This window comes from Cricetulus griseus, chromosome 2 (assembly GCF_003668045.3).
Source record: "Cricetulus griseus strain 17A/GY chromosome 2, alternate assembly CriGri-PICRH-1.0, whole genome shotgun sequence".
Classification (NCBI taxonomy): Eukaryota; Metazoa; Chordata; class Mammalia; order Rodentia; family Cricetidae; genus Cricetulus; species Cricetulus griseus.
The window spans coordinates 432,225,666-432,369,844 of NC_048595.1; the positions used below are offsets into that span (position 1 = coordinate 432,225,666).

General features: G+C 40.3%; 1 protein-coding gene, 1 long non-coding RNA gene and 1 pseudogene across 3 annotated transcripts in view; all 3 read right to left on the reverse strand.

The window, feature by feature from the left end:
- Window positions 1-16,538: 16,538 nt before the first annotated feature.
- Window positions 16,539-21,239, reverse strand: LOC103163536. Its single transcript, XR_004768057.1, has 3 exons — window positions 21,199-21,239; window positions 19,810-20,044; window positions 16,539-16,797 (listed from the first exon to the last, which is right to left on the reverse strand). It is a non-coding gene; the product is annotated as an uncharacterized LOC103163536 (long non-coding RNA).
- A 9,474-nt stretch (window positions 21,240-30,713) lies between these two features.
- LOC113833525 lies at window positions 30,714-63,449 on the reverse strand (annotated as a pseudogene).
- Window positions 63,450-103,764: 40,315 nt separating this feature from the next.
- Ap1s3 (adaptor related protein complex 1 subunit sigma 3) overlaps window positions 103,765-144,179 on the reverse strand; it is a 61,994-nt gene continuing 21,579 nt past the window's right edge. The window contains exons 2-6 of one of the 2 annotated variants that reach the window (XR_003481557.2): window positions 120,956-121,134; window positions 119,591-119,699; window positions 110,148-110,285; window positions 108,901-109,095; window positions 103,765-105,652 (exon numbers count right to left, since the gene is read on the reverse strand). Coding sequence is in view for 1 of the 2 variants with exons in the window: in XM_027397347.2 (XP_027253148.1) it covers window positions 105,617-105,652; window positions 110,148-110,285; window positions 119,591-119,699; window positions 120,956-121,134 (462 nt within the window). In the remaining variant the exon portion in view is untranslated. The remainder of the gene's footprint in view (window positions 105,653-108,900; window positions 109,096-110,147; window positions 110,286-119,590; window positions 119,700-120,955; window positions 121,135-144,179) is intronic. The other variant, XM_027397347.2, reaches the window with a different exon arrangement.

Sequence of the window (144,179 nt, forward strand, 5' to 3'; positions counted from 1 at the left end):
GCCCAGTGTGACATTCCCTGTGTTTTATCCATTCATTATGTCTCTGAGAGTTTATCTAAGTTGCTTAAAACAGAGATAGAAGGCTCAGTAATAAAAAAACATTATCACCTACACATTGAGTTGGAAGTCAACCTGAAGTATGTGAGAGCCTCTCTCGATAAATGAGCTAAAGGAAGAGGTATTTGACTAGAGATAGGGGCTAGTGAAGAGATATGCCATAGCAACCAAATATCCACCTTATTTTGGGAAATCCCCAAATAAGTGAGAGGCAGATTTGGGAAATAAGCTACACGTTTTTGTTCGTCTGATTGTTGTCTTAATATAATATTTTTATTAATTCTTTGATAATTTCATACTCCCATACAGTATATTTTGATCATACTTGCCTCCCATTCATCCTTGTGACTCCCTAATTCACCCCTCATACCTTTTTCAACTTCAAGTCATCTTTATTTTTTTTATAACCCACCAAGTCCAGTTCATGCTAGTCATATATTCATGGTTATGAGGCCACCCACTGGACCATGGTGGACCTAACAAGGGTCACACCCTTTAATAAATGGCAGTCCTCTTCCAGAAGTCATCAGCTGCCAACAGGTCTTCAGTTACAAAGTGGAGGCTTCTGAGTCCCCTCCCCACTCCATGCTAGAATGTTGATTGGCATGCCCTTAGGCAGGTCTTGTGCAGGCAACCACAGCAGCTGTGAATTCATAAACACAAAGGCCTTTTCACATTCAAAAGACACCATTTCATCCATCTTCCCCAAGGCCTGGCCCTTACAATCTTCTTGCCCCATCTTCTGCACTGTTGAATTTTGAATTTCCACTGTAGAAAGGAGCTTCCATGATGAGGACTGTGCTGGATAGTTTTATGTCACCTTGACACAAGCTAAAACTATCTGAGAGAAGGTAACCTCAGTTAAAATGCCCCCTAAGATTGGGTATTACGATAAATCTTTCCGCCAAAGTCGCCCGAGTTCTGCCCGCCGCGTGGATGAACAAAATAATACACAGACTTATATTAGGTACAAATGCTGCTTGGCCAATGACTAGGATTCTCATCTGTTATCTCAGCCTTAATTATCATAAATCTATATATTTTATAAGACTTATCTTATTGGACACCTTCCATTGGTGTCCCTCCTGCTGGTGGATCACATTGTGCCACTGGAGGAAGAGCAGAGGGGAAAAAGACACTTCCTGTTTCTCCTTGCTTAAATATGAGTCTCCTTGCTATGTCACTTCCTGCCAGGATCACCACTTCTCTACCATATTTCCCAGAATCCTCTTTGACTCCTAGACCTGCCTAACTTGCTGCCTCATTGGCCAAACAGTACTTTATTCAATAACATACACAGTATGTTATTGAACATACTGTGAACATACACAGTACAATCCTCATCAATTGGGTTATAAGCAGACCTGTAAGGCATTTTCTTAATTAGTGATTGGTGGGGGAGGGCCCAGCCCATTGTGAGTGGTGCTACCCCTGGGCATGTGGTCCTGTGTTCTACGAGAAAGCAGGCTGAGCAAGCCATGGAGAGCAAGACAGTAAGCAGCACCACTCTATGCTCTCTGCATCCAATCCTGCCTCTTGATTCCTGTTCTGTTTGAGTTCCTGCCCTGACTTCCTTTGATGATAAACAGTGTTATGGAAGTGTAAGCCAAATAAGCCCTTTACTCCCTAACTTGCTTTTTCTTTATGGCATTTCATTGCATCAGTAGAAACCCTAAGTCAAGGGCTGAGAGACACACTAATTCCTGGGTACAGACTTATGTGCCAACTACCTACACTTTGTAAAACAAAAAGAATGAAGCATTTCTCAAACTTGAGCTTGTGGCATACAACTGAGACCCAGCCAAACAGACACTCTCTCACCAAACTCTACATCTTGCAGAGGGTTTGAATATAACACAAACAGGCAGAGCCTGTCAAAAGAGTGAAGAATGCAGTGGTGTAGTGACAAGTGTCTGAAAAAATGCTGATATTTACAATCCACGTCAGCTAGATGGCTTGGTGACCCTCCAAGCTCTCCTACTTCTGCATATTTTGAAACCCATCTCTCTAGTCCTCCATGGTCTGATGGCCGCTCCCACTGACTACTGCTTACTTATCAGGGTTTTCTTTTCTGTTTGAACTCAAGCATAATACTGGAATTGTATGGCTTGTTCATTTGGATCTTGTGGTCCCCTAATACTAAGTGACCCTGAATTCTATCTGCACCTCAAAGGGAAAGGGCCCTCTGCTCTGCTTCCAGATCCCTGCAATGCCTCTACTGCACCTCTATGTAAAGAACTTTTTTTTTGGCCTTTGTTTCAGACCCAACTTCAGTACCACATCTGTCCATAACATTTTTTTAAAATCTTCACAAGTTTTGAGAAAAAGAACCAGTGCTCAAAGAAAGCCAGAGAGGAACACAGTCAATACTTGCCAGATACTCAGAGGCCACATGCTCAAAAAGGCCTGGGACTCCTTGGTGAGCCTTACTGATTCTAGGTGACTTTTTTCTTTTTTCTTTTTTCTACTGTGATTACTTATGTGTTAGTACTGACCCTTTCTTTCTTCAAGAAAAGTATTAAAAGATGAATGTTATCACATCCACCTATTTTTTTTTTTTTGTATTCTTCTCTCATACATTACATCCTGACTGCACTTTCTCCTCCCTCCACTCCTCCTAGGGCATCCCCCCATTTGTCTTTTTTTTTCCTTCAAAACATTTATTTTCTCGACTTTTCTCAGACATCTGAGAATCGCTGCTTAATGACTTCTCAGGGGATTTAATGACATCTGTGTACATAAAGGATTCGCTCAAACACAGACTTTTGTTTCATTGTATTTTCCTGTCACTCCTGGACTCCATTTCTCCAATTCCTCTTTGGTTCCCAGAAACTCTATCTCCAGTGGGCAATATTGCTTAATTAGGGGTGTTTGTCTACAAGCTTTAAGTGAGCTTTTCTAATTGCAACGGCTTCCCATCACTTTTGCTCACACTGATGTTATTTAAATACCATGAATAATTCAAACTCTGGCTTTGAATTGTTAGTCAGAAGAATCATGGCAGTTGAAGCCCTCTTTGGCCACTCTATTTGATTTGCAGTGAGTTTGGGGAAAAAAATGAGGAAAGAAAAGCACCTGAAAGTTGAGAGGAGTCCCTTTCATAACTTCAGTCTCTGCTCTCTAAAGGAAACCAGCAACTTCCAGAAGCTCTGCTGCTCCTCCAGGAGCCTCTCCCCCTTTCCTTTTCCTGTTAGTGACTTTGGGTTCAGGGACATAGTAGGGACTGGCGTGTTGCACATATGTTTGCATGTTAGAATCTCAACTTTATATTCTCTTTCTTTGTGACATGCTGTTGGGAGACAATGAAAATATTCCTTTCTGCGTAAGGATTGTATCCCAGTTTGGGAACAGTTCAAGTTTGCTCTTTACAAAAATACCCCTGGCTTCCTCTGTGCTTCTCAGCGTATCACTCCCTTCTAGATCCGTACCTCCAGACACAGTTCTCCAAACCCGCTCCAGGGTTTGTTTACTTGGCCGCTGTGATGTGCCATGCACACCAGCTGACTCCCTGTAGCTCTTGTCCTTTTCCAATGTCTTGCCTTACATGATGCTAAGGGCAGCAGCCTCGAAAGGGGTTGAAAGCACTTTGCTTTCTTACAGAGGTATCAACCCAGGGTAAATTGTGGCTCCAAACCTCCTGACTCTTTGGCATCTCAACAGGCTGCTCAGCCTTCTACGTGTTCCTGTAGAAATGAAGGTAATGATGCTAGTATCAACTTCATGGCATTGTTATAAAGTATTAAAAGAGTTGCGTTTCTAAAGCTCTCAGAACTTCTCCCAGCGTGTTACTAGCATTCTAGAAACATTTGTTAACTACATGCAACTCTACCACTGATGACAGCTAGTAACTTCCCTCTTTCCCTCTCACCTTGCCTGGCTCATGACCTATCTTCAGCACACAATGGTCCTCCTCATTCTAATGTATAACTAACACATTCCCTTGATTGAGTTCTTTAGCAGGTATATACCTCTGTATTTGGTCCTCTACTTTTTCAAGGGCTTTTAATTTTTCATAAACTTGAGGCATACAAAAAGATTTTCAATATATATGGGCATGTTTAAAGGCCTACTACTGATGATTTAACGTACCTATCATCATTCATATTTGTGGTGTGTGTTTGTGTGTGTGTGTGTGTGTGTGTGTGTGTGTGTGCGCGCGCGCGCACGCGGGGGCTTGTGTTTAATCTTTCTGTCATCTTCTAGAACAGACTCTCAATAAAGTATGGGTTATGCAGATGGGAAACTACTTTAAGGAGCATATATCTACTGCTCCTGTTGGGCTTAGCTGATGTATACATGGTTCTCACCCATACTTCCAACCATGAACATCCGAGATGCTGCAGTTATATACAAACTTGCAGTTATATAGGATGAGTGAGTTCAGAGATCTATACTGTACAATGGGGAAACTCTATAGCCAATGTGGAATCTGCTAGAAGCAAGGGGATGGCTTATCCTTCACCACCAAAAATCAATACAGGAAGATCTGTGCAAACAAAAGACGATTGTTTACGAAGGGTTAATAAATTGCCCTCTGTCAATAGTTCTGCTCCAGAGGCTTTTAGTGACCCTGACCTAAAACTCAGCACTCGGGAATTAGGATGTTTCAGTTTAAATTGGTGAATTTGTTTCTTTTTTTAACCTTAGGAGAAATGGGTAAGTCAGTCCAGTGTTGAGATAAAAATGAGAACAAAATCACTAAAACCGTCATAATAGCAACCAAGCTATTAGCCTCTGAAATTTATCCTGACTTTCACCTATAGCTGGGTTAGGTTGTGATGAATATTTTAAGGATAACTGACATCTGATTTGTTTCCATTAATTTGTGGGACTGGAGCAATCAGAAATGTCACAGCTACAAATTACTCTGGTAACATTTTATCTGTTTTTCAACATTTGGGTAGATTGCAGCGAAGAGCACATCCCATTTCGGTACTCACAACTTCATCAGCTCACTCTGGGGTTGAAGGAAATGTGACTTTACAAAAGTCAAGAACCAAGTGATCCATATCATTGCCTACTGAGAAATACGCCTCAATCAGCCAGATTTGCATGTGATACTACTCAGAAGAAAAAAATACATCCAGAGTGATTAGACATGTCAGTGACAACAAGGGCACAACCTGAAAGGGGGAGACTAATTAGGAGGGGACAAGTGACCAGGAACTTCTGCGCAATTCTTCTGTCTCCATCTCGAATCTTGAAAATTAAAAATGCCCTCTTAACACTAGACAACCTCACTGATCCCACACTGCACACAGGGACTTCTTGTTCTCCAGACATTGCTTGGTACTACTGTTAAAATAGGACTTCCAAAAAGTTTAAAGCACAATTCTCAGATAAATGCAAAGTGAACATGTGGAAATAGTCAAATTCTCTCCTTAGTCAATGTGGGAACCAGTAAAATATTATTACTGGTTCAAAGAATAATTGACATAGACAAGCAATAGGAGGTTGAACTAAGTTTAGTAATAGCTACAGTATTGGTGACTGTCTGTCCTACTAGGCAGTGATTGTGACTTTGGGGATGATCTGTCCAAAATGACAAGTGTAACACACATTGCTAGCAGCTTTCTTTTTAAATTGTGTTATGTCATCATTATCACCATCATCACCGTCATCATCATCTCTGTGTGTGTGTGTGTGTGTGTAGGTAGAGCACATGCCACTATGTGTATCTGGAAGTTAGGACAGCTTTCAGGAACTCTTTTAGACATCACAGAGGTGAGATGTCTCTCTTGTTTCTCCTGAGCTGCGCTGCATGGTGCAGGATAACTTGCCCAGGAACTTTTAGGCCATTCGTGAATCTCTACCTCCCATCTTGACATTGGAGTGCTGCTGTTCCAGACAATGTCACCAGAGCAGTTTCTTTGTCACATGAGTTGCTGGGTGTGCAACTCAGGTCATTAGGCTTGTGTGGCTTTTAGCCACTGAGCCATCCCGCCATCTCTCTGGCCCACTGTCAGCTTTCTCAAACTCTGACTCCTCCCTTTTCAGAGTCGTGAAACTCTTAAATCATTTGTTAGTAGGGAGAGAATTTAACCCTCAAAAAGATAGGATATGCTCAGGAGGGCGTGACCTCTGGAAGCATATAACACTGCATCTGCATGGGATGACACCTGGACTGTGTCCTCGTTCATGTGGACTGCCACATACAAAGAATGGGTGGCTCCATTTTAAAAATGCATTATTCATAATTCTGGGTGGTGGTAAGTCCGAGGTCTAGGGGACAGGAAGGTCTGTATCACCCTGAGTTCTCTTCTCTTAGTCTCTAGGCAGCAGCCATCTCTCTGTGTGCTAGACAACCTTCGTGGGGTCTCTCCCTCTAAGTCACAAAGGCCATCAAGAGGAATCTATGTCCTCATCTAGCCCAGATTACTTCCCAAAGGCCCCATCTGCAAATACCACCATATTGAGGCTTACAGATTTAACAGAAAGATTTGAGGGAGATAAAAAAAACAGTCTCAGTATTTTCTTTTGTCTATTTTCAGGTTTGGGATCCTTTTTTGTTTTCTGCTAACTCTCCAAATATTTAAGCCTTGTAAATTAAAAATATTATCTGCTTCTCTCTGAAAGTGAGTAAATCAAGACACTGGAAGTAATTCTGGAGACACAGGAAGAGGGATGGTATGAGCACACAGGGGAATTAAGGGCCGTGTGAGCCAGTCATATTAGAGATGATGAGTTTCTGAAGAAGAAAACACAGGAGAGTTCTTACTTCCCGCTCCCTGGCCCATCCTGCAGTTGTCTGGCTTTTCAATCTAAGTAACTCTAACATCAACATAGTTCCAACAAATGAGAAAGTGCCATCTGTGTGCCTACTGTGTGCTGACCCCTTCCTGAATACTACTATGAGTGTACAGTCCTCCTGTAGTATTCGCATCAAACAGGGAAGTGACATGGCCGTGAAAATCACTTCCAGAAAATGGCAGTGCCCCCCCCAAGTCTGTATCTGATGCTGCATTTGTGGTAAGGTACCACATACCAACTATTACCTTTCACAGCCCTGTCGTCCAGAGAGAAAGCCATATGCCATATGCATCTGATACTGCTAAGACCAGAAGAACAGGACCTCAGGGAAGAGATTAGGAATTCTGCTTTGGAGGTGTACGCCAGTCAGAAATGCAAGTGGAGATGTTCAGAAAGCCGTAGAGCAGAAGGGGCCTGCAGATATAGATTTGTATCGTCAGCATAAAGAAGTTATTTAATGTGATAAGCAAATTCTTGCCTCCAGAAGAATGCTTGTCTGCCAGAATAATCATCAGAGTAGCAGCCAGGCCCAGGACTCAGGGGTATGGTCACGTGGGCTCCTCATATATTGAAATGCTTCCATACTGCTTGGTTGTGAATGGCTGGTTCAAGTGTCACAAAGTTGTCTGCCTCCCTATCCCAGCCCCTCCCCCACAAAAACTATGGGCCTGATTGTGGAAATCATTTTATAATAGGTATATATGCAAAGTAGCATGCCATACTCCTTAAATAGATACAATATTTATTTGCCAAGTGTACTCCACCAAAGAGATGTTTTAAAAGGTAATTTTTGTTTTAATTTAGTTATTAAATGGGCTGCACTGATTCAAAGAAAGACAGAGACAGAGGACAGAGTCCATCACACAAGGATGAAGCAAATTGCTGTTGAATAAAGTCACTCTAGTCCCTAAGAGGCAAATGGAAAACTTCACAGTGAAGGGAGATGGGCTTAGTGAGACATTATGAAGACTACTGCAAAATGGTCCCCTTCTGAAAGCAGATCTTGCTACTCAGCCCTCACCAATGGTTGAGACAAAGCATCAGATTCCTTCTCGTTGCCTGCAATACCCCTACCCATCTCCCCACTTCCTCCCTACAGTTTTCCTGTTTCACACTGCTTCTGTTATCCTGCTTTCCTCTTTGGTTACATTGTCAAGAGTCTTTGTACCCACTTTGAAGGATGCTACTCCTGATCTTTGATATCCATGTAGTTCATACTGTTACTTTTTTCATAGTTCTCCAAATGAGGCTTCCCTTAACATAGAACGGCTCACTCTCACCTAGAAACATGCTGGTAGATGTTTAAGTATTGGCTTTCTTGGATGAAATATATTCCATTTGTTCATTTTTGCACTACAAAGGTCTTCACTATGGCCAGTCTCAAGCTGCTTTGTGACCAATGTGGCATCATTTGTGCAGACAGAAAGAGAGGCACACATTTGTCTCCAAAGGACAGTGAAAGGCCTCAGCTTACCAGACACCTAGCACTTCTTTTTGTCCTGTAGCATTTTATGTGTGGCACTTGCCTGATGCCACACCCTACTTGTTTATTCAACTGTCATCTATTCTCAATGGACTAGTGTGCAAACTCTAAGTCCTGAATTAGCTTTGTCACTTTTAGTCCTGAAACCTTCAACTGTTGTTATCAATATTTATTTATTAAATGATAAATATGTGAAATAGTATGTATGTAGTACCTAACTGGGAACATTCAAAGTGATTCAAAGTTGTAAATTATGATGTACAGGGTCAATTGACAGGCCATCAAAGTCTTCCTTTAAGACATGGGTTTCTAAAAATAGAGGATAATAAAGGTATGCATGAGATGATTTTAAGTTTAAAAACTCAAAACCTCCATTTATATTAAGAGATAAGACATACACCCAAGCTTGTTGGTACAGGCCTTATAATACTAATTACTCAGGAGTCTGAAGTAGGAATATCACAAGCCTACATCATAACGTGAGTTCAAAGCCTTAACAGCTTAGTTGGACCCTGCCTTGGAAAAAAGTAGAAAGAAGAGCTATGCTCAATGGTAGAGTACTTGCTTAGTATCCATAAGACAGTATATTTAATTATCAGTATGGCAAAAACAAACAAATAATAAATAAATAACAAGCAAGAAATATATGAGAATTGGATATGCATTTTACTTTTATTATCCCACATATTTTTCTTTTCTTTTGTTTACCCCACATATCAAATATAAATTTTAGTTAGTAAATATAAATGTCAAAATTGTTAGACATGAGACATACTATTCTTTAACTATGCTTCAAACTAAAGGTGAGATTTTTTTTAAATACTATGAAATGATTTCTTGAAAACTATGACAACAAACTTGCATCAAGGAGTCTAAGGAGACAGCATTTTGAAACAAATACTAGAAAATGTTATAATTTTTTTTAAAAATCCTTGCCAGGCATGGTAGTGCACACCTTTGATCCCAGCACATAGGGAGGCAGAGACATGTGGATTTCTGTGAGTTCAAGTCCAGCCTGGTCTACAAAGTAAGTTCCAAGATAACCAGGGATGTTACACAGAGGAACTCTGTCTCAAAAAAAAATTCTTGACCTCCAGCAAAGGCCCCAGCCATATGCTATTTCTCAACTGCAGATCTCAGTGTGGAGGATGCTTGTTAGTGTCTTGTTCTATACCCACTCTGGCCAGCAGATTGGTGATCATATGGAGCCAATTAATTACTTGGAAACTTGGATATGTGTTAAGCTCTGTATAAACCATCTGCATCAGAATCTCCTGAGGGTTCTTGTCATCACCTATTTTTATTCGCAGTCAGTTTCGGTATTCACTCCCCATGTCCTGCCATGAGTGTAAAAGATTTATGAAGCCAAAGGATGTTATCTTTCACCACTTCATTACTAACTTTTGAATAATACCAATAATGTATAAAGCACTGAGGAAATTTGTGCAAAGTGAGTAAAATAACAAGTTAAAGGCCTGGGTCTTATCAGTCCAAACAGGCAGATTGGAGGGTACAGCCAATGAACTCCATAAACAACACCTTATTACATCCTTCACTGCTTTTAAATAGCAGAGTAAGTCCCATCCATGTTAGATCATGGAGTTGGAGTAGTGACTGAAGGACAGAGAACCCAATTGTACTTGTGTTGAGCATATGATTTATTATTTGCCAGTGAAAAGGACATTTCTTGGGTAGAAGGGAAGACTGAATGTTCACAAAATCGATTTAAGATTTGGAGGAGCTTTCCTCCATTGCAAAGCCAACACAGAGTTGAGCAGTTAATGCAGCCATCATCACTATGGTCACTTTGAAAACCACTTCAAACCACAAAGCCAATATGGTCACAATGTGGTCACTTTGGTCACTATGACTAGACTGGCATATGAAATCTAGTCAAGGTTGAAAATACATTTCTATTGGGATCTAACTATCCATCTGCACTCTGATGAGAGATGAAACCAATGTCCTATTATCTTTCAGATACCATGAAAGTTCATCAGTTGACTAATCTAATCCACATTGCTTTAGCTGCAAGGAAGTCAGCATGTCTCACTTTTTGTCTTCTATACATAGTAGAATGGCAAAATGAAAGTTGAGAGAGCCAATTCAATCAACCAATGGAAGCTAAAACTAGATGTATGTGGAGGCCAGAGGACAATACTACATGGGTTTCAGGATGTAAAACACATACCTCCCCCCCCCCCGACCCCAACCCCGACTCCGAGTAATAACAGATAAGAAAAAAGTTGCATTTGGGAATGAATACCGTCCATAAGGACAAATCATGAGTCTTGGAGAAATACTTTACACAGGGTGAAGAAAATGTTTCTAAACAACTTTAAAAAGTTGTCAAATATGCTTTCAGTACTGAATCTGTTAATATCTCTGAGCCAAATGAAGCCCCAGTAAACCAGGCCAGTGAAAAGAGTGTTAGACTCAATTGAGATATTCCTCTGTCTTTGTTTACTAATGAATAGCTTTGAAAAAGAAATCCCAGACTCCATAAATAAGAGGATGTGAGTTAATAGAGACTCTTAATACTTCTTAACCAAAAGAAAGAAAAATACCACAACAACAAAATAGCAGGAACCAGTAACTTTCAACATGGGCCATCTCAATTACAACCAATAAAAAGACACAGACTAACATATTAGATTAATGTCATCAGAGAGGCTTCCTCTGGCAGTTGATGGGAGCAGATGCAGAGACCCACAGCCAAACATTAGGTGGAGTGAGAGCCCAAATTGAAGATCTCCACTGGGTCCCTCCCATTGGAGCTCCAAGAACCTTGTGAAAATAGGGAGGAAGAATTGTAGGACCTAGCCCTACAGAATCAACAAAGCAGGGCTCAAAGGGCTCGCAGAGACTGAAGAACCAATCATGGAACCTGCATAGATCTGCACTAGGTTTTCTGCATCTGTGTTATGATTGTTATTTGTTGTTTTGTGGGACTATTAACAGTGAGAGTGGGGATGTCTCTGACTCTTTCGCCTAGTCTTGGAATCCTTTTTGTCCTACTAGGTTGCTTTGCCCAGCCCTGATATGAGTGTTTGTGACTAGTCTTATTGTATCTTTGTAATACCATGTTTAGTTCATAGCCCTGGGAGGCCTGCTCTTTTTGGAAAGGATATGGAGGAGGAGTAGATTGGGACAGAGGGGAGGGAAGAAGGGAACTGGGGGAGTAAACGAAGGGGAAACTGGTTGGGATGAGAGAAGAATAAATTTAAAATTTTTTAAATGCCAAAAAAATAAATAAATAATTTTAATATAAAACATGTTGAATTAAAAAATAGGATCCATTTTTCTGCTGAATCCAATAACTACAACTCACAATCAAGGACAGACATCATGTTAGGGTACTGAAATCAAGCAAATGGAACCAAGAAGAAAGCAGGCTTATCTATTTTACTATCAGACGAAATAGATTTAAAGCAATTGGTCAGAAGAGATATGAAAGAGTACAGCATAGCCATTAAAGGAAAAATCCAAGAGGATATTACAACTCTAATCATTTGTGCACTGAACACAGGAGCAACCAATTTCATAAAAGAAATACTACTACAACTAAAATCACATATTGATCCTAACATAGTGATATTGGGAGACTTCTATACACTATTCTCACCAAAAGACATTATACAGACAAAAGCTATACAGAGAAATGCTGAAGTTAAATAACATCATAAATCAAATGGACCTAACAGACATCAAAGAACATTACACCCCAAAACTAAAGAATATACTTTTTCTCAGCATTCAATGGAATTTTCTAAAAAAATTGAGTGTGTTAGAACACAAAGAAGTAGAACACAAAAAAGATATAGGAGAATGGAAACAATACTCTGCATTCTATTTGACCATCATGGATTAAAGCTAGATATCAGCATCAATAGTAATGACAAGTATACAAACTCATGAAAGCTGAGCCACTCACTACTTACATGAAAACTGGATCAAAATAGAAATCAAAATTGAAATTTAAAACTTTTTAGAACTGAACGAAATGAAAGCATAATATACCCAAAACTGAGGGGCACAATGAAGACAGTTCTAAAACGAAGCTTCTGAGAGAAAGTGCCTATGTAAAAGAACTGAAGAGATGTCATACTAAGAACTTAACAATACACTTGAATACTCTAGGAAAGCAAGAAGAAATCATAAGCAAGAAGAGTAGACAGGAAGAAGTGATCAAACATAGTGCTGAAATCAATGACATAGAAACAGCATCAACAATGAGAAGAGTTAATTCTTTAAGAAGAGCCAAGATTGACAAACATTTAGCCTAAATACAGAAGCAAAAGATGCAAATTAAGAAAATTAGAGATGAAAACAGACATTAAAACAGACTGAGAAAAAATGGAGACTATAAGACATAACTTTAAAAATATGCATTCTGCCAAACTGGAACATGTGAGAGAATCCCTTGATATATACAACCTACCAGAGTTAAATCAAGAGAAAATAAAAAGGAAATCAGGGCTATAACTCCTAGTGAAATGGAAGCAGTAATTAAGAATCCCCCAACAGCCGGGCAGTGGTGGCGCACGTCTTTAATCCCAGCACTCGGGAGGCAGAGGCAGGCGGATCTCTGTGAGTTTGAGAACTAGTTCCAGGACAGCCTCCAAAGCCACAGAGAAACCCTGTCTCAAAAAAAAAAAAAAAAAAAAAACAAAAAAAAAAGAATCCACCAACTAACATAGCACAGCACAGAATTCTACCAGACTTCCAAAGAAGAACCAATGCCAATATTCCTGAAATTATTCTACTAAATAGAAACTAAGGAAACAATTCTTAATTCTTTCTCACAAAGTCACTATTATCCTATTACCAAAACCACATAAAGACCCAATAAAAAAGAAAATTATAGAACTGTATCTCTTATGACTATATATGTAAAAATTCTCAGTAAAATGCTGGTAAACAAAACCTAAGAACTATGATCTAGTTGGATTCCTCCTAGAAATGCAACATATATAAATCAATAAAAATGATCTGTCAAATAAAACATATTAAAGGACAAAACCACATGATCATCTCATTTTATGCAGAAAAGGCCTTTCACAAAATCCAACATCCCTTCATGATAAAAGTCCTTGAGATACCAGAGACACAAGGCAAAACTAAATCCCAGCACTGAGAAGAGGAAGTGGACACAAAGTCTAACCCCTAACCAAAAAGCCATTTGCAAATAATACCTGGTAGGAAAGAGAAAATCAGTTTTCTCCAATGGAGTGTCACTAGGTGGATCCCAACCACACTCCAAGATAGTCCCCATGATCCAGGCCAACACAAAATGGATTCCATGTTTTGTTTTGTGTACTTTTTGTTTTAATATTTTTGTCTTATTTGTTTTGAGCTTTGTTTCTGGGTTTTGATGTATATTTTTAGAGAAAAGGTTATAAATCTGGGTGGGAAGAGAGTTTGAAAGGATTTTGGAGGAGTTAGGGGAAGGGAAAGAATATGATCAAGATACAGTATATATAAAAAATTATTTTAAAAAGTGTGCAAGTTAGCAATGTCTACATTCTGGCCACTTTCCTCATATGAAAGATTGAGCTACCATTGACTAAATTCAGGAAATCAGCCAAAGTTGGTTACAAAGATATCAGTGTCAGGCCAACAGAGACTTCCCAAGAAAGAACATGTTCACTTATCTGATGGAACATTCCAGAAGATCCAAGAAGAGCTTGATGCACATATAAAATTAGGTCATGTCCCCAGAATTAGTAGTTTTATGAAGTCAATATGTAAACTGAGTTATCTAATGCTATCTTTAAAACATCGGTTTCAAGTGTCTTGTGAGCAAAGCAAACAATATTTCATTATAAAAACAAACACATCTCCAAATTCTGTTGATTTCTTTACAATAGTGTTTATCAACAGTATTTGTAAAGAAATGACATTAGATAGGAAGAGAGATGCTTTCATTCCTCATGTTAAATGCTGGTCCTTGCCCTAAGCTCCATATAACATGGGCAGGTTCTGTTTCTAGCACTGTATAGCTTCAAAGGCGTAGCTTTAAATAGAGAGGATCTCACTTCTGGAATGGGTAGAATAATAAAACAGGCATAAAGATAATATGTGACATGACCCCACTGGCATTTTTCTTTTCCCATATGATGTCCAGGAAAATAAATTTGCCTTTTATGGAAAAGGCTATAGATGAAGCATGACCCTATTTGAGTCATCCAGTGTGGAAGCAGGAATGTAGTGGGAAGAGTCCTGAGGGACAGCCATGGGCCCATTTCCCATCTGAAGCTTCTTTCCTCTTTATCCTCTGAGACAGACTGTGCAATCTTGAGCGCATCAGTGCTCTTGGGCCTGTTTGCGCTAACGTACAGCGAGAGTGTGAAAACTACATGTCTCAGATGTACCTTCCTATGAGGCCTTTCAAACCAGTCCTGGACTGGATCAAAGTGAGAAAACAAACTGTCATAATTTTAGACTCAGCACAATTCAGTCCCTTTATGTGGAAGAGACAGATTAGTTGCTATAAGAGAAGAGAATAAAGAATTGTACTCAGAAGTGTAGGTGAGGGTTGTTAAAACTACAATAACAAGGCAAAGTGGTACCCAACACAAACTTCCAGCTGTATAATGGTGATCAGCCGGAGAAGGTCCTTTGATCTTCAGGGTCTCAAAAGTTAGTGTGGGCTCAGAAAACTCTCTGAAACAAGAGTCTTACCTTCTTGGAAAATGTCCATGGATTTTGTTTACAGCTGAATATTCAGGCTCTACCACAATCCCTAGAAAATAGTTTTATTTATGTTTGATTTATTAGCAAGCTGACAGTAGTAGCCAGATGTTAGTCGTACTGAGTTGCAAAAATTGTTCTAAAGCCTTGGTATCTGCTTATTTTGTTAGTCCTTCCAAAAAGCATGTAGAACCAATGAGAGATTTATTTCTCTATGACCAGGAAGCTTCCACACATAGCACATAATGGGGCCATATTTTAACCAGGCAAACTTGTTCAAGCATCCATTCATGTAAACACCGCATGTACTGTTTCTTCATCTAGCGTGATGCTAGCACTTGAGTTTATGATCATGGCTATATTTGTGGGATGCAGAAAGCAATTGTCTTCCTTTAGAAATGTGTTATAAAGAGGTCTGTTATTAATGTGATTGATCTCTTCAGGCTTCCTTTCCCTTGCACCCAATGTCTCCACATACCCCAACAGAATCAGTTATGTGAGCAAGATGGCTCTTACTTTGAATCTCCTGCTAATTCTGTATCTTTATATATGCTAGGCAGAGCTAATCTCATGGTGAATAATAAGAGCTTCAAACTCAAATGCCTCTGGTTCTCACTCAAGACAGTTTGTAGAAACACCATCCAGTTGTGGTGTGTTTGTGTTTAGGGGGATATTGTTTTGTGTTCTATCCTAGGACATTCGCGTTCCAAGTGTCTACAGGTCAGAAGTTCTCAAACAAAACAGTTCAGAGGGTTATGTGAAGGGCCAGCAGTTTTCAGCTCCTATGCCATGGCTGAGAAATGGGTCAGTGAAAATGCCACCACAGAGGTCCAAGTGATCTCAGGAAAAATCCCTAAAATGAAATGGAAATGAATGTACAAAGGGGAAATCAAGAGGAATGGTCCAAACTATTTACAGTTGAAAAGGGAGGCAAGTTTCTTTTAAATTTTTAAACAGGGTATCCCCCCAAAAAAACTATCAACCTTTCTTTCATCAATATTGTTTCATCTTCACACAACTTGTATATTTAACACAGTTTGAGGGGGGAATCTCATTTTTGTAGTTTTGTTTTATTTTAAGAGATGAAAAGGATTTGAAACTCAAAGCAAGCTTTCTATTGCCACCATTTTCCAATTTACTACATATTAATAGAGTCAAAGCTCCCCTCAACGGGGTAACGTCTATCATCTTCACAGCTCTCACTCTTCCTTCTCAAAGCTTCACAGGCAGCCCCCAGAGGAAATGCCCTGAGTGCCAAACAATGGGAGCTGCCATAGGGAACACTTACTGCTTTCTGCCTGGAGATTGAACAGGATCTGCATGTGACCAGAAAAGCCCACGAAGGCCATTAAAAAGAAAAAGCCAGCACAGTGATCCGCAAGAAAGAGTCTCACCAAGTTGTGCTTCTGTGGAAGGAAGCTCACCAAGTTCCTCCAGTTAAGAAAATAAAGTATTTCCCCATGTTCAAAATGAAGGTCTTGGTCAACTTCTATTTCAGATATTTTTCATTTTATATCACAAGTCACCCAAAGTCGGGTAATTCAGAACACTTGCATTTATTTATTTACTTAATTTATTTAACATAGACAAGATATTTCAATCTATAGATAAAATGCTTAATATTAATTTTAGAAGACCTTGACGAATCTGCTATTTTAAGCAAGCTTTGTGTCACACATACTATTTTTAAAGAAAGCTAACAGTTTAAATATGCTATGGTAGACATCTATGAAGCAGATTTTCAGAACTGTCAAGTGGTTATCACATGTTCACCTCAATGCCTTCTGTATGCCTTCTACATTCACAGGACTCTTCTGTGAAAAAGAAATGATTTCTTTGAGACAAGGTTCTTAACTATTAGAGAAAAAAATCATTATAACCACTTCACTAAGTTAAAAATAAAATAAAAATGAGGGTTCATTCTTTTATCTACATGTGCTTAGAGATATTTGGGTAAGAAATAAGCTGAGTTAACTCTGTGCCCCAGAAAGTCCATCTATCAGAGGGCTTTAAAGGAAAGACTATACTTGAGAGCCAGGGTATCTCACTCTCTCAGCAGTGGTATCGAGGATTTTTAAAGGGCCTAGGACTTTGTGTCAATACATTTCTTTCCAGAAGGAACTCTCCCTTCTGAGAAAATAAAATTCAGATTACTCCTACTAGGGAGAAAGGTGCTTCACTAATAGCAACACTATACCACAATAGTAATGGCCAAGGCGCCACAATTGGTGGTAGTCTGGGGCAGAGCACAGAAAGAAGGAAAGACAGAGCACTAACCACACAGGAGCTGATGGCATAAGTTCCCTAAACATGGACGGGCTCAGTGGAGTCCAGTTATCCATGGCCTCTGCATCAGCAGAGGTAAGCATAACCCTGAAATGGTAAGTATTATTCCTTCCAGTTTGGTGCATAATTCCCTTAGGTTTCACATGCTCTCCTTATACTCCTTTTCTACCTCAGAAGTCACAAGAAACACTAACTTGAAATACAGGGGACATACTATACTCACTGTGTCTGTCTACTCCTCAGATCCAGGCAGGGAGCATGGAAGGCCAAAAGGAGAGTGCCCTAGGTTGAATTTCTTGGGACCAAACATTAGCATGGGAAAATGTGTGCAGGTTTGTTAGGAAATAGTCACAGGAGATAGACATGGGTGAAAATGAAGAAGGCAGGGTGTGACAAATAGAGAAACTGGTCAGCACTGGTGGCCTGAATCTAGGCCATAGGGGCTCTGGAGCAGGGGTGCCTTTTAGGGGTATTATGACTTGAGAATAGGGCCCAGGACTTTAAATTTCTGCTTCCCCTTGTCATTAGCTCTGGAGCATCCACTGGGGGAAATACATAATGTTAGCTGAGAAAGATCTCTTATCCCTGACTATTCCAGTGAGAGATGCAGCCACTAGCAGTAAACAGCTGACAACCCCTGCAGTTGAGGAATGGACGTGTCATTTCTATTCCCTAACAGATGTATTAGCTCCTAGGAGTGGAAGATCTCGGGGTTCTCTACAGTCTACCGGTTCCATCACTCAAACCCGCTTATGTCTTATAGGAGAATTAACCCAGCTGGGAATGACTTTGCTAAGACTCTGATTTTGTTTCCTTCAGACTGTTAAATGTTAAAGAAGCAAAGTATAAATTCTATCTGGTGCCATTGACCTTGAAGCCATAACTAAAACTCTCATTACCTCTATACCACCTTTACCAGCTCCACCAAACTGGGTGGCCTACCTGGTACAGTAACAAAATGAACATCATGTCAGGGTTGGGTCTGCTCATTATTCACTCTTGGTATTTTTCTTTCTTCTCCAAAGGGACCAACATTGTCTTATCAACACTCTCATCTTTCTGTCATGCCCCTCCTTTCTCTTGTCCTTTGTAAAGAGTAACAAATATAATTGGAAGGCCTTAGAGAGCTGGGCATTCATTGAGCCCCATTAAACATGGGGTCCTTTATGACCTCTGCCTTGAACAAAAAAAAATCCCTGAAACAATTATCTTTTTAACCTTCTTGCCACCTTAGACCTAAGCATAACCCTGAAATGGTAAGTATTATTCCTTCCAGTTTGGTGCATAATTCCCTTAGGTTAAGCTTTGATAATGCTATAGTAAAATCAGCATCCAAATTCTGCTTTGGAGCTGAGAAAATCACTGTGGTTACTGTTTTCTGCCAGACGAATGTTTCAGTCTTGTGGCACCTCCACCCAGCCTGGGAAGGTAGAGTCTTAGTGATGCTGTATGTATGGAAGAGGTCAAGTAAGACGGGAAAACAAACTGAAAGAAGCAATCAACCCTTTGTTTGCTCATCATTGTAACAAAGCAAGATCTTAGGCAGAAAAGGTTGGTTCTCATGGTGTTCCTTCATTAATTTTTTATAACAGAGATGAGTTTCAGGTAAGAATCGGGTGACATGCATCATAGTTGACAGGGCAGGACTTCGGGAAAGGATCCTACAAAGGCTCCTGGAATTGTATAGACCTGGGAACTGGAAGAGAGGTCAGAAGAGTTGAGGAGTGAGAAGCCATTGGGTCAGAATGGGTCTTTAATACCTTACTCATTTTGGATGCTCTCAATGGAGCTGTTTAGACTAAGATGCAGATATGCATGGCAGAAGCCCAATAGCACTAGGAGGGAAAGGGGAGCCTGATCCTTCAATACAACTTCCTTCAAAGGATAAAAACTCTGTGTGTGCTAAGACTGGGGTGAAGAAGGCAGCTTCTCCCTACTGCTATGTAGCCTTGCATTTGCCTGTATTTGGCTCTGAGCTATTGGACACACATGGAATTTTGACCTGGAGTTGGACTCCTTAGAGTGTAGACTACGATGTCTTTGCTACCTTACCCCATAACAGTCACACCACTACTGCTGCAACAGCCCTCTAGCTGGTCATTTGGTTCTAACTAACTTCCAAGAGGAGGATGAGGAATAATTTCCTACATGCTAAGAGAGGGGTAGAGAACAAGAAATACTGATATGGGATAGAAATACTTTCCACAAGCTCAGTATCCAGCCAAGAGCCAGCATTTGCTATTCTAATTTCTTACTTTAGAACTGAGCAAGGAAGTCAGTTCTATGAGCCTGCAAGCCTGGGTTCAGTACTAAAGAAGCTCTGTGGGGGTCTTAAGAATTTTATCATAAAAAACACCTGTATTCTGCCCAATTTTCATTTTGGATGAGCCCTCAACCAGATAGAACCTACCAGAAAGAGAAGGAAATGTCTAGTTTTCTCTAAAACATTCCAAAATAAAAACAACAACAACAACAATAATAATAATAATAATAATAGTAATAATAAAGCCAGCTATTTCTGGAGGCAGAAAGATGCCCACCTGTCCAAAGAAAGGTTGTGAGTTGTGATGAAGGGTTAGAGGACCTCCGACGTAACTACTCAGAATTCTGAAAAGGAACTGCATCTTTTTCCAGCAAACTGGCGCCTTTGCTGTTCATCCTGAGAGACATAGTGACGCTGAACTCATCCAAGCAACACACAGATGCATCATCCGTTTGAAAAAATTCCCACAGGATGCTCTGCAGAGAACAACCATTCTCTGACTTTAATTAGACCTGAAAGAGATAACCGTGAGGCGTTGATGGGAAGGGCATTGATGTGATAAGGTCTGGAAGCCTCTTTTCTAAGAGAAACACCTGCAAAAATCAATCAAACGGAAATGATTTTACACTCAGGGTTTTACATTTACATTTAGTGTGTTTTTACAAAATGCTAGGGAGAACAGTATCATTTGGTTTTTGTTGTTTGTTTTCAAGACGCAGGTCTCACTGGGTCACTTTGGCTAACCTTGATTGTTTCTTATTGGGCAACATTTTCATGGCTTATCCATCCCTAAATTCCCCTTATGCTTCAGATTATTCACTGTTATTTTTGATAGTAGGTGCTAGTCACATTACCCTGCAGAAAATGTTGCTCTCCACAAGTAAAACTATTATGGTGGCAGCTGGATGTATGTACAGACATGCAGATGTGGGTATATAACATGTGTAGAAAATTCCCACAGGCAATGTCACTAACCTATTAAGGTATTTCTGTTTTAGATGAGATGCCAAGCTACTTCCTACGGGATTATGGCAGTTCCTTAAGAAGTAATGTGCCCCTCATTCTGCTAAGGACCCAGGGATGCTTATGACTTAGACAAGATTTTGTGTTAATTCCCCTGCTTAGAATCCTGCAGTGTGTGTCTGGATGTACCAGTCTGGAAGGCAGAATGAAAGTCACAGTTTTTCATGGGAGTCTGTTGCTCTCATAGATGAACATTGCATTTCCTTGCCCTTCTCTAATCCACTGGGCAAAGATTTTCTGTCCTCTTGTCACAGTGGACTGTGTCACAGGTCTACTCATATGGCTTTTCTTCTGCTTCCCAGTGGGCAGGGAATACCTAGTCCCATTCCCCAGGATCTACATCAGGACTTATGGGGTCCCTGGGAAATCAGTTTCTTGTCAGTTTTCTCCTCTGGCTTTGAATTGCTTTAAATTCTTTCAAGCTCAAACAAGTATTAGAAGTGAACCATATTACACAACTATTTGTTGTGAAAATAATTTCTACATTTAGTCAATCCTCCCGGCTACTGAAATTACATCTACAATTGATATTCGAGTTGTGGGCTGGACGTTTGCATACCTCAAGATACACTATAGTGGGAAATTACCAATATGGAGTCAGGTGGAAATATGAGGGTATTTAATAGGGAAAAACCTTACTTACAGAGCAACCTAGCCAGCCGACGTGGCATCCGTCTGTACGCAAGCACAAAAGTGAAACCAAAAGAGAGACGCAGTCCCCTTCAAATCTCGCTCTACGTCACCCTGACCATGCCCTTGCAAGCGTGGTCAGGCACACCTGTAGCCAGCCCCTAAGTAGGCATGGCTACAGCTTCCCCTACAATTCCCCTTTTAGTCTAAAAGAGGATTAAAACTTAACAGTGTAAAGTATCCAAAATTAACAATCATAAAGGAAAATATAAGAAGATACAACAATCTGCTTATGTCACATCCTAACTATCTATGTTAACTAAACCCTAAAGTCATCTGAGAGAGGTATCCAAGCCTGAACACCTCCTTCCAATCCCAACCATAAACAATAGGAATCTATCCCTAACTAGGTATATACACTATCCTAAGTGTCAACAATGGGGGTAGGGGGCGTAGCATCCTCCAAATTACTTCCTGCTGAAATGGGACAACGACAGCCTTGTGGGGTCCTGTAGGAAGAAAATGTTAGTATAGTGAAAGTCTTGAATGGATTGTATCCAGTCCATGCTAGATGGGATTCTCTTGATAGAAGATCTCGCTTGAAATCCTCAACTTGATTGAAGTCAGTATCGGAAGCTTTGGCCAGAGTGTCACTTGAAATGGAGCAAGTTGGATCCAGTGCAATTGAGGAGGTGTGGCCCATTTTCTTTCCAGGGTGTCCAGGGATTGCTGTCAGGCAGATCTTCATTGGCTGTGTGGGACTCAAATATAAACAGTTAGCAGAGAAATGTTTGCTTGTATAGGTACACATGCTGGGGAATGCAACCATGAGAGCATGACAATTATGAGAGGGTGTACACCTTGAGAGAAAGATCCAAGAAAAGACAAAGACAGTCCCCAAATTCTTCTTTTAGTCTGTATTACATCAATTGGCTTCTTGATACAATACAGAAACACTAAAGTTTAGTTAAATAATGTGCTTGGATTTTAAAGGAGGAAAGCCAAATCCACCTCTAAATCCAGCATTGGTTTAATTGAATAGGGACTAGGAAATGAAGAGAAATAGAGTTCTCCGAGAGACAGTAGTAAAGTTTACCGTATGGCACATTCCTTTTATTTGATGGTTATAGCTACCTTCTCTTCTTAAGTATCTACCCATGCAGTGTCCTTTGCCTTCTGGAGATGAGTTTTCCTGTGAAGATAAAAGCAAAACACTTCCCTTTCCTTTGGGGGGGGGGTTCTATTTAGTTTATAAGATATACCTTAGTAGAATACCTGTCATTTGTCCTCGTCGAGAGGTTTTTCCTTTTTTACTCGAATCTTGATCAACTTTGATGGTATCCAAAGTTTTTCTTCTCCTGTATAAACCAATGAAAAACCCCTACCCCAATGTAACACATGTCCTGGTTTCCATACAGGGGTTAGTACATCTTTGAAGTATACCTGCTGATTGAGTTCAGCAGTTTTTTTCCGAGTCCAGTGTCTTTCTGTAGCTGTTTGTCCTTTTTTATTGGCATTAAGAAAGTTTAGTGTTAATAAAGCATTATGCAACCTATGTTTGGGGGGTTTAGTCTTCCAAGCTTGTTTGTTGAGCATCTCCTTAAGTGTTCTATTAGATCTCTCAACCATTGCTTGTCCTGTAGGATTGTGTGGTATACCAGTAACATGCTTTATGTTATAATATTTGAAAAATTGTTCCAATTTTGTAGAGACATATGCTGGAGCATTGTCAGTTTTTATTTGTGCAGGTATACCCATAACTGACATCACCTCTAGCAAGTGTGTAATAACAGAATCATCTTTTTCAGAGTTAAGAGCAGTAGCCCATTGGAACCCTGAGAATGTATCTATAGTATGATGCACATATTTCAAATTTCCAAGCTCTGCAAAGTGAAAGACATCCATCTGTCAAACCTCATTTTTTACTCCATGCCCCAAGATTCCCAGAGAAAAAGGTAAACCTGCTGCCACAGCCTGCCCTGTCGGGCCGCTGAGTGGCATGGGAGCAGCTTCCTCATGCTCGCGCCATCCCGGTGCTTCTGGGGTTTAGACTCAGCACTCCCAAGATGATAAAGACAGATCCAGATAAAAAAAAAACTCTAAAAGTTTACACTACATTTAAAAATATATGCAGGCTTGTGAGAGAAAAAGTAACAGGAGGAAATACAGTAGCCGGTTGTGGTGGCCAACGCCGGTAGGATTTGCTAAAGGAAGCAGAGGCAGGCAGATATCCACAGAGAAACCCTGTCTCGGGGAAAAAAGAAACAAAAGGAAATAAAAGTAAAATAGTAAAAAAAGCCACCTAGAGAAGAAAAATGCACAGAGAATCTAGATACTAAATGCCATACTGTTGTCTTTAAATTGTTTGATTGCCGAGGAAAGAATTACTACTGCTAAAATACTTTTGATTATAAATACTGCTAAATTAATCCAACTTATACATTTAAACAATGCTCTAACTTCAAAATTTAAGTTTAAGGACAGGCTACTTAGAAATAAAGGTTTTGCTTGTATTTCCACAAAAAATGAAGAGCTGTGGATTCCTTCCAGACTAATATGGTATAATCAAGCAAGACCCCCTAAAGCTGAGACGATACAGCCTTACAGACTACAGAAACAAGGACTTGGTCAGGTTTCTATGTTTTATCATGATCCCTATTGTGTATGAACATCGTCCCAATCAGCAGGAAACAGTTTAAAAAGAACGACGCCCTATTGGATTAAGGTCTCTTTATTTCAGAGGACAGCAGGGTGAAACACAGGCCAGAGCTAGATTAAGAACCCAGCCAGCGCGGCCAGAACAAAGGGGCCCGCGTCCCCACGTGCAGCCCCTTAAGAAGCTCCCTTACGTCATCCCGGCTTTCCTTCACCACGCCCTTATGGGCGAGTCCCCGGGTCCACCTGGTACCTGCCCCAGGACTATTGGGCGGGGCTAGGGTGACTCCCTACAACGCCCATATTCCCAAATATTGTTTATAAATGTTTGTTTTCATTTAAATGGGGTTAGTTATAAATGATAATGAGCAGAGTCAATCTCTTTTTAAAGAAAGAAAAGGGAAATAGGATATAGGAATGAATACTTTGCATTGGTATAGATTTTCATTTATTGATACAACTTTAAGGTCAATTTTGTGATATGTATATGTCTCCTCTTGTTTAGGTATTGTGTTTATACAGATCTTTTACCTATAATAGTCAGAACTTATAATTAGGTTAGTTAGGTTTTCTAGATATAGAGATGAATTTGAGATGGTTAGGTATTCTTCAAACCTTTCAAAGACTTACAGGAATATGGCATTTAAATGGTTTAGGGTTTTTCTTGGCAGTGAGACACAACTGCTCCTAGCACACCAATTACATCAGAAAGGAGGATGGGCATCAAAGAAACTCGTTATGGAGTTTTCTTTCAACATGGCAAGATTAGGCATTTGGGCAAGAAACTGCTCTTGTCTGGACTGTTTGTTGCTGAATAAACTGGACATGAAGGACCCACAAGAAAGTGACTGCTAAACTTACAAAACAAGACAGTACTGAAGGGTTCCTGTTAAAATGGAGAAGTGTGCTAGACACACTGTGGCCTATGAGCTGAAGATGGATGCCCCAACATTACAGAGGAACTTTGGGTGACTGTCCAGGTAGCAAGATGCCTCTGTCAATTCTATAGTTTATATATTATCCTTCTGTGGTCTTTGATAGAGTTGAAGACAGATAGTTATGGTTATAGTTTTCTTCAGTTATTATAAAAGATAAGTTATCCTTCTTTTATTTAGACAGAAAAGAGGAGATGATGGGGGAATGTACTGTGTATGTTTATCTTATTGATAGTTAAATAAAATACTGTTTGGCCAATGAGACAGCAAGTTAGACAGGACTAGGAGTCAAAGAGGATTCTGGGAAATGTAGTAGAAAAGTGATGATCCAGGCAGGAAGTGACATAGCAAGGAGACTCATATTTAAGCGAAGGAGAAACAGGAAGTGCCCTCTTTCCCCTCCACTCCTACAGCACAATGTGATCCACTGACAAGGAGGGACACCATTAAGGCGTCCGATAAGATAAGTCTTATATATAGATTTGCCGGGTGTTGGTGGCGCACACCTTTAATCCCAGCACTCGGGAGGCAGAGGCAGGCGGATCTCTGTGAGTTCGAGACCAGCCTGGTCTACAAGAGCTAGTTCCAGGACAGTATCCAAAGCCACAGAGAAACCCTGCCTCGAAAAAACCAAAAAAAAAAAAACAAAAAAAAACAACAACAAAAAAACACATATAGATTTATGATAATTAAGACTGAGCTAACAGATGAGAAGTCCTAGTCATTGGCCAAGCAGCTTTGAACCTAATACAAGTTTCTATGTATTCATTTGGGCCTAACCTGGGCAGGCGGCTGGCGTAAAGCACACACGTGGCAGTGGGGCTCAGGCAGCTTTTGGAGGAAAGATTTATAGTAACAATACACAGGCTAGAAGCTTTAACTCTCAATATGGATATATTTGGAGGTAGGGCTGGTTTGGGGTTGAAAGGTCCTCTCAGAGTTTAATGCTTGGTCCCCAGCTACTTACATTGTTTTAGAAGACTAGGGGCAGACATAAGTCACTAGAGCCAAGCCTTCAACAGCTACATCTACTCGTGGTTCTCAACCAAGGTCTCTGCTCTATGATCTGCTAATATTCATACTCCAGACAGCAATGGGACTGCTCAAATCACCATGGCTTCCCCACCAGGATGGATTATGTCCTATAAAATTAGGAGCCAAAATGAACTCCTTCTGTAAATTACTTTTGTCAGAGATTTTGTCACAGCGATAAGGAAAGTAACTAATATAGGTTCCTAAAGAGGAAATCAAATCTTAGTTTATTTGTAAGTGTGGGAACCCAGTTCTGATATGGTTGGTGTCCCCATAGAAAGACACACTGATAGTTTAGGTGGTTTGTTTTTTTTCTGTACACATTCACCTATAAAAAGCCAGGTCAGAATAGCCATCTGCAAGCCAGGAATTGAGTAGATGCTACATTGGACTTTTTGACTCCCTAACCACCAGAAATGTGTAAACATAAATTCATATCGTTTAAGCCATTCATTCAGGATTTGGATTTTCATTGTGGAATCCCAAGCAGACTAAAACAATTTGTTTTTCTCTTTTTACTTTCTGAAACTTTCTTCAAGGGTTAATTTGTGCTGCTTCTGAAAAGGGCATTCATTCTGCTATTTACATGCTTCAGACTCACAGCCTTTGGGGCACATTAGGACTTGCACTGTTCTGTCTGTTTTTGATCTTTGGGGGTGGCCAAGAGTATTTGTCTGGCCAGTGAAAAGAGCTAGCCTACGATTCATCGCATTTCCCTCTCCAGCTGGGTGGTCATAGCAATGTACAGTATTGAGTTTATGTATAATATTAGGGTTTCTATCATTCAGGTTCTTGGGTGGCTATGATTAACAAAGGAAACACCACACAGTAACAACTAACTGAAGTAATTGTGGGGTTTCTGGAGTTAGTTGTTACTGCAGCATACCTTTGCTTACTCTGACGTGTATATCTTCTACATCATGTACATGCAAAATTGAACCTTTTAAAAGTAGAAAACATCTGCTTTGAAAAAAAAACAGACTGTACTTAGAATGCACTGAGTCGAGTTGGTTATCGAAAGAAGGAAAAAGAACAAGATTATCATCCTAAACTCAAGTTATTCATAATCCTGCTTTGTGTTCAGTTTCAGGTAGGGCTATCTTCAGAGCGCAGGCCTTCTTGTCTCCATAAACATATTTGCTAAGGGTTCCCACCCTAGGGAAGACATCTCTAAGAAGATTTTCACCTGGAGGAGCTGAGCCCAAAACTATCTATGCTTCCAGATTTCCAGATCACTGAATTGCTGAAGACGGAGATGGCAAAGGCATTGAGTACACTACATACCACAGGGAGGATTTTAGACAATCAAGGTGCAGGTCATTCAGGAGTTTTTAAAAAGAAAACACAGTTGAAAAGAAAGAAGACCACATGCCTTTACAACATTAATCCAAGGAAATACCAAGATACTCTGAATGGCCTTTGCCTGTGTAGATTACTTGTCCTATTTATCAGTTACAGTCCAAAAAATTCCCTAAGAAATGGGATATAAGACATGCCAATTAGAAGGAGCTTTCTAGAAGCAGGAAGATTGGCGTGTTTGGTGTGTGTCAGAACAAACAATTCAAGGGCCCACTCAAAAATACAGCACAACTTCCCTCTTAGCCCAATATTCATCACTTCACATAAAATATGAATAAAACATTGGATATTGTTTTCAAAAGAAAAACTTGTTATAAAATCACATCAATGAAAAGTATGGGGAAGACAGGAGCAGTCAGGCAGTTAGACTATGAATGTCATAGCACAAATTTTTTCATTAATAGTAAATGCCCCACATAAAATGGTCTGTTTCACAGAAACTACCCCGTGTTACACTCTGTGAATCAAGCTTAGGCTATTCCATGCATAAAAATGAGCCAAGTGTGTGCCTTGCTAATTACTATCTTCTCCAGTTGACATGGAATTTAGGTTGAAAAATACAACCTGCAGCTCCCTAATGAAGCAAATCTCCTCACAACTGTTCTCAGGAACATGCCATTCTTCTTCCTTATTTAAAAAAAGAAAACAGCTGGGAGGCAATAGGGCTCAGGCCTCTTCCACATCTGCTGACAGGATGCTGTAACACTTGCATACTCAGTCACTGAGATGGTCAAGAAAACCTATAAATGGAAACATTAGGGATTATCTGAATGAGTCCACTTGAATGTGTCTCTCCTTTCTCCATCTTGATTGCTTTCTTATTGCCAAAACATTGTTTCTTTGACATCTTTGGGTCTTTTGAGCCAAGAGTTGTTGGTTTCTGTTGCATACATCAGAGCCATTTCCTATCATCAGACTTCAGCAATTTCCTTTCCTTCCCACCTTCTATTTCAGAGTCTATCACCTCTAGCAGGATTTAGTTAACACTCCCAATGGCTTTTATGTCACGTTTTTCTTATGTGTTCCTCAGTAAATGGTAAGCAAATGTGGCTATCTCATGTAATAAGCAGGGCCCTAGTACAATATCATTATTAATAGCAAAGGCTGTCTTTCTCATAGTGGTATCCTCATATGTCTCGTTCACTTTAGGCTAATTCATAAACATCACTATCAAGCAGGACCTCATTCCCAGATAAAAGTCAAGCATCTATCACTTCAGTGTCATTTTAGAAGCAAGAGAATGTGTCCACATCTAAGGAATCCCTCTCATTTCCTGAGCTACCTCATTTAATTGTGCTTGTAGCAGTCATTGGTAAGGGGTTGACTTAGCTTGGTCGGGACCATCCTCTCTGATGAGCCACCCTTCTGAAGGGACATAGCTAATACAAAAAGAGAGGTGCTAATAATCACAAATGGAATTCCATTTAACATGACCAAAATAATGAGTGTGAAGTGGTCAATCATGCTGGAATTCCAATTCAACCTAACTACTTGCCTTTCCTACAGTCTGAGCTTTGGACTGTGCTTGTAGACCCATGCAGCACAGATGCAGGATGTTCATTAGCCACCATTGACATCTTGGACCACATAATACCTGTGGACACTGCGTTTAGTCATGCCTTATATCCCAAGCCCTGGAAGGGATATTTTACACCTCTGTGATATTTCTGCCCTAGAAGTATCTTCGCTCTCTCAGTCTGAAAATTGCTTCAGCTCCCACCTCATAGAGACAATGGATGAAATGAGACAAGAACTCCATCAATTTCCTAAATTAATCCAATGAACTTTCTCACTCCATTTGCTCCTTGCCATTTTCTTCTTCTTTCCTATGACAAAAAAAAAAGACAACAACAACCAGAGTTCTTTATCCTAAGTATAACTGAGTCTCCTTTGTAGATTGTGTCCCTTCTCCCTTTTCCAGGACTTTTATGACAATATGACCTCTCTATTTTCAGTCTCCCCTTTACTGACGAGTTAATATTAATAATATGTGGTTCTATCATTATAAAACTCATCATTTAAAAAACCCATCCTTAAAAAGTGTAAAAGCCCTCCTTGGTTTTGTATCTAAGACAATTCCCATGCTTGTCTCTGTTCTCTTCTTAGAAGAAAATTTCTCAAAAGAGTGATCTCTCCTCCTGTCCCTTCTTCCTTGTGCAACCACACACCCCAAACTGCTGAAAACTGGCATCTATTGTTATCATCCCATTAAAGACCCACTGTGATCACAATGATGTCATGATCACCTAGATCATGGTACCTACTAATCAGTTCTTACTGACCCCCTACTGAGGTCTGGATGTTTGTATCCACCACCTGTCCCCCCACCCAACAAGCAAAATCTATATGTTGAAACTTAATCTCCAGTGCGATAACATTAAGAGATGTGGTCTTTGGCAAAAGGATTAAGTGTTGAGGTCCCCGCCCTCACGAAGGTAGTTAGTTTGGTTGAGTCCTTATAAAGGAGACCTCAGATGACTTGTTTGCTCCTTTGCTGTGGGAGGACTCAAGAAGATGTGATGAGGCAGCCAGGAATGGTGATGGATGCCTGTAACCCCGGTACAGCAGAGGTGGAGGCAAGAAGGAAGGAAGGGAAGAAGGAGGGAGAGAGGGGCATAATGAGATCATGTACACAGAACAGAAACCTTTCAAATGATGAATTAGCCCTTGGTCTTGGATTTTCTAGTCCCCAGAATTGTAATAAATGAATTTCTGGTGCTCATAGATTACTTAATTTAAATTATTTTTCTATATCAGTTTAAATTGGCAAAGGTATCCATCTAAGAAGAATTAGGTTTAGTATTGTTTACTTGTTCTTTTATATAGAAAAGATTCTATTTGTATTCATATCACTGTATACTCTCTTGCAATTCCTGTGTTCTTTTATCCCCTGCCTGTCATTTAGTATTAGAAGATTCCAGGCTTTGTGTCCGACCCTCTTACCACCTTACTATCTAGAAACTTCTAGAGACAGCTCCTGCTTTCATGCCTTCAATGACATTCTAGGTGGCAGGTGCACTGTGAGGTAAGGCCATCTAAGCTCAATCCTAGACTTTCCTACAAAGGACAAGCTATGTAGCTCAGCCATTCACTAAGTCCATTAAATCTCAACATTGACATTCATAAGTAGGGATGTCTACCACATAGAACAGCTATGCAGATAGAGATAATGAATACATCACTCATAAAACAATGTCTGTGTCTATTAAGCCCTCACTTCTTTGGGGGATTTTTCCTATTAAACTTGTTTAATGGGTCTCAAAAGTAGGTTGCAGATTTTTGGTCAAGTCTTTCCAATTAAAAAGCACTGATTTTGAAAACTAATAACTTAAAACTGACACACACACAAAAAAGTCCACAGTCTCCTTTCCTCCTGAAGGTTTTATGATTCACTGTTATCATTAAGCAGTATTTTATTATTAAACTTAGATGGCCAATTGAGATAAACAGTTCCGAGACCACTCTTCCTCCACTGATTAAGACTGGAATGGCAGGGGTAATATGTTCATTTAGCCTTCTGAGCTTTCTGGGTAGACCTGGTGACTTTCTAGCTCCAGCAGCCTTCTTGTCTCTGTCTCATGCCATGAGCAGCTAAATGACCTGGTGGAAGATAGTCAAAGAAACTTTCAACACATGGGTTTGCCTGCTACCATATCAATAATGGCAGGCACACCACCCCATTTTAAGAATTCTGAGCCAGAGCCATCTTCCAGCTTCTTCCCAGAATGGTGTTCAGTCTTTTTCTTCTAGCTCAGCAGCCTTACAAACTATACGAGCTGTGTGAAAATCCAGTACGAGGGCATAACCAGCATTAATTTGACCTAGACGGTTCAGGATAATCACCTGAGCAGTGAAGCCAGCTGCTTCTATGGGTGGGTCATTTTTGCTGTAATCCTCAATGCCATCATGTCTAACATCTTTGACAGACTCATCCTTTACATCAAAGCCTACATAATCCCCAGGCAGTTTCACCCAAAGCTTCAAGATGCATTTCAACAGACTGTTGTGACATTGATGGGAGCAAAACTAACCACCATGCCAGGTTTGAGAACACCAGTCTCCTCTCTGCTCACAGGGTCAGTACCAATACCATCAGTTTTATAGACATCCTAGAGGGGCAGTCACAGAAGCTTGTCAGTGAATGAGTTGTTGGCAGGATACAATACAAAACTTACGAAGTTTAGTTCCACTGGCACTGCCATCTTTTAGGTGATTTTCCATCTTTTGGCCTTTCCAATAAGAAATTGTCATAAATGCAATTGTGTCAGGGTTGCTGCGAATTTTCTTAATGTGAGTGCTGACTTCCTTAACAATTTCCTCCTATCTCTTCTGGGGCTGTCCAGTGGGTTGGTGGAATCCATTTTGTTGGCACCAATAATTAGCTGTTTCACACTCAGACTGTTAGCCAGAAGGGCATGTTCACAGATCTGCTCTTCTAGGAGATACCAGCTTCAGGTTCACCAGCATCAGCAGTAACAACCAAAATAGCAGAGAAAGCCTGAGCTGGGCCTATAATCATGTTTTTATAAAGTGTCCTGGCATCAGTGATAGATAGCCACATGGATTTGCTGGTCTCAAATTTCCACAGGGAGATGCCAATAGTTAAACCACACTCACACTCAGCTTTCAGTTTGTCCAAGACCCGGACGTTCTGAAAGGAGCCATTTCCCATCTCAGAGACATCCTTTTCAACTTTTTGTAAATTCCACCATGTTTATAGATGAGATGGCCAATCATGATGGACTTGCAAGAATCTACAAGTCCAATGATGCCAATGTTGATAGGCGCCATTTTCTTTCCTATTGTGGCTTAGAATTAGCAGTGGTTTTCACAACATGTGCAGAATCTAGATTCAACTACACATGAACACACACACAAACACACACACACACACACACACACACACAAACACACACACACACACACACACACACAAACACACACACAACATGAAAGAAAAAGATGAAGCATGAGGGAAGGATTGAACCAGCGGGAGTTGGGGAAGTGGGCAACAGGGAGTAATGGGGGCAAGTATGAACAAGGTACACGAAACATGGACACCAAAATGTTACAGTGAAATGCATCATTTTGTACACTGCTTAAAATTAACTTTACATTGATGATATCATTTATAGAAGGCATCATGTTGCTGACCTGGGCTTCATAATGAGATCTTGCCTAAAAAAATAAATAAAACAAAATGAAAGTACTTTCTTAGTTAGAGAAGGCATAGAGATACAGAAGTTGTCCTAACATCAACCTCTACAGCATGTTAGTCCCCAGCCCAGCTTGGCACTGGACTCACCAGAGCAGCCTTTTCAAATACAGTTTCCTGGTGTTTTCATACCTTACCCAAATCAAAACCTACAGGAAGTTAGATTTTTAAGTGGATCCCAGGTGACTCTGATAATCAATTGGTACTGAGAACCCCTGCTGTCTATAATCCCAAGAAGGCTTAGATGCAGAATTACTAATCAGACTTACTCATCCCAAGCATTATACTAATGAATTACTGTGACATCCCTCCCAGGGAATCGAAAACAACATGGTGCCTGAGTCTAATTAAAACACAGTCTCCAAAAGCCTCATCAGATCTGAGTTGAGTGAAGAGACTTTAGGCTTTAGGGCAGATTGATGGGAGATGTTTTACTGAAAAACATCTACCTGAGCAACTCCGGTGCCCTTGTTTCTAGACTGGCCTATCACAAGCAGAGATACACAAAATGTGGGATGCTTACCTAATGGAAGAACATCTCCTATACCTGGAAGGCATATATGCTAGCTTTCCATCACTGTGAGCAAATATCTAAGACAAACAAAGGAGAAAAGGCTAGCTCATGGTTTGAGAGATGTTAGTCCAAATGGCTTGGCCATGTGGCTTGGGTTCTACAACAGGACAAGATATCAGGACCACATAAGAAAGGATGCTGCTCACCTCCTAGCAGTCAGAATGCAGAGAGAGAGAGAGAGAGAGAGAGAGAGAGAGAGAGAGAGAGAGAGAGAGATTTGTGTTCTAACATTCTCTTCAAAGTCAGGTCCCTAACCTGGTTTCCAATAGGTACCATTTTTAAAGGCTCCACCAGTATATTAAAGTGAAAAGGCTGAGAGAAATATACAAAAGTCATGCAGCATAGTAGAAATGTTATCAGAGCTGAGACTCAAAGGTGATTTTTTTTTAGTAATAAGATTTTAGAATAATAAGGGCAAAGGTCAAGACTCCAAGGAATGTGTTCGGCAACAGGGAGCTTCTAGATTGACCTAGAATACAGGAGAAGTAGTGGAAGTGGGATAGAGCGGGAAATGTGACAAACAGAGATGGGACTGGATAGTGAGACGAGACGTCAGTGTGGGCTGTGTGGGCTGAAGCAAGAACTTAACTACGCAAATCCAAGAGGAACCATTAAAACATGATGGCATTATTTAGATTTAATTTGTTTTGTGAATGAATGGCTAGCCTATCACTCAATCAAATATGCACAGTACTTTTATTGGTGCCATATACATTGTAGTAAATAAGACAAAGAATCAGTTTATATTCAAAGCCTCCCAGGCAACTCTTATTTGGAAGGAGTAAAAATTAGAATTATTTAACTAACTAATCAAATGGCTTAGCTAATAGAAGCAAAAGTCTAAAGTAGGGCTGGGGAAACAACCATCGCAATGAGACAAAGGATTTGTGGCTTACAAATTCTCAGGGAAGTTTACAATGAATCCGCCCAAGCCAATGGGTGTTTCTTTGAGAGACAGTGAACTTTACTGTTACTGAATGTAGCTGATGACCTGTTGGTGAGAGGACTCTTATTTTAAGTGGTGACAGACATAGTTAGAGAGTTATAAGATGAGTCAACTTTCTGACCTCACTAGTTAGTTCTTGTCAACTTGAGACAATGAGGAAACGTCAGTTGACGAACTATCTTCACCAGGGCAGTCTATGGGGTATGTTTGTGGGATATTTTTTGATTGGTGATTGGTCTGAGAGGACCAAACTCACAGAGAGTGATGGTGCCCTGAGAAGGTGATTCTGAATTGTGTAAGAAAGCAAACTGAGCAAGCCCCAAAAAGTGAGCCAGTAAGCACCCTTCCTCCATGGTCCATGATTTAGTTGTGGTCTTCACATTCCTTTCCAGTTCCTGCCCTGACTTCCCTCAGTGATGGACTGGAATGAGGAAGTATAACCCAAACAAACCTTTTCTTGCCTCAAGTTGGTTTGGGGTTGGTATTGTATCACAGTAAGCCAGAATATTAACCAAATACAAAAATGAACACATCATCTTTGTCTTTGGAATTCTTGGGACATTTCCCTGTGTAGGTCAAGCACTAAGCTGCCCTAATGAATGTGTATCAAGACACCTGTGAATAAAACAGCTATGACAGCCTTGTGTTTCACACTAACTGGATGATTTTTGCAATTAACAATGACAGACTATTTATCCTTATTATATCCCCTAATTTTTTAGATTGTAAAACATATCACACAAACAATTATGCTACAAAATGAAGGTCATTTTTAAAGGTTAGATCTAAATAAAGATGTTGATCACTTCAACCAAATCATCCCAACAAATTGGATGCTGACAACGTCATAAATATCTCTTAACTGCAATAGATGGAGAATAGTCATTTTGAATAACTTAACATGAGCATACTTCTTTATTCTCACAATGCAAAGGCACAGGTGTGTAGAAACCTTTCATGTGGTTGTTTTAAGTATGTGATCATTTCTCCTCTCCACCTCAAAATCCATCATGTAATAAACCCATGTTGGGCAAGTAATGGTTTCAGAGCTGAAGGCTAGATTCTCATTCAGCAGTCTCTCCAGTGAGCTATGGAGTTAGTGGCTCTCCAGGTAGACCTCATTCCTTCTCAGTACTGTACCAGTATCTTCATTAAAACCTCAATCTGAGATTGGGTAAATAATGTAGCTACTCTCCTAAAGAAAATATCCATGACTCGATATTATTCCAAATACCTTATCTAATTAAGTTTTTGTCATTGTTATTATTACCATTGTTTCAAGTATTTGGTTAGGAAGGGGGTATAATGCTTGAAAGGAGGTTCATTCAATGTGCTGTAACCACTTTCTGCAAAAGGAGTATAATTTACTGAGATGGCATCCTGAGGAGAATTCCCTAAATACTTCAGGACAGTGTTAGCAAACCCCCCAAAAGGATTTTTTAGATAGATTTTAGCTGAACAATCCCATTGGAAAACCAAAGCCAAAAAAAAGGGGGGTGACAGCATTTTTCTTAAGGTAACAACTTCACTATTTTCAAACTATTTTCTTTATTATTTTGCTTATTACTTGTTGGGGGAGTGTGGGGGTCTACAGGAGGCAGTCAGGGGTGTATCATGATGCGTTCGAAAGGCAGGCACAGGAGGTGGTCAAACAAGCAGAATAAGAACGATGCAATTTTTCGAGAATGAAACTTGACACAAGGAGGAAGAAGACGGCACAGTGATGAGGTGTGTAAGTCATTGACTTGTCACACACGCCAAGCTGCTTCAAAACCTCATTTGCTTCCTTCAAGATTCAATGCAGAACTTGCTTTCTTACCATACTTCCCCTAATGTTCCCCTCCAAGGTAAAGGGCAGATACCAAAGTCTTTGTTTCATTTGTTTGGTTGGCTGGTTGGTTGATTGGTTGGTTAGTTGGTTTGGTTTGGTTTGGCTTTATCCTCCTTAATTGTTTATTTTTTTTTCTGTTTTACTTTGTGTTAGGGAAGCAGTGGGCCTCAACTGGCCACTGTTATTTCCCATTGTGAACATCATAATTCAACCTTAAAACCTCTTTTTTGATCATGAAGGTAACTTTACACAACTCAGACTATAAGAATGGCAGTGAAGACCCTCATTCTCCTCACTACTAAGCTAAGATCACAGGGGAGGCTGGAGAATCTGGGGGGATTGATCGATTTTAGCAAATAAGTAGGATATGATTTAGAATGCCTACTCCTATCACTTCAGTCCAGAAACATGACAGTATTTTATAGCATAACTGAAAAAAATAAAAGAATAACTGCTAAATCAATCATCTGAAATTTGCAATGAAACAAGAAATTCAGTTTCTTTAAAAACAGTGTGACTATTTTTTAAAAAAATCTATAAGGAAAATCTGATGTGATCATGAAATAACAAAGAGCCTTAAACAGTTGTGAGAACCACCACTGAATGTTTAAACAGCTACAGCATTAACTCTTTGCGACAGGGGGTCTACAAAGCAAGCAGTCTGTGAGGCTAATTGCTAAAATGCTCCTAATTTGTTTCCCGGGGTTTGAAAAAGCTCTTAATTGCTGCTCTGTGTTTGAACAAGACAGAGAAGAAAGCCAGGCATGTCAAATTCACTAAGTGTTTTCAATGTCCAGCAAAAGGAATCTATGCTAAAGTTTTGAAAGTGTACCCCCAAATGAAAAGCCAAAGAGTGGACTGAGACCTTAGATGACAATTGAATGTGGTGGTGGGGTACAGTAATGACACTGACAACATGATCCCACCATGATATGATTAAAGGGAAGTTTTTCTTATAGATAAGAGAGAACAGAGAGAAAAAGAAGCAGACTGAACATGCCAGCAAGCTGGACATGTCCTGGGCCAGGGATAGTCAAGTGGTAGAGATAGGGATATAGGAAGAAACAGAGAATAGAACAGATCAAGAAAAATAGGAAAGCAAGAAATAGAGAGTAAGGGAGAGGAAGTGTGAGTAGGAGAGTGTATTTGAATCTGTAGTCAATTAATTCTTCTTAAAATATACACATGCAATAGAACATAAAATCAACAGCAAACAAGTATCTAGTAAACCCAACTTCATGAAAGGATTCATTGATTAATTGTGAAGAAATCAAGAAAGGCATTTTTTAATTTTCCTGGAATTAGATGGAAAAACAACAAAACCTCTAGAACATATTGAAGGGAATCACAGAGATAAACTTACAGCTCTAAACGCCTACATCTTTAAAAAAAAAAATCAGAAAGAGCAAAAGTAAATGACTTATCTCAGAGCAGAAATTGCTAAAATAGCAGCAAACAAAGAATCACTGAATCTAAGAGTTCATTCTTTGAGAACATAAACATTGGCTCAACTAACCGAAAGAGGATCCACATTAACAGAACCAGAAATCATTCATTACATTACCACAGACACCAAAGAAATTCAGAATATTAGAATAGACTTAAAAACCTGTACTTCATTAACTTGGAAAAATGACAAGGATTTTTTAAGATGTGGCTAAATCACCAAAATTAACCAGAAAGAGATCAACAACGTAAACAAATGAGGAGAGTGAAATAGTAAAAGCCTTACAACTGAAAACAGTCCAGAGTCAGTGAGATTCACACAGGAACTTAGCAGACTTTTAAAAACCTACAGCCAGTCTTTCTTAAACTACTTAACATAAGAGAAGCAGAAAGAGTGTGCCCAAACTCCTTCTATGAAGCCAGTATCATTCTGATAGCAAAACCAGGTAAAGACACAAATACAAAAGGAAATGTACAAGACAAGTTCTCTGTTGAACACAGACTCAAAGATGCTCAATAAAATACATGCAAACAGAATACAGACATACATAAAAAAGATTATCCATGGCCAAGTTGGCTTTATCCCAGAGATTCAGGGATGGTTCAACATATGCAAGCCAATGATGTAATAAATCACATAAATGGACATGAAGACAAAAATCACATGATGATCTCAATACATGGGGAAAAAGCAAGCCTTTGACAAAATCTAATCACAATAAAAGTCTCAGAAAATGTAGGAATAGAAGAACTCACCTGCCTTAATAAAAGCTGTATGTGAAAAACCCACAGACAATGTTATTCTAAATGGAGAAAAACTTACAGCAATCCCATGAAATCAAGATTAAGACTGTCTACTATTCCACTCCTTTTCAATAATGTAACTAAAACACTAGATGAAACAATAAAGTAAGTTATTAAAAGGATACAAGTAGAAAAAGAAAAGATCAAATTAACTCTATTTGATGGCATGATAATATATATTTGAGATGTCAAAAGTTCTACCAGGAAACTTCTATGAATGATTAACAAATTCAGTTCATGAGAGCATACAGAATCAAGCTGAGAAAACCAATAGCTTTTCCATACAACAATAAGCATACAAGAAAGGGGTCATAGAATACTTCCATTTACAATAGCCTCAAAGAAAAGAAAATAACTAGGAATAACCTGGCCAAGTAAGTGAAGAACCTCTATAATGAAAACTTTAAACCTCTGAAGAAAAGGATAAAGACACTAGAAAATGGAAAGATATTTGTGTTCATGGATTAGTAGAAATAATATTGTAAAAAAAGACCATTTGTGCAAATTTATTTATAGATTGAATGCAATTGCAATCAAAGAAAGCCCCTATCTCATTCTTCACAGAAATAGAAAAAAATCCTAAAATCCATGTAGAATCAAAAAAGATCCACAATAGCCAAAATGCTGGAAGGATTACCAATCCAGATCTTAAGATAGATTACAGAACCACAGTAATAAAAAACACAAAGACAGACATGTAGACCAATGGAACAAAATTTAAAATCCAAACATGAGCACATAAAACTACAGCCATTTACTATTTGATATAAATATATGTAGTTTAATTAACTGACAATGCTTCTCCCAACGTCACAGACTATATAAGAAAAACACCAACACAAGGCTTGAGAAGCCCTCTTTTGAGATGTCAGTAGGGTTGTCCAAGAGGCTCCCAAAACATTGTTGCCTTTGGTTTCCTTCTACCCACCTAGAAGTTTCAGGAAAGTCCCTATTGCTATAGACACAACACACTTCAGACACAGGATCCAGAGAAGTCAAGATGGATCTGGCCTGAAAGCCCCTCTCTAAGGTCCAGATTTCATGGTACCAAAGGCACACTAACAAAACTTAACTGAAAGTATAATAGCAAAACAAGCAAACCCGATCAACTGAGATTATTACACATCACATTTAGTCAACAGAAAAGGAAGCTTGAACGATCCCTTAGCTTTACATGTGAAATATCATGTCTATTTCTATTTGATCTAAAATTGTCATTTCAAAAGACCAACCATTTAGCTATGTCAATATAGGACTTTTCAGGTTTAATTGTCAAGAGGCAACAGTTACAATTTCCTAATGAAAGAAGAAGAATGTCCATGAAGAGCGCCAAGTGACTAACATTAGAAGACTGGCATTTGATCCATAGCTTCTGGCCACTGAATGTTAATAAAGGCAACTCTCAACTGATTTCAGAAAGTCCAGGTACAAATAGTAACCTGCTGGCCAGATTTCTAATTAAACCACAACATGATTTACCTGCTTGTCCCCAGAGGCCAGTGATAATATTCCAAGTGTTTTAATCATATTGGACAGCTATAACAAAGTACTATGTGCTAGATGGCTTTGAGACAAATGAAATTTATTTCTCACAATGGTGGAGACTGAAGTCCTAGACCAGGGTGACAACATCACTATAAGGATACTCTTCATTCAGGTTTGCAGGCTTCTGACATCTTATATCTTCCTATGGTGAAGAGAGAAAGAACTCTTTTGGGATCCTTTTCTAAGGTTACTGATCCCATCCACAAAGGCTCAGCTTCATAACTTCATAATTTAATCATGTCCCAAATACCTCAAAATGCTATCACATAGGGATTAGATTTCAACTATGGATGGGAGGGACAGTATCTCTTAACATGTACAATCATGTGTATAAATAGTAGTAATAATTATACCAATAGTAACAAAGAGGCATGCCTTTTAGAAGGCGTCATAATATTTTACATGTGTATTTCATTCACCACCTTACTGCATCTCTTTTAGAAACTACTTCTTTTGTTCTCAGCCTCTAAGTGGGAATTCTGTCTTTCAAGGACTAAGAAAGTGCCAATGTTTCATAGTTAAAAATGGGTGGAGGAGCCTGTGAGATTGCTCAGCAGGTAAAAGCATCTGCTGCCATCCCTGAGGACCTGAGTTCAATCCCTGGGAACTGCAGAAGGAGAGAACAGATTCCTACAAGATGGTCTCTGACTTACACACACACACACACACACACACACACACACACACACACACACACACAAATAAAATAAAATGTTTTTGAAAATTGGAAATAAAATTCAATTCTAAGCATAGGACCTCGTTTTCAGTATAGAAAGATAATGGCAGTGTTGGTTATTGTAAACTAAATGTGTGTGTTTTCCAAGGCTCTGTTTTCTTATCTTGGCATTTCTGTGGTTTTATAATCCACACTACCATATTTCTGACTTTACAAATTACAAAACTAGGGTCAAAAATGTAAAATAGGCTTAAATTTAAACCCAATCATCCAGCTCCTCTGCCAGTCATCTGAGCAACTGTCCTGTATACCAGCACTTCACCAGAAAAGCCCGAGTGCTGTTCAGACACTTGGGAGGCTCAAAGCTATTTTCATAACTACATTAAGATATGATATTTCCCTTTACACTTGTTTCTTCATGAGTGCTACATTTTTCTATATAGTACATGATGTGATATATTGCCATACATTAAATGTAGAATAAAATACAAGAATCTCAAAGTCATAAATTAAGCAAGTCATTAAATACACATCTCCCCAAAATGAAAATTAATGCCACTCTTAGGGAAATTAAGCTATTCTTTAAGATATCTTTTTTCATTTCATGCATATGATGGTTGGCATGAATGTATGCATATTCACTAAGGACCCGCAGTGCTGGTGGACATCAGAGGAGGTCACAGATGCCCTGGAACTGGAGTTACAGGCAGCTGTGAGCCACCATGTTGGTTCTGGAACTGAATTCTGACCCTTTACAAGAGCAGCAAGCACTCTTAACTATTGAGCCATCTCTCAAGCCAGAAAAATAGTTTATCTATTTTTCATTTGAAAGTGCAGTGGTGACAAATCATAGATTTATCATTGTTCTTTTGAAGAAAAATAACAAATGGACATTAAATGTTTTTATTTTGCTATTTAATACAGCAAATTATGATAGGTACAAACTACAAGTAAAAAGCTCTCTAGCATCCTCAGTAAGTTTTGCAAACCCCACACATTTGAGAAGACTTGCTGTGGTCATCAAAATGGCTTAGCAGGAAATGCTACTTACGCCAAGCCTAATGACCTGAATTCAATTATGGAGCTCCATGTGGTGGAAAGAGAGTACGAATTCTGCAGGTTGTCCTCTGACCTCCACATGCATACTGTGGCAGACAAGCATTTGCACATCAACACACACACATACACACACACACACACACACACACACACACACACACACACACACACACACAAACGCACATAATGAAACTACTATGCTAATGTTACCTACTTCTGTGATAGGATCTGGTTATATATGAGTCTGTATGAGGACATGCAGGTGTGGATTGAATGAGACAGTCCATATGAAAAGTTTAACCTTGTTACTATCACCACAACTATTATTAGATATTAAACAGCTTACCTGAACTCAGGGACATCAAAAAGGTAAAAATCCCAACATTAAACTACATAACATAGTGAGTCCATAAACTAGATGATCAAATTTATCCCTATTGAGTAAATGTAAGAATCATAGATAAAAGACCTGTCTATGACACGTATCAACTGAGGGGCAAGAAGTTGGGATGAACGAGCTCCAAGCCTTGCACTAGAAGCCTGTTCTGACAGTAACTACAGTAACTACAGGTATCACCTTTATCAAATCATTTGAAAACTTGTAGTTGCATGGTGGTACACACATGCACATACAAAACATGACATGTTCATATGCAAAACATAATTCATGTGAGAGTGTTCTGAAAAGTACAGAATGGAAAAATAATTGCCTATCTCATTTCTCATAGCCAAATAAGCCTCACATGGATTATAGTCTTAATGCAAACAGTAACAACTAAAATTATTAGGACATATAGGAGACATTTTATTAGTTTTGGATGAAGAAACACTTTCTCAGCTTGATGATAAGGAAAACTAAAAGTACTAAAACTGTGTTAAAAATAACTACTTAAGGATGAATTTGTCAAAATAAACCACTAAAAGGGAAAAAATTAAACTAAATAAAAGAAAGACATGCATGTATTGGAAGATAATACTGCTCAAATGGTACTCATCCTTTTGTTTTTTATTTAATTATTTACTTGTTTATGGTGTATGTGTTGTGTGTGTTCACATGTGTGCAGATGTCTGTGGAGACCAGAAAAAAGGGGGATCAGAGCCCCTGGGACTGGAGTGACATGTGGCTGTGAGCATGCTGGGAACCAAACTTCCTTCCTCCTGAAGAACAGGAAGTGATCTTAATCCCAGAACCATCTGGTATTATTCCTTCACATTATCAAAGGATTCAGTGTAATTTCTGTAAGTCTCCAAATGCTGTTTTACAGAAGTTAACAACCTAACCCTAAAGTGCATATAGAAATTTGAGGGAGACATCAGGACTCAAATAACCTTGAAAAAAGAACAAAAACATCAGAAGATTCACATTTCTTCGACTTTAAAACTTACTACAAATTAGCATGATCAAGACAGCAAGGAGCTGGTGTAAGAAGAGACACAGACATAGATTAGGTGGGCACCACTAGAGAACCAGAAGTGCTTGTAGTTTGGGACACACTGGGCACACAACAGAACCTCCTTTTCTGTCCCTAAGTCACAAAGATCAATGAAATAAAGATTTCAGAAATGAATTTCTGTTCATATGATTTTGACAAGCATGCCAATACAATTTAGTAAGGAAATAAACGCCTTTACAACAAATGGTGCTGGGACAACTGGATCTCCATTTAGAAAATAATGAATTTGTATTTCTACATCACAATGAAAGGCTAACCTGAAATGTTTCAGAGACCTAACTGTTAACAGCAGAAATTGCTGAATTGTTTAGAGAAAATAACAGTGAGTCTTGGCAAACATCAGTTATACAATGTTTTTGGTTTGGATGACGCCAAAGGCATATCCAGAAAAAAAAAAGAGAATGAGGATAGATATAACTTCAATTTTTATTTGCTTCAAAGAATACCAAGAAAGTTGAAATGACAACCAAAATAATAGAAGAAAAAATTTTAATTATATGTCTTTTAAAAGTCTAGTATTCAGAATGTAGAAAGTACTCCTACAAAACAACAATAAAAAGAAAAACAGTATGCTTAAAGTGGGCAAAAGACTTGAAAATAGATTTCTCTAAAGATACACAAATGCTCAAAATGCTCATAAAAAGATATTCAGCATAATTAGTCATTACAAAAATGCAAATCAAAACCACAGTGAATACCAATTGCACATTCACTAGAATAGCTAAAACTTTATAAAAGACAGATACTGTGTTGGGAGGAGGTAGAGAAATTAGAAACTTAGCCAGTGTTGGTTGTCTGGCTAAGTGTTGTTACTTTTCTGTTGCTGTGAGGAGACACCATGATGAAAGCAATTTGTAAAAGAAAAGTTTACTAGGGCTTACAGTTCCAGAGAGTAAGCCCATGACCATGATGGCAGGCCACATGGCAGTGGCATGGTGATGGAGCAGTAGCTGAAAGCTTACATCACAAGCATGAAACATATGGGGTCAGGGGGAGAAAAAGAGGGAAGAGAGAGTCAGAGACAGACAGACAGACAGACAGACAGACAGACAGACAGACAGACAGACAGACAGTCAAAGACAGAAAGAGTGATAACTGGCAATTGCCTGTGCTTTTAAAACCTTGAAGCTTACCCCCAGTGAAATACTTCCTCCAAGGCCCCATCTCCTAATTCTTCCCAAACAGTTCCACCAACTGGGGACCAAACATTCAAATCTATGATCATATGGGAGCCATTATCATTCAAACCACCATATTAGTAGAGTTTAAATTGGTTCTACCATTTTGGGAAATAGGTTGGTAATTCTCAATGATAATTCTACACATTAAATGTAGAGTTACGATGTGACCCAGTCATTCTTGTCCAATAGAGAGAGAGAGAGAGAGAGAGAGAGAGAGAGAGAGAGAGAGAGAAGTAAGACAAGTCTAAACAAAAACCTATGTAAGATGCTTCCAGCAGGATTATTCCCAATAGACATGACATACAAACAACTAATGTATCCATCAATTGCCAAGTGCACAAGCAATTATGTTACATTTATACACTTGAATACCATTTTACAATCCAAAGGAATTATTTGCAATGTAAATAATCTTGTAAGCATGATTAGTGAAGTAACACAAATGTAAGACAAATGTGCTAGCTCACATACATAATCTCAGCACTGAAGAAGAGGACAGTGGTGAGTTCGAGGCTGGTTTGGGCCATACAGTAGGACTCCAAATCAAAAAGCCAGAAGAGACAAAAGATCATATGTTTATGATTTCATCTATGTGAAGTGTCCAAAAAAGTAAACTTCATGAAGGTAGAGAATGGATCAATGATCCCAGGGATTCAGAGGGTGAAGAGATGGGAAGTGGGTGCTGGGCAGTGATAATTCTACACATTAAATGTAGAGTTATCCTTTGAGAGTGATGAACATTTAGGAAGTTAGATGATGGTAATAGTTATCCAACTCCATGAATACACTAAAATTCCACTGAAATGGTATGCAAATTATATCTCAATAAAGATGCATGAAATATACTAAATTTTTTGAATGAAGAAATATGATTTCATAAAAGCAAAAACCATCATTTGAAAGACAAGACATCATTTTACACAATGAAGGAACAAGTTGTATAATTACGTACTAGAATCTTTAATACATATAAAGTACATTTATAGTCAATAAGCAAAAATTGACAAGACAATGAGCAAAACATGTGAGTATAAAATTCATAACTGAAGACAAGTCAATAATAAACACACATAATAAAAGTGAAAAGTAAAGTGACCTGTTTGCTTATTAAGTAGGCAAAAATTACAAAAAAAAATAGTAAGCTGGGATGGGAAAACACAATGCCATTGGAAATTTACACTGGTGGGGTTGCCTTTGTTTGCAAGCCTATTTAACAGTATGTGTAATGGTCCTTGAGTCTTACATGCTGACCTTGTAATTCCAATTTTTATTAATGAGACAGGAGAGCACATTAACAAAGGTAAATGCATAATATGGTCTCTCAAAATACTTTTTAATTGTATGTGTATGTGTGTTTTATCTGCATGTATGTATGTGCACCATATGTGTGTGGTGCTTTTGAGACCAGATGATGGCACTGGGAACTATAGTTACAGATGGTTGTGAGCTGCTTTGGCAGTGCTGGAAATGGAACCTGAATCTTCCAGAAGAGAAAGCAGCCAGTGCTTTTAACTGTTGAGCCATCTCTTGGGTCCCTCAAAGGAACTTTTGTGACTGAAAAATATGAGAACACACATGGTAAATAATTGGCAGCTGGTGAAATGAGTCATTTTACACATAAATTAGAATTGGCCTCCTATTAAGATAAAGATACACCCATTACCCTGAGTAATAAAGAGATAAGCTCAAATACAGAGATAAGCTCTATTATTAGGGGAAAAAAGGCATGGATATTGAATTATGCTCAGAAGATGATAGCTATTTTATATGCTTTTACTAAAATTAGATGCATATTTTAAGCATATCAATACAAATGATGCATTATATTCTTATAACTTTTATGTGCACTCTGATAGTTATATGACTATTATATTTTGTCACATTGTAAGTATGTGAAGGATTTTCTTAAAGGATCTATGTAAAAGAAACATTAAGAGTAGTTATTGAATGCTAATGCAGAGGTTGGGTTTTTCCCTGTGTCATTATTTCATTTACTATTATTATACAAAACTTGATAAGCTATTTTTTTTTTATTTAGAAGTATAAGATGGTAAACTGGAGATGCAGCCAGGCTGGATAAAGTCCTTGTCAAGTCCATTAAATACCTCAAGGCTCAGTTTCTCCAACACATATTCTAAAGCTGCATTAGTGACACAAAGTATGTCCTCAACACAGTACCTGTGCTCAGCAAGCCCTGAATAGGTGCTATTTTCTTCTTTTGCTTTGCTTTGTTACTTTCTGGGGCATGGTCTCACTATGTAATTCAGACTGACCTGAAAACCATCCATCTCCAGAATAAGCCTCAAAATTTTGGGATCTCAGGTGTGTGCCACACCTAGCTTATTGTTCCTCTTTCCTGATCATTGTATAAATATTAGTAGAATTAGGGTGGATTCTTTATTAATTACATATACAGGAGTTTAAATATGCAAATATATATGAGCCGTGCCAGATGAGAGACCAGAAGAATCTAGAGACCAGAAGAAATTGTTCCCAAGCTACCATATGTTCTTGTCACTGAAAGAATTCATGACAAATGATCATTGTTTGTCTCATACGAGTATGAAAACAATCAGGTAGTGGTGGTGCATGCCTCTAATCCTAGCACTTGGGAGACAGAGGAAAGCAGATCTCTGTAAGTTCAAGGACTGCCTTGTCTACAGAGCTAGTTCCAGGACAGCTAGGGCTACTGAAAGAAACTCTATCTCAAAAAAACAAAAACAAGAAAAAAACTCTTCTTGTACCCTACAACTGTTCTTCCAGGACATAAAAATGAATAATATTAGAGAGATATTATTTTCAAGTGTAAACTGTTTGAGAAACAGGAAGAGAATCTCAGTCTCCAGCTGTGTGCATTTGCCATGGAGCTAATCACTTCTTAAAGTACCAGAAACAATGATAAAAGGATACACTATTACACACTCTCTCTATATGCTCTATATTATATAATAAAATAAATGCTATATGAAATATGTACTATAAAAAACAGGATGATGACTATGAAATGTAAAATGGCTTCCAAGTAAAAGCTGGACTTAAAACATATTTGTAATACAAGATGATGCCATGTCACCTTACATTATTTTCTGTGCTATGGGCTGACACATTTTTCTTTGCTATCATATTAACTGTATCTATATTATGTACAATCCAGCAGGTCTGCAAGGACTTGGCTTTCATGAAGTTGGGAAACACATAATCACATCTCAAGAAGTGACTGGCAATACCCCTGAAATATTCAACCAGTGTTTCAGGAGCCTTCTCTAGCTTCCCTCCAAGGGTGTCAGGAATTGCAAGTGTGAACTGCCTCTGATTTCCTCCATGAGAAACTACAATCGCTTCATCTTTCTAATATGGAAACATGCCAGAAAGACAGACCTCAGATATTTGCTGATGAGCCTCAGATAAAAGGGCAGAGCTACAGTGGTGAGCAGGTCAGGTCCACTTGTTGGAAGTCCTACGCCAATATTTATGTCACCAGGTGAGGTCTCCAGCTTTTGGGTGAAAGTTTCCGGGAGTTTTCCTCCATTAATCTGTTCGTTGTACACAGAAGTGCATTAACTCTTTCAAGTTTAGAGGAAGAACTAAGTAGTACATGTTGGGTCATAATTGCTTACCACACTGGAAAATCAAAGCTGGAGTTTCACGGATACTAAATCCATAATTTAAACACTGTAACCTCTACTTTGATGGGGTTCATTGAAGACCAATGAGCTGCTAATCCAAAGTGTATGGAAATATATTTCAAGACCTGCAAAAGTGCTTTCTGAAACCCTTTGGGGTCCCCTATGTGGTAGTTTGAATGTAATTGGCCCTCAAATCTCATAGAGAATGGTGCTATAAGGAGGTGTGGCTTCGATGGAGTGAATATGGCCTTGTTGGAGGAAGTGTGTCACTGTGGGGGCGGGCTTTGAGGTTCCCTATGCTCAAGATACCACCCAGTGTCTCAGTCAACTTCCTGTTCCTTGCAAGTCAATATGTAGCCAGCACAACATCTGCCTGCACACTGCCATGCTCTCTGCTAATGATGGACTGAACCTCTGAAACTGTAAGCAAGCCACCCAATTAAATGTTTTCCTTATAAGAGTTTCTGTGTCATGCTGTCTCATCACACCAATAGAAACCCTAACTAAGATACCTTATCTTTGAGGTAGGTGGTAGGCTGTGGGTAAACCCTAAAATCACTTCCATTAGAGAAGGGGTCATGGTCGGCCGGGCGTTGGTGGTGCACCCCTTTAATCCCAGCACTCAGGAGGCAGAGGCAGACAGATCTCTGTGAGTTCGAGGCCAACGTGGTTTCCAGAGCAAGTGCCAGGATAGGCTCCAAAGCTACACAGAGAAACCCTGTCTCAAAAAACCAAAAAAAAAAAAAAAAAAAAAGAAGAAGAAAGAAAGAAAGAAAAAGAAAAGGGGTCATGGGAGAAACTGACACACTCAGGAATCTGAGACAGGGAGGTTATCAGTTCAAGGTCAATCTAGGCTATGGAATGAATTCCAGGCCAGTTTCAGCTATATAAAGAAACAGTGTCTCTAGCAAATAGATTCAGGGAGTGAATTAAAATGCTGGCTAAAATCCCAGGGTGGATGGGGAACCTTGTATCATTTCTAAAATCCTACAATTGTTTGTAGTGACTGGGATGGAATCCAGGACCTCAGACACAAAGGAAATGCTCCAGTGATAAGCTGCATCTGCAGTCCTCTTTTTAATTTTTGTTTTGATATAGAATCTCACCTAAATGCCCAAACATGACTCAAACTTCCTCCATAACCTGAACAGGCCTTAAGCTTGTTATCTTATGCTGCCCCAGCCTCCTGGATAACTGGGATTTCAGGCCTGCCTAGCTAATCCTGGCAATGCCTACATTTAAAAACTGATGAAAAGCCAATTTGGAAGCACTGACTTGAGAAGAAAAAAAAAAGTAAGTGTTCATTTCAGCAGCATACATACTAAGAAAGTGACTATAAACCAATTCTGCACCAACAAACCTAAAACCAACAAAGAGCATTTCAGCCAAAAATCAAAGCCTTTGGGCTCAGTTTCAGTGATCTTTTTACAGTGCTGAAACAGCCATATTAAAACAGGAAGCATTTAAACAATCCATCAGATACTTTTGTCTTCACACCATTAGTTAGACTTATTTTCAGTCCCCTATGCAACCTAATTGAACAGTAGTTTCGTGTTATAAAGTTACCCAATTCCATCTCAATACCAAATGACAAATTAAATCAAGTGACAGAAGTAAGCTGGCATTTCAGACTCTATAATGATATTTTGAAGGTTAATATTATTCATGACTACACTAATTAAGCTAATTGCCTTTGCAGAAATGTAGATTTGAATGTACTATAGACAGTGACACTGTATCCTCCCACAGCTAATACAGTAGATGGACTTTGATCAGAAGTTCCGTGACACTTTCAAATTCAACATTCAAGTTCAGGCATTCTCTCTGGGCAGAGGCATTCACAACATTAGAGGGTCAACCTTGCCCTCCAAGTGGTTTCTAACTGACAGCATAGACTACTGAAAATAGCCCCAGGAATGGAGCTGAAGATCCAGCTGGCTGGTCCCCCATGGTGACCCTATTTATCAGCAGAATAGGAATCACCCCAGCCCTACTCAAAGGAACTGTGTAATCTGCACTTTCGTTGAGTTGGGCATGCTGCCAAGATGGCCTTAAATTGTGTTTCTAATTGTGTTGGCCAAACAGGTAAATCTCAAAATGTCTCATGTCTTGGTTGATGGTCCACTTGTTAGAAGAATGAGATTTAGATGTTGCTTTACCTTAAGAAGAGTAATGAGATAACATCAGCAAATACACACTTAAAAACAAAATTCAGAAAAGGCTGTGTTGTGCCCAGACTCTGAACTCCCAAAACCACCAAGAGACCAGATCTGATACAAAAACAAAGAGTCTTTTTAATTCACGAGTTAATTCCAGTCCTCTGGCTGACACAGTGGGTAGAGTAGGAGGGACCCCAAGCAGTAGTGGGACAAGAGCATGTATTGGGGGTAGAGCAGGGGGAATGTCTGGGGGTCAGCTAGTTGCACTGCAACAGTCTCAGGATTGGTGCACCCCCCAGCACCTGGGAACCTGCCCTGAGGTGACTGGTCAGCTGCAGTTGCAGAAAGGTTGCTATGCCTAGAGGCCTTCCCAGGGCAATTACAATGCCCTGCATTCCACTATTATCAGTAAAGCACATCCAGAGCCCACCAACTAACTTCTGATTGGTTCCTTACCACATGGAGTGTATCTGGCAGTTGCTTCCAAGTCATTAGGGCAAGGTCAGGCAAGGTCAGAGCTTAGCACATGCTGTTGAGTCAGGGACCTAAGTCTTTCCTGCAGCCTGTCATGGTTTCTGAAGCAGGGGGCTGGGTGAGGGTAGGGCCCTTCAGCTGGAAACATGGCTCAGTTAAGAAAACTATCTGTGGTCTCCTCTACCAATTCGTTCAAGGGTATTTTCTACTTTCTCTTCTAATAGGTTCAGTATGGCTGGATTTATGTTGAGGTCTTTGATCAATTTGAACTTAAGTTTTGTGCATGGCGATAGACATGGATCTATTTTCAGTCTTCTACACACCAGCATTCAGTTATGCCAGCACCATTTGTTGAAGATGCTTTCTTTATTCCATTGTATAACTTTAGCTTCTTTGTCAAAAATCAGGTGTTGGTAGGTATGTGGGTTAATATCAGGGTTTTCAATTCGATTCCATTGGTCAACCTATCTATTTTTGTGCCAATACCAAGCTGTTTCAGGACAATGGCTCTATAAAAGAGCTTGAAGTCAGGGATGGTGATGCCTCTGGAAGTTCCTTTATTGTACAGGATTGTTTTGGCTATCCTGGGTTTTTTGTTTTTCCATATGAAGTTGAATACTGTTATTTCAAGGTCTATAAAGAATTGTGTTGAGATTTTGATGGGAATTGCATTGAATCTGTAGATTGCTTTTGGCAAAATTGCCATTTTTACTATGTTGATCCTACCTATCCAAGAGCATGGGAGATCTTTCCATTTTCTGATATCTTCTTTAATTTCTTTCTTTAAAGACTCAAAATTCTTAAGATACAGGCCTTTCACTTTTTTGGTTAGCATTGCCTCAGGGTATTTTATGTTTTTTGTGGCAATTGTAAAGGGTGATGTTTCTCTGATTTCTTTCTCCATGCATTTACCGTCTGTATACAGCAGGGCTACTGATTTTTTTGAGTTAATCTTGTATACTGCCACTTTGCTAAAGGTGTTTATCAGCTGTAGGAGTTCCCTGATAGAGACTATCATATCATCTGCAAATAGTGAAAGCTTGACTTCTTCCTTTCCAATTTGTATGCCCTTGATCTCCTTTTGTTTTCTTACTTCTCTAGCTAGAACTTCAAGGACAATATTGAAGAGGTGTGGAGAGAGTGGACAGTCTTGTCTTGTTCCGGATTTTAGGGGAGGTTGAGTTTCTCTCCATTTATTTTGATGTTGGCTGTTGGCTTGCTGTATATTGCTTTTATTATGTTTAGGTATGTTCCTGTTATCCCTGATCTTTCCAAGACCTTTATCATGAAGGGGTGCTGGACTTTGTCAAAGGCTTTTTCAGCATCTAGTGAGATGTTCAAGTGGTATTTTTCTTTCTCAGTCTGTTTATATGGTGGATTACATTGATGGATTTTTTCATATGTTGAACCATCCTTGCATGCCTGGGATGAAGCCTACTTGATCATGGTGGATGACTTGTCTGATGTGTTCTTGGATTCGATTTGCCAGTATTTTATTGAGTATTTTTGCATCAATGTTCATGAGGGATATTGGTCTGTAGTTCTCTTTCTTAGTTGTGTCTTTGTGTGGCTTTGGTACCAAGGTTATTGAAGCCTTGTAAAAAGAGTTTGGCAATGACCCCTCTGCTTTTATTGTGTGGAATACTTTGAGGAAAATTGGTATTAGCTGTTCTTTGAATTTCTGGTAGAATTCTGCACTGAAGCCATCAGGCTCTGGGCTCTTTTTGGTTGGGAGAATTTGATGACTGCTTCTATTTCATTAGGGGTTACAGGTCTATTTAAATTGCTAATCTGTTCTTGATTTAATGTTGGTAGACCAATGGAATCAAATTGAAGATCAGGATATTAACCACACACCTACAAATACCCGATTTTTGACAAAAAAGTTAAAATTGTACAATGGAAAAAAGAAAGCAAAGGGGTCCAGACCAGGCTCGTGAAACCCACAGAAGCAGCTGACCTGAACAAGGGAGAGAGCTCTTGGTCCCCAGACTGATAGCTGGGAAACCAGCATGGGACTGATCCAGATCCCTTGAATGTGGGTATCAGTGAGGAGACCTCAGAAATCTATGGGGCCCCTTGAAGTAGATCAATACTTATCCCTAGTAGTGCAATGGACTTTGGGAGCCCATCCCACATAGAGGGATACTCCCTGAGCATAGACACAAGGGGGTGGGCCTAGGCTCTATCCCAAAGGATATGACAGACTCTGAAGACCCCCTATGGAAGACCTTGTGCCCTCCCTGGGGAGCAGAAAGGATATGGGATAGGTAGGGTGTTAGTTGGGGGGGGCAGGGGAGGAGGGGATAGAGAGGGAACTAGGATTGACATGTAAAACAATCTTGTTTCTAATTCAAATTTTAAAATGGAGGAAAAATTAAAAAAAAAAAAAAAGAATACTAGCTGCTGCTCTGGGACCAGAATTCAATTTCCAGCACCCACAGGGCAGCTTATAATTCCAGTCCCAAGGGATCTGATGCCCTCTTTTGGCTTCCACAGGCCACTATCTTGGTGAGCAGACACACTTGCAGGCAAAACATCCACACCCACAAAATAATAATGATAAAAAATAATAGTAAAAAAAATTCTGAGGCCTCAAGAGAGCAGCAGAGTCTAGGTTTAGCATCAGAAAACCTGTGTCTGAAAGCAGGTAGGTCTACAGCTTCCTGAATTTGATCTCAACTTTCATATCTGCAAAACATAGATAGCATGTATAGTAATATAGTAAAGGAGATACTATAGGCAGAGTTCTTGTCTTGTATTCCCATGCTGATGATACTCAATAAGCAGATGTCACAGAGGAAGGCAGGAGCTTTCAATTCACTGCATTTATGCTGAGAGTAAGGGACACAATGATGTTGTAGCAACCACTAATACTATGAGGATATTTGTTACTGCAATGTGACCTTGCTTTTCCTGACAGGCAGATTTCAGTCAGTGGTATAAATTTTGTTTATGAATCAGGGAATGACTGAGCACAGCTTTCCTGTGAACTTTGGTCACCATGAATGCCAAACTCTCAGCAATTAGCCATCTGCAAGGATATCAAACACAGAGAGAACCTCCAGCTATAAATATCACTTGCAGAGGTAAACAGGAAGAACGCCTGGCAGGAACACACCTCTTGCCAGATGTTAACGTTCAGGGTTGGCCAGGTGCTCTGTTGTTTGCACTTCCCAACCTTAATGGACTACTAGGGAACGTGGGGATGAGATCTCGAGAGGCTTGAAAAGAAAGCCTCCCTCAGTCTCTTTCAAAGCAACGTGGTGTACGGCAGCCTGCAGTCCACTGACTGTGTGCAAGAGTCTGCTGCTTCTCTGGGACCCTGGCCTCTCTGGAGAACAGTCTGTTCATCTCGGATCCATCAGAGCTGCTGTCGTCGTCCCTCTCGCCCACGCTTGCTTCCCACAGCAGTGCCTTTCAGCTTGAAAGTTCACTTTAGTCTTGTGTCTGACACGGATGAGGAGTTCGCGTGGAAAGATGAGGCTGGGGATAGGTGCCGGGAGAGATAAGTAATGATAAAATAAACAAACCGAAGTGAAGCACGAAGCCCATTTAGTATGGTGGACCAACACCAATTACGCAGGCAGAGTGGAAGGCAGAAAGAACACAGAATTTAGAGCCAAAGAAAGAGGTTTAACCTCAGGGCCATTAGTGCTGCCTGGCCCCTGACCTTTGGATTTGGCCTGGAACTGCCGACCTGGTTTTCCTAGATTTCTTGATTCCAGACGACAGATTGCATGGTTTCCCAATAACACGAGCCAATTCCTCACAACAAACTTCTTGACTAAAGCATCCATACCCTGCTGGATTGTTATCCTGGTTTTATGCAGCAGGGGAACAGTAACTAATGAGGTATATACTAAAGTAAAAAATGTTCCACTCAGTGCTTCAAATGATAATGGCCCTTTTAAACTTCTGTAATGGCCAATTCTTCTGTTCAGCTACCAGCCATACACAAGAAGGAGATTTCTCATGATTGACTGCTAGCGCAGGCAAAGGGCAGTGAGCCTAATAAGCATAGGCATGAGAACAAGGCCCACAGAATCAACTAAGCGAGGCGCATAGGAGCTCACAAAGACAGAATCAGCAAGCAGAGGGCCCACCGGGTCTGCACCAGGTCCTCTGCATATATATCATAGCTTCAGCTAAGTATTTTTTTCCATCTTTTTTTTTCTTTTAAAACAATCTTTTCTCATTTTATGTACCAATTGCAGTTCCCACTTCCTCCCCTTCTCCGGCTCTCCCGACCTTTCCCCCCCCCTCTACCCCATCCATTCCTCAGAGAGGGAGTCAATGAAGCCTGGCACATCGCTTTGAAGCAGGACCAAGGCCCTTGCCCCTTTATCTAGGCTGAGGAAGGTAATCCCTCCAAAGAGAAATGGCTCCAAAACGCCAGTTTAAGCACTAGTGATAAATCCTGGTCCCACCGCCAGTGGCCTCACAGACTTCCCAAGGACACAACTGTCACCCACATTCAGAGGACCCAGTTCGGTCCCCTGCAGGTTCCCAAGCTGTCAGTCCAGAGTCGGTGAGCTCCCACTAGCTCAGGTCAGCTGTTTCTGTGGGTAGCCCCAAAATTGTCTTCACCCCTTTGTTGATATTATCACTCCTCCCTACCTTCGACTGGACTCTGGGAGTTCAGCCCAGTGCTTATCAGCTAAGTATTTTCATGGGACTTCTGAGTGTGAGAAAGAGTGGGTATCTGACTCTTGTGCCTGCTTTTTGGGCTCCTTCCCTTCTCTTGCATTGCCTTGTACAGCTTTGATATGAAAGTTTTTGCTTCATCTTTTTATATTGTATTTTTTCATGTTTGGTCGTTATCTCTTGAAGCCTGTTCTTTTCTAATGAGAGACAAAGAGGGAGTGGATCCAGAGGAGAGGGGAGGTGGGGAAGAACTGGGAGGAGTAAAGGAAGGGGAAACTCTAATTGGGATATATTATATAAGAAAAGAATCTATTTTTAATAAATGAAAAAAAAAAGATTACTGCTGCAAAACAGTACAGCAGCCTTGCTGAAGCTGAGGCTTAAGACTTTGGAATAAATAAGGGTCCCTGGTCCATAGACTAATGGGGTATGTCTATTTTCTCACACCAGGATCCAGAAATATTTCCTCAGATATTCCCTCCAAAAAAGTTTTGTATAGGCAAAATTAATTCATGTCCCAACTGCTTGGTGGGACAGGATTTCACTACATAGCCCATTTTGCCCTCAAACTTACTACCACCCTTTTGCCTCAACCTACTGAACTCTGAGATTGTGGCGGACTGTAGGGTTAGACACCTCAGCCTTTAGCAGCGCCCCAATATTTCCTAACTCAAAAAGTAAGATGAGCCCTAACCTCTAACATTGAAGGTTTTCCACAATCTTCTGTAAAGTAATTCCCTGGCTGAACTTCCCCACCCTCAACCCCCAAGGTCACAGCAACCGAATACCTGCAGCCAGAACATGCTTTGACCTCTTTGACTTAAGCCATGCTGCTCTCACACAGCAGTCTTCCTAATTGTTGATGGCCAAAATGATACCATCGGGATAGCTCCCTAGCACAGCAGTGACAAGTGAGTGTGTGAATGTCACTCAATAAATTCCAAGGCTTTGCTGGGGACTTTGGCATTCATTCCTTGGCTTGAAACTACATCTCCAATCCCTGCCCTCCTGTTCACAAAGAGTGTTCCTTGTCTGTGTCCCTAAAGTTTCCCTTTTTATAGGTCACCACTTACATTACATTAGGAGCCCACCCACACCCCAGTGTAATGTTATCTTAACCTATTACATCTTAAAGTATCTCATTCCCAAAGATGTTCACAGCCCAAAACACAGAGATCAGGACTTTATTGTGAGTTGGAAGGTTGGGGGACACAATTGATCCCATAATACTACACTTCTGTTCTCCCATTTGAGAACACTGTTTCATTCAAAATCATCCCCACATGACATAAAATCTGCACTGTATATTTGCATTGAACAGTGTGGCTTTTAAATGCCACTTGACTTATAAAACATGCTTCCTACTTACTCACCACATGTTTTTTTTTTTTTTTCCTGAAAGTAGAGCTGGTTTTTATTTGTTTTTTTTCTTTCTTTCTTTCTTTCTGCTCTCTCCATGAGCAGGGTCTTGCGTACAGATGGCGTCTCATCAATGTTCATGGGATAGGATTTTAATTGCTTCCTTTAGTTTCTTTACACGTCATCAGTTTGTCATTGTTTTCCTGACAAGAAACTACAACTAGCAACACCAAAGCATCTCTGTACCTGGTGTCATGCGCCACCAGAGAGCTGAGCCAACAGTGTGTGTATGATGCACACTTTGCTTGAACTAATACCTTCCTGGCTCTTTTGATGACATTTTGGAAGCTTCAGCATAAACACACAGATATTAATTATAGAGACACTGATTTCAGGAAACTAGGTTGGTGTCAGACAGACAGTTATACATATATAAATGCTCTATCAGCACCATGGTATTAGATTCACTGTAAGAATATGAAATGGTCATATTTTGAAGTGATAAACCTGTTACTGATGACAAGAGGCTCTTCAGGTCTCCAGAACCCTGTTGTCATAGTTAGGGTTTCTATTGCTGTGATAAAAATGCCATGATCAAAAGAAAGTTGGGGAAGAAAGAGTTTCTTTGCCTTTATTTGGCTTATATCTCCATACCACAGTCCATCATAATCATCAAAGGCAGTTGGGGCAGGAACTCAAGGGATGACCTGGAAGTGGGAACTAAATCAGAACATACAGAGTCATGCTTAGTGTTACTAACAGGCTTGCTCCTCATATCTCAGCCTGCTTTCAAATAGCATTCAAGACCACCAGCCCAGGGGTAACCTGGCCCCGCAGTAAGCTGGGACCCTCCATATCAATCACTATTTAAGAAAATGTCCCACAGTCTTGCCCATAGGCCCATCTGGTGGTTGTATTTTCTCAACTTAGAAACAACACTAAGTTTTAAAACTAGCCAGCACACAACTGCTGTACAGCAGAATTGGGGCTACACTAAGATATCAGAATCAGAAATGTAAGTTTAGCTTTAGAAATGTGAAATATGGAAGATACCAGACATGATTAAATTAATAAAAGTTGTATATTCCTGAATAGTGCATAAGTATTGATGCATGTGTGGTCATGGATATAACAAGTGATAGGGCACTTTGAAAACAGCGTGTAGATATCTGTGCCTAAAACTTGTATTCAAAATGAGTAGTTAAAGCCAGGAAAGAGTGAGTTATTTGGTGATGTAGTGCTGTGGTGGTTTGAACAGGAATGGCCCACATAGGCTCATATATTTAAATGCTTGGTTATTAGAGAGCGGGGCTACTTGACAGAATTAGATGTGGCCTTGTGACAGTAGATATGGTCTTGTTAGAGGGAGTATGTGCCTCGAGATGGACATTGTGCAAGAAATTCTCTCTCTCTGTCTCTCTCTCTGTCTCTCTGTCTCTCTGTCTCTCTCTCTGTCTCTCTCTCTCTGTCTCTCTCTCTCTCTCTCACTACTCTCTCTCTCTCTCTCTCTCTCTCTCTCTCTCTCTCTCTCTCTCTCTCTCTCTCTCCTCCCTACTGCCTGCAGATCCGGATATAGAACTCTCAAACTACTTCTCCAGCACCATGTCTGCCTGGATGCCATCATGCTTCTGGCCATGATGACAATGAACTAAACACCTGAACTGTAAGCAAGATATAATTAAATGCTTTTCTTTATTAGAGTTGCCATGGTTATGGTGTCTCTTCACAGCAAGAGAACATTGACTAAGACAATTGCTTTTTTTCTATTATTTCTTGTTAATCAGTTGGTGTTTATCTTGACTAATGTTTCTTCTGTTTCACTCTGAATCTGCCCTGAATCCATTCCTCTAAAGAATACCAAAAGCCAGCCTGGAGAGTTTGGTATCTTCTTCCTATCACTGTGGCTGTCCCTGGGAAGACTTGGCTGTGGAAAAGGTTCATGTGCAACCATTGTTTTGACATTTCTGAAGGTTTCTAGCAGTCAGCTGGTTTGAGCACCACTGAATCAGTTTTCAACTTTCTTAAAACCATTTTCTGAAAGTGTGTTCCACAGATCTCTTGAACCAGAACTATCAAAGGGGATTCCTAAAGAGACACACCTCCAGTTCTATCCCAACCCAAGTCAGACTGTGAACCTGAGAACCTTCTAAAACAATGGTTTGCATACTTGTTTTTCTGGGTATTGCTTTTTATCATTCAAAAGCAAGACCCATGAAGTGGTAATGTGCCATTGCATGCCTCTAAAGCTATTTGCTTACCAACAGCTAACTGCGGCTCCTTTTTCCTTTCCTACCATCTGCTCTGGTGACAAAGAAAAAACATCTCCATATGCAGTGGTACTTTCTTTCAGTTAATGATGGCAATCTAACATAATTTGACCAGTAATTCACAGGGGGCAGACAAAAAGTAGGACTGCAAGGCTTTAGCTTCTTTTAGAAAGGACGTCCAGGAGACACTTGCTCCTTCCTACCTTTAAGCCCTTCTCTCCCTCCTTTGAAATTCTATGTGTTGCCATCTTGTGATCATGAGGGGCAAGCATTATAACATAAGGCCAAATCACTAAGGCTGATATGAATCAATGGAAAGAGCTCAGATCTCCGAGGTCATTAAGAATCTCACAGATGATTTTAGTATTCCCAACTGTCAAAATAGCTCACCTCCCATACCCCATTCCTCAGAGGAACCACACTACAGAGTTAATACATTTGTGCCCTTATCTTCCATCTGGAATCTTTGATTCTACTTCTTCCACTCCTACGTCATCCTAAACATCCTAAAATGCATCTCAGCTGGTCATCCTGACATCATGGTCCCTTGAGTCCTTCTCTCTCCTCAGTGCTCTGTCCTTTCTCTAGAGAACATGCACCCTCTCTGTCTTCTCCAAGACAAGGAGAGAAGCACAGGACAGGGAATGGGAAAACCATGAGCCTCTTTAAACTGTTCTTAAGCCTTCTCACAAGGAAACCTAATAACTAAAAGGATGGCCCTGGACATTCTAAGAAAGACAGGGAAGAGGGGTCATGGATCTCAGCCTGCATCAATCCCCACAACTCTAGGCATCCATTTTTAACACAACCTGCCCTTCTGAGTAGGCCCTGGAGCTTACAGGTTGAAAATGTCATACTCTGTTCCAGAAATACAATTTCAATCGATCTGGACAGGACTCAAACACATGTTTTAAAAGCTTTAGAGACATCTGGTGAGCACCTGAAGTTCATAACCCTAGATTAGAAAAAAATAGAAACAGCTCGATAGTTCAGTCAAGCAATGGCTAAGCCATTCCCCAGCCCCCTCTTCAGTGAGTTTTTATCTTTTATAATTAATTTTAAAAGAATTTGCAAGTAAACAAAAACTGTGAGTTCCTTCCTTGGTTTTCCTAGGATATTTCTATTTAACATAAGTGGCTTCTACTTAAAGCCATTGCTTACTTGGCATAAGGTAGGAATGGCCTCATGGTCTCATGTTTCTGTATGAAATCACACTATTTTATCCACATATGGCTTCTGGCTGCAAACTGAATTTCTACAAAGAACAAGCAGATCTTAAAGGAAATGAAATATTTAGACACGTTTTCTGAACAATATGGCAAGCAAAGACATTGTGGTTGTGCATAAAAAAATCCTATGTCTATCATTGACTCAATTTTTCTTCACAACCTTAAGTTCCTTTCAAAGGAGAAGAATAAAATTCTTAGTCCATTTCTTATCCTGGGGTTTTATTGTAAGTTAAATCCCACTGCCATCTGGGACACTCTTAGACTGGAAGTGCAAGCTGAAATTATTGGAGAATAGCAACATGAGGTAATAGCATTGTATCAAATGGAAGGAATGTATTTACTCAGAATCTCAGAGGACTCCGTTGATTTTAATTATAAATTCACAGACTTGACATTTTGTCACTGTCTGGGATATAGATAATATTTTCCAACATTTTCTTCTCTCAGGCTCTCAGAGATGACAGGGTAGTCACCTGTCATCACTCTCCACCAGTACTTTAAGACCCTGGGCACTTTTTAGATTGTAATATGCTCCAAAACACTATTACTAAATGAAAAGTATAATTCCTGAAGCTGAAAGGTGCTCATGTGTTCTAGTTATTGGCCCATGCATTTAAGTAAAATGATTTTTCATAGAAACTGATCTTTCATTGACTGTGCCAGCCCAAATAGGATTGGGGTTTTGTAATTACCAAGAGAAGGCACAATTGATCGCATTGATGCTATTCCGTGAGTCTTTTTCATTTCTTTCTTGTGAATCATATGAACTCCAGAGAGATCTCACACCCACTTTTTCATTAAGCACCAGGTAATGCATTTAGCTTTCATTTATGACTCAGTTTGAAGAACACTGTGATCTGGCCTCTGGGATTTAGAACAAACTAGGTTTTCATCAGTATTAGGATCGCTAAGGAGAAGCAGAAAGATTGCTTTGAGTCATCACAAGGGGGAAAAAGCATTCATTTTACAAAGGCAAGGACATATTCACAGCAAGACACAGGAATTCACTGCCAAGGTCATAACACAGCGTACACCTGGACCAGCAGAGACATTCTCTTTGATGGAGAATTTCTGGGAGCAATTCTGAGAGAACATAGTTTTCCACCATCTTCACTATGTCCCCAATGTCTGATGCTGGCATTAGATGACCTTTTGCACCCGCATCATCATTTAAGGCACAGTTAAATACAAGTTTCTGTGGGAGCAATCCTTAGGACAGTGCTGGGCAGGGTAAAGATCCATTTCCTGTGTTGGTAGGATATGTGAATGTCTCCTTTGTTTTGTAGTCTTATCTTTTTTTCTGGCATGTTCTCAGCATGGCCTTTCCATTGACACATCACTGTTTATTAAAATGCTTTCAAAAAGCAGCTAGGTTAGCAGAATATGCTCAAGGCCAACTGTGTAACTTCATCTTCCCCTGCTATGCTTCTAATTGTCAGTCCAGGATTTAAGTGCTCATTAAATAAAGCTGTCTGTTGGTCCTCTGTAGGAGATACTATGGCAGATTGCCTTCAAACTAATTTTGTGTTGACTCATAGAACAAGCCAAAATGGATATCGTCTTGAATCTAAGGCTCTATCTTTTCTCTGGGCTTATTTCTTCAAATTACAATTCATTCTAGTTAAGGAGGGCACACTGTTCATTACAAACAAGTGCAATCACTGTTAGAGAATATATCCCAATTTAGAGTTGGCTTCCTTTCCTTTTTTAAATATATCTGTTTTGGCTCTCACTTGTGCATAGATGTGGGAGGTCAGAGGTCAACTTCAGATGCCTTGTTTGGCCTCCACTTCAGTTTTTGAGCTACACTTGGTTTTTTGTTGTTGTTTTGTTTTGTTTTGTATTGTTTTGTTTTTTATTTTTCTAAGGGTGATTGTTTTATTTGAATTAGAAACAAGCTTGTTTTACATGTCAATCCAAGTTCTCTCTCCCTCCCCTCCTGCTACACTTGGTTTTTGAGCTTCCATTTGGGCTACACTGGCTGGCCACTGAGTAACCAGGATCTGGCTGTCTCTGTATATCCTCTCCACCATCACCAACCTGTCACCAGTGGAGTGACAAGTGCACACTGCCTCACCAACTTTCATGTATGTACTAAGGATCCAAACTTGAATCCCCAAGCTTACACAGCAGGCTTTATTCAGTGAGCCTTCTCCCAGCCCCCAGACCTGGCTTCTTTTGAGGTCCCCAGTTGCATAAAATTCTTTCCTAGTTTTTAATTGTTTCCTGGCCTTAGAACCCAATTTCCTCTAAGGTTTTTACTCAAATAGAGGAAGTTGGGTTGAGATGGGGCAATAAAGTTTGCCCATATATAGAGAGAGATAATGCCTTTTATATATTTTGATCACAAGGGTGAGTCCATGATGGCTACTCCTAAATCATCTGCTCTTTGTTTTCAGTTCAGCTACCATGTTCCCTGAGGAATGGTTCTATTAGCCTGCCTCAGCAACTAACCTGGCTGGCAGAGGGACAACAGGATTTGCGAAAAGAGAAAAGTAACACTGGAGCTGCAAACTAAATCTCGGAAGTCGGTGAGGTACAGGCAGGTAACTCATGAAAAGGGAACACTGAAAGGGAGGAGATAGTTGGCTCAGTTTTAGCAGCTTCCGACGTAGAGGATCTTCCAATTGGTTCCAAGAAACAAGGTGAACTTTGTCATCCTGGAAACAGAAAGATTGTGAAGGAGAGTGTGTTTGAAGAATGGAAAATAAGAATAAAGAGACTTGAGCCCTGTGGGTGGCATTCAGTGGTTCCTCACAATGCTGCCCATCAAAAGCAACACATAGCCCAGAGACAATGCAAGTGCTTGCCTACCTCCTTACAAAAGAACACGGGGCTCTTCAAGTTCATCTTGAGACATTTTGCATAGATCCACATGAGCAAAGGGGAACTATGAGTCAGGAGCTGAAGGAAATGAGTCACCGGATGGTGTGCCTGGATGTTTGAGCTTTGGCATCACATCCAGCCAACCTGACATATAGTTTTTGAAGCTGAGAAGCAAAGTTAGTGAAGACATGTTAACATTAAGGTCGTTATTTTCTAATAGGAAGTGCATTTTTGAATCCTATGACTTCTGACCCAATCTTACATTGAAGTTTGCTTTCAGAAGTCCTGATGGCCTTCTGGCTTTTTCTGATAAACATCTATGTTAAGCATGGCATTTACTAAATTATAGGAATTCCTAAACCCAAAGAAATAATCTATGTTTTCTCTCTAAGAGGCAAATAAAGCAATGCATGTTTAAAAGAAGCCAAATTAACAATTTAAAGCAGCAATCACAGAAACTATGCAACAGGCAACATCATAAAATGTGCCACCTCAGGGTCTAGAAAACATTTATGAACTTTACTCAATAAAATATAAAATTATCATTTAGAAGGAAGGTGGTCTTCTTTTCTCTTACATTCATTCAAACACTGTTGTGATGAATAAACATCTCTTTTAAGGCAATGAGCAACCATTCTCCTAGTTTATTTTCTGCTGCTACAATAGAACAGAAAGCTTAAGAGGGGGCAACTTATTTTTTTATTAATTTACTTTTTACATTCCAATCCCAGTTTCCCCTCCTTCCCTCCCACTCCCTCCACTCCCCTCTTCTCCCATCTGTTCCACAGAGAGGGTAAGGCCTCCCCTAGGAAGTCTACTAAATCTGTTGGTGGGGCAACTTATAAAAGGTTTTTTTTTCTTACACTGTTGGCATCTGGGAAAGCCAAGACTGAAAGACCAATCTGGTACACAACTTCTTGTTGGTAGGCATTTTCTGCATGGTCTCCAGGGAGCGAGTAGGCCATCACATCAGGTAAGATGGGCACATGTGAGGCATAGAACCAAACTCTATCTTATCACAGAGCCACTCTTAAAATGATGGAGTAGCTTACTTGTCCATTAATCAATGAATGAATGAACCCATTCATGAAGGCTCTGTCTTTGTGACCTAATCCTTTTAATAAGCCACAAGGAGGCTTTAATTTCAATATGAGTTCTGATGGGGACATTTATAACTTATCAACCATAGAGACAATTAGGAAACTCTCTTGTGCTGCTACCAAACTTACTTTCTCCTTCTACTATTTTATCATTTTGTCTTCCAGGACTCTTTTCTTCTGTCTCCATGACAACCAAGTAAAGGAAGCATGCCAAATTTCTGTGTCCTCATTGTACCCTTTTAAAATTAGGCCCAGTGGCAGATCCCTACAGTTCCTGCTCTTGGGAGGATTAAGCAGGGGGATCTCAAATCTGAGGTTGAGTTCATCTCAAGCCTAGTTACATAGATAGATCCCATCACACACAAAAAAAGTTTAGATAATTGATAACAAAACTCATTATCAAGCTATGATTATTAGCTGCTCAAATAGTCTCAGAAAATATGCTTAGTTGTCTCTGTTAGGTTTTTGTTTCCATCAAAACTTACTGGAGTCTCTTTTGTTCCTCTCAGTTTAACTTTCTTTATCTTCCTTATTTGTCCAACTGAATGCATGAAATGGTAGCTGCATTGCCCAAGTGTGAATGAAATACTGGTCCTGAAGCCAGCAGCAAAATTCAAGCTGATAAAAAAAAAAAAAGTGTCCGAGGATAACATATGATTTAATCTGCCAGATCATCTGTCAGGGTTGTCCAGAACAGACCACAACCAACATCCCTGAGGCAATACAGTTTTGTGATGAGGAAGGAACCCCCAGAAATACCCGGTAACTAAAGCTTCTTCAGCAAGTATAACCTAAAGCTTTTATTTGTGCGAGCCACTATTCTAAATACTTCATATTATAGATTGACTCAATTAAACTTCATTGCAAGTACGTGAAGAAGGTATTATTGTCTCTGTATTAGGGAGAATGTGGTGAAAACATGGGTGACCATAGACTGTAGATGTCACACAGCTAAGAAGTGGGGCTGCTGGCATTAAAGTCTAGCTCAGAGTCTGCTTTGAACAGTGTGCTACAGTGCCCTGTTTAGATTATAAAGGAAACGTCTTATGATAAATAGTGTTTCTAGAAACAGGGTCAGCAAGCCTTACAGGGAAAAGCACCACATTTCTCTCTTATGTCTGCAGTCTGCAGTTACTTTAGGTGTCGATTATAACTTGAAAGGAACAATAGGGACTTAAACCTGAGCCAGAAGAAATGGAGGCCTCAATTGTAGAGCAGATGAATCAACAGCCATAGCTATATTCCTGAGCCACCTGAGCAACATTAGATACAGAAACTGGAGAAGTTCAGAGCAGCAGTAATCATAGAGACAGATTCTGTCTGACACAGATGCTAGCCTGTACTGTACAGGGATTCCTTCTCGGTATTGCTATAGCAACTGATATCCTCACCAGATGAATTAGCAATTGATATAACATGTCTCCATTTGTTCAAAATATTGCCTCTTCTCATCCTTATGAAATAGTAAGTCATCTAACATTTGAATGTGTTTCCTTAGATAGGGACTACTGTATTCAATCCATAGTTAACATTTATCAGATTTTAATGTACTTGTTGCTTGTGACTTGAATTATTTGTCATGTTTTTTTTCTTATGTAACACATAGTGTTATAAAAACAGGAGGTATTCATGATAGAAATTGACGTCAGTGTTTTTATACTTTGGGTTATATATACTGTCTTCTCCCTGCCTTTCCGAACTTGTTGAAGAATGCCCTGGTGTTTGAATGGTATAATAGAAAGTATATAGTACAAGAATCCAGCCTGTAGTGCTCACTATATGGAAGCCACAGCTGAACTACTACTTTTATTTTGCATTTATAAACACATACATATTTCTAGAAGTGAAATTACTTCATTATGAGTATGCGTGTTTTAAATTTTACCAGAAACTGCCAAATTCCCTTAAAAGAAAAAAAATCCTATATCATTCATTCTCCTTCACCATAGAAAGTATGTTCCTTCCCTATATCCAAGAGCTTATATTTTGTTTGACTTCTTGAAACCAGGTCTGTTCTAGTTTCTATCACTGTGATAAAAACACTATAACCAAAAGCAACTGAGAGGTCAGCTCTCCTGCTCTCATACCATCAGGGCTAGTTCACCTGTGCCTTCAATAGCAGGGTCAGCTCTAGTGTGATGCCCAGGTGGGGTGCAGGGCTTGCTCTCCTCATATGCCTCCTATAGCAGTCAGAAGAGAAGGCCCTGCACTTTTCCTGGGCAAAACAGTAGAGCCAATTCTAGTGATCTGAGTGTGGGTGACCCAGACCTGAGGACCTGAGAACAGGAGAACTGGCCCTGTTCTTTGCTGCAGGCTGCTTGGGTGAGCTAGCCAAGGCAGTGCTGGTAAACTCACCTAGATAATAATGATGAAGGAAAGCTGGCCGGATGACTAACCCAGCTACCTCCCAGAACCAGGGCTATGAGATGGCTCACCCCTACATCCACCTCATCTATGAACTGTTGGAGCATGTGAAGTGAAGAACCTGCAGATCCAAAACAGTAGGATCTCCATGACACAGAACAACATCAGGGTATCCAAGAGGAGCCCCAGGGGGAGACCATTGTTGGTGGTGTAGCAGAAACTAGGGGCCTCGAGCCGGACCAATGACTTGTGGCAATGAAGGCTTGCAAGTAAAGATGAATGGACTAAAGGATAAAGTGTGACTCAATGGCCACACTACAGCTTCCATGACAAGATTCTTTCTTTCTTCTTCTTCTTCTTCTTCTTCTTCTTCTTCTTCTTCTTCTTCTTCTTCTTCTTCTTCTTCTTCTTCTTCTTCTTCTTTCTTCTTCTCCTTCTCCTCCTCCTCCTTCTTCTTCTTCTTCTTCTTCTTCCTCCTCCTCCTCCTCCTCTTCCTCCTCCTCCTTCCTCCTCCATCTCCTTCTCCTTCTCCTTCTGTTTGTTTGGTTTGGATTGGTTTTGGTTTTTCTTTTAAATTTGATTGTGATATGGAGGGAGATTGCAAGGACAGAGGGTGGATATGAGGGGACAGGGAGATAAGTGGGATAGGAATGTGTGCTATGAAATCCACAGAGAATCAATAAAAGTTTGTTTAAAATAACTCAAAGGAAGAAAGGATTTATTTGGCTTGTGATTTCAAGTCCTATCATTGCTAATGGAAGTCAAGGGGTATGAATTCAAGCAGTAACTTGAATGCAGCATCTTCTAACTAGGATACTCACTCACAGCCAAGGAAGTACAGCAGGTACCATGGAGAGAATGCTGCCTGGTGACCAACACAGTCTCGTGCACAGCTATCTTCCTTATACAGCCAGGACAACTTGCTCATGGATATACAGCCCACAGTGGACTGTACCCTCTGGCATAAATTAACAATCAGGACAATTCCCTATAGACCAGTTGGGTTAGGAATTTCCTCTCTTAGATGACTCTAGAATGTGTAAAGCTGATAGATAAAAGCTCACTAGGGCAGTCTTTAAGTACTGCAGGGTAGCCTTGAACTCACTGTCTGAGGACGGTCTTAAACTCCTCATTCTCATGCCTCTATGTCCAGAGTGTTAGAATGACAAGTAAGAGTACTATAGCCATCATTTTTGCTTGTTTCTGTTTTTCTTAGTCATGGTCTCATTATACAGCCCAGTCTAACTTCAAGTTTATAATGTTCCCTGCCTCAATCTCCAGAATATTGGGATTACAGGTATGTATCCCTTTATGTTTTCATTAGTCTTTATAAAACACTGTAACAGGAATTTTGCATGATGTCTGTGTATCATGTGTGTGCAGTAACCGAGAAGGCCAAAAGAAGGTATCAGATCTCAAAGAGCTGAAGTTGCTGATGAGACACCACGTGAATGTTGGGAATCTAATCTAAGTCCTCTGAAAGAGGAGCCAGTGCTTCCAGCTGCTGAGCCATCTCTCCAAACTCAGCATCTTCTCATCATAATTGCGAGACATTCAGTTGAGCAATCTCCTTTCTTCATTTTCTTCTCTCTCTCTCCCTCTTTCTCTCCCTCTCTCCCCCCTCTCTCTCTCTCCCTCTTTCTCTCCCTCTCTCTCTTCCCCCCCCTCTCTCTCTCTCTCTCTCTCTCTCTCTCTCTCTCTCTCTCTCTCTCTCTCTGTGTGTGTGTGTGTGTGTGTGCGACTCTTTTCCTCTTATTGCTGATTTATAATACACAGTGACAATTCACAGCTGTTTTTCTCCTCCAGTTGAAAATTCATTCTCATAGTCTTTCAGTTTTGCTCATGGTCCATTTTACTCCTCTAGAGTTTTCAAATATCACATACACAAGTTTGTCATTTTCCTTCATCATTTCTAGATTTGGGCCTTTAGGAATATGTTCTTATGTTTATAAGAACTTCTCTCTCATTTCATAATTTTTCATGCTAATAGAGTTGTTTAATATATCTCAAATGTGTGATGTGAGATAATTCTGTCTTTTTTGGAGTAAACCTTTTTATTTTAAGCAAAGGAATCAAAATATGCATGAAGGGATTATTAAAAGTTACCTGTTAATAAAATCAGCTGTTTCAAAAGCTGGAAAAGTTAAAATGAGTTAATAATTGACAAATTTATGAATCTTTCCAATCATACTGTGTCCAACAGCTTGTCTCCCCTGGGTCTTTTCCAAAGTCTCATCTCTGTGAAATAAATTTTATGATATAAAGCTGATCTTTGAGCCCCTCAGATATTTTATTATTTTATTAAGTATATACAAAATTTCAATTACAAGAGCATAAGGGCATAAATAATTATTGATGTTGGGGGAGAGGCAAAAGAGGAATTGGAGAGGAAAGTTATATAATTATATTTTAATTAAATTTTTAATAAAAAAGCAAAACCTCAAAAAAGGAAAAGAAAAAATCAAATTATGGTCCTTCAAATGAATTATTAACAGAAATGATTCCAATAGCAGTCATATTATGTCTCTGTCTTTTTTATTTATTTGATTTTGTAGACATCCATTTCATCCACACAATTAGGCCAAATTTCAAATTTCTTTTTATTAAAATACGAGATTCTACCAAGATGCTCTCTTCCTCATGGTCTAATAATATACTTAGATACTTTTAGTCTCAGTCTGAGTGATAAAATTGATAAGTAGAGTTTAAGCAAATTGCTCAAGGTCATGCAGTTAGTAGAGGTAATATCTGAACTTGTTTCGTAGATATTTTGGTACATGTCCTACGTACATTGTCCCAGAAGGCAATGATGTACAGAGTTAAATGAATAACTAGAAAAATGAGATGGTAATGAACTTCAATACACAAGGTCAACCATTGAACATGCTCATATATACTTGCCACATTTAACCAACTGTCATCTCTATAAGTGTTGGCAAAAATGTATAGTATCTTCCGAAAGGAATTATGTTAGTTTCTTTTTCTGTTGCTTTGATAGAGTAATCTGCAGGAACTCAAGCAGTAACTTGAAGGTAGGAAAGGATTATTCTGGCTCACATTTCAATGCCTTCTTCTGGCCTCCATGGGCACCAGGCACCCATGTGGTACACAGACATATATGCCAGCAAAACATTCAGGATTCGAGTTTCTCCCTATCAGGATCCATGCCTGCTGGCACAGGAGCAGCTGTACCTTATAAACTTAAATGTGTCCACCAAATTAATCCCATTGAACTCTGTGGCCTTCCATTGCAGAAATCTCATTAAAGAAGGATATTGCGGGATTGTCAGTCTTACTCCAGTACCGAACTCTTCTTAAGAAAACAAGGCTTTCTTAAATGTCATGGAGTAATGAAGGCAAGGGTAATCTTTTGTTCCTTTTTTGAGTTGTTGTTGCTGCATTTAAACCCAAGGCCTCACACACTCTTTCACACATGCTAGGATGCTCCCTACCAATGCACTATAGCACCAACTTGACAATCATGGTCTACCCTGTTCGGTCAGACATAACAAAAAGAGAAAATCCATCAAGATATGTGTGTTGTCTTTAGTTAAAATATAAAGAAGATGCCGTTTGGTTTTTGAAGTAAAAATTTAAAAATCAATATATCCTGATCCTGACCCTTTTTTTTTTTTAAAGTAAAATTCTATATAATCTAATCCAGTGCTTCTTCTTCTAAAGGCAACTTGAGTCATTTGGGGACAGTATTCACTCCCTACAATTCACAGTGCTCCTGCTCTTGCCTCCTGATTGCTGGGTTGTAGGTATGCACCATGTCCTGAATAGACTATGTGACATCTAATATAAAGAATTCCCGTGTTATTCCAAGTGTCTCCTCTTGCTCGATGAATGGTTTCTTTGTCATCAAATTGAGCCTTACCCTTCACTTTCTGAACTAGTTTTGATACTGCTGTCCACAGGCGTCAATCACCTTCAGGTTATTAACAGTTTCATACACTGACTTCTCACCTACACATTCATCTTTAAGAGTAAGTTTAACACAGTATCAATTTTACTTGCAATTTTAGACTTGCGACCTCAGTTAATGATTAGGAAAATAAATAAAACCCCATGATGAGGAGTTACTCTCCTCATAACCTTGACCAAACACCTAACAGAAAACAACTTGATGAAAGAATGGTTTAATTTACCAAAGCTCAAAGTTTCCAGCTACAAATCATTGTGGGAGAAGCATAGTGGCTTGAGTGTAAGGCAGATATCCACCATCTGGAAGCAAGGAGAGACGAACATTGGTACTTTCCTAGTTTTGTTTTTCTTTTTCTTTTTGTTTGACTTTGTTTGTTTGTTTGTTTGTTTGTTTGTTTCAGTCTGAGGCTCCAGCCCATGGAGTGGTACTAGTCACACTCATGGTGAGTCTTCCAACCTTACTTAAATCTTTCTGGAAACACTATCCAAAATAGGCTCATAGGTGTGCCTCCTAGGTGACTCTCAATGACATCCAGTTGACAATCAAAACTGACCATCACACTCAGCAGGAGATTCACTGACAGTATCAGTATCTAGAATATTAAGAGTTGTATGAATGTGCTTCGTTTGGGTATATGCCTAAGAGTAGAATTGCTGGAACTTGAGATAGACTGATTCCCATTTTCTTGAGGGGTCACAATACAGATTTCCAAAGTGGCTGTAAGAGTTGGCACTCCCCCTTCTCCACATCCTCTCCACCATAAACTGTCATTGGTGTTTTTGATTTTAGCCATTCTGATAGGTGTATATTGGTATCTCAGAGGTGTTTTGATTTGCATTTCTCTGATGCTAAGGATGTTGAACACTTTCTTATGTGTCTTTCAGCCATTTTAGATTCCTCTATTGAGAATTGTCTATTTAGTTCTGAACCCCACTTTTTAATTGGATTATTTGGTGTTTTGGAAACTAGCTTCTTGAGTGCTTATTAAGCAAGGAACAACTAAAATGATTGTCTCGTTTTTATCAGGAGGGTGGGAGCATTAAAAATTCCATTTTACAGAGGAATAAAGAGGTGCAGACTTATGTAGTTTACTTACAGCAAAACAACTAGAAATATTAATATCAGTAATGCATCTCAGAATATCTGCCCTCAGAGTGCCCTTCCTTACTTCATGCTTACATATTCTACCTAGAAGCTTGTGGTGGGGGTGGTACCTACAATGCCATCCTGCCTAGAAGCTTGTGATGCAGTAGTAATTGGGCTGGAAAATAATTGTGACAGTAGTTATAGAAAAGATGTGACCAGATGTCGTTCTGAATGTCAGCCTAAAAGGCTAAAGAAAGAGGGATATGTGGGGGCTGAAGAAAATTTCACCAATGAGTTTCCCTCAAACTGAGGTCTAAGTAAAATATAGGAATTAGATGATGTAACAAAAGGGTTCTCCTATCCTTGAATGAATACAAAGGAAAGAATAGTGATATAGAAGAGGGTGGTACATTTGAGTAGTGCATACAATTTAGTATTATGGACAGATGGATAAATAGAAGACTGGATTGCTGTATGAATGGGTACATTTCCATGGAAACTAAGAAAGAACATTGCAGAGTAATATGAAGGAGAAAAGATGTCTAAAAGTTGTTGACAATGCATTCTAAGAACATTATTAAGAAGTAAATGAGTTGGTGATATAGCTCACTGGCATAACATTTCCCTAGCAGAGGCAAAGCCCAGGGTTTGATTCCCAGCAACATCAAAAGTAAACAAACATAAATAAATAAACAAAAGACAAATAAAAACACTTAGGATGTTTTCACCGAGCATAGCAGACCTTCCCAGCAAATGGGAAGCTATTATCAAAACTCCCACACTATTAAATACTGTGGCTTTTAGCCTATCAGTCACCCTTGTAATCTCCACATCAAACTGTAACAGATGCTCAGGTTCCTTGGTGATAGCTTGCTAGTTTTTCATCTGTCTGGAACAGTCCTTCCTTAGATGGTGTTGTGGAATAATAGCACTTCACAAGGCCTACTTTAGGGCAGCTACATACCTTGAGCAAGCAACTATTCTATGCCTTACATGTATTCAGCTGTTTCCACCTTATAGCATCTTTATGAGGTGGAAGTGGTAGTCAGCTCCCTTCAACAGAAAGAGTAATTGAAGCACAGAGACAGTAAGTGACTTTCCCAACAAAAAGATGTTTAAAGAGATCAATCCGCAGTCCATATGGCTAAGGTTTCTTTATTCAGATAAACACCAGCCAAGCACAAGCCAAAGCATGCTCAGAGCTTGCAAGCTAGCGTGACCAGAGAGAAGGCTATCCACGTGTCCGCTGTCCCTTAAGAATCACCTTTAGACCTCCCCTGACCACGCCCTCACAGGCGTGTCCCGACACATCTGTCCGGGCTACTAGGAGACAGAACTACTGTGTCTCCCTACAGATGCTAGTAAATGCTGGACACATATTTGAACCCAGCAGGTCTGGCCCTATAGTCTGTCATCTCAGCTGTCACCCAATTAGACCTTAGAGCAAAATAGATGTAGGTTTAGATAAATTCCGACCTAGAGTTCTTCTATATGACTTGTGAGATATACCATTTTTAAAATCTCCAATTTGTTCATCATAAAAGACAATTCTTAGCAGGGACAAGTTATGTAAATGTTATGTAAACACAGCACTTGGTTCATAAAAGTTAAAAAAAATATTACTGAATAAGCAGTTAAGATGACTCAAACTGGGTTTAAATATTCATCTAGGACTTTTTGACAACCTCCCAACCAACATCAATTTTTGTAGTTGACAGCCACCTGGGAATACATTCATGCTTACCATTTTCATGGGAAAAGTATGAAAATATTTTATATCTGGGCAAGCTGGCTTTGATGTATTGAAGATGTATAAGTTTTAAGTGTGAAGGATTTGGGGTCTATTGTATAAGTGTGTGCTTCTTGCTAGAAAATGAACCTAACCCAACCAAGAGAAAATTAGAGAACCAATGCAAAAAGAATTCATGGTAAATGCTTAGTCCAGTTAAGAATAAGGTCAGAACTAGATGGAAAAATAATTAGATATATGATTTGCTATCAAAACAAGGGAGGGTAGGAAGGTGTTGATAGACAGGAAAATCAAACTCATTGGTTGTTCATAGTATTAAAGAATATGATTTAAAACTCAAAAAGGAGATAACAAAAGATTATGTAAGAAATTAGAACAGTACATATTTCAAAAATATGAAAATAAAAATATTTTAAGAGCAAAGGTAACATGTCATGTAAAGAAGTATGGACATTTTATCTCTCATGGTGCCTATAAAATAATTTTAAAGTACTAAACCAAACATGACAGCTGTGTCAATAAACACAAATGAACTTGTGTTACCTACTAAAGAAAAAATGCTCAAATAAACTCTCAAAGAGAGACTTGGTTTTATGCTGTACACAAGAAATAAGGAAACAAACATGATTCAGAAAAGTTTAAAATGAAGGTAGAACGAAAAATTAAAACTATAATAAAATGACATCTGACGTTCTGATGTCAGACAAAAGGGAATTTGAGTTATTAAATGTGGTAAAGGACAATTTTCAATGCTATTCAGTAACTATACAAAATGAAAATCAAATGGTTATGAGCATCTATGCACTGAGAGAAATGCCAGGAATCATATTGTAATATGGAATGTTAGCACAACACTCTCAGCACAAGACAACAAAGCATAGAAGACCCAATGCCATAATCAAGAAGACTGAGCTCATGAATTAATTGTTAATGAACGTTATCCTGTAATAATAGAGAACATTTCCTTCCCAAACACTCACAGAGCATGTGCAACAGTGATTCTTTGTTAAGCAAAAGAGGGAAAAAGAATAGAGCACTAAAACCCTCTAAGAACAACCCAGTCAAATCTTCGATTACAGATAAGACTCTTCTCCATTGAAACTTTAAAAACTTATATACAACTGTCCGTCACAGACCAGAGGGCAGATGTGACAATGAAATGCAATGTGGTGACCTAGATTGGGTTCTGGTACAGAAAAACGACTTGAATAAGAAAAACTGAAGAAATCTAAATAAAAAGGAAAGAATAACCCACAGTAATTAATATGCCAACATTGATTCTTTGACTGATATAACATAATAACATAATATATTAACAGTATACAAAAAATGGTTGAAGAGTGTATGAAGATTCTCTGTACTGTGTTTATAGGTTTTCTATAAATATAAAATCAGTACAAAATAAATGGAGGTATATGGGCCACAGGATAAAAAACTTTCCCTTATGACAACATGTCTAAGTTAGGTTATTATTACAATAATGTAACACCAAGATCAAAAGCAACTTGGGGGGAGAAAGGGTTTATTTGGCTCACACTGATAATTCAGATAACTGTTTATCATTGAAGGAGGTCAGGACAGGAACTCAAACAGGATAAGGACCTGGAGGCAGGAGCTGATACAGAGGCCAACAAGCGAGTGCTGCACACTGGCTTGCTCGAATGGCTTACTCAGCCTGTTTCCTTATAAAACCAGGGGCCACCAGCCCAGGAGTGGCCCCAACCACAATGTACTTGGCCCTTCGCCATCAATCACTAATTAAGAAAATGCCCTAGAAACTTGCACACAGGACAATTTTATGGAGGCATTTTCTCAGTTGAAGCTCTCTCCTCTCTGATGACTCTAGCTTGTGTCAAGTTGACACAAAACTAGCCAGCATAACGTAATAGGAGTAACATATTTCAGAACTGAAATCTGTTAGAACAGACATCAGTTTTTCTTACCATGTGCCATGAAAATTGATAACTGTGTCAGATGGTGCATATGCTAATAGCTTGGTTGCTGCAACCATCACAGTAAATATACTTATATCAAAACTTCATGATATACAATTAAATATATGCCATACCTTTAAAATTATAAAATGCTAAAGTCAAAAAACATATTAAATATTTGTTGTTATTATTCAATGATATTAATTGTATAAGATAATGGGTTTCATGAATGCACTTATATGTTTTGGTCTATCTATTCCTCTAAATACCATCTGCTGCTTGCTCTACCCCCATCCTAGAAGGCCTCTTCTGTGTTTAGGTCATCTTGTTGTGTCTTGGTAATGGTGTTGAAGAGTGTATGAAGATTCTCTGTACTGGGTTTATAATTTTTCTGTAAATATAAAATCAGTACAAAATAAAAGGAGATATACAAAGGAAAATATATGATACATTTTGCTCTTTGCATAGCTAATTCCACTTAACATAATAATAACCTCCAATTCTAATCATTTTCCTACAAATGACATGATTCAATTCTTCTTTGTATATATAGCAGTAAAATTTCATTTTGTGCATGGACCATGGTTGCTTTGTATTGGGTTTTTTGTTTTGTTTTGATTCCTCACTCATCTGTTAATAGACTCCTCCATATGCAGGGTAAAGAACTTCCCACATCTAAGATCAGGTGCACTGTGAGTGACATGGCCATAACACTGGACAAATAGTGATGAAGAAAAAAGGAAGTGTACATCTGAGATAACAGAATCTGTCAGAATGAGTGAGCATGAAAACACACTTTAATGTCTATGCACATATTTAAAGTTGTTATCAGAAGGAAATTCATAGTCTTAAATTATTTGTTAAAACAAAGAAAAGACCTCTGCCCCTGTCCATCAATGCCTGAGGCAGGTGGGAGAGCTGGCCCTGAGGTTAGAAGGGCTGGAGATCTGCCCCTGTCTGCCACCAGCTGTAACACTCAGGAGAGCAGGCCCTGCACCTTGTGTGGGCAGCACAATAGAGCCAACTCCATTGGAAGAGGTGTGGACAAGCCAGCCCAGATATTGTAAACATGGAAGAACTGTCCCCATTATTCACCTGTCATGTGGTGGCATGGGCAGGAGAGAGATGCTATCTCCTACACACACCCATCAATGTCTGAGGCAGGTGGGAAAGCTGGCCCTGAGGTCATAAGAGTAGAAGGGTTAGCCCAGCCCCTCATCTGCTGCAGCACTCGGGGAGAGTGGTCCCTACACCACACCTGGACAACACAGCAGAGCTGACCCGGAAGGTGTAGGTGTGGGAGCTCTGACCCTGAGGACATGAAAGCAGGAGAACTGGCCCCGCCACTTGCTCATCTCTGCAAAGGGTGAACTAGCCAGGGCAATGCAGGAGAGCTCACCAGGGTGGTGAAAACGGGAGACTCAGTGGGGACGTCAATCCTACAACTACTCCTGCCCAGAACCAGGGTTATGGGTTGGCCCACCCCATAATCCACCCAATCTGTGATTTGCTGAAGCATGTGAAGGAACCAGTCCTGCAGACCCACAGTTTCAGGATTTCAACAACACAAGGCAACAGCAGGATAACCAAGAGGAGTTCCATTGAGGGCCCAGCATCAATGGTATAGCAGAAACCAGAGGCCTCCAACCAGACCAAGGACTCTCTGTAATGAACACTTGCAATAAAGATATAGGCACAAAAGGGTTTACTGTGAGACTCACTATTTCACACTAGAGCTTCCATAAAGAGGTTTCCCCTCTGCCCTTTTTTTCTTTTGTCTTTTTATCTTACTTTTTTTCTGGTGGGGAATGTTGCAAGGGAAGAGGAAGGATACAGGAAATGATTGGGATCCAGATGCATGATATGAAAGACACAAGAACAAATAAAAAGAGTAAGAAAAGAAGATAAATTCCCAGCTATAAAAACTAAACAACAAATACAAAATAAGCTGAAATATAGTAGAAGATGAGAAACCAAAGCCCAAGTTTATCAGGGAGGCAGAAAAAGGAATTTTCATCTAAGCACTGAGACAAGATGTTGGGCTTTATCAAATATCAACATAATAAAAAAAAACATTGGCTACTTTAATCAGTGGGGGAAAGTGGAGAAAATAAATGTGAAGAATTAATAACAGGGAAATAATCATTAAAATATATGCCTTTTCAAAAAAATAAATGAGCCTGCCCGGTAGACCTCTACACAAAACATTCTAAAAACCAAATAGAAATTGGACATTTTCCTAGGAAAACTTTTAGCAAAGTTAACCAAAGTAGATTGAGAACAGATATGAATTTCTGTTGAATGAGTCAACAGAATTGCTGTGTAAATTTACATTTAAATTAAATAAAAAGAATGACAAAGAGAACTTCTAAGACAAATACGATGGCGATAGGTGATTAGACTCCTCTCCTGTCTGGGATGTCCTCATTTTATCTTCACTTTTATTGTTATTATTCTCTTCCACTTCATCCCCTTCATATAAGTCATATTTCTTAGGTTGAACACTCATTCAGAAGGGAGATGTTTTATGTAAGCTTTTCTTTGATGCGCCAATTCATATTGAGATGTTCTAATAACTTCATCAATAATGTAATTTCAGTTTATGGCTCTGACATCTAATCCCAAATGGTAAATATACCTTTCATATTCCCTTAAATATGAACAAGTCATGTCTCTGCTTGAAATATTAATTTGTCAAAAGCAAGGAAAAGGTCCTCAAATTCCAGACAAGAGACTTGGCATTACATTATGTCTGAAACAGCTCTCTTCACAAGCAGGCTTGTAAATGTCCTGTGATTTATCTTAGATTTCAAACCTGTCATTTTGCTTTCTTTTGTGAACTTCCAAAAGCTCCAATCCCAAGCTCTGACCTCCCGCATCTCAGAAACCAATTCAGTGGGTAAAACAATATCTCCTCTTAGTCATTTTTCTCCTTTGCCATCTCTGAAGATTTTAGCATCCGAGTGGGATTATTTTCTCTCTGAATTGCATCAGGCTCCCAGCTAGTTTCCTAATAAGCCCGGGTGTGGGGAAAGTGCCATAGGTAATCAAGAGCTGTCAACAATGAGTGTGGATCATGCTGAAGTGAAGTCATGTTTATTTTTAAGAAAATGAGAAGGTGCTGAATGAGCTTTCTCATCAAGGGATGGTGAAAATACTGCTTCTCAGTGTTCCTTTTACTTTGAATTTCCATGGTTTTGAATTTTTGTGTTGTAGAGCCAAACTCTTAAAAAATGATGACAATTACTCTATCTTTTTCTTCCCATTTGTAGGGTTGATAGTGTCAGCAGAAATTCTTTGAAGTGTAATTTACATTTTTGAGGAGAATAAAGCCTTCCTTTGAACAGTGTTGTCTCTACAGGTGTCACATGGGGCCATGGGACTACATCTGATGAGCTGCAAAAAAAAATAAAAGGTCATTTTCCCCTAGATATTCTTAATATGATAAAAAATTAAAGTATCTTGGTTTATCTTTAACAACATTTTCTTACACTTTAAACTTACTTTCTCTTTGATGTGGATGTAACTTTTTAAAAAATCTGGTTCTAGCTCAGTTCAGGCCACCCTAGGACTCACTCTGTAGCCCAAGCTCATGATCTCAAATTCATGACAGTCCTGCCTCAGCCCCTGAAGAGCCAGGACTGTGGGCACACAGGGCCATGCCTGGTTTGACTGCTCTTTTCTTTCAGAGCTGAAGAAAAATGTTGTCTAGCATCATTACCTCCGGTTAATTTCAGATGGGAAGGAAGTGAAAAGCATGCATTAAAAGGACAAGTTTTGGGCGTTGGTGGCACACGCCTTTAATCCCAGAACTTGGGAGGCAGAGGCAGGTGGACCTCTGTGAGTTCAAGACCAGCCTGGTCTACAAGAGCTAGTTCCAGGACAGTCTCCAAAACCACAGAGAAACCCTGTCTCGGGAAAAAACAAAACAAAACAAAAAAAGAACAAAAAAAAAACAAAAAAAAAGACAAGTTTTTTATTCATATCAAATATCTTCTGCATTTCTCTACCTCTGGAGAAGAGTCCAAGTTTGGTTTAGGAGTTTGGTTCTGTTGACGAGCTGACCACAAATTCATCGGGTGTTTCTTGCTGGCTGCCTGCTGGGAAGGCTTTCTGTTGGCCTCTCACCTCACAACATTGAGAAAAACAAGGCAGAGCCTGGCTCTACCAAACTTGCCATCTGGCTGGGAAAGCAGATTTATAAAATAATGATGATAAGTCATGATGCATCAAGGGAAGACTAGGCAAGATGATGGGCTCAAGTGACATGAACATCTGGAACATTCTGTAGAGTCAGATGAGGCTCCACCAAGGGAATGAATGGCATTTTTATGGAAAGCTGAAGACCTGTGGGTACCAAGAAGGCACATAAGTAGAAGATAAAGGGCATCCACTTTGGGGCATGACCTCAGGCAGCTCCATGGTATAAGGAAGATTTGTGTAAGGAGTGAACATGAGGAATGTTTGTTGATACAACTTGCCATGAAATCTATCAGTAATTTTGATAGAAAAGAATTAGAAAATTAGCCTGGGTATATAGCACAAAATAAATATAAGATAAACTCTGGCTTCTATTGTTATGACCTTCCATCCCATGGTCCTCTATTCTCCTCACAGCTGCATCTCTTCTCTGCCAATTTCCAAGGATGTGACCCATGTTCCATCAGCCCCTGGGCAAGAGGCCCTTCCCAGGTACATTCCAAAACCCCTTCTAAACATGACCCCCTCCAAAACATGACCCATGCACTAGTCATTCAAGATGGTCAGCAGACACTGTGGTTAACAGCATGACAGTCAGCTGGCATATTTAGGACAGTCATTGTGCCAGAGATGCCCCAAGGAGAATGTCCTTTTCACAGCCACTTAATGAGGCAGGACCTTTTACTGCCATGATGTCACCAGTGAACATTTAGAGAACAGAGAAATTAAGATAATTCCCCAGGGTCATATATCTCGAGAGCCCCAAGGTTGGACTTTGAATTAAGTCTATGCCTTCATGACTGGGCACTCCTTTTGAAACAGACAAAGCCCTTGGGCTCATTGAACTTATCTGGGAAAAGGCAGGGAGATGATAGAAATGTAACAAGGATGAGGAATCTGGGTAATTTCAGCATGTAACTAACTTTACAAAGGAATTAAATAGTATGATACATATGGATAGGGAAAGAGGTGAAGGATTGCTGCTTTACAAAGGATATCTAGAAATGGCTTCTCAGGGGAGAGACCTTAGAGAGGACATCTAAAGATGGAAACAAGAGAGGTCCGCAGAAAAGAGGAAGGGGAATGACTTCCAGCAGAGAGAATGGCAACTGTAAACCTGGATGGATTATTGGGTAGCATGGGCATGCATAGTGTAGGAACTGAGAAAAATCTGAGTAAGAACTGGTGTTCCATTTCCATGTCTGTTGCTGTGATAAAAATTCTCTGATAAAAAAAAAATAATTTTAGGGGCAGAGAGGGTTTATTTCAGGTGACAGTTCCAGGTTATAGTTTATTATGTCAGTAAGGTCAATCAACTTAGGACAGTTCCCCACAAGCATGCCCAACAGACCAATCCAACATAGATAACCCCTCACTGAGACTCTGCCCAGTGGATTCCAGTTTATGTTAAATTGGCGATAAGCTAACAATCACACCAGGGATGTGAAATTGGATAGTCCAGACTTGTAAAGAGCCTGATGTCAGAGAGAGATTCTGGGCATCCAGAAATCTTTTCTTTCAGCAGTGTCTGATTCATATTTTCAGAATTTACCTGAACTCATGCATGGAAACATACACTGTTGGAGTCAGAAGGGAAAGGTGTAACAAGTCTTTCTGCCAAGCCGCCCGAGCCCTGCTGCCATGTTATGGTCCCAAGTAACACATAGACACTTATATTAGGTACAAATGCTGCTTGGCCAATGACTAGGATTTTCCATCTGCTAGCTCAGTCTTAATTATCATAAATCTATATATTTTATAAGACTTATCTCATTGAGGACGCCTCCTGCTGGCTCCTCCTCTTGCTGACGGGTCACATGGTGACTCCAGAGCAGAGACCAGGAGGAAGAGAGAGTCAACATGTGAGCCCAGGAAGACAGGACACTTGTCACTGGCATCCAATAAGATAAGTATTATGAAATGCATAGATTTATGATCATTAAGACTGAGCTAGCAGATGAGAAATCCTAGTCATTGGCCAAGCAGCATTTGTACCTAATATAAGTCTCTGTGTGTTACTTGGGGCCCTAACACGGCGGGAGGAACTTGGGCAGCTGGCGGGAAGCACCCATGTAGAGGCAGGGCTCGGGCAGTTGGAGTAAAGACTTATCATTACAGAAAGGAGACAGGTCAGATGCACTACTGGATTCCATGAGAAACAGTTGGAGTTCATGGCAGGGTGTTTGCAGTGGGCCTAGAGAAGGAAACTCTCTTGAATGTAAAACTTCCTAATGAATTTGATTGAAGGAGAAGAACAAAGGAATGAAAAATTACCCCAAGACTTTTGGGCTTATATAGTTGCAAATGGTGGTTTCTACTAAAAGAGGAACAAGTTTTGACTTTTTATTAATTTATTTTTTCAAGGATGATTATAAGGTTTGGTTTGAATATGTTAGACCATCAAGTAAAGACATAAAGCACAAGCTCGTCTGTGTGAGGCTGTGCCCAGGGCAAGAGACAGTAATGTAAGTCATCCACATGTAGATGAGATGGAAGGTCAGCAAGACAGAGGGAGAAAAGAGGAAGGACTGGACTATTGTGCCAGACTTCAGTGGTTAGCAAACTGTCTGTGCTGAATGGAGCTCAGTTCCCTGTCAGTCAGAAGTAATAAAGCATAATAAAAACTGCTTCAGGGGGAAGAATCTAAGTCTAATTAGTACTCCTTCTTTCTCTTCACTTTGCTTGCTCCTCTCTACGGCTGACAGGTAGGGAAATTTTTTCTTTCTTTCTTTCTTTCTTTCTTTCTTTCTTTCTTTCTTTCTTTTTTTCCTAACAAGTTCTTAGCAGAGATTGACTGAATTGCTGATGTCTTACTGAAGGTACATGTAGAATGATTCTTAGATCATAGTTCAGCTTTCCTCCCATTGACTCTCACATGAGTCCCTGAAGATAAAGGTCCCTATTTATTTCCTTCCAGAATGTTCTTGACAGTGGGGTCCTGAGATGTGACTAACAGCTTTATGTAAATCATATCAATCTGAGGTGACACTCCGAGGCAGCATGGAGGAGTAAATAGGCACAAAGCTGTCTCTACCAGTCACAAAATCATTTTTGAAAATTCAGTTTCAGCACCGAGATTCACAAAGGCTCCAGAAGATCCTTTTGTCGTCCTACTCGTAAGTATTTACCGGATGCCCTTAGGGTGCCTAATACTGGGATGAGGCTGCTTTTGTGAGCAAGCCAGCGGGTCCTCAGTCATGAAAATAGAAATTTAATCATTTGCTCATCCAAGCATTTCCCTTCTGCTTCAGCAATATGCTTTTTTGTGTGTGTATGAATGACTAACAAAATGCTACAAAGAGCCTGCAAGTCCAGGCTGAAGATGCTGGGAGGAGAGATGACTCATTCCTCTGACGTCAAAGCCTCCTTCCTTTCCGAGGAGGAGGAGGAGGACAAGAGTGGTAATGGCCTGGCAGAATGACCCAAATGCCCTCCTGAGACCTGTGTGGGTCAGAACTGCTTCCTCCTCCCTCGCCCAAAAAGATGATTACAACTCAAAGTTTAAGCTGTGAAACTTGGATTTCACTGCCGGTTTAACTGGAAAACTAGAAGCAGAAGAAGTCTTTCTTCCTGTCAAGTAATACATTGTGTCTTTGTTAGGAATTCTTTTCCCCTGGAAAACGCTGAAGGTTTTCCATTCCTTTCATGGAGTGTCCAGCATTGTTTTGCAATTTAGGTTAAAGTCCCTTTGAGCAGCTGTAGAGAATGTATTGTATACTGGGTAGGCTCAGTAATGTTCGCTTGTACCCTACAGTTCTGAGGCTGGAAAAATCCAACGTCAAAGTGTCAGTGAGGTCCCTCTTTCTGGTTGGCAAGTAGCTAAGTAGCTGTCTTCTGCATGAGAGAGAGGAGAGAGAGAGAGAGAGAGAGAGAGAGAGAGAGAGAGAGAGAGAGAGAGAGAGAGAGAGAGGAAGGAGGAAGGGAGAGAGAGACTTAACCCTTTCCTTCTTATATTGTATTTTTGTTTATTTGTTGTTTACTTTTGAAGGAGTCTTTTGTAGCCAAGGCTAGGCTCAAACTCTCTACGTAGTAGAGGATGACCTTAAATTCTTGATCCCATGCTGGGATTACAGCACTGGCTATCACACCTGGGTTTTTTTTTTCTTGTTTTGTTTTGTTTTATAAAGACAAGAGCATCTCATCCCATTGGAATCGCATTGGAGCTAAGCTCATAGCCTATCTGACATAACCATCCCTTGAGTCCTCATCTCCAAACACCATCACACTGGAGGCAGGGTTTCAACACACACATTTGGTGCATAGCAGCATTCGTTCCACACCTCAATCATGACTGAAGGCTTAATGACCTGAAGACCTCAGGAAGTCTGAGAGAGTCTGGATGGGAGAGTTGATTTGCCTGGTAACACCTGTGGGCTATGAGGACCTAGGAGGCTCTGGTAAGAGGATTGGAACACCAACCTGCTTTGGTGTCTCCCACTTTAAGACTCCAGGGGAACTGATTTCCAGATGGAACCTTCCATCCAAAAGTTCCTGTCACTATAAAACCTCCAGACCCCCCTGTACCCATGTATCCAGTCTCCACTCCTTCTGGGAGACAGGTGTCCTTCACTTTTCTGATTAAAGGCAATCTACTTCTGGAGAGGCTGGCTTATTCTTTCATTAATTTCCACATCACCTCCATCAGTCCTAGGCTAACAGTACCCATTCCTATCTCTTTTTCATTGCAGGATTTCTTAGGACTTGATCAAGTCATGCATAGGGCCTGTCCAGTATTCATTTTGGCATTATCATACAGAGGTTCAGATTATGTATGTTTATCTTATTGATTGTTAAATAAAATACTGTTTGGCCAATGAGACAGCAAGTTAGACAGGGCTAGGAATCAAGCAAGGAGACTCATATTTAAAGAAGGAGAAACAGGAAGTGTCCCTCTTTTCCCCTCCACTCCTGCTCCAGCGGCACAATGTGATCCCCTGGCAAGGAGGGACGCCAATAAGGTGTCTGATAAGATAAGTCTTATAAAATATATAAGTTTATGATAGATAAGACTAACTAACGGATGAGAATCCTAGTCATTGGTCAAGCAGCATTGTACCTAATACAAGTTTCTGTGTATTCATTTGGACCCTAACTCAGGCGGGCGGCTGGCCTAAAGCTCACACGTGGCGGTGGGCTCAGGCGGCTTATGGCGGAAAGATTTATTATAACACTAAAGTAGAGCAGGACCAACAGGCCCATGTAAAAAGCCAAACAAATTTGTCCCTGGGAAAGTTTGGGCTACAACATAGTTCACCCTACCCCCAGGTATTTGCCCCATCTGTGCCTCCTGCTTAACTACTTAAACCATATGATCAATCCTATTCTACATTCTCCTCTTCTTTCCAAGAAGACTGGATAGCTTGTGGATAGATCAAAGTGACTACTAATGGATCAGCTTCTTAGTCCTCCTTTGAAATCTCAGTTCAAGTCATAAATCTAGCTATTCCAGTTCCCAACAATCACTGTTTGATTCTTTATTGCATATGAGTATTTGTATATGTTGAAATCAATAAACTTTTTCAGCCTTTAATCTTTTGTTTTCCTTCTTTTACTCAGAAGTAAATATATAAAGATGATTGATAGATAGATGATAGATAGATAGACAGATAGAAGTAAAGATAGACACATAGATAAATAGAAGTAAAGATGATAGATAGATAGATAGTAGATAGAAGTAAAGATACATACATAGATAAATAGAAGTAAAAATGATTGATAGATCATATATGACAAATGATAGAAGTAAAGATACATAAATAGAAGAAAAGATGATAGATAGACAGATAGATAGATGATAGAGATAGACTGATAATCTGTGTTCATGACAGGGTCTTGGCTGGCATAACAACTGAAATCAGGAGTTTAAATTCTCTCTACCTCTTGTTCACACATAGCTTTGTTATGTAAGGTATCAGGAGTATTTGCCGTTTCCTGCTCATCCAAGGCCATCCAACACAATGTCACAAAAGCTGGGGCTCATGTGCTGTTTTTCAGAATGACAGCATAGTCAAGAATTTTGTCACTACATTGTGGCAGAAAGTAGGAGACTTGACACAGCCCTGAGCCCACACCTTGAAGGTATGCTCTTGGGCCTGTCAGGTAAAAAGCAAACTACCTCTGGCAGTACTTGTCACTCAGAATAGAGACACCTGCATTTGTGAGGCCAGCTTCTTCATGCTAAATGCTAAGACCTGCAAGTCTGTCTCAGTGAAGACACCGCATCTGGATAGACATTAATATTGGAGCCTCTATTTGATTACTCTTCTGATAATCTGAAAGCAGTTCCAGCCATGAATTTTTACCTCTCTATAGGGCAAATGGACTCCAAATTTCACCTTGACCCAAATCTTCTAAGAATTTTGGGAAGAAAAAAATGTAAAGGACTCATGTGTGGCTATGTGGTGTGCTAGAAGAAACCTTATCATGCTTAGAAGGTACTCAATATATATTTTTTAGAATTGGCTTAGTGACAATATTAAAATTGTAACTCAAACCTTATAATGGTAGGATTGATGGAATAATGGAAAGTTCTTTTTTCTATTGTTTTTTTTCCTTTTTCAATTTCCAACTCTGTGCAATAAACTTTTGCTTGCTTTGCAATTTGAATCAAATCCTTTTATACAGAAGTTTTTCCCACTTTATAGTTACTCAATAATTCTCCTTCTTAGGCATTTCCCAAAGCCAACCCCAAGTGACCTACTGGGGAGTCTACTGAGGCCAGCGTGGCTTTATCCCTTTCTAGCCATGTTTTCTGATCCCTCTGAATCAGTTTCTTCAAATGTAAAACTAGACAAACAATGTTACTGTGAAAACTAAATGCATTTGAGACACAACACAGGCTGGAAAGATGTCTCAGTGGCTAAGAACATTGCTGCTCTTTCAGAGGACCTGAGTTCAGTCCCCAGCACCCACACCAGGTAACTCACAATTTCCTGTAACTCCAGTTCTAGTGGATCCAATGCCCTCTTCTGGTCTCCAAGGATACCAACACACAGAGGCCATCTACTAGTACATACACATAAATAAAAATAAATCCTCAACATTTTCAAAGAGTTGGGAAGCAGCTACAACAGAGCCCAGTGCATGGAAAGAATTCCATAAATAGTAGCCATAGTGATAATAACTAACTGGCAAAACACAGACTCAACTAGCATCTACTGAGTGGCATTGTGGGACAGATACTGTACTGGGCATATCAGTAGATTGTATCCCCTCCTTTCACCAGGCAGATGCTACCAAAGGAAGTGAGGTTCTAGTTTCCACTCCTTTAATTATATGCATTCCCAGTCATGCACCAGGAGAACGGCAAGGGCGGATAGCTATGAATAATTTATGAGTTCATTAGTTACTCATTCCTGCAGTGATTTCAGACATTCTTACCCAGAAAACAGCAGCAAATTCCATCTTAACACCATGACCCCATCTCTTCCTGAAACTAGACAAAGCTTTAGACCCCTCATGGGCATCCTAATCTTGCTTTTAATTTTTGCCCATTGGAACAGGAACTGACTTCTGGCTTGACCCAGATGCCAAAGAGACTCTCATGTGATCCAATTATGTTCCTGATGATCTTACCCTCCCTCACTGAGGTTTCAGGCTCCTGAAAAAAAAAAAAAAAAAACAAAAGAGAAAGGAAGAGGGAGGAAAATAAGAAGGGAAGAGGATCTTGGTCCTGTCTCAACTTGGTATGCCAGATTTTGTTGACTCCCCAAGGAAGGCCTTACTCCCTCTGAGGAATGGTTGCAGGGTGGAAAGGAGGTGGGGGTCAGGAGAAGGGGAAGGGGGAACTGGGGTTGGTTTGCAAAATGAAAAATAAATAAAAAAATAAACACTAAAAAAAGAAGAAGAAAGAGAATGAGGAGAAAAGTGCAAATAAAATCCCCTAGGAATATGCTCTACAGCAGTAGCCGCAGGTAGAGGAACTTTGTGACTTCAAAGGAAGATGTTTTTTAATAAAACACTGCTTGCTTTTGTTCTTCTGGATACAGTAAGATCCAAGAAGCCAATATAAGCAGGATGGGCTGAAATGAGAGCTTGATAGAAAGAATGAGATAAACTTCTGGTCTTGGCTCTTATAAATTGCCCAAGGCTCTTGACACTATATTTAGCCCTTTGAATTCAAGTTCACACCATAAAAACAGTAACAGTGAGGAGCCAGATATACCCTGTGAGCAGGCTGCTAAGGCACATAGTCACACATCAACGTCAGTCGTGCTCACTTCTCTGCGTCAGTCCCTCTCCAGGGACAATTTTAAATCCTTTATGAGCAGACAGTTAGCTACTAAATGTAAACATTTTGATTTTCATAAAAGAGAGCCTGTATAAACAAAGCAAATGAGCATAAATGCATCTTAGTCTCCATTTGGGGATTTTTCTCTGTTTTTCCATCATTGGTAGTAGCAAAAATCATCCATTCTAGAATGGACCCACTCTCTTGAAAATATACTCATACCTTCAGAAAAAGTCTAGGTAGGCACCAAGGACTAACATCTGTACTAATCTGTGGGGATAAAATAGAAAGAATATATAGTCTAGGCGAAGGAGTATATGAACCTAGGCAGGGGTGAGCCCTGAGCTGTAGGCAGCAGTAGTAGCTGGTGAAGAAGCGCTTGCTCTGACCATATAGTCACTGAGCAATGCAGGCAGTGATCAAAGACAGCCTTCTTGTGACGTGGATTGAGACAAAAAGGTTTAATATTAGTTTTCTAGTTATCAAATCCATCTTAAAGACCAACACACACACACACACACACACACACACACACACACACACACACACACACACACCACTGCCCTCAGGTAGCTCATTAAAACTAATGAACAAGTAAACAACACTAAGTAGAAAGATCTCCATAACAGAGGTTTCCAGAAGGAATGACACAATAGGAGGTATGCTGCAAAGTTTTAAAATGTATCTCAGGTTTTGTTTGTTGTTTTGTTTGTTTTTTGTTGTTGTTTTGTTTTTGACACAGGACCCTTCTTTTCTTAAATGCCTCTTGTGATGTTTTGGTGCTTCATATCCTGCAAAATAGTTGGGTAAAAACATTGCAACTGAAGGATACCTTATAAATGATCATCAGAATTGGCCATTAACACATATGCTTTCCTTGTGGCAGGGGTGAAATGGGGGGGGAGTGGAGGTCAGTGGGAATGACAAGATCCAGTCCCCAAGGAGTTTGGAAGAGTTTGGAATCTCAGGCTACATCCAAGAGGCCAAATCCTAAAAAAGGTATTTGAGGGACATGAAACTACAAGGAGAAAGCAAGCAGGAAGACTAAGATGCCTTAGACTAAACACCCAAAACAAGAATGAAGATGATGAAAAAGAGAGGGAATACAGCCAGTGGCTGAATGCAGGCAGTACAAATTTGGCTCATGAAATCTAGGGGATTATAACTCTGTGGTCTTCTCCATACCCATGTGCTCTTCCTGGTCTATGAAAAGGGCCAGACAGAAAGGCAAGGTATGGCTAGACTCAGAATGCTTGCATACACTTGCCAGACAAGAAACATGTTGATTTACATCAAGACAGAGGAACCTGCTCTGGGGCAGCAAGCATGAAGAGGTCCTTTGTAGAAGGGAAGGTAAACTCAAGCAGAAATGTCCATAAGGGGCTGTTCAAGGACTATAAGCATGAAAGGTGTGTTTCTTAGGATTGCACAGGCACAGCCCAAGTACCTGGAAGCTCCATCCTAGCATACCTTCCATCTCGGCCCCATGGCCCCAGAGCAGCCCTGTGCAGGACCATCTGATGCGACCTTGAAGCTCCTGAATGCCACATCAGTGTAACAATAAATCTTTCTGCCACAGCCACCCAAGTCATGCTGCCATGTGGGCGCTTTCCAACATGCCGCCCGAGTTCCGCCCACCTCCATGTTAAGGTCCCAAGTAACACAGAAAGAGTTATATTAGTTTACAATGCTGCTGCTTTCCAATTAACTAGGATTTCTATCTGCTAGCTCAGTCTTAATTATCAACCATAATTGGTAAGACTTATCTTATGGAGGATGACTTCCGCTGGTATCCTCTTCCCAGGCTCACATGGAGGATTCGTAGAGAGCAGGAGGAAGAAGAGCAAATGAGCAAAAGAGCAAAAGAGCAAAAGAGCAAGAGAGCAAGAGAGCAAAAGAGCAACTTCCTGTTTTGTCCCTGCTTATATATGAGTCTGCCTGCTATGTCACTTCCTGCCTGTATCAAAGACTTCTTTACTACATTTCCCAGAATCCTCCTTGACACCTAGTCCTGCCTAATTTGCTTCTTCTTTGGCCAACAGTACTTTATTTATCAACCAATAAGATAAACATACACAGAAGGACATTCCCTATCATCTCTTTTTTCTGTCTAAATAAAAAGAAGGGTAACTTTATCTTTTATAATAACTGAAGAAAACTATATGCATAAATATCTGTCTTCAACTCTATCAAAGACACATAAGGAAAATATATAATCTCTAGAATTGACATAGATATCTCCCTACCTGGACAGTCACCCAAAGTTCCTCTGTAGCATTGGGCCATCCATCTTCAGCCCATAGGCCAGAGTGTGTCTGGCACACTTCTCCATTTCAGCAGGAACCCTTCAGGACTGTTCATCTTGTTTTGTAAGTTCAGCAGTCACTTTCTTGTGGGTCCTGCATGTCCAGTTTATACAGCAGCAAACAGTCTAGGCAAGAGCAGTTTCTTGCCCAAATGACTAATCTTGCCATAGTGAAGGCAAACTCCATAATGAGTTTCCTCGATGCCCATCCTCCTTCCTGACGTAATTGGTGTGTCTCACTGTCAAGAAAAACTCTGAACCATTTAAATGCCATATATTCCGTAGGTCTTTGAAATGTTTGAAGAATATCTATTCTTCTGAAATACATCTCTGTATATCTAGAGAACCTAACTAACCTAACTGTAGGTTGTGACTATTATAGGTGACTACATAATCAGTATTTAATTGTGCATATCACAAAATTGACCTTAAATTTGTATCAATAAATGAAAATCCATACCAATGTAAAGTAAAGAGCCACCAATGCCTGGCTACTCTACAGCAGTGTTCTCCTGTTTTCCTCCTCATGTTTCAACTTCCATCCTAAGTGCATTCTTGGCTGGGCTAGGACCATGCACATGTCCATTTTCACAAGCACCGTGAGCCAAGAATCCGGCCTTTTACTTAGCTGTGTCTTTGGTACTGCTCTCCAACACATTCATCATCCACTTACTCACCACTCTCCTGGACCCATTTCCGTCTCTGTCATGTATGCCTCAGAAAAGTGTTTGTTGTCAACGTATCAGTTCAATTGCAGTCATTTGAAGAACAATTTATGAGTTTGGCTGGCATTTATTTGGGCACTTTCTAATTGAGAAGCATAAACCAAACTGTTCTTATTTCAATTATCTCAAAAAATAAAGAATAAAGGATATCTGTTTCCAAGTTTTATTAATAAAAAAACATAAACTGAGGAGCTGGCAAAGCAGAAAGTTCTATAGAAAATTCAAAGCCAGAGACTATATTGTGGGCTTCCTTATGACAATGAGAAATCAAAGTTTAATTCTAACACTAAACTGAGAATCTGGTTGCATGTACCAGTTACAACTTTGTAATTTTCTACCTAGTCATAAAGTCTACTGACTGGTTTTGTTGTTTGTTTGTTTGTTGTTTGATTTGGTTTTGTGTGTGTGTGTGTGTGTGTGTGTGTGTGTGTGTGTGTGTATTTTACTTTAAAATAAAGGCAAGGGGTGCTGGAAAGATAGTTGAGTGGGTAAAATGCATGCTTTGCAATCATGAAGACCCAAGTTCAATTCCCTAAGCCTATGTAATAATGCCAGATATGGTGACATACTTTTATAATTTAAACCCTGGGGAACAGGAGGATTCAGGATTCACTGGTCAGCCTGTATAGTATCATTGGTGAATGATAATGAAAGCCAATGAAAGACCTTTAAAGGATGTTAGAGTGTATCTAGGGATGACACCCAGTTTGTCTTCTAGTCTTCTTATGCATGTGGACATGATGGTATACATATGCACAAAAAGTTAAGACATTTCGTTATTGCATGATCGTTACTTAAAGACATTTCAACTAAACACAGTTCTGTAGTCTTTGGGCTTGTCTTTCTACACTCAGTGCACAGATAGAGGGGGAACTCACTCCCTGCACTTTTCAGGAATATGTACAATGAAAGGTTTGGAGTCCACCACAATTATCCTTTGAGGCAGCCTTGGGTGTCCCTCTGGATTATTCTGTGTTGTTGAGTCCAGGTTCAATCCCTCTTCTTCCAAAGTGCTCTGATTTCCTCATGAACCGTTCCCACTCTGCTACCAGAGTCCAGGGTCTCACTTTGGCATGCACGTGATTCTAAACACTGAAGGGAACCTTCATCTCCCTTCTCCCTGGAATGGCAACGGATGGATATATGATCCCAGTCATTCAAACAGAAACACAGGAAACATCATGCCACAAGATCCTAGAATGATCTCAGATGAGATCTTACGTGCTTTGGACAACCTGGCAGCCATAGTTCTGGGGCAATGGGAACTATGATTGTGTAACTCTGAACAGCCTACACCTTTAAGCCCAACAGTCAATGTAGGGGGAGTTCAACTGCGATCTAGATGGTGAATGCTCTGGAAATGCCTGGTTCCCACCCCTTTCCAGGCTAGTGATCTTGACTCCCCATGTAATAAATGTTCTCATGTATGCTCAGTGACTGCTTATTTTCTTATCTCCTTTAATATTGTTTCCCTTCCCTTCCTTTCCTTTTACTCTTTCTCTCCTCTCCTCCCCTGTCCCCTTGAAATAGGCAATAACAAACATCAGGTACTAAAGAGCATATTCCTTGCTCATCGAAAATATAATACGTACTTTCTCCTGTCTCTATCCTTGTGCAGTCTCAAAAGCTTTGCCTTGAAATGCCACATGAGGACACAGGATAGGATGTTTATATCATAGAAGGTTCTTATGACTAAAGAAATCTAAAGTACTAGGATTCAAGGTGGCCACACAGATCACAAGCAAAACAAAAGGGAATTGTTACTGATGAAGACCTTTTACAAGCCTGAAAGCCTTGCTTTTACTTAAAAATTTGAAGGTCACATTATTGGCTCCTTTTTTATTTGTTTATTTTATGTATATGAGTGTTTTGTTTTCATCCATACCAGAAGGGGGCACCAGATCTCATTACACATGAGCTACCATGTGGTTGCTGGGACTGGAACTCAGGACCTCTGGAAGAGCAGTCAGTCAGTGCTCTTAAGTGCTGAGCTATCTTTCCAGCCCCTATTATTGGCTTCTCAATAGTTTTGATAACCCCTCTGATATACAGGTTGTTGTAACAACTGTGCAGGTAACTTCCTAGACACTTTAAGATTGTTTCTGCTGGAAGCACTGGCTCTATGATTGGGCTTATGGATGTCTACTGGATGACTACAGTGACATGGAAATGTTGGTGTCTCTATCTTCATATGGTATTTGTTCCCTTTGTTGCTGTAACCCATGAGCTTCACTCTGTTCAGCACTGCATATAAGACATGTTCACCACTTGGGAAACATTCAGTTTAAGACCACAACAGAAAGTGAGCTTGGCCTATGGCCTATTGGAGCTGGTATATGTTTCTGCTACCACACTCCATGTTTTCTCAGCATGGCAAGCACTGAGAGTCCTTCGGTCACATCATAAGGTCCAGGCCAAGCCACAAGACTAAGAAGTTTATACAAGAGGATGTCAGTGACAGCATGGCTTCAACTTCTGTTGACAAAAGCAGTGAAAGTCCTTTTTTCAAGACTGACAATGCCAACAGCAGGTAGAACTCATCAGTCCCTGGATGAAGCAAATCCCTATCAGCCCACCAAATACAAAGCCAGAACACTTGCATGTTAAGAAAAGCACCTCTTGAAACCAGGCCCATAATCAACAGATAATTAGTAATCTTCTTTACAATCGAATAAAAACCCGCTGCCCACTCTGCTGAGCACATCAGCCCCCCCATCTCTCTCTCCTCCCTCCCTTCCTCCCTTTTTATATTAAATCTGTGCCTTAAAATCAATAAGCATATATTATCACTACTCTGGCTAGTGTTTATGTACCAAATATTCTTGATGTCAGAAAACACCTTTCTCATTTATTCATCTGAAAAACTAATCTTTGGAATTGCTCTCAAATTCAGTTTCCAAATCGCACATGAGAACTAATCTTGTGAAATTAGCATCGTTTTTACTTGAAAGGCTTTCACTCAAGTCAATCATCTATCATATTTGGCTTCAATAGATTTCTGAATACCTGAATTCTTACCAGGGCTCTGAGGTCAGAAAATTTTGGAAGAATTCCAATGTCTTTCTCTTCATGCCTGTGGGACCTTAGTCCAGTCAAAAATTTGCCAGACCTCCATTATTAGGTTAGAGAGTGTGGACTCTTACAGAACAGGTGTCCCATAGTGGGAGCTCAGATGTCATCCCGTCATGACATGGCTGGATTCCTGTTGCTTCCCTGAGGTATGACTGAAAGAGGAATTCTGGCATATGTGTGAGCAACAGGAGCAGTGCCATATTAAGCATAGATCTTTCCAAAACAAGACCACACTTCATCTGGAATCCATGCCTTGCTTTTCATCCTTGAAGATGGTAGTAACACAAAGTGGCTGCTTAGTCCTCCTCTGCTCAGCCTCATCCATGGCCTAGTGTCTTTCTTCTCCTAATGCTGCCTCATTAGCCACAAAGAAGTGAAGAGAGAAATGATCTTATCATCATTTCTTGAGGACTCACTTTGGCCTGAACTCTCCCATCCCAAGATTGTAGTAGCTCTGATAAATGCTCATTGAGTCTTGTCTGGCAGTATAATTCATCCCAGTCCCCACACACCCAAGTGAGGACCTACTAAAGGTGACATATCTGAATAAATGGATGGATGGATGAATGAATGAGTGGTCTTTCCACCTTCTATGCACTTTCTATTCTGCTCATCTGAACATTGATACCACTTGACTTTTAGCTTATGTCAACACTATCCCACTGTGGTTTTAATTAACTCCGATTTCTCTGTGAGGTGTCTGTCATGAATGTGATCTCATCTTTTATAATGAACCCCTTGAAGCTGTTTTAAGAACTCCATTTTCCATGCTGCTTTATGTATCCTCAATAAGAAGGGGAGGGGTGGGTCACGTGGTGCATTTCCCTCGATGTGACATCTAGAGGTTTCATTTTTCTGTTAAAAGAGAAGACTAAAGAGGAAAAAAAGACAAAAATGAAAAGGAGGAAGAGAAGGAGGGGAAAACAGTGGAGGAAGGGGATCGGTTATATCAGTACAAACCATACTTGGTCTGATAAACACAAATTTTATAACTTGAAGAAAAAGTAATTTCTAGAGGGTTTTCATGCAAAATTTGGAGATGAAAATTAGTTGGGGACAGGTATGGATTTACCCATTTATTCATGCATGCATTACGTAATTGGCCTTGATGGGTAGTGGTGGCACACGCCTTTAATACCAGCATTGGGGAGGCAGAGGCAGGCAGATCTCTGTGAGTTTGAGGCCAGCCTGGTCTACAGAGTGAGTGCCAGGATAGGCTCTAAAGCTCCACAGAGAAACCCTGTCTCAAAAACAAACAACAAGAACAACAAAAAGGAAATCAAACTCTAAGACATGTCGGCCTGTGTGAGCTGTGGCTACAGAGACTAGCCCTGGCTTCCTGAGACTACTTGCTGAACAGAGCACCATACAATGCATCTGCTGATAGCAACTGCCACTGAAGATCTGTGTGGAGAGAATAAAGGAAGTGTCTGCTTCAACCTGGAAAGTTCAGGGGAATGATGATGGAAGGACACTTTGAGAGCCTACTGAAGGCCACACATTCCTAAGAAGTGTCCTAGATGCTAAGATGCAGAATCACTGTGCTCAAAACAAAAAATGTGGAAGAGGAGACAGTGGATGCACAAATATGTGCAGATGTAGTCAAATAAACAGTTTAACGTGCCAGATAAGTCCACAGGGTAATTTCAGACAATGTAAGTGTCGTGAAGAAAATGAAACAGGGACATGAACAAGAGAATAAGCATGGGGGAAATGGTTGCTTCTCACTTCAGCAACCAAGCAAGGGCTCTGAGTGGAGATGACAGAGAAATAAGTTTAATATTTTAAACAAGCAAAAATGCATAAGCAACCAAGCACATCCTGCCTGTGTTGGGGGATGGGAAAATGAGCAACAGTGAGGCTGGAGACATCATGAAAAATCCCGCCTTCATATCAAGGATTGTAGGAGTTATCTTAAAAGGGACAGATAACCACCGCTGAGTTCAGAGCCACAGAGGGAACGGATGTAACTTCTATCATAGCTATGTTCCCTCCTGGTGAAATTATTGGGTTTAAAGATTCTTCTCAAATTCTTCTTCATTTGAAAGACTTACAACAGTAAACTGAATCTGATGTCTATCAACAAAATGTAAAACATATCAGATTTCATTCCTGGTTAATGCCCTGAAACCAACCTCTCCATCCCCCCACCTCCCCAGTCCCCCCACCCCTCTGCCGAACACCACACACAAATCACCAAGTGATATGCAGTAATGTCTAGGAAAAGTGCCTCACAGTACATAGTTTCAAAACAACCTACATATCATGTATGGGGGTAAGAATCAACCCCACCCACACCATGTTATTCAGAGTGTGGAAGAAGGAACCCTACAGGTCAGGAAACAGGGATTCTTCCTCAGAGAGGGGAAATGGGTGTCCTGGAATGGACTGTTGTATAATGTTATTTTCAGGTGTGTTGCTTTTGTTTATGCTGTATTTGTTTAAATTGGTGAACCTGTGATTCTGTGCCTGTCTAAGACACCTGATGGTCTAATAAAGAGTTGAATGACCAATTGTGAGGCAGCAGCAAGGATAGGTGGGGCTGGCAGGCAGAGAGAATAAATAGGAGAAGAAATCTGGAAGATAGAGGAAGAGCAAGAGAACAAAGAGAGGAGAACACTGGAGGCCAGTCACCCAGCCAGCCACGAGTAAGAGTGAAAGTAAGATTTACAGAAGAGAAAGGCAAAAGCCCAGAGGCAAAAGGTAGACAGGTTAATTTAAGATAAGAAAAGCTGGCTAGAAACAAGCCAAGCTAAGGACTGGACTCATAAGTAAGAAAGTCTCTGTGTGTGATTTATTTGGGATCTGGGTGGTGGACCCCCAAAATATCCCAAAGAGGAAAGAATAAGAGTAAAGAGAAAAAAAAAAGGATCATACCTCCAAGTGGATTGTCATTTTAGGAGAGCACAGGCCTTAGGAATTGCCAGGCTCTTTCAAGTAAAGGTCATCTTGTTCCAGGCAAGACATTATTGTTTTATAACATATGGTTTAACAGACAGTTGGGGGGACCCTAAATAGAAATTCTGCATCATGTGTTTCAAAAAGTTAAAGAACTCAGTCTTCACTGTAGAGAATTGATACGTGTTTTAGGATATAAGTGTAGCTAGACTGATTCAAACAATACATAAGATACACTTATATCAAACTTGTGATACACTGCTAATATGTACAACTTTTATGTTCTTGAGTGTTGGTTTGAATTAATGAGTCAATGAATTAGTGAAGTGAATAGCTCATTCCACATCAGACATTTAGAGTTTGAATGTGCCTGTGAATCTGGGTGAGACATGGATTTAGTATTATTGAGTTAGTATTTAGGCATGTGTACTAGCCTGCCTTTGGAGTTCTGACAGGATTCGCCCTCAGCTGCTGCCACTAAGAGCACCACCTGTGCCTATTCACTATGTTCCCTTTCAAAGGGCCCTGCCCAACTCCCACCTCTCTTTCTCTCCCCCTCTGTTTCTTTTCTCTCCCTCTCTCTGTCTGTTTCCCTCCTCCCCCTCTGCCTCTCTTTCCTCTCTTCCACTGCTCCTCTCCCCAGAGGCCAGTCCCCCCTTCCCTCTTCCCTTTTTACAATCCTTTTCCCTTAATAAGAAAACCCCCCTGCTTGAGTTCTGTAGAATGGTGTCTTTCTCACTTGAGCAGCTTTTTAAAATTTATAACCCATGTGACTTTACCACCATCTTCACTAGGCATCATCTCTTACTGGTGGAGAAATAGCCTCTTACTTGATGAACATCATACAGTCGGTTGTTTTTGCTAGGTATTTAGCTCACTGTCAGTTTTTAAATGATTATTAATGTGCTAGAAGGCCCACTCTGTATCCTAATGTCATGTGGATCTTCCGCACTTGAGAATTTTCCCTCTCAGGTAAAATCATGAATGCTGTGCAGGGAGCCAAAGAGCATTAATTTTCTCTTCCTCCTCCTCCTCCTCCTCCTCATCCTCCTCCTCCTCCTACTACTACTCCTCCTCCACTTTTGCACCCCATCCTTCTTCTCACTCTTGAGTACTCCCACCTTGTAAGGTAGCTATACAAAAACACTCCACAGGTTGAATTTGGTACCTGGACCATAGTCTGAGGACCTGAGTTAGATTCTCAGCATTCGTGGGTCAGCATGTATGATCATTTTAATGTTTTCTCACACACCAACATGCTCTTCTTCAGAAACATATTTTGCTTACATATCATCCCATAATGACTATTATTTTTGGTTTTGTTTTAAACTAATTATCATTTTAGTTTGTTAATGACAAATATATATTCACATGTATATGTGTAACTGTCTCCTTGCATTGAAAACATGGGGATTTTTGGGGGGGTCAAAATAAACAAAAGCAAAACCTGAAGTATACTCTGTCAAATGTTGGCTAAGTCTTTACCTGAGTCATGTGGATTCCAGTTCCCCACATAATCCTGGTATTGCATTTCTCTTTCAGAGCATCTTCCTACACTCTTCCTCAAATCCTTCCCTCTTTATTTCCCTAGTTGTTTGCATTCATATACCATGTACCTAACAATGGTGTCTAAATAGGGAGGGTAGAGTGTAGGAGGGCTCAAGACAACTTTCACTCTCAAGAACACTAAAGGGACTCTTAAGACACTGAAGCTGTGGAAGCAATAGCTAAACACTATGGCAAAAAAAAAATTAATAAAAAAGAATGGACTTCAGAATCAGTAAAGAGAACAGATGGCAAAGTCCTATGGATACCAGATCTAAGGTTCTAAAAACATCCACTGTCAACAGCATCCTATGAGAGTGCATTTAATACACCAGTGATGACACTAGGCCTAATTTTCTGTAGTCCATAATTAATTTGCCGTTGACACTGAAACTTAATTGTCAAAAGAAAAAGTTTCCAGGAGACAACAAAGATTGACTCAGTGCCCACACATTTACAATTTTTGACTCTAAATTTTTACTTTTGCTGCATTTCCATCAACAAAGAAAATGATGAAATGGAGAATCAAAATGAACAGAGAATTTTTACATTTATCAATATACAACTTGATCTCTTTTACTGTTTTCAATATTTCAACTGTTCAACTTGCTATAAATTTGAAAAGGGGAAACAAAAGAAAAAGACAATGCCTTTCTTGTCCTTTATAAGCAATGCCTTAGCTCCATCTAGTGTAACTGGCCATCGATCATTCCCATGGCAACTGCCACTCTGAGCTACACTCATGATTCCTTAAAGGAATCCTCTCCTTTCTGTTTACAAATGTGCTTTCCCAGGCCTCACTTTCTTATCACTTGCATTTGTACAGCTCTCACAGGGTGTGGAAAGAGAATGCCAATGTATTTGTATAATAGAAGGCAAAGGAAAATTGATGAAGACTAGGGAATTAGCACCAACTAACTCCTTAACTCATTGAATCAGAAAAATACTATATTAAAAAAGGCAGGGGTGGGACTCATTTTAAAAATGCTATCCCTGCAGCAATTGTGTTAAACTCACTGTCTACGGGAAGAGTTAAAAACACAGAAAGTGCTAGGATTTGGGTAGATACAAATTATATATTTTTTAAGAGCCTATTCTTCCACATATAACCAGAAGCCACCAGGGGCTCATCCATCTTGAGAACAAAAGTTGACAATGGATTTGCCACCAGGATGAATGGCTTTGCATAAACAGTATTGAATTAAAGCTGACTTGAAAATGTGGCTGACTAGATTCTACTATCAATACACTTGTTTCTTTCATACACAAAAAAGGAAGGAAGGAAGAAAATTTTAAAAATTCTTAAGGTATCACCATTGTGTTCAATTTTAGTTTTGATCATTTCATCACAGAGCAACCAACATTTTGCTTCCATTCTATACTTATTGACACTCACTGTGCCAGGTCCTGATAGGGATGGTAGAGTCCTTTTGCTATCAGCAAAAACAGAAAAAAAGTCTTGGACAATAGAGTCAAAACCAGTCTCTTGAAGTTTGGAGATCCTGTCATGCTTTGGAATCTAATTATGTCTCAAGATAAAGACAATAGAAAGGCTCTTGACCAAAAGTGAACAATTCTGATAATTTGCTGTGAGAATAAAGACACAGCTTTGATACTTTCATGAACCTGCCGTGCCTCTTTAAAGATACAAAAAACCTAGGAATTATAAGAAAACTTGACACTCACAAACCATTTATCAGAAACAACTGTCTCTCCATTTCTCATTCATTCTCTCTCTCTCTCTCTCTCTCTCTCTCTCTCTCTCTCTCTCTCTCTCTCTCAAAACCATCTTGATTGCTGTGAATACTTTTTCATGTCATCAATATATAAGATATATATTTAAGTATCTGCTGAAAGACAATGAAGGAGACATATAATTGAAAGGGCTTTTAGAGGAGGCAGGAAGAATGAATCAAGGCACACGGCACACCCTAGAGTGCCAGGAAGGGATCTCATAAATGAACATCCATTACTACTTCATCTTTCAAGCTGTGTTGTTTGCATCCTACACTGGCTCCTCAGCTCAGAAGCAAGTGTGAAGTTTTCATTCATGGTTAACTGTAAACAAGGTTAAACGGATGCCTTCGCTAAATGTCCAAAGCAGTCATTGGATGCTAACTTCTTAGACTGTTATCCATTGCCAAGAAAAACATGGTTCTTTCTCAAAACAGTGAGAAGTTCCACCTGTGAAACTCACAGACACAAACTTGGCAGTTCACTTCTTGTCCATATTCCAGGAGCTGCTTTTTCTCTACTCCTGGAATGGTGTCAGTCATTTAGAGTGCACTCAATATACTTGACTTGCATCAGTTAAAAGAATAAAAATCATGCCCTGAAAGCCATTAGCTTGTATGGCTCACAAAGAAAACAGCCTCATCAAACACCTTCTTATGGAAATGCCTTTGATCCAAAGGAGGGTTAATTAAACAAATGATTAACACCATGACCCCATCAAAGCCTGAGCACTAGTGTTCTCATTTTCTTTCCTCCAGTGTATAATGAGTAGTCAGTCTGGCTCACCTCAGTCATCCTCCCATAATCCACCTCTCCAAAGAGCAAGTACATGATTCCTGTCAATGACACTCAGAACTAGCATCAAGGTCCCCAAGCACTACTGTAAAGCTATAGCTAAACACAAATGGGATTCACAATCTCACTGATCACACTTCCTGGCCCATGTGCTATATAGCTTACTGCTTCACTTTCAGTGACCATAATAGAGATAAAAAATTCAAACCCTATTTCCTATTGTTTGAAAGTTCATAAAAATTGAAATTATATTTAATGGTATTTGGATAGCGTCCTCAGAAAAATTCTTAGCTTCAGTACTTACATATTCTTGCTCATGTTTTAAATGCAGACTACAGAAATAGCATGTCTTTGTCTGGTTTCTATTGCTGTAATAAAGTGACCAAAAGCCATTTAGGGAGGAGCAGCATAGTCACTGTGAATGGAGAAGTTCAAGGAAGAAACTTAGAAGCAAGAACTGAAGCAAAGGCCATGGAACAAGACTGTTTACTGACTTGTTCTTCATGGTTTGCTCAGCTCACTTTCTCATACCACCAACGACCACCTGCCCACGAATGGCACTGCTCCAGTGGGCTGGGCCTTCCCTCTGTCCATCAGTAATCAAGAAAATGCACTCACAGACTTTACCTACAGTCAATCTGATAGATATATTTCCTCACTTGGGGTTCTTCTTCGCAAATAATTCTAGCTTGTGTCAAGTTGACAAAAAACTGACCAGGATACAGAGCGAGAAGGCTAGAATAAAAGTCTCCATGAAACGTATCCTAAAATCATCAAAATCACCTGATTTTTTTACTTTATTATTTATTGTGTCTAAGTCTGTTGTACATGTAAAAGATTTGCATTTTCTTCAAACTATGCTTTTATAATTTTAGTAAATTTTTTCAATTAACAATCTAAAATTGTCTTATTTGTTGATATTACTACATGTGATTACTGCTCCATGTAGAACATGTAACTGATTTTAGTCATTTTTCTCATTAACTTACTTTGGCTTATTCGTTTTTCCATCATTTCAGTCTTAGCCTTTAATCCTACAATTACTCAAAAATTAACTAGACAAAATGCCATTAAGCATTTTTCCCCCAAAATGCTCATTTCTAATAATGGGAAAATGTAATTTCATTAAGTCAATTCATTGTAGAAGATAAATTCTACAAAAATGTATTTAATACTACATAATTAAAACTAATATTTATAGTTTAAGACCTTTATGGAAGTTCATTTTATTAAACCAAAATTAATATTTCAAGCATTCAAATTTAAACTGCATTAATTGAAAATTTATCACACTTTCACTTCTCAGTTTATTTGATCCCATCTTAATGAATGTAAATGACCTAACTTTTGCTTTATTTTTTCTTTTCAATAATTTATTATTTGAAAATTGCATACAGTATGTTTATCATATTCTTCTCTCTACCCCATTGCCTCCCAGATCGTCCCTCCTTCCTACTACTCAAAAGAGAGAGACAGGAAGAAAGAAAAAGGAAGGAAGAGGAAGGAAGGAAGGAAGGAAGGAAGGAAGGAAGGAAGGAAGAGAAAAACTCCACCAAAAGCCATGGAGTCTGATTCATGCTGGCCAACTACTCCTAAGCAGGAGGCCTGCCCTGGACTGTGGTTGTCATACCTAGTGTCACTTCATGAAAGAAAATGATGGAGTCATACACAAATGTATCTCAAATTAATTGACTCTTCTTAGTCAAGACAGAGATGCTCTCTCAAAAGAAATGTTTGAACATTCTCTGATAACATTCCTGCAAAATAGTAAATGAACACCTAGAACTGAAGTCATGATGGGAAGAAAGTATGCTATGGACCAATGACCCATATTCAAGAGGACCCTGAGATTCAGTCAGTATGTGAATTCATTCATGGAGAACTTACCCTAACCTATCTGAAGGCTTGAATTACATGCCAAATAGTACATCGAAATGTGACGTAAGGCAGGTGTGATGTCATATACCTATAACCTCAGCAGTTGGGTAGCAGGGGCAGGAGGAGAAGGGGCTAGCGGACAGCTCAGGCTACACAATGAAGTTGTGTGTTAGGAAAAAAATGACAGTGAGTGTGCTGGTTAGTTCTTTGTCACCTTGACACAAACATGAGTCGCCTATATGGAGGCAACCTCAACTGAGACATTACCACCATCAGATTGGCCTGTATACAAATCTCTGTAGCATTTTCTTGATTCAAAATTCATGTGGGAGGGTCCAGCCCATTGAGTGTGGTACCACCCTGGGCAGGTGGTCCTGGGTAGAATAAGCAAGCAAGATGAAGCACTGGGGAGCAAGCCAGTAAGCAGCATCCCTGTGTAGTCTCTGCTTCAGTTCCTGCCTCCAGATTCCTGTCCTGACTTCCCTTCATGATGGTCTGTAAATCATAAGCTGAAATAAACCCTTTCTTCCCCAAGGTGCTTTTGGTCATGGTGTTTTTATCACAGCAATAGAAGGCTAAATAAGAGAGTGGGAGGAAGAGGAGAGGAGGATGAAAAGGAGGGAGGAAATAGAGGGAAGAAGGCATTAAGGGGGGGGGATGTGGGAGGGGAAGGAGGAAAGTTATGAGGAGGGAAAGGAGAAGAGTGAGGAGACAGGCGGGCAAAGGGATGAGGAAGGGGAGAAAGAGGCAACTTTAATTAAGCCCTAGATGCCTCTAGATGCTTCTGGTTTCACTTGGGACAAAACAGACTACCGCTATCCAATTCCTAGGCATGTCGTCTAGGGGCAGCTTTATGAGCTGTTTGTAACAAGTCACAAGAAGGGTTGAAACAAAATACTTTACCATCCTTGGAAACCTGTTCTTGGCGGGCTTTATAGGTCCCAAAACATCTGATTGTATTGTATCAAAAGATGCAGAGAACACTGAAAAAATCACACTAACACTTATCAGTGCATTTATTGATGAGACTTCTGAGAAGTGAAACTCCATGCAGGCCATCAATGATATTTTATAGGTTTGATAATAAACATCTTGAAAGAACTATGGGGTTTTGAAACACAATGTATTTGCTGAAAGCCTTCATGTTATTTAAGAGATTCAGGATGAGAAAATTCACTTACTTTATCACAAAAAAATGTATTGACATTTGTTAAGGGTAGTAATGAAATGTTGACTGCTTCCTCAGCTGCCAGTAAAGAAATCAGGTTATAAAAAAAAAAAATCAGGTTATCCCACTGAGGGAATGCTAAAACAACAGGAGGGGGAAAAGAAAGAGATATTCTTCTCCCAGGAACCTCGGCCTTGTTGAGTTTCTCCTTATTGCCAAATAGCAAGAAATTCTTTTTCTTTTTGGTTGCTGTTGTGTGTTGGTTTTGCTGTTTTGTTTTGTTTCATTTCTCGAGACGGGGTTGCTCTGTGTAGCCCTGACTGTTCTGAAACTCACTATGTAGACCACCTGGCCTTGAACTCAGAGATCTATCTGCCTCTGCCTCCCAAGTGCTGGGATTAAAGGTAGGTGCCAGCACTTCTGAGTATAGCAAGAAATTCTAAAGGGATTTTATACCAGAAACTAAAGTTAGAATTTCAAGAATTAAAAGGTTATTTAAATATATATATATATATACATATATATATATATTATATAAAGTCATAAAAGCATACTCAAGTTCATCATCAACATTTTTTAACATTTTATTTGAGAGTTTTATACAAATTCAGTATTATTTTTTCTTTCACTTGGTACTTCTTAGAATTTTAAAATAATAAAGAAAATATACCTAATGATTTTTTCATTAAAGCTCATGTGAGCTGTTCCTCAAATCCTTTGGACTTACCACAGAATGCCACATAAATATGACTTTCTATGTGTACATTAACAGGAAGAATCCTTGTACAAGCTGGACAGTGTCAAATATGCTATTATTCAGGATATTAGCAGTACATTTAATGAGGCTCAAAAGAGACCTTCATCCAAAAGCAATGAGAAGGAACCTGAAAACCTCTGAAATTACAGAAAGTTCAGTTTTACAGAATGTTTGAAAAAAAAATTATCATTTTTTAAGTTAGTGAAAAAAACTGAAGACTGTCTAAACAAAGTTGGACAAATGTCAACCTGCTGCTGTAATCATATTGTTATTTTGAAGATACATCAGCTACTAAAAGCCCAGTTATTACCTCATATGTAAACTGACTTATTGCCTTAAAATACATGGTTATATTGAGGAATGTTCTGTGTGTCTGACCGTTATTCTGCTCTGGTTTTGCCACCATCCTTTAAATATGCCTGATGAGATGAATCAGAGACAACAAGCCATCACATTCTCTAAGGCGCCACCTTTTGGGATCATCCACAGAATACAAAAACAAGCTCACTATCATCTTAGGAAAAACTCTGTTATGAATGACATCAGACCTGGAAACCAACACTGAAAATGCACACACGAAACTCCAGACACAGGCGCCAAGAACAAATGCTACAAGCCACTTCCTATCTCACGTCTGAGCGCAATAAGATCCTGACTATGCAGATCTTCTGTTTTGGAAGCCTGAAGGTGACATGGTCACAATAACAGTGGTCAGCAGACAATATTTTCCTGGGAGGAGGAGGGGAAAGGAATAGAATCACCTCCCATAAAAGGTACAATGAAACTACATGCCCTAAGGAAGCCTAGTACATTCCACTCTGAAGAAGTCTCTTGATCGAAAGGACTAATTGGAACATGAGATATACATTAGCAGTAGAGATCACAATTATTGCTCTAGCTGTTCCTTTCTTAGTACTTTGGTAATAGTAGGAGATGCTTTTACATTTTATCTCCAGATCTCCTGAAAGCTTAATAAATATATAGTTTATAGAAAACATAACCTTATTGAAATGTCCCTTATATTCAACTGAAAATAAAGTAAAAACCTCAATTTAGCACCTTCTAAGACACCAAAATCACTTATGAAGTTCTATCCCAATTCTGAAAAAAATAAGTTGAATTCAAGACATTAAAGTCAGATATACTGTATCTGACCTGAAATTAAAGTAGTATTGAACATATTAAAAATGTCTGCATCATGTATGAAATCTGAACTATTAGCATAAATTTGCATTCATGTACCTCTTAAAAAACATTTAGGAAAAGCATTAGTTATATAAAATATACTTTACATTCAAAACTGTGTGTTAGTACAATGTAGTTTTCAGTCTACAGGTATAAGATCAAGTGGCAACAAAAATCATTATATTGTAACTAATATTTGAAATTACCTTAAATATATCACAAGGACTTAAAACACTGCAAGCAACCATTCAATCTGCAGCAATTATGCAACAATGAGTACTCATACACAGTATAATACAGACACATAGTAACTATAAATACATTATGCTAACAACATTAAGTTTTGCTAGCTAACATGGAATCCCTTTAAGTTATTTTTGGCATGGTGCCAGAAGCTGTGTAGAGACTGGATGCAAAAAGTTGCTTATTTGTAGATTCAAAACACGAAGCACTCCGAATCTTCAAGTAGACTGTACACTTAAAATGTGGGCTTGTTCATGTATTCTTCCATTGTCTGAAAGAGAGCAATGACTTAGAGTAATTTTCCCTGTAAACCATATGCGTTAACAGACTATGATTTGTTTTTCATTCTGTTGGGGTTTTTTTTTTGTGCAATACTGAAAAAATTTCAAAATCATATATGGACATAAATCTTTGCATTCTACAAGTTTGAATATCATTTGTCTACATGTCCATGGCTGTAAATCCATCACTTTCAACTCAGAACAGGCTAAGCTTGTTCAGGAAGTGGATGTTTGGAAAGAGATGTTAAAACAATAACTGTGGAGATACCACTGTTGATTTCAAAGCTTATGAGTCTAAATGGCTGTGAAGACCACATGCAGGTACACGGTTACAAAAGCCCCAAGTATACATGGACAACATAAGCATTGCTTTCAGTACTTTGCAAAACCTTTTCATTAAAGCTACAGCCCAGTCAGAAGTGATAACTAGCCCATGATTCTGGAAGATTTCTGCCATGCCTTTTGGAAGAGCATTTCTCCAAAGCATCCAGAACCTCTTTTAGTTTTCAAGCTTGCTACTAAGCCCCAAAGATAGAGTTTTCTGTCTCCGTCTTTTCTTTCAAATGTTTGATAAGACAGGTAGAATTCCACAGTGGTATTGCAAACGCCCTCCTTCTGAACAGATACACATTTGTGAAAAACAATGACCCAGGTTACATCAGTAAGAGAGCTCATGCAGGGGGTAGGGGAGACAGCAAGTTATCCTTAGGCAATACTTTAAGTCACTGTGAGTCACTATCAACTTGCTTAGCAATCAACATTTAATTATGCATCCCAAAATGTGTGCCACCATTCAACATCCCAGGAAAGACTGGCAGCATGGGCCAAAGGGACCAAAGCTATTGGCCAGCAAGATTGTCTAGAGCAGCTCAAACAGGGGTCACATATGAGATATCCTGCATACTGGGTATTTACATTACAATTCATAACAGTAGCAAAATTACAGTTATGAAGTAGCAACGGAATTTGGGGTCATCACAACACAAACCGTATTAAAGAGTCTCAACATTGGGAAGGTTGAAAACTACTGCTCTAGAAGATACCCAAATGAGAAATCAGGTTTCTAACTCCTTTCCCTGTCCCTTTAGGATTTAAGTGTACCACTGCTGAAATTATTTGTGCTTAGTCAACCATACTTTCTCTAAAGCTTGTCAGCCTCCTAACTGAGCACTGACCCAAAAGGTTTATTTATATCCAAAGACATCTGCCTTTGAATATTCCATCCTTATCTTTTAACTTGACTGAGGTATCAACAGTGGTTCACAGCCTATGTGGGTTTTGTAGTATTTATTCCCATTTAAAAAGATCCAAGAGTCTAAAATTTATTTAGAGTAAGAGATGACAGCACATTATCAATATTAAAAAGATGACAAAATAAAATCTAGAATAGCATATTCTGTTTGATACTCTTATATGTGCTATGGTTATATAGGTTTTGCAGTTAAAATGTCTTACTTTTCCTCATTTGACTAAAATGAATTGACTATATGCACACATTGCCTGACCCTTTCTACAGCCTTGAAGGAGCATGAGACAGTCAAGGGCATACAATGAATGCCTCACAGACGCAAGGGGCTACACGGCTCTGGCTATCTACCCTATATTAGCATGAGGTGACGCCAGGGCTGCCCTACCTGCCCTCTCTGAGGCCTATCACTCCAGGGGCATAAAGAAGTGGTATAAGAATTTGTTGTCTTCTTGAAATCGCCACTAAAAAGGGTTGGAACTGACTTAAAAGGGTCACAGTCTCAAATCTTTGTCTTCCCTTGCCCTCAGGGAGTCAGGCTAGAGTTGTATCTTGGGACCCATCTGGAGACTCTCACACCTTGGTAGTATACATTCTGTACCTAATATACAGCACCTTTATACTACATTGTGGTTTTAGTTTATGATCTGAAGGTTGAAAGTACTGGGGTACACCAAGCAGCTGCTCATGCATCCTCATGTATATTCGAGGTGGCCTCTGGCTTGGCTCCATTTGACCTTCCCTTCCTGCCAGGCCATTGTCTGTGAAGATCATTCACTTATGGCTGCCCCTATCTGGTAACCTTGAGAATTACAACCTCTCCATTGCTTCTAACTTTATGGCATCACCCTCATTGCTGTTACCCCTTCCCATAAGTCATCCCCAGCCCATCAGACTTCCTGACCTGGTTATTAAGATCTGAGCACCTGGAGCTTTGAGACTATTGATCCTCTTATCAAATACGTGAAAACAACTTGTGTTTCTCTCCCCTGGCCCAAGAAACTTTTATTAGGTGTAATTGAGGGGAAAGTCCAAAGAGCGATTTCATCCTTTTTAGTTGTTCTAAAAAAAGACAATGTCATAAAGGTCTTCAGCCTCCAGCAACTACTAATACGTACTAAGAGCTGAAAGTCAGGAAATAAAGGGGCAATCCTTCTCCTTTATGCAATTTGAACGTTTTCTCCTACACACCCTATACTTACTGAAGCACACAGACATGCAAAGTCAACTTCTCAACAAACTCTCCCAAATGTTCACTGACATCACTGGGGCCGGGGGGTAGGGTACCAGAGCCCATGAGGACACTAACAACACTCTCTCATTTGACAGGTTCTAGTCATTCAACAGGTGCCATTTAAAGACACATTTAAAGTCACAACCTTGCCTGCTCACTGGGGTACAGGGTTTAACACAGGGGCACCTAACGATACCCTTTCATACTGTCCACTTAGTCACCAGGGACATGAACTAGCCAATTAGTGCTTAACTGTGACAGGGCTCACTTCTTGAAATACCTGCTTCCAAGATTTAAAGGGAACTAGGAACACAGATTCACTGAAAGCTCTTAAAAGCCTGTTTCCTGCAGCTGGGGGACTTGGAAATCACACAGGTGTGTCTTGGCCTCGATTCAGGATGCTTCAATTACTGAAGTGCCAAAGAACCTGTGCAAAGTCTGCCTCCTTCTAAGAAGCTTCTGTCTTAAAGACCAAGAGGAGGGGCTTAGGAAGAGCCCCACTTCCTACTACCTGCTTCTCCACCCCAGCATATTTTGATAGACGTACTTTTGTGGAATTTCCAAGCACTGATGTCCTCCGTGCCTCATAAAACCCTCTTTTGTGACATTTGGAAAGAGTCAAGTAAGAGAGTAAGACTCAAAGAGGTTTGACGTGTTTGTTCAAGGGGATAACACATCTAGCAATGAATGCATTGGCCTAACGGGCACACAGAGCTGCTCATGGAAACCCACCCTGGTCTCTCTGCATATCCACTCACCTGAGGATGGAGTCCCTCCATGGGCAGGAGTAAGGAATCAGTTCAAAGTACTGCCAAGACAGTTGCTGGGAAATCATGCCTAATGTCTTATTAACTTAATCAGTCTCTTATTTCCAAAGAGCAGGAAGAATGGCTTTAGCACCAATTTTAAAAAGGTACTTTATAGTCCTTGAAATCCTCTTGACTCTTGACCTGCTGTTATGAAAACAGGAAGATGGAAAGACCCACTGAGGCCAGGTGTGGTACATGCCTGTCATCCCAGCACTTGGGAGGTAGAGGCAGGAGAATGGTGAGTTTAAAGCCAGCCTGAGTTATATCCTAAGACTGTCCAAAAAGACAAACACACAGCAGAGAGTGGAGGTGGCAGGGGGAAAAGAGGGAAGGAAGGAAGATCCACTCACATTCTGGGAGACCTGGGACAGAATCTACACACCTAGAAACATGCTTAGTTTAGGACTGCTCAGAGCTACCTCATTTTAGAAGGCAAAGGTCAGAGAACACAGTGCTCTTTTTCAGTGTTCTTGAAGGGGTTAATGTAGGTTATATTCCCCTATTGCATCTGATTCACATCTGGGATGCTTCTAAAAAGAAAAGTCCCAGGATATTATATGACGCCATCAGAGTAAGAAGCAGCGCCAAGCACAGGCTTCAGGACCCACTTATACCTCAGCAATCCAGCCATGAGCGCTCCTGATTCATTCATGCAAACAAGAGCACATAGACCTAAGACCTTCCCAAGAGGTAGGGAATTTCAATTAAAATGACGAATGCCATCTTCGGTAACATAGCTCTAATATTCCTAGCAAATGAAATAACTATGCATTGCTGTTCTCCCTTCCCAGGGCAGAGAAGATATTTTAATGAAAGTCTTTTTATACATCTCATAAAATTGCGTTTGCAAAGAATAGAAGCAAGCAGTTGATACCCTCTCAGAGGGTAGGATATTTTCAGACCCCAATGCTCAGCCAAACAGGACAAGCAAAAACTCATGTCTAAACTGCAAGGGTCCAAAGCGATATTTCATATTTCTTAACTATGAAAATAGGCAAGACATTTCACCTCTTGAACAGATTAGCACCTAGTTAGAAATGGTGGAAGAATTGAGTAAGCTAACATGTAAATCGTTTAAAGTAGAAGCTATGCCCAACACAGCATGTAGGTGCAGTACTCAGAGTGGTAGCTATATTATAGTTAGTGCTGGACCCAACCCAACATCATCTTCCCCATGCATAGGAAACCATACTGACCTCCTGTAACATATCAGAGTCTTCAATGGCTTTGACTGCTGTTTTCTTGGATGTTTCCTGAATTTCTCCACCTATTATAAATTCATCGAGGATAAAATATGCCTTTTCAAAATTAAAGATAATATCCAGTTCACAGACCTGGTAAGGAAAAGAAAATAAATGTTTTGACAACTTTGGAGTAGAATCAGGAAAGCATCTGCCACTGTCTCCAGATTTCCCAACATTGCCATTCAAATGGTAGGCAAACACAGAACACCGAATGGCAATTTAAGAACAGAAAGATGGGAGTAGAGAATCCCAGACCTTTAGTAAAAGTAAAACCAAATCCTCCTGTAAAGACAAGGAGGGCATGTCTTTAGATAAGGTTTGTGGTGGTTTGAAAGAGAAATGCCCCCCAACATAGGCTCAAATATTTGAACACTTGGTCACCAGCTGGTGGTGCCTGGGGAGATTATAGATCCTTTAGGTGTTCCAGCCTGGTAAAGGAAGGAAGTCAGTGGGGGCAGACTTTGAGAGTTGAGAGCCTCATCTCTCTTCCAGTTCACACACTCTTTATATCTGTTTCCTGTGTGAGGTTAAGCTGTGACTTCTCAGTTTCTTCCTCCCGTCGCCTGCTAGCATACTTGCCCTGCCATTATGGACCTCTCCTCTGGATCTAGAAGCCAAATGAACTCTCCTCCCTAAGTTGCTTATGGTCATAGTATTTAAACACAGCCATGGGAAAGAAACTGATATAATGTTTTGTGTTGTAACAGAAAATGTGAGTCTTCATGGGGGAATGAGGCTTCTAGGCTCCTGCATCCATACGCACAAGCAGAAGCTGGGTCTCTGCTGCTTTTTAAGTAGAAGGACAGAGCCTCAATTCTCCTGCACTCAGGTTTAAAGATCTTGGCTGTTAGGCCTATGGGTTGCAATTTTTTTGAGCATATCCAAGTCCCCTGTTATACCTTCTGAAAATTCTTCCAGTAGGCCAGGCCTCTGGACCTTCTGGGTCATTAGGTCTGGATCCGGTCCAAACACCTGCACTGCTAGCAGACTCTCACATGATACAGAGGCCTCTAGTTAAAGGAACAGCACATTAACTGGGGTCAAAGATGAGCAGAGAGACTGACCGGTCTCAGTATGGAAGTGAAGCAAGGGGCAAAGCTGCCCCCCTAATCTAAATACTTCAACCCGAGAGTACTGCTTTTGTTGGCTTCCTCACTGCTTACTCCATAACTCACTGAAAATTGACTCCTTGTGCATATCCAGACCCTACCAGCACAAACGAAGTTGACCTCTTTAAGCCACCTAGCTGAAAGTCCTGTCCGCCCCCCCATCCTCTCTCAAGCTCACCTGAGTAGCAACTGATACCCATTCTGTCATTCTGGTTTTTTGGAAATTTCTTCTCCCTTGACCTTGGTGATGCCATTTCATGACTGTGGGCATCCTCTGACTGATGATCCCTTCTTGAACCTTCGGGGTGATTCTGTTCTACTCCTTCCCACTAACTTGCATTTGGGTGGTAACTACTGATAGAGCTTGCAAGAAAGCTCAAGGGATAAAAGTGCTTGCTGCCAAGCTCTGGAACTGGAGCTCAATCACCAAGACCCACAGGATGGAAGGAGAGAACCTAGTCCCACAAGCTGTTCTCTGACTTCTACATACATGCCCTAGCAAACATGAAACCCTCCAGCAAAATTAATGAATATATATAATTTCAAAGAACACTTTTTTGAAGAAGTGTTTATGGAGTGCTTGGGGCGTGTCAGTTTACAGAACAGCTAATGTGCCCACCACATGTGGCTTTCATAGTGGCCATGCATCTTCTTAAATGATGCCATTCTTCACATGGCTCCTTCTCTTTGCAATACACATTGTCTTCTAGACAACCCCACTGGCTCTACCAGGGAGAGCTCCTCTCTCTCATTCATCTATCCATTGCTTCTGCCCTCTTGATCTGGTCACCACCCCCTACTGGTCCTAACATCTAAATAGAACACTTCTCATCCCTCCACTTCATAGCTGCTCTAGCTGCAAATGGTGCAGCAAACAAGACCAACCCCCATTTGCCCAATCTTTTCACCTGCTGACTACACATGTCTGTCTACTTGGGCATTCTTAGTTCCATATCACCATATCCCAAATTGATCTCAAACATATTCATTTTTAATGATTTATGTATTTTTATTTTATATGCATTGGTGTTTTGCCTGCACAGATGTCAGGGTATCAGATGTTAGAGTTACAGACAGTTAGTTGTTAGCTGCCATGTAGATGATGGGAATTGAACTCAAGCCCTCTGGAAAAGCAGTCAGTGCTCTTAACCATGATCTCAAATATATTCTTCTTTTAGTCCCTATTTCGCTTAGTAGCTCCTTTCATATATTTTACCTAATTCATATGTGAGCTCAGTCATCCCCCCACCCCAATTCATTTTTTCTGTACTGACTAGTTTTATGTTAACTAGACGCAAGCTACAGTCATCAGAGAGAAGGGATACCCAATTGAGAAAATGCCTCCATATATGCATTTCCTTAATTAGTGATTGATGGGGAAGGGCCCAGCCCATTATGAGTGGTACCATCCCTGGGCTGGTGGTCCTATGTTCTACAAGAATGTAGACTGAGCAAGCCATGAGGAATAAGCCAGTAAGCAGCACCACTCCATGACTTCTGCATCAGTTCCTGCCTCCAGGTCCCTGCCTTGCCTGAGTTCCTGTTCTGACTTCCTTTAATGATGAACTGTGATGTGGAAGCATAAGCTGAATAAACGCCTTTTCTCACCAAGTTTCTTTGGTCATGGTGTTTCATCACAGCAATAGTAACCTAATTAAGATACCTCTTCTTCCCTGGGTCCTGATCTGTTCCCTTGGTTACCAGTAGTACTGATTCTACCATCTAAATAGAGCACTAGTCTCCCATCCCTCCACTTCACAGTGGCTCAGGCCTGTAACCCCTCCTATTGGGTTTACAGCAACGATCTTTTAGGTTATCTCTTTGCCCATTCAAGACCACAGTCAGCCCCACTTTGCTAAGATGCCATTCTCATTCCTCTTTGTGTAAGGTCTAGGTTTCAAGATGGATTTCAATTCCCCAGTGTGACAGGATTTCACCACCCAACCCCAACCTCAACCACATCTGTCTGCTTCCCTGGGCCTGCCTTTTATACCTGCCATAGCCACACAAGCCACCAGCTCACCGTGTCCTCTCATACCCTTCCCCGAGCACATTCCAGCAAGAATAGCACAGCATCTCCAAATCCCTTTTTTTTTCTCCTACTGACAAAAGCATACAGAATTTTCAATGCAGAAAGAATTCCTGAACATCCTCACCTAACATAAGCACAATATATTAAAAAATATATATGGCAAGGTACAAGGTGCATATACCTTTAATCTCAGTACTCAAGAGGGAGAGGCAGGTAGATCTCTGTGAGTTTGAGGCCAGCCTGTTCTATGCAGTGAGTTCTAGAACAGCCAGAGCTCAAAAAACCAAATCAGCCAACCAACAACAACAAAATTATAAACAATTCATAGGTAAAGCAAAAACTTCTAGGAACGGCTCTAAATGTACTAACCTTGGTTTTTGGCTTCTGTAGTTCCATTTCTGGCTAGCCATGCTTGTTAGCTGAAGTGTGTCAACCCAGGACAAGGATTTTGTGCTTAAAAGCTCAGTCTGGGAAAGGTTTGGTGTTACACTGGGATCCTAAAAGCTCAGTATAGTCACCAGCCAGCTAACAAAGACTTTCTATCAGCAGGCTTCTCTGGTGGATACCCACAACACTGACAACCTGGGTTCAATGCAGAACCCATGTAAAGATAAAAGGAACTCCACAAAGTTCTCTTCTGCCTTCTAAATGTGCAATGCAGCTTGCATGCAATGTTACACACACACACACACACACACACACACACACACACACACACACACACAGAGACACACACATACGCACCATACACATACCTAATAATAATAATAATAATGCCTAACAACAAATAAATATTCTTTTAATTTCTGGACTCAACAGTTCCATAAGGGGTTTAGCCCCATGATATACTAAAATCAGTCCCCAATACAATAAGACATATAAGCAACAATCATTATGAAGGCCTCATTTATAAGAATAATTGGGGATGGGCTCCAAAGCTACACAGGGAAACCCTGTCTTGAAAAACCAAAAAAAAAAAAAAAAAAAGAATAATTGGGAACAATCCAAAGTCAATTCACAGGGAACTATTGACACAATGTATGTACATCTCTACAATGACATAGGAATTCTATGTACAATTTGGTCAGAATAGGGTAGTTTTACATGGAAAGGAGGTGGGGAAAATCTCTAACAGGCTTGTAAGGAGAAGAGTAAGGTTATAGAAGAATATGCATAACACAATCCATTTGTTTAAACTTAAAAGATTATCTGTACAGAAGGGTATGAAAATGCAGTTTTGTAATTTTGAACAATAGAACTAAACAGAATGAAATTACAGCAAATTAGACATCCATGCACAAGAAGGAAATGACCAGAAGAACCAGTTACCAGAGGTCAGGAGAGGTAGAAGTCAGGAGCGACAGCAGAGAGACCTCAGCGTTCAAGGCTGGTATAGACTAGAAATCCAAGATAGACAGGAAAGTCATTAGGACAAAGCATTAACAGAGTCCTATGAGTAGACCTCACAAACATCCCTACAAATTCACTAGGAACTTTCCGTGGCCTCTTCTGGGCAGTCACCTGTCCCCAGACCCAAGGGCTCCTTCAACAGGCCTGGGGTAATTGATTTCCAGCATCTAGTTTCAGGGAATAAGGTAAAGAGGCATGAAGAATCAGATGCATGCAACCATGGTTGCGAGTGAGCAAGTACTTCATACATAACAACTCCAAAGAGCTACTTACTCTACAGCCCACCTCCATCTAAACAAAAGAAGGGGTGGCAACCTGCAGAACTGGGGCAAATTTCAGTTCTTCTGCTATTCCTTGAATACTTATAAATTCCACTTTAAGATTCTGTCCCAGCATATAAGAACTATGCTTTTGATGCTCAGAGACCATAGGGTTATATATGCAACATCTTCCTTCAGAGTCCATGCTAATAAACAAACCTCTCTCTGGCTGGCCTTGCCATGTATGAAGATTCTGGCACATGGCTTACAAACAACAGAAAAATGACTATTTCACGTTATCTTCTACTTCCTCATTTTGTGTGTTCTATGGTGTAGCTTACAGCTCTCCTCTTACAGCAAGTACATACTATTGTGATAATGTTTCTGACATTTCATCAACTAAATCCCTCTGGATGGAGTCTAAGAAGATCTGCCCTTGACCTCCTCTGCTCTAAAGTAAATACAAAAGTTTCAAGTTACATGAAGGAAAGGTTTCAGAGACATGCATGGTACCCTGGAGAAGAGGAATGGGATAGGATCTCCTGAGCTGATTGGGAACATGGGGGAAGGAGAGAGGGAGCTGGGAGAAAGAGAGGGGGAGAAGAGGAGGGGAGAGGAGGAAATGGGGGAGCAGGAAAGTTGAGTCAGGAGAAGAATAAAGGCGCGAAGGACGAGAAATATCATAATTGAGGAAGCCATTATAGATTTGATGAGAGATCTGGCACTAGGGAGAATTCCAGAGATCTACAAGGATGACACCAACTGGCAATCTAAGCAATAGTGGAGAGGTTACCTTAAACCCCTTCCCTGATAATGAGATTGATGACTACCTTATATGCCACCCTAGAGTCTTCATCCGGTAGCTGATATAAGCAGAGGCAGACACCCACAGCTAAACACTGAGCTGAACTCCTGGAACCCAGTTGCAGAAAGGGAGGAGTGATGAGCAAAGAGGTCAAGATGAGGCTGTTGAAACCCACAGAAACAGCTGACTTGAACAAGGGGGAGCTCATGGACCCCAGACTATTGGCTGGGAGGCCAGCAAGGAACTGATCCAGACCCCCTCTGAATGTGGGTGGTCCGTGAGGAGGCCTCAGCAATATATGGGACCTCTAGCAGTAGACCAGTTCTATCCCTGGGGTATGAATGGACTTTGGGAGCCCAGTCCACATGGAGGGATGCTCTCTCAGCCTGGACACATGGGGGAGGGCCTAGGCCGTGCCCCAGATGATATGACAGACTTTGGCAATCCCCCATGGAGGCCCTCACCCTCCCTGGGTAGTGGAGGGGGAGTGGGATGGGGAGTTATGGAGGCGGGGGACTGGGGGGAGCTGGGATTGACACGTGATTTGCTTCTAATTTAAATTAAAAAAATTTAAAGAGAAATCTACAAATTTTTTTTAAAAAAAGGATGACTACAGAGCTACATGAGAAACAATATATAAGTAGCAACCAATCATTTATATATTTTTGCTACTTGTTGTATTTGACCTTCACAGTCACTGGCAAATATTCTTATCAGCCCTTGTAGTGTCATATCCTCATCAGTAAAATGGAGATAGACGGTAAGTCTAAAATCTTGGGTCTGGTTACCTTGTGAGCACACACCAGGATCAAGACACTCAGTGTTCCTCCTCTTTCAACAGAAAAACTCCCTGGGTCAAATGCAAAATTTCCTGGGACAGCGGCATCCATACACTCAGAATACATCAATCAAAATGCATGCTGCAATGCAGACTGGAAACACGGCAGGTGCTAAATCCCTTATCTACTGGGAGACCCCAAAGCACTGCTTCTTAGCACCCGCAAATTGGGGTTAATGCTACTTACTGAAGATTGAAAGATTACCTACACAATCCTTGATAATCTCCTTAGAATTGAAAAGCACTATGAGACACATCACTCAAATTAGTAACCAGAGAATTTGATTTTTTTTAATCTCTCTTCGAAATACAGTATTTTCAAGCTATATGTTTCCCCTTGCATAATCTAAGGGCAGAATTCAAAGAAATCTTTGGTATTAGCATGAGAGGAAGGGAAACCCGAAGAGAAATATCTTATTGCTGAGATGATATCAATGAGGATCAGCCTAGAAGCCTTTGGTCATCACTGTTAATTAGTAAGAATGAACACCTACTGGGCCTGGAGCCCTGAAGTGCTCTTAGTTTAATGAGAGATTCATTGAACATTTTAGTGAATTAAAATTTTGATTCATGACACAGAGATGGAGCTTGTAGAAGTGTACCAGAATTGGATGGAGAACAAATGCTTGAGAGGCAGGAAGTTACTCTGATCCTCTTTACACTTTCCCTGAGCCTAGATCCTGGTGGAGGTCATCCAAATTCTCAAAAGAAGTGATGTGCTCTGAAATACCTGGTTGAGTTTCAACTAGGTACAGAGAGATAAAAATTAAGCCTCAAGTCACATGATCGAAGTTGGTTTAATCCACATAAACAGAACAGGTCAAACCACAGTTCAGAAATGAGGAAGAGAAGGTAGGTTATAGCAAAGCTCAGACTCCAAGAAACTCCTCCGGGCCCTTGCAAAAAGGCCACATGTGTAGCTCATTTCAAAGGAAAGCACCAAAAATGTCAGAATTCATTAGAATAAAAGAAAGCACGAAGTTAAATATTCCTGTGTTTCAAAGCATGCTACTTTATACGTAAGACTTAGAAAAAATAAAAATAAACTTGGTGCGGTGGCAAGAGGAAGAGAACATGGTGTCACTTTCTTATTGTTGCTAAATATTGACAATAACTGCAATCTCCCAAGCTTACAAGGGAAAATAGGGGAGAAAGTTCATTTAGAGACCCATCCAATATTGGTTATGGTGAAGCCTGTTACAAAAAAAAAAAAAAAAAAAAAAAAGGAAAAAAGAAAAGGTGGGAGCAGGTAAGACCCGACCCAACCCAACCAATGATGAAAATGTCACCTGATCACTTTCAGAGAAAGAATGCTAAAAATTCTTCTGCAGGCAGATTCTCCCAACATTGCTTGATAAACGTCTACTGACCAAGGGAATGAGCAGAGAGAATTGCTGGAGGAACTGTTTCCATATCTGGTAGTTTTCTTTCCCACAACCATGCATTTTACTGGTGTCTCTAGAACATTTGCTGAAATCTGACCCAGACGTATTTATAGCGGTGGGGGAGGTCAAAGGTCTTGACCTCAGGGAAGGGCCAGGTTTGCACTCGGGTAACTTTTGCACCAGTTGGGATGCTCAGAGATATTGCATAACCTGGAATGCTGACGACGACAGGTGCACAGAGACAAGAACACAGCAAGGGTGGGGAAGTGGCCTGTTGTCACTGTTTGAAAGCATAGATTATAGCCTAGGAGGTGTGGAGTTTTTCATGAGGGATGGAAAAAGTGATGGGAACTAATGCCCCCCACCCCAGGTCTGTGCTTTATTTAAAAAAAAAAAAAAAAAGATGATCGACAGCAGGCCAAGCAGAAAAGCAAAAAAGAGTTTAGAGATAGAAATGGCCAAGTAAGAAGCTGAGAGTAAAATCCTAAGTAAATGCACTACATTAGTGAGAGGGAAATGAAGAAGATGAGTTTTAAGTTGAAATGGAAGAGTTGGGTAGGTTCTAGTAACAGACAAAGAAAGGCAAAAGAACCCTGTCTTTTTGCAGTGAAAAGCTCTGCGACATAGCAAACTTCAACCACCAGAAAGAGCAGGCTTGACAAAGACAGGCATAGTACTTGATCCTGAGAAGACCACCAAAAGACCATCACCAGGTAAGCAAAAAGGAAATCACCTGGCAGTAGAGTCTGGGAGACAGAATCCAGACACACTAGACAGGTGGTGCGAGAGAGGCACAGCATTTGGAAGAAGAGGAGGGAGAGCTCAGGGGAAAAAGAAAACCAAGGAGGGGTCCCCAGATACACAGGCCAAGACCCAGCAGAGAGCAACGTCAAGGCAAAAAGGGGGGGCATTAAAGGATGAATAAGGCTCCAGTGCTGCAGAGAGGGCAAGCAGGGAAGGCTTGGGGAATGTCAACAGAGCAGAGCAGTTTGGAGGGCTCAATGGTAACGGTACAACCTCCTTGGAGTGGTAAGATGGGGCCCTGCTGTGAGCTGGCACAGAGTGAATGAATGGGCTCTGAAGATGGGAGCAGCTGTGAGGGATCTCTGCATCTGTTATTTAAATAAATGCAAAGAGACTGTAGAATATCCAAGTGAAGTGAAAGGATTGGGGACTTTTGTTTGTCTGGGTTGGTTATTGTTGTTTTCCCTTGTGTACTAAAAAAATATTGTAACTTTAAACAATGCCAAAGAAGGAACAAAATGTCAAAACAGAGAAGAAATGGTAAAGCCAATGAGGAATAAGGGGCGGAGATCGCTCACAATTAAATTCAGGCTCCCTGAAACAAGGCAATCTGAAGGTAAAGATCCATCCACATATTTTCAGTGATTCATTTACTAAGAAATACAGGTAGGGAGGAACTCTGTGATTCTGAACCAAGGTGGGCCAGCACCATCCTTGGTACAATGCAATTGAGAAAGAGAAAGGGAACACAAGAGATGAGCAGAAACAAGAACCAAGATAGATAGACTCTAAAGGGCCGGAAGGACACTTACATTTCCAAAGTATTTGTCCAGTAACTCCACATAACGATGTACAATCTCTAGTGTCAAGAGCTCATTGTCTTGATTTTCTATTGCACAGCAAAAATATAAACTAGCATACCTTGGAAAGAAAAAAATAAGGAAAAGCAAAATTGAATGAGACAATCAACAAGCCTAAGTGGGTTTTCCCAATGGGTGTGCAGCCTCCTGCTATCGAGAGAGTCTCCCCCTACAAGAATAAAAATCACTGCTCATGGCAAACAGTACACTTCTCAAATATAAACCAGAAATATATAAAGTGCTGCAGTAGTTAATAACTTCGTTTAATCACATGAAAGGCTCTCGACAGAACTTTATTCCTTGAAGAGCTACACTCACAGGGACGGCACCTTTGGCCTATGGCAGTCAGGGTGTTTGTTGTAGCCCCTCTCCGGTTTGTAAATTGTCATAGGGTGGCATAGAATGGATCACCATTCAAAGCCACGGAGGCTGCTTTGCCAAAGCACTTCCTAGTATAACTACCAGACCCCACATGCCACCTTTCTTCTCCCTTCCGGTTTTATAAACAATCTCTTCCAGTGGATGTCCAGTGTGAATTCTTCCTTTTGGAAACTGTAGTTTGGTAGAGGACTTTGGGCCAGGCTGGTTATGTTCAGGTACTAACTTTGGCATCCATTAACTGAGACTTCATTGAAAACCTTCCTTTACCTCTCAAGCCTCAGATCTCTCATTCATAAATTAGGATTCCTCAATAGTATGGTCTTGCCACTTCAAACAGGTGCATCAAAAGATAATATAGGCTTTAAAGGAAGAAAGTTCTGGACTTGGGTCCTGGCTCTACTGATTACCATTCAACTACTGTGGCTGGGAAGTAATTGCTTAAATGGTGTGTCCTCAGTTCACTCATCTACAAATATGGACAACTGTAATGTGAGCAATCCATTTGGAAATGGTTCTCATTCCTCCATCACATTCAATTGTGTTTTCCCATAGCATTCATTACTGAATATATGTTGATTGCTTAATAAATAAATATGCTTCTTGAAAACACCAACATAATCTGTCTCATTCACTTGCTGCTGTATCTACGGGCATTGAAATGATGCTGGAATGTAACCGGTGTTCACAAAATGTCACTGAGCATGTGGGTGCAAATTCAGCAGATAGCTTAAGTATTTAGAATCCATCCTAACACATGGAAGCTGTTTCAATCCATGGAGGAATCTTTACAAGCTCTCTCATTGTTGCAAATATTTAGACTCTCCTCATCAAAGATGTCAGAAAGCATTGAGATTGGTATCAAAATCTAAAATATTCAGAAGGAAAAACGAGTCAAAGCCACAAATAGAAGGTTGGTTCTCGTGAAGTTACTCACACCTTTTATAAACAAGTTTCAACTCCTTCCAGTCAATGAAGCTGCTTGTCCTGTGCCCACGAGACAGCACAGACTGGATGATCTCCCGGGTGATCTTCTTCCTCTCTTTGTCAGGGAGTGTGGTGTACCATTTCTGCAGCCGAAGTTTCCCTTGTCGACTGAAGAGCAAGATGAAATGTATCTAGGATAAAAACGCACAGAGAAGGCCAGGGTTTGGTCAGCCAAGTCACTCACTGTCAGGATGTTCGGGGGTGGGTGGAGCCAAGAATGTACACTGAGGAGATATTTACCAGCTTGAGAAGGATCCCATCTGTTAAATTACATCTACCCAGCAGAGGAGCCAAATGTGGAACATCACACACACACACACACACACACACACACACACACACACACACACACACCTTACTTCAGTTGCAGGAGAACGTGTTTAAAAGGATTTCATTCCTTTGAAGGGTTGCAAATTCATTAAGACACAAAACATATCAAAAGAAGTAGTAGTGCTCTTTGAAGCAAATTCCTCCTGACAAGCAAAACAAACAAGAAGAATGTTTTGACCACTGCTGGAAGGATTTACTTTAGTTACAGCCTTCCATGCTGTGCTCCTTATCACAACTGTGAAAACACAGGAATGGAGAGAGGGCAGTGGAAGGAGGAGGTGGTGTAATTATATCTTAATTTAAAATTTATAATGTTAAAAGAATGAAAGAAAATAAAGAATTTCGTATTCTAGTGAACTTTAAGAACTTTAAACAGGGTTTGACAGTCTAAGCCCAGTACCTTAGAGGTAGGGTAGACCTTATTTACAAAGACAGTGAGGTGGCCACTCTTTATTGTACAAAAGGCCACATTTCTCATCCCATCATCTTAGAAAACTTAGTCTTGTCTTTATTTATATCTATGATTTATTTGTTGGGTTTTTATTGATTGAAAACTAACAGAAAATGTGGAGCTAGAGAGAGGGGTGGGTGACTAAGAACACTTGTCACTCTTGCAGAGGACCCTGGTTTGGTCTCCAAGAACCCTGTGGTTGCACACAACCATCCATAGCTCTGCTTCCGGGGAGCCAATGCCCACTTCTGAACTCTGAGGGCTTCAGACACTCAGTCAGGCAGTGTACATACACATGTGCAGGCAAAACCTCTGCATATGACACAAAATCAGTAAATCTACAAATAAATTATAAATAAGATGCATTGTTTCAGTTAATTGTTTTGTGAGTGAAACTATATATGCTGCAAATCAAGAATAACTCGTCTAAAAAAGTCAAAAACAAAAAACAAATCATCTGTTCTTTTTGTCAGAGGTTTCTCTCTTAATGCCATGGCACAGACCCTAACAGCTTGGTAGGTGACTATATCTGAGATGAAGGGACAACAGGATCTTCTCTTGGAATGTCCTCTAACTTACAGAATTTGAGGGCTTCTTTTTATAATTATTTTATTTGTTATTAATATGTATGTATGTGTGCTTCATTCTCTCTGTCTTGCTGTCTCTGTCTTTCTGTCTTTATCTGTCTGTCTGTTCAAATGAAACAATGGAACCCGTTCAAGTACATTCAATAGCTGCTATGCATAAGTCAAGGTTAGAAGACTCAGTCGTGGCAAGTTCTGTGATTTTTGCTGGGGAACCAGTTACCTCCTCAAATTTAACCTCAGAGGTCAGGCAAGCCATCAGCATGAACTGCCGTGATTTCACAAGCTTATTGCCTCCTACAATTAATTTTTATCTAATTTATTGGTGCAGTCATTCAGGGCACATTTGACTAATTCATTTCAAGAGGTTAATCAAATACAGTCTTGTATTAGCATTATCTTGAGCACAGAAAAAATTAAAAAAGGACATGAAAGGGTTTCTTTTTTCAGTATTTATAGAGTCAACTTGGACTTGATGCCCAAAACAAACTTCATGTGACTCCAAGAAAGCAATGCCTAACACTCTACCACCAGCACCACAGATGATGTCACTGAGAGGAAAGAAAAAGAAGAAATAGTAACACTCGCCCTATACAAAATCCAATAAAGTGTATCAAACATGGTTATGATCTTATTATACATTTGACCCAAATATTTATCTGGGTTGTTCCCTGGGTCCACCCAGAACTGTCATCCTCTTCTCAGGAGGGGCCACTTTATTGGCCCCATTTTAAGGGGTCAAGTTTGGGCACAGATGGTCTCTTGAATGCAAAGGTGTATTGTCAGATAAATCAAGCATTCCTTGTCCTTAGCATCCACTAGGGTAAGACTCATTGGGAAAACCCAGAGCTTGGATAGTTTGAGTGTTTTCTTGTTATAGATCTCCATCAAGGGAGGAGGCACCACCAGGCCTTTGTGTACCACCAGGCCTTTGAGGGAAACATGAAGCAGATTAGTAGCAATTCATCTGCTCAATTACTTTGAACCACTGTTGGCATTTTACTTCTTGTTCATTATATACAGAAAAGGCTTCTAATAGCAGCACTGGTTCCTAGTGTTTCCAAAGTTACCAGCTCTTAACCTCAATTCATGAAATGGACCCACGACCACCTTACAAGATAAGAGACAACCAGTGATCTTCCCCTGTCCCCAGTACCTTTGCACCCTGAGCATCACATTCTCAGGACGTGAGCCACAAATATAAATGCTCAGAACATGTTCCTCTGCTAACTTTATAGCAACTCAGCCTAGATCAGCTCATCCATCCCTATCTTTCTTCTATTGGAGGTGCCAGCACCCCTGAGAAAAAAATCACAAAGGACTTCCCAGACTGGTACTACAATGACTGTCTGATAAGCCAATTCATGAATCCACAGTGGAGCTTGGAAATTTTCCAGATACTTCTTAATGTAAAGAACTCCCAAACATTTTCTATATCAGTTATTCTAACTCATCTCCGTGTCACTCACAGTCCCTGTATCTATCCTCACTCCTTAAACCTGGAGAGAAGATAAAGGCCAATCTGAGGATTTCCTCGTCTCCTCCCACATCCTCTCACTTACCCCTAACAGTGTGTTTCCTTCATCCTAGGAAGTGTACTTCATTGTTTTTTACATTTCCCATCTATGCCACATCTTCTGGAACTCTGGACATGCAGACGCTGGGTAAATAAAGTTTCTCTGTCCTTAAAAGCACAGTGGCCATCTGTAAAAACCCCTGATCTTCAACAGAGTCAAGAACCCAGTGAATCTACTTTAAAAGATCTACCTTTAAAATATGTCTGAAAATGGAAGTAAATAAAATAGGGTATGATGTATGTCTTTAATCCTAGCTCTAAAGAAGCAGATGCAGGAAGATTAAGAGCTTCAGATTAGCCTGGGCTAAAAAATGAGAATCTGTCTCCAAATAAGCAAAAAACAAGTAAAAATGGAGATAAATGTTCAGAATTAGATATCCAGTGTACTAACACACTCAAAACTGGAAAATGACTTACTATCTAAAAATAGATAAGGTTTTGGTTGATACTTATTAACCAGTTTCAATAAAATAATAATTCTGATGATAAACTACAAAGCCATGAAGATTATACCCAAAATGGATTATACTTGCAAGGAAATTACATGGTGGAATTTTATCTCACAGAAAGTGTTGTTTTTTTTCTTCTTTGTACTTCACTGAGTTTTCTAAAATTCACATGTATGATGCTATAATTATAAAATATGTAATAAAGTATCTTAGCAGGTTCAATAAAAACCAGTCAGCATTCTCTCCATAGCCTAACACTGAGTGAATGCTGAGGCTCTCTCCGCTGCACAGCATGGCACCCTGTTCAGGGCAGCCTGTAGCAATACTGAGTGGCTGCCAGTGCATGGAGGACAGGAAAAGCAGACATGATTGTTGGGCTAGTGAAAATGCTTGGCGAGGTATTATTATGGCAGAAACATGTCATTATATATTTGTGCAAACTGATAAAATGTCCCACACCAAAGTGTACCTTAATATAAACTATGGATTTCGGTGGCAATAGAGAATCATTACAGGTTCATTGATTGTAGCACATGTGCCATTTGACATAGAATGTTGATAATGAGGAAGGGATGCTTTTGAACAGTATGCTCACCTGTGCTATGAACCTGAGAAAGCTGTAAAGTAGAATATGTTTTAAAACAGAAAATCATCTGACCGGACTGTCTCTTAACCACATGGCTAAGAAGTAAGCTGGGCATGCATAAGGATGAAGACACCAGCTAATGGGGGGGGGGTGCTACAAAATCCATCATTATTGCCTAATAATCATTCCTTTCCATTTCAAGGCAATATTATGTAATTACAGCAACAAAATGAACCGGAAGAAGGAATGAGGAAATGTGTATGGCATTCACAAAAGCGGTGGTTTTGCAACAGCAGGCAACAGTGCAGTAGGTTGTAAAACACACTGAATGGACAGCTTCCCATCATCATATTTTACTGAAACAGTCCAACAGAACTGTGTAGCTTTGTCCCAGTTGCATATACTTATGCTGGGTGGTGACATAAATGAACTTCTTGCTATTACTATGGCTTTAAAAAGGAGCCAAAGAATGACAAAGTGGTAGTGAACCAGAAGGAGAAGGTAGACAAGAAGACCAAATCCATCAGTGTGGTCATTCATGCAGTACAAAAGCAAAGCAAATGTTTAAACATAAGGCTGATCACTAAGGAAGTGTTAACAGAAAAGCAATTTTTCATTTACTGTTAATATTTAACTCTTGGAGACTGTAGAATACAAGGAAGGTTACGTACAGAATTTTTTTCTCAAAGTATTGGAAGCAATTGTTTGGGTCAGGCTGGGCAAGTTGAATCACTACACTTTGAGAAGGCCAATAAGGACAAAGAGCCAAGGCCCCTTGTGAAAAATAGAGGGCCTTCCTTTAAATGAGAAAAGATGCTCCACTCTTTTTTCTCAATACTGAAAAGTTAAATAAACAAGCAAGCCAGAGAAAAACCCATCCTTTAGTGGCTGGTGTCAGTTCAAAAACCCTCCACCTGGCAGTCAGCACTCTTCTCTCATTCCAAGATGAACCAGAGACAGTCTTCAGGGAAATAATCACATCAATAACTAAAGTAATTGTATTTCTGAAAGGCCTGTCAACACAGATCATTAACTCATTTGGCTAGTGTTTACCAGTGCCTATGATGTGTGATACTGAACACACAGATGGACATTGTAGCCTGTACCTTGGGAGCTTATAATGGTGATAAGAAATGCAAGGAAACTTCAGGGTAAACACTGAATTAAGCACTGACTTTTATTGCTTCATCCCCCCAATATGCCATTAAAATGACAGTATCGGAAGTTTCAAAAGTGTATTAAGCCCCAAAGAGGAGACAGATGGGGAAATAATAGGGGCCCAGAGGTTTCAACCAATCTTTCAATGTGGAAAGGAGATATAAATGTGACCTGGGGGGCATATTTAGCAAAATGGGGAAGGCCAGATACAAGGCAAGGTTTTGAATACTGGGAGAGTGGCTGAAAAGTCTTCCTGTAGGAAGGTTGGTATTTACCAGCAGCAGAATTCCCAGGGACTACAGCTAAATGAGAACACACATGCATGTACACATGTAGATATACACACACACACACACACACACACACACACACACACACACCACAATACATTCCCACTGTATTAAAGATACAGAAATTTAGTGAAGACCATGCCTTTGGAGTAGCTCTTAGCACAGCTTTACCATAAATTTGTAATACATTGTACCATGATTTAGTCATAGCTACGATATCATGAGGCAGCAGCAATAGTCTAGCTTTATTATCGTCTTAGAGCACCAGTGTCCATTGTTAATTGTTATGTAGCATACTAGAGGGTCATAGTACCATTCTGGAGGCTTGCACAAACCCTTGAGGCTCTTAGATATTTAGAGATGTCTACAACTTTCCTAGAACTTAAAAGGAAGTCAGAACCAGCAAATCCATGGATCGTCATGTAAGAGGAGAGTATTTCCAGTCTCCAACCATATCTTTGCATTATGAAAGAGCCCATCTCTTCACTCAGTTGTATTATTGATTCCACCTCTACCCTCTGAACTGCCTCTCAGAATTCCACTTCATGGAATTAGACAGTTTAGAAGCCTCTAACAAGAAAGAGACAGTAGGTGACTGGAGAGATGGCTCAGTAGTGAAGAGCACTGACTGCTCTTCCAGAGGACCCGGGTTCCATTCCCAGCACCCACACGGCAGCTCACATCCATCTGTAACTCCAGTTCCAGGAAAGACAACACTGTCTTCTGGCCTCTGATTGCAACAGACACACACGGGGTACACATGCAGGCAAACACTCATCCACATGAAATAAAAATAAATAACCCTTTATAAAAGAGACGTAATGATCAAATAGACAAGAAGGAAGATGTTGGGCACTGGAAATAGTAATGGTACAGAGAATAAATGATTATACACACATCATGCTCAGAGTTAGAAGATAGAACTCCTGTACTAAGAGAACAAGAACAGAGTTCTATGTTTTAACAGAAGAGATAAGAACACCATGAAAGCGTTTGAGGCTTTCCCCAGAACTAATCAGATGCGATTTCAGATTAGCAAAGATAAACCAAGTGTGCTGTGGAAAATATTTTAAAAGCACAACAGTGCAAAACTCCAGGGTACCCAAGCAGCCTAACAATTCCAGAAATACAAGAGGTTTCCATGAAATGCATCAGAAATAGGAGTCAGCCTCAGACTCTAGAGGCTGGAAGACCGGGGGTCTGCATCCTCCCCAACACAACCCCTCCCAACACATGCGTGTGAGACACACACACACACACACACACACACACACACACACACACACACGGTCAATTGAGGGAAAGAGCTAAAGTCTCATTTGACACTTGTGAATAGATAGTCTCAGGGTACAAAGCATAAGTGAAAAAGAAAAGAAACAAAGCTGTTTAGGAGAACAAAGGAAGCCAAAGGGAAGGGGGAGGAGAAGAGGAGGAGGGTGGGCAAGAGGGAGAGGGAAAGTGCTCCACACGTAACATATGCGCATCAGAAAGTTTCAAAGGAAACTGCCTGTAATATGTCTTACAATCCCCTGGAGGATGGCCCTTGGGAAATGGAGGGGCAAAGGCAGAGAGCTGTGTTCTCTAAAACCCAGAACCAGAGTCAAAAGGCATTGAGAGGAAAGGCCAGCATGATGTGACACACCTGGCCATTGTGTGTGGACGTGGTTGGGAGGAGGGGTGTCCATCGTATGCCTGTGGAGGGGGGTAGAGTTCTAAGTCGCTTTACTTATCGGTAGAGTTGGAAAAATGATTGATTGACATCTAAAAGACCTGCTTGGTGACACGATGGAGAAAAACTCCTGAGAGATTCCAAACTAAGCAGGCCGGGGAAAATGACACACCCTAGAGGAAAGGGAAACATAACGTAAGAAAGAAATCATAACCATGGCTTTAAAAGTGTTTGGAGGATAAGAGAGAGGTGGGATGGGGAAAAGAGAGGAGGAAAGAAAAGGTAGGGGAGAGAGACAAAGCTTGTGCACAGGCCTACACACATCCACACGCTTCTGCATAGGTGCGTGTGTTGGAGCAGGGCGGGGTGACCAGAAGAGGAAGAAGTGTTCAGAGGGACTTCTAACACAACAGGAAGCCAGGAGAAAGTGCAGAACTGATGAATGGTAAGTGAGCAGCATAGCATATTATTTAGAAACGTTTCGGGTTAATTTAAGATAAGAAATTAGAAACAAGCCAAGATAAGGACGGGCATTCAAAACTAAGGATAAATCTCTGTGTGTGATTTGCTTGAGAGCTGGGTGTGGCTGCCCCCCCCAAAAAAATAAAACAAAAAGCCAAAAGAGCAAAAAACAAAACATCTACAGCATAGAGCTGGAGAGATGGCTCAGCAGTTAAGAGCACTGGCTGTTCTTCCAGAGGACCTGGGTTCAATTCCCAGCACCCACATGGCAGCTCACAATTGCCTGTAACTCCAGTTCCAAGGGATCTGATACCTCACATCAATGCACGTAAAATAAAGTTAAATAATTTTGTTTAAAAAGATGACCAGAATATCTATCACTGTAAATAGTCACCTTTGCATATGTCTTTGCCAGCATGGTCCAGTCAGTTTCTCAAATGGCTCCAGCCAACTTGCCCTCTCCTAGGAGTCCTTTGACAAGCTTCACATGAGCTATCCTTATTTGAGATTTTACAAACATGCTTGGGTGCATATCAGATTCATCAGACTAGTTTCCCAGGCACCATTCATATACACCATTAAAGTGGAAATTCACTGACAATCTTCCAGGCTTCTTACTCATTTGCCTTTTGAAATACACTTGCCATATCCCACAATTCCGTATTTTAGTTCTTGTAGATTTGTTACATGCTATCCAAGCAAACTTGTGTGACTCAAGTGCAAATCCTGGTTTGGTCCAAATATGCTATGTATTTATGAACAGGTTAAACACGAGGCAGCTCAGGCACTTATCAGAAGGCCAGTTTAAGTTGGGGTCAGGCCACGCTAGGCATTCATCAACAGGCATAGCCACTTCCATGGCCAGGGTGGGGCAGCAGACAAAGAATGCAGGTGGGTTACTCAATGAGAAGACTTTTGTCTTTAGTAACTTGGCTCTGTCATATTTGAGTTTAAAATGTGGGAACTTGCCTGACTTTTCTGGCCCTTGGTCTCTTGTACTATACATTAGTGACTGTTCTCCTGAACTATACAATCAGTGACATTGAGAGGTTGAAACAAACCATACATGTCAGCCGCTTACTGCAGAGTCACACACAAAGCAAGTTCAATGCATGCTTGCCATATCTGATAACTCACCCATTTACATTCCCTGAGGTAAGCAAGAATCTTCCCTTCTTCCCTCCGTGGGATGTTTATATCGCTACCCCACTATTTTTCACTGATAGGTTTTCATGTTCTGATTGACTATGTCCCCACAAAATACATATACTGAAGCGGTAGCCCCAGTGTGACTTCAGTGACACCAACAGAGAGCTGTGATGTGATAAGAAGAGGCAGAGACATCTGAGGGATCCTTGGCTTGACTTCTTCACTCCAACCCACATGTACAGAGGAAAGGCCATGTGAGGGCAAGCCAAAATGAGGCATCATCCGCAAGGCAAGTAGATGCCCGCCCTGCCTCGCAGGGATCTTGACCCTCCAGCCTGCAGAATTGTGAAAAACAAACTTCTGTTGTTTACACTGAGAAAGGGAGAGACAGAAACCCCAGCACCCATTACCTGGGTTTCCAGAAAGCTATGATGCTGAATCCTTGGGCCAGAACAAACCACAGACTATCTAGCTGACCTGCTGCCATGTCTCCCCAGTCACCCTCTTATAAGTCACTTTTCCAATGCTTAGGGAGTAAGCTTATCCAGAAACAGTACAAGCCTGCTGGTATCTTTAGCCTATTGACCAAAGGCCTTCTGACTGTGTATTAATCCATTATCTCCCTACAAGGTGTTTACTGTTCCCTTTGGCTTGCTTCTCTTTAGGTGTGTTTCTCTGGTTCTGTCTTTTTCTCTAAAATTAAGAGCAGCTGTTTCTGGATTATAGCTTACACTCTCCCTGCTGATTCTTTCCTGGATCTGCACCCCCCTTATTTATGGTGAATCATTTACTCTCCCACCAACAGTGGAGTGGGTTAGAAGGAACTGGGAGGCAGGTGAGGCACTCAGGAGAGTGCCAGCCCCCAATACCAACCTCTATTCATCACCTTGAAGTAGGAGAGCAAGTCAGGTGCTCAAATGCCTTCCATGGGCTGGGCAGAAGCCATATCAAATGTGAGCAAAGGTTCAGTGTCATAAAACAGGGAGAGAAAAACACAAAGGGTCAGCTCTAAATCACAAGACCCATAGAACAGAGGCAGCAGCTCCAGGAGCTGCAGCTGTGTGTTACCAAGAAAAGTGTGCCAAGTACTATTGCCAAGTCTTCAAGAAACCTGACATCTAGATGATGACAGAGTTGTTTTAATGTTGGTGACTAGTTATAATCAAAACAAAAAGTTACTGGTCATGCTAAATAAAACCCACTGCATGAGAACATGAGCCACTTTTTCCTATGGATCTCACTTTAACATGCTGAATAAAACGATGGCTGAGGGCTGGCAAGATAGCTCAGAGGGTAAAAGCATTTGCTGTGACACCATGAGGACCTGAGTTCAAATCCCTATAGCCCATGCAATGTTGGATGCAGAAGTGCCCCTCACATGAGACTGGAGACAGAGACAGGGGAATCCCCCAGAAGTTTACCAACCAACTAGCCTGACCTACATGGTGGCAAACAAGAGACCTGTGTCAAACAAGGTGGAAAGTGAGAACTGACATCAGAGGTTGTCCACTGATCTCCAGACACATGCATAGCACGTGGGCACCCACACTAACATGCGCACACATATACACATTTTTAAATGATGGCTGAAGGTTCTCGCTGCCCTAATAACAGCTTCACTGGGATCAAAAGATTTTAAAGTTACTCATTTGAAGTGCTCCACATCCTAGGTCTAGGATTCCGCTTCCACATCTCAATATTATTATCAAATCAATTCTGGGACCAGGTTCTCCAATTAATTCAACAAACTTTATAGATTATTCCCTCTCGATATTCCAAGCCCAGGTTCTGTTTCCATGAAGAGAAAAAAATGTACATGAATATATTGAATCTCAGAATCTCATTTTTCTCCTTTGTTGTGAAATAAAATGCAGAAAGGCAACCACACTGGCTGGCGTACTCAAAGCTTTCCCGGTCCTTGCACACCATCTGGTGGCAGAGCTGTCTGTTTATAACATGAAAATGCTCAGCGAAGGAGACAAATTGATCTTGAGGAGGAAGAAAGACTGACCAGAGAATAAAAGGCATGGTGGGCACGGGAGGAATGACACAAAGGTGGATATTAATATGTGTTGGGTGTGTGTCAGCTATGAGCAATATGCAAACTAAAAGGCTGGCCACAAAGAAATCACCTAACGATCATTTGTGTAAAACTTTAAAGTTCTCAGTTCCAAGAAAATTTCTCATAACAGTGTTAATCATCAACCTATATGGCACAATGACCTTTGCTCAAAGGGAGGAACAAATGAAAAAAGAAAGTTAGGATAGGTAGGCACTTGCTCAAAAGAGAAACTTCAAAATCACACACATACACACACAGAGAGAGAGAGAGAGAGAGAGAGAGAGAGAGAGAGACAGAGACAGAGACAGAGACAGAGACAGACAGACAGACAGACAGACAGACAGACAGACAGACAGACAGATTTAGCCAGGCACAGTAGTGGACACCTGTGATCCCAATACTTCAGAGGTGGAGGCAGAAATTCAAGACCAGTGTGAGTTATATGTCCCAAAAACAACAATAAAAATGATTTTTGCTTCAGTAAAGCCATACAGTGGAGTAAGAATCTTTGGCCACCAAGAAAATAAAGGAAGGGATGGAGGAAGGGAAGGAGGGATGGAGGGAGAAAGGGAGGAGGGACTTGATAAGCCTACAGTGGATGAGATCATGTCATCCAAAAATTCTTATGCTGAAGTTCTAAACTCCAGAACCTCAGAATTTTACCTTACATAGGAACAGACTTGCAGGTGAGAAAAATCAGTTAAAATGAAGACATGATGATAGGAGTGTGGGCTACCATCCAGTATGATTTTTGGACCCATAAAATCAAATAGTTTAGACTCAGAAACACACTTGCACACTGTGATGTGAAGATAAAGACAGACTGTGGAGATACAAAAGGTTGTCAGCAAACCATAAGGACCTGGGAAAAGGACATGCATGGCACAGTTTCTCTCAGTTTCCAGAAGGAACCAATCCAGACCATGTCTTCCAGCCTGCAAGACCAGAAGTCGATATTTTTATTGCTTGTATCACCTAGCTTGTGCTTCTTGGCTACAGCAGCCTACCAGACTAATCAAAGTCTGCCTTTCACTTTGAATTTTACAAAGTTTTCTGTCTTTTCTCTTTTAAAAATTATTGCTGGGCAGTGGTGATGCATGCCTTTAATCCCAGCACTCAGGAGGCAGAGGCAGATGAATCTCTGAGTTCAAGGCCAGCCTATCTACCAAGGGAGTTCCATGAAAACCAGGGCTGTACAGACAAACTCTGCCTCAAAATAAATAAATAACTCATTTTTCTAGTTTGTTGTAAGTCAACCTCATAAAAAAAACTCAGCCAAATTCCTGAGATAAAAATCAACAGATTCCATTCAACTTAATATTCATTATCTACCAGAATGACATATTTTTAAATGGAATAACCACTCATTTCCTAGACTTATAAAATGAAACGAACATTTATTAGATTTTATACAAACCATTGCATCTTAAAACTTAAGTTCTTAAGGGGAACACTCCTCCACTGCTGATGGGAGTGCAAACTCGTACAGTCACTTTGGAAATCAGTATGGTGGTTCCTCAATAAAATGGGAATCAGTCTACCACAAGATCCATCAATTACACTCTTAGGTATATACCCAAAAGAAGCACATTCATACAAGGACATCTGTTCAGCCATGTTCATAGCAGCATTATCTTAATAGCCAGAACCTGGAAGCAACCTAGATGCCCCTCAGCTGAAGAATGGATAAAGAAAATGTGGTACATTTACACAATGGAGTACTACTCAGCAGGAAAAAAAAAAAGACAATGGAATCTTGAAATTCAAAGGCAAATGGATGGAACTAGAAGAAGCCATCATGAGTGAGGTAACCCAGTCACAAAAAGACAAACATGGTATGTACTCACTCATCTATGGATTTTAGACATAGAGCAAAGGATTATCAGCCTACAATCCACACTACCAGAGAAGCTAGGAAACAAGGAGGACCCTAAGAGAGAAATACATGGTTCCCTAGAGAAAGGGAAACAGACAAAATCTCCTGAGCAAATTGGGAGCATGGTGGGGAGGGGAAAGGGAGTTAGAAGAAAAAGAAGGGGAGAAGAGGAGGGGAAAGGAGGACAGGAAGGAGCAGGAAGATTGAGTCAGGGGAAGAATAGAGGAGAGCAAGAAAAAAGATACCAAAATAGAGGGAGCCATTATAGGTCTAAAGAGAAATCTGGCACTAGGGAAATGTCAAGAGTTTTACAAGGATGACACCAACTAACCATCTAAGCAATAGTGGAGAGGCCCTACTCCAATAATGAAATTGATGACTACCTTATATGCCATCCTAGAGCCTTCATCCAGTAGCTGATGGAAGCAGAAGCAGACATCCACAGCTAAACACTGAGCTGAACTCCTGGAATCCAGTTGCAGAGAGGGAGGAGTGATGAGCAAAGGGTCAAGACCAAGCTGGAGAAACGCACAGAAACATCGGACCTGAACAAGGGGGATCTCATGGATCCCAGACTGATAGCTGGGAAATCAGCATAGGACCGACCCAGACCCCCTGAATGTGGGTGTCAGTTAAGAGGCCTGGGCAATCTATAGGGCCTCGGTAGTGGATCAGTATTTATACCTCGTATATGAGTGGACTTTGGGAGCCCATTCCACATAGAGGGATACTCTAGAAACACAGGGGAGGGCCTAGGCCCTGCTCCAAATGATATGACAGACTTTGAAGATTCCCCCATGGAAGGCCTCACCCTCCCTGGGGAGCAGAAAGAGGATGGATTGTGGGGGGAACTGGGATTGACATATAAAAGAAGCTCGTTTCTAATTTAAATTAAAAAAAAAAAACTTAAGTTCTTTCATGAACATGAGGGGTAAAGATTGTCAACAAGATATTAGCAAACCAAATCTAATACAAGTAGAATTATATAGCCCATAAGTAAAATTTACTCCAAGAACATAAGTGTGATTTAATATTTTTAAATCAATTCATCCACATAACTACACCATGGAATTAAAAGAAAAAAACACTGTTATGTCAATAGGTACAATAAAAGCACTTGGCAAAATCCAGCAGCCACACATATGAGTGCTTAGCACATGGAGAATGGAAGGTCATGCTCTCAGTCTGGTAAAGAGCCTGTACTAAAAAACCAAGGCTAACATCATGCTATGGTCATAAGCTAGAAGTTTGCTCTAGATATGGGAGCATGGCAAGAATGGCCTCTGTCACTGATACTTGGCACTATTTATTGCATTAGCTAAAAGGCCTAGCCAATGCTATAAGACAAGAAAGGGAATTCACAGGAATACGTATTAGAAAAGAAGAAAAGTAAAGAAATTAAGGCCCAGAGAACTTATGACCATGCCCTAGATGGTATAGCAATAAGCAGTAAAGTAAGAATGATGGGTTCTTTGAACCCAAGGCTCTTTGTACTCAGTGCCTTAAACTTGGCCAAAAATAAGGTTAAACCATTACTATTCTTCATTTCTTGTGTATGTAAACAATTATAGACAAGTGAGTCTTTTGTTAACACCAGACACCTACATACACTATTTGACAATTGGCATGTCTGAGGTATATGTTAATCATTCTGCATGAATTATCTTATTTAATATGACTCAAAATTGAAAGGCATGTGTATTACTACCCAATCCAATTGAAAATAAGCCTGGAACCACCAAGTTGAGTATGTTAATGTTATTTCAAGTTAATTAGTTAGAAAACTCAAAAGCTGGCCTTTACCCCCAGGGCCCATTTTCTAAACAGCTATGCAGTGTAGCAGAAATACAAGGCACCAATGAGACTGGCCTTGTTCATTTTTAAAGTCAGTATGGCATGGAGCAATCTTTAAAACATAAAGACAGCTCTCAAACCTCCCTGTTCAATACCAGAGATTTCTAGGCTGACTATGGGGGCAAGCAGGGGAGGTCAAATGACCTATTCTTATAGAGATTAGTAGAGAACTTCAACTGAAGACATACTGGCACGGGGTCATCCCAAGTTACAGTTGCTGCATACAACTCAGAAGAGACAATGAGTTGGGAAGAGAAACTAGACAAAATTTCTTGAACATCCAACTTATTTTTTTATTTATGTATTTTATGTATGAGTGCTCTAGCTGCATGTATGCCTGCAGGCCAGAACAGGACATGAGACCCCATTACAGATGGTTGTGAGCTGCTATGTGGTTGCTGAGAATTGAACTTGGGATCTTTGGAAGAGCAGCTAGTCCTCTTAACCTCTAAGACATCTCTCCAGTCCAATCATCCAACTTTTTGCTAGCAGAAAAAGATGTGAAGTCATCTAACACAGTCCTTATTTCTTCTCATGCCAATGAGAAGAGGAACTTAAACTTGAAAAACATCACATGAACCTCTTTACCAAGGTCCTATAAAGTTATTGAGAAGTCATCATTTCCTTCACAATTCTAAGAGAACAAAACAGGTTTTATCAGTAGGGAAGTCCCGGTCACTAACTGTGATGGCTATTCTTGGTTGTCAGTGTGACTATATCTGGAATGAACTATAACACAGAAATGGAGGGCACACTTGTGATCTGGATCGTGAGGCAAGAAGAAAACTTGCCTTTAAGCCAGACCTTGAGGCTGAAGGGGTGGGTGTGGGTGTGGGGGGGAGACACACCTTTAATCTGGGCCACACCGTCTGCTGGAAGCCTATATAAGGACAGGTTTGTTCTTAGCCTGCTTGTCCTTGCCTCATCGGCACATCCATTCCTTCTTCAGGATCCCAGCAGACCAGCTGAGACACCCAGCTGTGTGGACTGAGTAGCTACTAGATTCTTGGACTTTCCTCTCATAACTAGTCATGTTGGACCAATAATTTCCCATAGACAGACAGACAGACAGACAGATAGACAGATAGATATTCATTCTATAAGTTCTGTGACTCTAGAGAATCCTGAAGTTCTGTGACTCTAGAGAATCCTGACTAATACACTAATGTAATTGGGGCTGAGAGATAGCAACAAAAAAGGAAGAACGTGGACTTCTTTTCTTACAAAAAAAAAAAAAAAATGCTTTCAGCTTTTACTGCTTTCTTTCTTTCTTTCATGTATTTGTTCAGCAAGTATTTACTAATGCCTGCTATACACTGGGTACTATGCCATGATATCAGAACACTACTAAAAAACAGAATGGACCAGATTCTCCTCCCAGCAGAGATTCTAATGGAAAGAGGTAAAATCTCTATATTCTGAATCACACCCAAGCATGATACGTGCAAGCAGGAGCTGTTGAAGAGAAGGTGACCATGTCTGAAAAATGAGGTAACTCATAAGGAAGTAAATGACAGGCAGGCCTGGTAATGCAGTCCTGTGATCCTAGCTTAGGTGAGAAGGGGGTGATATCAAGCACAGCCTGAGATATTTGAGGAGTAAATGACTCTCAATCTAAGACTTCAGAGATGAAAAGAGTCATTAGCCAAGTGGAAAAGAAGGAGCATAAAGGCAAAGTAAGAGTGATCTAAGGAAACTGTGAACAAGAGAGACAGGAAAAAAAAAAAGAGAGTGCATGGCACCTGAAAAGGCAGAGCACATGGCAGTCAGAGAAGATGGACATATCCCAGAAAGGTCTTACCTGGAAGAGGCTTGGACTTCAGGCTAAATCAGCAAGGCAATAAAGAAGTACCAGGATGGAGGAATAGGAAGCAGTGAGGATAGCTTCTATCAGCAGGCAAAGCACTGTGGGAATTCTGAGCTATGTAAGAACAGAATTATGGGACTTGGTTGATCATGAGAAAGAGAGACAGAGAAAAGTCAAGAGTAAGTATCAAGAGTCCCAAGCATGGGGGCAAATTTTCTGACAAACCAAAGGGAAGGAACAGTCATGGTGATAGGCATAGAGCTCAAACCAGGTAATATCTCAAAATCCTTTGGGAAGTGAATATTGTTTTCCAGCAAGCTCATTTCTTCTCCCTATCACATTGCTGGAGCAAATCTGCCCCCCCCAAAAAAAACCTGTATTTAGCCTGTATTAGATTAAAGGTATCTCACTCCAAAACGAAAGTGTTTAAATGAAGGGGCCCAACTAGTTCCTTTAATTGAGTGGGAAAGCTAGTATTATTTGCCGGGTGTATTGCAACCTGTTGAGCTGACTGCAGATAGGGCATTGTTCTTCAGGTTTCCAGCTTTTGTGAGCTATCATGTGTCTTGGTGTGGGCTTTTGGTGATGCTGACATTTTTGAGACATTTCTGCTCCTTTAACCACACTCCTGCAAGTAACCCAAATAAAATGCATTAGTTCAAAAGAAGGTTTACCAAAATACAAATATTTTGGGACTTTTTTGTTTGTTTGTTTGTTTTCTTTTAGCTTTTTTGGGGGGGTGAGGGAGGCATTGAGACAGGGTTTCTCTGTGGCTTTGGAGGCTGTCCTGGAACTATCTCTTGTAGACCAGGCTGGTCTTGAACTCACAGAGATCCTCCTGCCTTTGCCTCCCGAGTGCTGGGATTAAAGGTGTGCGCCACCAATTTGAGACGGTTTCTCCATCTTGACAGAGGAACATCTTTGCACAGTGACTGTGTCACACCCTAACCCTCCGAATCAGAGGTTGCAGACCTGGGCTGTCAACAAGCAGGAAGAATCACTAATTTGCTTCTCAGGTGATGAGCCCTGCTTGGCTCATCACTAAAGGAGCATAGTTGAGAGTTGGGGTTTCTAGATCAAAAGGAAGGAAGGAGAGTATTCAGAGAAAGAGTAAAGTCATAATCTGCAAACTGTGCTCAAATGTCCATCTCAAGTGTCTATACTTTCGAAAAGGCTTTAATTTCCAAGCAGTACACCCCTGTGCAGGCAACTGTACAGTAAAATGAAAACTAACCAAAACCAGCTGGAGGCAGGCTTCAAGTTCATACACATACTACAAGCCCATGAGATGAGCCGGTGAAAGAGAATTCATGAGTCAACCACGGTAGAAACTGTGTGTGGATGCACATGGAGACCTCAGGCTGACCTTGGGGATCACCTTGGTCCCTCTGCCACCATGTATTCACTAAAGCAGGGTCTCCCAGTCAAACCCAAAGCTCCTATGATATGACCTACCCCTCTAGTCATTTTGTGTCGGGGCTCTGTGGTCTCCACCTGCCTACCCACATTTACAAAGAGATTTTCTTTCTCTTGCTTGAATGGCAAGCTCTTAACTACTGAGCCTTCTTTTTAATTACTTCTTTCTTTGTGGGGCGAAGGTTCCAGACAAGATTTCTTAAGTGTAACAGCTCTGGCTGTCCTGGAACTCACTTTTTGTAGACCAGCCTGGCCTCGAACTCATACTGATCCACCTGCCTCTGCCTCCCGAGGGCTGGGATTAAAGGTGCCACCACCGCCCAGCTTCAGTACTCATATATGAAAATGAGTATTTTTACCCTTATGTTTATAGAATCCAGTGCTGTACTGTTGACAGTAATAAAAAAAACATTTAGTTTCCAACTTTATTCTTCTGAATAAATAATGTCAGTAAATCTACACATCTATCCAGCATCATTCTAAATGATGCTACCAATATACATTAATGCTTCATTGTGGTTCAGAATAAAACCTAACATCTTGTATTTTTAAAATGAATTTTGAAAATAACTGGCCTTTCTCAAAGGTCTCCAACTGTTTGGTTTTAAATGATAAATTTAAGTTTCTGGGAGCTAAGGTTTGGCTTTGTTTTTATTTTAACTGTGTATTATATATAATTTATTTATCTTCCTTGGAATTTAACAAATTATAGTGATACTGATGTTGAATTTGAATAGTTTGTGCCTGCAGTACTCTGAGCATATGAAAAGCCTCTATTTCTAATGCCAGTTGGCCTAGGAAAGCATCAAAAGCCATTCAAAAGAGTTGGCACTCAAAAAAAAAAAAAAAGAGTTGGCATTCTTGCTAAGCAGAAATTTTACCAAATTACAGAGAAATAAAGAAAGCCAGCCAGAAAGAACATCTAAACTGTAAACTCCAGAAAAATGAAAATTAGAGCCTGGCACGATAGCTCAGCTCACACTTGTAATCCCAGCCCTCGGGAGTCTGAGAGAGGAAGAGGGTTACAAAGCCAGCCAGGGCTATACCGTGAGTTCCAGGCTAACCTATCTAGAGTATCAAACCCTATCCACAGAAGAGAGAGTCATTTTCATTCAGCGGTGTGGCCACCAGCAGGTTGTTCCAGTAGATGATTCCACCCATACACAGCACTAATTGGATACATTGGAAATAAAAAAAAAAGGTGCGGGGGGGGGGGGGGAGGGCAGACAGACAGAGAGAGAGGAAGGGAGGGAGGGAGGGAGGGAGGGAGGAGGGAGGGAGGGAGGGAGGTCTTATGATAAATATTTCTGCCAAAAGCCACCTGAGCCCCACCACCCCACCACCATTTGTGAGCTTTATGCCAGCCGCCCACCCGAGTTAGGCCCAAATGAATACACAGAAACTTGTATTAGGTTCAAATGCTGCTTGGCCAATGACTAGGATTCTCATCTGTTAGCTCAGTCTTAACTATCATAAACCTATATATTTTATAAGACTTATCTTATCGGACGCCTTATTGGTCTCCCTCCTTGCCTGTGGATCACATTGAGCCGCTGGAGCGGGAGCGGAGGGAAAAGAGAACCACTTCCTGTTTCTCCTTGGTTAAATATTAGTCTCCTTGGTCACTTCCTGCCTGGATCACCACTTCTCTACTACATTTCCCAGAATCCTCTTTGACTCCTAGTCCTGTCTAACTTGCTGTCTCATTAGCCAAACAGTATTTTATTCAATAATCAACAAGATAAACATACAAAGAAGTACATTCCCCATCAGGAAGGGAAGGAAGGAAGGATATGAAATTGGAAGGAGGACCTGCTGGTGTGAGAAATAGAGTGGATACATTGTGTGAAATTCTCAAAAAAATAAAATAATAGTAATAAAGAAAAATTTAACTTCACAACTCTGTGGGGGGGGCGGAATGCAGAATTAAAAAGACTAGATTTGGATACTCAGTAAGTTTCAGTTAACATGATATTAAATAGCATGCTGTTTAGACTGAAAAGAAGGAGAAGGAGAACCTGGAGTGTGGCCAGTGCTTACCCACAGCATGCACTTTGCATTTTCTGTCAGATTCCAGGAGGTGCTAGGGCTCAGAGTGTTTAGATGCAGTGACCCCTTTTCAGTTGGAACCTGTCTGGTTTCCTTTTATCTTGGCAGAAATGCCTGCTGGAGAGCTGTGTGGCTTCTTAAATGTTTCACACAAGTCTGTTTTGATTCTGTTTTTGTTTTAAGATGGATCTTAGTATGTAGCCCAGGCTGGCCTGAAACTCTGACCTGAAAAATCCAGTAATACTCCCTTTCTTACACAATAAACACAGTCTGTTTCTTCAGAAATGTGTGTTCTTATATCACCATTCATGTTATATACTGAACAACCATGCTCAAGTCTGCTGGCAGAATTATAAACTGATGATCCTTAGTGACTGTTTGTTTCAGTTGGCACAATCTCAAGGTCCATCCATGCTAAAGCATTTATCAGGATCCCCTTCTTTGGAAGGTTGAATACTGCTCCCTCATAGCTACGTACATTCCTTATCCATTCAGTAGTGAATGCACGGCTGAGTTGCTTCTATTCTACCTTTTGGTTATTGTAAATAACATTGCTATGAATATGGGTGTGGAAGTATCTCTATCAGGCCCTTCTCTGAATTCATCAAAGCATGTACCCAGAAATGGAACCGTACATCATAGGTAATTCTATATTTAATGTCTAAGGACCTTCTACACTGTTTTTCATAAGTGGCTCCACTATTTTACCTGCTTGCCCACAGTGCACAAAGGTTCCAAGCCCCTCATACTCTCATCAATACTTCTTCTTTTCTGCTTACATATGATCATCCATCTCAATGCCTGTGGTTCACCACCTACAGGTGGCTTTGACTACATTTCCCTAATGATTGGTGATGCTAAACATCTCTTATGAGTTTACCATTCCTTTGTATATAGTTTTTGGAGAAACAGCTACTTAAGCTCTTTGCTTTTCTTGGTGTCAATAGTTATTTGGGATGTAGACTTGGGCTTATGTCTTATGGCCTCTTGGACATGAGATGCAGAAAGTTGGAGTATATGATGTTATAGTTCTATGCATGATATCCTTTAAGTGGTGACATGTGTTTATTTTCTGCCCACTTTGAATCAATACAGCAATACCCTACAGCCTCAGACAACAAGGAGGCGCCATGGCATAACTGTTCAGAGTCTATCAAGAACTTTTCTATGAAGTCACTGACATCTCCAAACTGACTGACATCTCCAAGGGACCACATCTGAGATGATTCCACAGTCCCTTCCAACTGCCTCACATAAGGCAATGCTCAGCAATCATCAGTCATTTGCTACACATCCCTCAGAAACCAGATATGACAGACTAGCATGAATATGGTTAAGCTGACCAAAAACTTACCCAATTATATGCACGAGTGTATGCCTCCTTAAAGCAGGAGAGTTTACATGTTTTGTTTTACTGGTGCTGAAACAAATATGAGGTAATGGTAACAAAGTGGTGATATTTTGTTTATGACCTAGTAAAGCTTGCCTGAAGATCAGAGTGCAGAGCTAGGCCACTAGTTAGCCACACACTAGTTAAGAGCTAAGTCACTAGTTAGCCACACACCTAAGCCACTAGTTAGCCATAGAGGACAGGCAGTGGTGGCCTCACCTTTAATCCCAGCACTCAGGAGACAGAAGCAGATGGACCTCTGTGAGTTCAAGGCCATCCTTGAAAAAGATGAAACAGAGCTCATACCCTTGATCCCAGCACTTGGAATGACATGCCTTATACTAGAGAAGAATATAAGGTGGGAAGAGACAGGAATTTAGTGCAATCTGAGGTTTGGTGGAAACAGATGCAGTCTGGAGATGCAGTCTGAGGACAGGATTGCCCTTTCTATCTGAGAATTGGCAGATGTGAGAACTCTCTAGTGGCTGACTGCTTTGCTTTTCTGATCTTCAGCTTTAACCCCAATATGTTTCTTTGTTTTTATTATTAAGACCAACTAGAATTTGTGCGACATAACAGGGTCCCAGACCTTAGGCCACCAGACCTTAGCACCACTGACCCCATGATGGTAGTACCATTTGGGCCATAAAACTCAGCACGTACACAGCACCATCTGCCAAAAATAAACACAAAGACATAATCCATCACAGTCCATAGTTCTGGGCAAGTCTTTCAGGGGACTGACCTTGCTTTTTGGCTCCTGCAGTTCCACTTCTGGCTAACTGTTCTTGCTAACTAAAGTGTGTCGACCCAGAACATGCTGAAAAGCTCACCACAAGGAAGGCTCAGTGCTGCACTGGGATCCCAAACACCCAGTGTAGTCACCAGCTGACTAATAACGACTTTCTGTTGTTCAAACAATCTTCTCTGGTGGATTCCCCACAACAGTAACTAAAACTGAGAGAAATGAAATAATCCAAGCAAAATCATCCAACTATAAACATTGAAACAGCAACCAGGTAGAAGGGCAGGAGATTCCCCAGTTCTGGATATTTTATGCACTGTCAGTGTTTAGAGGATAGAACTAAATCAAGTGTGATACAACCCAGAACATCCTTTGTAAACTATTTTCCAAAATACAGACACTATGAGCACAAACATGTGGGGCAGCACACAAATGCACAGAATGAGAAGTAGCTGCTTTGTGCAAAAAAAGAGTGAGAAGAGGCCGTCCTTGCATCACAAAGGTCCAGAGTTTAGAACCCAGGCACTATCCTGGCTCTCCTAAAGAATTCCCAATGATGCTGAAACTCAGAGACATTCGGTACACCTGCACATCTGTAAGCGTGTGTGTCGAAACACCAGGCCAAGTTCCTGGCATGCACACTGGATCTCTATGTTTCTATAAATTCACTTGAAATTTTTGCAAAAAGCAAAAAGAAACTACAGAGCATTTTGTGCACAATTCGTGTCCCAATTTTCTAAGCATAAGGCTCTAAGATGTGCTATACTATGTACAGACTTACTTGAACACTTCATTTTCCACATACTAGAGGCTTCAAGAAATGTAAATGGCCTAGCCTCTCCAAGTATGAGAAGTCTTGCCCTTATCTGACAGTGAGGAGTATGCTTAGCAACACAGAGAAAAATTGCTAGGAAGAGGGTCCAAGTGCATAGCAGGCATCACTGGGAGCCATGCCCTACACTTTGTTTTCCTTGTCAATCATAGGTGGTGGCTGTTCTCCACTTCTCATTCTGCTCTGCCCTATCTAGTTCACAGTGCCCACAGTTTAGTGGTGGAAAAGGCTGGCCTTCTCACTCTGCTGAGAGCCTGTATCATTTATTACAGAAGTAGCAATTAATACTCTAGGCATCAACCCACCAGAATTAACTTCTGATGAAGAATTTTTAAAAAGAACTTTTAGAGAATTTTTAAGAAGAACTTCTAAAGAGGACTTTAAGAGAGAGCTATTAGAGGAAGAACTTTTGAAGAGAAAAAAAAATTTTTTTTCAAGACA